This window comes from Pagrus major, chromosome 23 (assembly GCF_040436345.1).
Source record: "Pagrus major chromosome 23, Pma_NU_1.0".
Taxonomy (NCBI): domain Eukaryota; kingdom Metazoa; phylum Chordata; class Actinopteri; order Spariformes; family Sparidae; genus Pagrus; species Pagrus major.
In genome coordinates this window covers 484,237-628,415 of record NC_133237.1, presented here as the reverse complement: position 1 = coordinate 628,415, position 144,179 = coordinate 484,237, and the positions used below count along the sequence as shown (strand labels likewise).

The 144,179-nt window shown below is 40.9% G+C and overlaps 1 protein-coding gene across 2 annotated transcripts; it reads left to right on the top strand.

The window, feature by feature from the left end:
- Window positions 1-36,725: 36,725 nt before the first annotated feature.
- septin12 (septin 12) lies at window positions 36,726-137,655 on the top strand. 2 transcript variants are annotated; one of them, XM_073494253.1, is made up of 11 exons: window positions 36,726-36,879; window positions 57,379-58,932; window positions 116,500-116,904; window positions 118,270-118,398; window positions 129,503-129,584; window positions 130,015-130,152; window positions 130,880-130,997; window positions 131,224-131,319; window positions 132,177-132,273; window positions 133,672-133,723; window positions 135,107-137,655. In XM_073494253.1, exons 1-11 carry the CDS (start codon window positions 36,825-36,827, stop codon window positions 135,270-135,272), a joined length of 2,892 nt encoding a protein of 963 aa, XP_073350354.1. In that variant the 5' UTR covers window positions 36,726-36,824; the 3' UTR covers window positions 135,273-137,655. The 2 variants fall into 2 exon arrangements, with proteins under 2 accessions (XP_073350354.1, XP_073350355.1); XM_073494254.1 differs by lacking the exons at window positions 36,726-36,879; window positions 57,379-58,932 and adding an exon at window positions 95,711-95,785.
- The last annotated feature ends 6,524 nt before the right edge of the window (window positions 137,656-144,179 follow it).

Below are 144,179 nucleotides of genomic sequence, written 5' to 3'. Positions count from 1 at the left end.
CTACAGCATTTGCATTGTGGGTGCTCCTACTACATAGTGACCTCCAGGACCCTTTGACACTCTGAATGGTCTGCTTGTTTGATTCTCTCACGTCCTGTCTTTTCACTTGTTACAGGCAATTTATTATCTTCTTGACAGATGATGCACAACCTTGGATTAAGATTGTCCTGATGTGCCATTGAAGCAACCAAATTCAAGCTTTTGGGGCCAGGTATTTTAGAATGCTCCATGTTGATCAATATGTGCGATGCTCAATACTGAGACTAAAACTTTAGAAACCTTGGAAATCTTTTAAATTTGACTACTTCTGGTAAAATACAAGAAAAGTCAAACCTTGTCTTCTTTTTTTCCGTGAACTCTGTCCAGTGCTGTACAAATGCACAGTATAAGGGCAGACTGTAAATTTGAGTTAGTTCTCATGTACATGTGTAATGCTGACTGTTGATCAATTGGTGCGATGCTCAATAGTGAGATGAAAACTTTAGGAACCTTGGAAATCTTTTGATACTCCTGGTAAAATACAAGAAAAGTTAAACCTCGTCCTCTTATTGTCTGTGAACTCTGTCTAGTGTTGTACAAATACACAGTATAAGGGCAGACTGTAAATTTGAGTTAGTTCGCATGTACATGTCGTTTGAGATTCTTCAGAATAGGAAAACGACCTTGACCATGTCCTTTCAGGGTCAAAATCACCCAATATGGTCATATCAATGGCAGAAATGAATTCCACATACCATAATTAGTCAAAATGCAGGTATTACATGTGTATAAACATTCAGAAACAAAAAAGATAGATTTTCATCATAGCCGATGGCAGCCATATTTGATTTGACCATTACGCAATTCGTGGCTGTCATGGGCTAAGTTTCCATTTCAGTTTAAACACTCCCTAAAACTCCAGGACACAGATGATTACTTTCCATGAAGTTTACTGGGAATCTTGTGAAACTAGAAACACAATACAACAAAATTTATGTATTATTAAACAAATCAAACATCACAGCAGTATTTGGTACATAGCATGGCTTAGCTATCCTAGCGGCAGCAAAATATAGAGCTAGCTTAGCTTTGCAACAGAATTGGCATCTCAGCAGTCTCAATATTCACATAAACTCAAATTGCTTCATAACTTTATGTTGCTGGATGAATAATACTCACAGACGTTGCCTTAGCAAAGAGGGAGGAAAAATAGCCTGCTAACTGAAGAACAGATGACTGTGCTGACACAACTGTAGCTGCTCACACAACTGTAACTGCTCATACAACTGTAATTGCTCACACAACTCTAACTGCTACTTTGTTACTATGGTTACCAAAATAAACAAATGACACAGAACTATGTTGTTCTAGAAAGGCACACATTTTCTAGTGGCATAACAGTGGCACTATGGCGGACAAGCACCTCGGTGATTTTTCATGTCTAGGGACCCACTAACTCAGTTCAAGTGAGAAATTCCCCCAACACCAAATTGCGAAAGGGTCTAAAGGCCAGGTCTAGGATTAGCTGCCAGAAGCTGGTGTCTGGCTATGCATCACATTTGCAGCAGTTCATAACAGCAAAAGGGTGCTCTACTAAGTACTAAAGATGCTTGTCATGAAGGGGTTGAATAATTTTGAGACTGCAGTAGTCATTAAAAGTGGCATTTTGTGTTGAATTTGGAGAAACACCTTGTAATATCAGTTGTGTGCTGGCACCAGACACTGGGTTCGCGATTGTGGTTGAGACTTGGGCCTGCACTTTAATACTCCACAGCAACACTCTTCTTCCATCATCACCCTTAAGCGGGGATTATGCTTGCGCGGTGATTGTGCGCCTAGGCGTCGGCGAACATGATCGCCGTGATTTTTCATTTATAGTAGTGCGGCGGTGTCTATGCATCGCGTGGTAATTCACCGCCACAACGCTAGGGGGCGCTGAGTAACGAAACCGCATGAATTCGTACCTGGAGTGTTTACTTTCCGGTTACGCCAGAGAGTGAACACGCCTGGTCTCTGGTAAACAGTACATTGAACAATGGCGACTGAGCGAGAGAGGATACTTTTGGAGCTGGAGCTGATCGATATTGAAGAACAAATGCTTCTAGTGCAAATGTTAAATACCAAACGAAGGAGAAGACGTGTGAGGAGGTGGTCTGTACGTCCTTTGAACGCTGCGACCCGGAAATGATGTAACGCGGACCAATCACAGCCCTCGAGGTCCGCGTCGCATGTCCCTGCTGTCTGCGCCATTTCGACGCGTAGTTAGGATTTTTGGGAGGTGCGCGTCAAGTGACGCAGATGTTCGGCGTAGGGGTCTGCGTCGACGGCGTAGGTACGCCGTCGACCTGACGCAGAAGCATAAACTAAGCTTTACAGGACATGGAAAGTGAACTCACGTTATTCTGCTTATCACAGGGCATGGGAAAATAAACTACTTCACTTAGAAAAAATAAATAAATAAGTAATCAAATAATAATCTAGTATCCAAAAAAATAACAAATAAAGTTTAAATAAGTTCTACTGTCAAATCAAATTAAATACACTGTGGAATTGAATCAATTACAAAACGTAAAATACAAAATATCAGACGAGAAGTTAACAAAAAGAGCTAAATCGCATGCTAGCAGCCATCCACAAAGTCTCACGAACAGTAGAAAACACACACACTAAACATTAGAAGTCATGGTAAAAAAACATGGTTCAGGAATTAACTGAACAGTATCAATATACCAGTCAAGTGGATGGGTGGTTTTCGTGCTAATGATACATAATTATTTAGGCTGACAATAACCATGCTTACCTTACAGGACAACCCGTGCGTAGTGCAACTTCAACTGCGGTGTCCTGCAAGGTACAAACAACAACAACTACTACTACTTTTAATAGGACACAGACGGCGCAATAGTGCCCCCTTATGCCCTTTCCAGACCACTGTCCAACATCTATATATATAAATCTATATATATATATATATATACATATAAATCTATATATATATATATATATATAAATCTATATATATATATATATATATATAAATCTATATATATATATATATATATATATATATATATATACACACATACATACATATGTATATACATATATGTATATACATATATATATATATATATACACACTGAACAAAAATATAAACGCAACACTTGTTTTTGCTCCCATTTTTCATAAACTGAACTCAAAGATCTAAAACATTTTCTATATACACAAAAGAACCATTTCTGTCAAATATTGTTCACAAATCTGTCTAAATCTGTGTTAGTGAGCACTTCTCCTTTGCCGAGATAATCCATCCCACCTCACAGGTGTGGCATATCAAGATGCTGATTAGACAGCATGATTATTGCACAGGTGTGCCTTAGGCTGGCCACAATAAAAGGCCACTCTGAAATGTGCGGTTTTGCTTTATTGGGGGGGTCTGGGGGGGTCAGAAAACCAGTCAGTATCTGGTGTGTCCACCATTTGCCGCATAGAGTTGATCAGGTTGTTGATTGTGGCCTGTGGAATGTTTGATCCACTCCTCTTCAATGGCTGTGCGAAGTTGCTGGATATTGGCAGGAACTGGAACACGCTGTCGTATACGCCGATCCTGAGCATCCCAAATATGCTCAATGGGTGACATGTCCGGTGAGTATGCTGGCCATGCAAGAACTGGGATGTTTTCAGCTTCCAGGAATTGTGTACAGATCCTTGCAACATGGGCCGTGCATTACCACGCTGCAACATGAGGTGATGGTCGTGGATGAATGGCACAACAATGGGCCTCAGGATCTCGCACGGTATCCCTGTGCATTCACAGGGATCCACATCCTCCAGAGTAGACGACATATCAGCAGAGCCAGTTATTTAGCAGTTGGAGCCTTTTAAACAGACAATGGTTGGGACACTGAACTAGCAAGCAGACAACGTCAACGCTTAACAACTGTGTTAGCTCGTTGTAGACAGAGCCCAACAGAAAAAGTCCACAAAAAAAGAAAACAAAAATGGGTCAAAGTTTCACCAACAGACCTCAAACAAATTTTTATAACGTTAGAAAAACTATTTACATGTTTCTTGGCCTTAGGCAAGCAAATTCAAGCTTTGAATGAAAAAAGCTTCGGCAGCGCATAGAAGAAGCGTCTTACAGCGGCGCCATCTTGGCCCTCCTCGATGGTGGACAAGGGTGTAACTATCTGTGTGAAGTGTGTGTGTGTTAATTTACTTGAATCTCTGAAACAGAAATGAAAGTAAATGTGTGTGTTTGTCCTAAAGTTATGTGCATGTGTTCAGAGGAGGATTAAGGTAGTCATGGGCCCCTAGGCTATTTTTTATGTGGGCCCCCCCTTATGCATCATGCTCTCCCAGAAAAAATGTAATTTTGCACCATGTGTAACAGTGCAGGAGAATATTTGGCAAACATGATCCACACACACTCCAGTTAGCACAGGTAGGTCAAATCGAATCGATGAGCTTGATTGGATGAGGTGACCCATGTCTGCCCAATCAGTGCTGTTTTGTTTGTTTATTACCCCATGGACCAATAGAGGTCAATGAATTTTTCCATTATTGTACAAGTACCATAATTATACAAGTGTATTTAAATTTCTAAAAAATAATCTGACCAATTCAAGGACCCCTCCACAGGGGTGGAGCAGCAATTTTAAATGTGGGGGGGTTCTGGGGTAGCACATGAGCACCGCAACCACCTTTGGCCCCTGTTTCAGTCTCCAAAACTAATGCGATGCATTTCTAGATTTTCTTCACTAGGATATGCCAATAATATTGCATTCAAAATGTACATTATAGCACAACGCTCTTTAACCTAAGATATTATATATTCACAAGCAATCACATACCATGGTATTAAGAAATTAATGTATATGTCTTATTAAAGAACAAGTGTGAGTGAGTGAAATTGGCAAGAACACTGTGTTCCTCCCTCTTCTCTTGTGTTATCTCCCTCTCCTTCTCTCATGTTCTCCCCTTCTCCTTCTTTTGTGTTCTCCCTCTCTTCTCCTGTGTTCTCCCCCTCTTGTCTTCTCTCCAACTTCTCTCCTGTTCTCTCCCTCATCTTCTCCATGCACTCCTTTGTCCTGACTCCTGAACTTCCCTTCCTCAGAAACATCCTACATAAAGAACTCAATGTTAATATTCCTGAACATGTAAACTTAGAACAAACAGCCTTGATTTTGATTAGGAAACATTCAATTCTTTTGTTGTTCTTTTATCTGCTTTTTATTAATTATTTTACATATATTTTGTTGTTCTAATCTGTTTTAACTAATCTTTCATCCTAGCCTTTATTGTACTCTATATTATTTTATTCCTCTTATTATTTAAGATTTTAATAGTTTTATTGCATTTCATTGTCTTCATTTCTATTTTTTTCTAGTTTCTGAGAGCAGTAACAGGGATGAGTTGATGTAGGAGATTTTCTTCATTGAAAAGAAGGTTTTGAGCTCCAACAAATAGCTTTAAGTTACGTAAATGAACACCTACATGGCATCAATGCAAGAATATGAATGTACTACCATAAAATTGAACTAGTGCATTTATGGATTGAAAGCTAGCTTTCTGTTTCCCTCCTGTCACATAACTCCAATTAAATGACAACTTGACTTGAAAAAGAAGTCAATCTTCTGCTGCCTCTTCCTGTTTGGCATTCCTAACAAAAAGAATAATGATAATGTTGAATAATATCAAAATCAGTGGCTGTCTCTAGAAAACTATCTGTCAGTTACCATTAACTTTACCTGGCTTGCATTAACTTTGTTTGCCACCTGGCTTGCTTAATATTAGCGGACATGCCACAAAGCAAGACATAGTTTAGTTATTTACAGACAAAATTCTACATTATTAACTAGTTAACCGTTTCATACCTCTGCTCTGTTCGCTGTCTGCGGCAGCGAGTGACGGCAGCTCCGTGTTAGCATGTACGTGTTTACTTTCCCGGGGGGCGGGACTAGTGGGTTTGGTCAAATGGCTGTGATTGGCTTGATGGCTATCAATCAATCTAACTTGGCCAATGGGTTTTCATGTATGTGGGACTGAGGTGCGCTCCATTTTGTACGCTGGTACACCGCGAGGGCGGGCCAACGGTTTAATACCTTTTAGGAGAAAGTCGGGGGGATGAAATCACCTTGTTTTAAAAGTCCCCCACGGCTGTGACGCCAGGGCCCCTCCACACGTGGGGCCCCTAGGCTGCAGCCTAGGGAAGCCTGTGCATTAATCCGCGTCTGCATGTGTTGTTGTCATTTGAAGGACAGCATACAAGGGCTGTTGCTGTGTCTCTTCAGTTTAGTCTCACAACTGACTAGCTTAGCTAGCTTAGTTAGCTCTGTGGGTTAAAGCAGGTGCAGCTAACATAGAACTTTCAGAGGTTCAAAACACAGCTGCTGCACTGCAGCTAAATGTCAGCTATCAGTTGTATGTAAGTTACCTTATCAGCCTAATGTTTCTTGGCAACAACAAGCAGTACACAATATTGTGTTTTGTTCACTTGTCTATGCTGGAAAGTGGGGATGTGTGACTTTCTGTAGGTTAATATGTGCTACAGTTTTGCATATTTACCAGCTCCAGTTCTGATCAGCAATGATGGAAACTGGGTGGACATGCAAAATTTTTGGCGCAATGCTATGATGTTACAGAAAAGTATGGATGCCCTGAGGGGCAAGTGAGAATTTTTTTAAGTCTAAGTCTGATCTAAGTTATTTTCTTTCCTGTTTATGACTTGCGAGCTGGTGGGAAAAAAAGTTTTGCCAGGATAATATTTCTAAGTTCCCTAAAATCTGTGAAAACATGAAAAAAATATAAAAATTCATCAAAAATCAGGAAAATGAGGCAGAATTCGGGGACAGTTTCGGTCTGCCTCTGATCCACCAGCGGAGGTAGTAACAGAGGCGAGACGGTGTCTGTGTGAATTGAAATGCCGATAGTGCGGGACAGGAGTGGTCAGGAGTATTAGCAGTAATAGTTCTAGTAAGTCTACTAACTAAGCATGAATATCTGTCTTGTGTGTGTTTGTGTGTGTTTGTGTATTGTGTGTGTGTGTGTGTGTGAGAGAGAGAGAGAGAGAGAGAGAGAGAAAGTGCATTTGTGTGTTTGTGTGTGTGAGTGAGTGTGTGTGTCTGTCTTGGCTGATGTGGGTGGATTTCCTATTATTTTCTAATGGAAAATGTCTAACGGGAAGTGGCTCCTAAACACCTGGTTGTATAAATGCTATTGTCAAAATATTAACATGGTAAGAGAAAGGACACTTTGAGGCACGCCTGGATCAAAAATGAGGAAATGCCAGCGAATGCCAGACCATCTGCTTTCGACCAGAAATTTTGGCTCCAAATTAACATTGGCCCTTATGGCAGAGTTGGTGGTTTTGTTGTCACTTTTAAGCCTGTACAGCCAAACGGGTAAGTCTGCTTGCTTGCAGAATTATATGCCTGTGTAGAGCACAAACATCCTACATTTATGATGTATTTGATGTGTGTGGAGTGAAAATTGTGGGATTTTAATCCACATTTAGAGGAAAGTTGTAGCCTTTTTCCCGCTCCTCTCCTCTACACTCTAGCGTTGATGTCATCCACTCTAGCTCACACGGCACACACCCATTATAAATCAGAAACGGAAAGAAAATGTCCCAAAACGTAAACTGTGTTGACTCCAATGCCGTACAAGATATCCAACTGTGCCTTTACAGAAGCAAATGAAGAAAGCAAAAGAAGGGTGGGTTTTTCTTATTTTTTTCCGACTTCCCATTCATTCCAGATGGGTTTTGAAAACGCTGTTTTTTCGCGTGTTTTTCAGGATTTTTGCTTTGAACTGTTCTGTGAATCGCTACCAAAAGTCATAGCACACATATCCCAGTCAAAACGTTTCTTTGTGCAATAAAAACTGCAGGACTAGTTAGCCAGCAAAGTTGTACTTTGTACTTTGTACATCCTCCCGACCCCCAGAAAACAGCATCCCTCCCCACGAGTGAGAGTCAGACAGGGTCCTCTGTTTACTGATGGAGATTATGTAATTTTGTAATTTAGAGCAAAAAATTTGACTTTGTCACTTTCCAGGATGCATGGTGGGTCAGGATCTCAATCACAACACATTATAACTGCTTCCATATGATTATAAACAGTCGGCGGATACATATTTAGATTCACAGGTGGAAACGGCGGCGAAACACGTAAAAAACATACAGATCTCAATGTTATGATGTGTACTGTACTGTCACACCTCTTTTGGCTCCAGCGTGCTGTATTAAATGACACACTGGAGCGACTTTATACCAGCACTGCTTGGTTCAGTGTGAACAAACCAAGGCAGTGAAAGACGAGCCTTCGTTGCGGCGATAGTGTGGAATCACTGTGTGTAAAGGGCTGCTGTCTTGTATGGACACCATGCAACCATAATGCACAGCTCATGAAGACAATGTGGTACAGGCCTAAGTTAAACCTCAGTTAAACCAGGTCTGTAGCAGGATTAAGTTAAACTTCAAATACAATGACCTCTCGTAGCATTATGTCATTTCTACAGGACACAGCAGCTTTTTGGTAACGAAACTCCAGTGCGTTGTAAAGTACAAATGTCAGATTTATTGAAAAAAGACAGATGTAATCATTTACGCCATGTTTTTATCTGACAAAATATTCTGCTTCAGTCCATATTTGTTGACCAATAGGATTGCTTGATCCCAATTACTTGTTGTCATAAAACCCGGTGTTTGCAGTATACGGTTATTTTCTTGTTATGAAACACACAGCACCCGAGGAACCACCAGTTGGCATCAATTAAGAGGCAAGTTAGACAAGATTGGGATGTACAGCTGAACAGTCAAACAATAAATCAGCTGGAGACTGATGTTACATGTTCAAATACGATACCACTGAGACAAACTGTTTGTTAGTATAATATAATATGATAATATTTTATCCAATATTTCAATATCAATATTAATGATCGGACTGTTTAGATATTAATATATATAGTTTTCATTTATTGAAAATAAATGTGTAATTCTAGTATTTATTCAGTCTACACATAAATTAGAATATAGACACATATCAGTCTTAAACAAGATTTGAAATGAATGCAAGCAAAAGAAAGAATGGACAAAGGGGGGTTAACAGTGAGGATACTCCTTGAAAAATACTGAAGTTTTCACATTGACTAGCACAGTGTGTGACACTGTTCCACTTCCTAGCCAGTTTCCACAGTGACACAGGATCGGTCCATGTCATGATTCACCACATGGCTGAGGAGAAACGCATGCATGCATGTCCACATGTAAACACATCTGCTGGTCTGCAAACACATGCATGGACACACAGACTGTGAGCATCCTCTGCACATTCCCTCTCCACTCCACCACTCCTCACGCTGTCTGACTTTCCAGCAGTCTGTGTGTTCATCATGTTTATCTTTTCTTTACAGCCATCTCTCTACACTCTCTACAACTGTAACTTCTTTCTGCCACTTGGGGTCTGCCAACACATTCTATTTTCTTCCATCAAACCTTAAAGAATTAGCAGATGCAAATTATCAAAAAATACTAAAAGAATCACAAAAGCAATATATCTCTTTTAGGGGTTTAAGGGGAAACAGAAGACATGGTTCAGAATGTACCTCTGTATAGGGCTCATGGTTCAGTGGGAGTTAGGTAGATAAAAGTTTTTTAAAAATCCCTAGAAAAAAGGCAAGGTTTCCTTTCATTTATTTTCAACTGGCAGTGGTGCAAGTTACACTTTCCCACCTAGTTCCATCTGCTATAGCTGGTACAGCCTATAGTACATCATGCAATAAACAAAAAAACTCACTTATGGCAATTTTGAGCTTCTTTCAGCAAAATAAGTGTCTTTTTGCACATTCAAGTAAATTAAGTTGTATTTCAGGGGGAAAAAGTTTTTCAAGCAGGTTTCTTTGCAAGGAATGTTTAAAGTTAGATAAATATTATGGCAACATGGTTTCAATTAAGTTCCACTTCATGTTTTGTGTAGAAGACAGTAGTATATACCTGGTTCTTTTGCGCGTACATGTGAAAAATGAGCATGCATGTGCGTCTTCGTGTGCGTGCCTGTGGCCACACCTCCTGCCCTGGTCCCTCCCACTGTTTAAATTTATATATAAGCATGGTTCATTTGTGTTAATTTTACTTGGATTTCTTCTAAGCAACAAGGGAACCCTTCGCAGTCATGGCAAACGGTGGATGTAGGGATCTGGATCAGGCCTGCAGTGTTGATGGTATATCACCCTATGCATACCCTAATGCTGCAACTATGGATGCTCCCCATCCGAGAAAGAGATGTGTGATGGGCGGCCTTAATACTGCTAGTAGTACTATGCCTGTGTCTGGGTTGGATCTAGAATATGTGGGTATAAATGGGTATGTTTACTCTGTGAAGTATCACGACAGAAGAGTTAGGTTGAGTGTCAGCTGTCATTCAGGTTTTGTGGATGGTGGAAGTATGTCTGTGAAAGATTGGAAGCCGTTTCGTTCTGTCGTTTGCTCAGACCTTGACCAACCTGGCTTTCCTGAGACAGTTCATGTGTCACAGATGGTCAGCACTACAGGACCGGAGCTATATCAGCCAGATGGTGTACTATCTATTGTGTTCATAGATGGTGTTAAAGCCATTGTGTTCCACCTCCTTAATATTGTTGTATCATAAGTGTTTGTTGGGGATCCCTGAATTTTACTGTGAGAGCAGGTTTGACCAGCTTACAAAGAGACTGTGGACTGACCTTTTTATCCCGGCCATTCAACCAGCTTAACCTCAAGACGCATCTATGTCCACGGAGCCAAAATCCAAGGTGCTGCAGAAGCTATTCTACATGAACTGAAATCGGTAGAGAGGATCACGGATAAAATCAAGAAAATGTATGACAGATCAGTGATGACTACATCAAAATAGTTCAACTGCGTGTTATTGGTGACTATTGGAGAGGGATAGATCATTGAGGTGAACTGTAACCACAATGCAGTGCAGCATTAACTGACATTACATGGTTTTTGTTTTTTTGTTTTTTAATTTTATTTTTTGATTATTCCTATATTCTTTATGTTGTGTGTGTGTGTGTGTGTGTGTGTGTGTGTGTGTGTTTATTTAAAATTTGAGCAATACTATTATTGGTTATAATGTCTGACATTGTTTTACTGTGATTAGAACAACTGTGAAATAAAAGTCTGTGTCAGAAACATATTCTGGTCATCCCAGTCTCATCTCTATCATGGAAAGCACAATGTAAAAGATTTATTATGATCCTGCTCATCCTGGCGGTCTTGGAAGTATCTATAAGCATTGCAACACTGTCAGGGATTCTACAGGGGTTGCGCCTTGTCTTCTAGATGTTAAACGTTTTTTATTGTGACAAGATGTCTATACACTTCATGCCAAAACTGCAAGACGTTTTCTTAGGAAATGGTGTGTGTGGTGTGGTTTGCGGCATCGACAAACAGTTCCAGATCGATTTAGTAGATATGTGTGAATATTCTACTGAAAACTATAGTGTGAGATACTTGCTAACGTGTATTGGTGTGTTTTCTAAATATGCATGGGTCCGATGTCTTAAGAACAAATTAGGTACATCTGTTACAAAAGCTTTTAACAGCATTCTGAGCGAGGGTCGTATACCTACAAAAATCCAAGCGGACGCGGGCTCAGAGTTTTATAATAAACACTTTCAACAGCTAATGGATCAGTATAAAATCAATATTTTTCAACATTAAATGAGACTAAGGCTAGTGTAGTGGAGTGTTTCAACAGAACCTTCAAGACTTGTATGTGGAGGTATTTAACATCTGTTAATTCACGCAGATATGTTGACGTGGTCCAGGACCTTGTTGATGCCTATAACAAATCTCATCATAGATCGATAAAGATATCCCCCAGGGCTGTAAATAAAGACTATGAGAAAACAGTCTTTAACAATTTATACAAGTTGAAACTGCAGAGAACATCGTCTTTTAAATATAGTTTGGGGGATAAAGTGAGAAATTCAAAACTTACGAACAAACTTTCACAGACACATTTTTTTTACAATCGCTGAGCGCATACCAAGAGATCCGCCTGTATAGACTATTAGATTGTGTGGGTGAGGTGGTGAAAGGCACATTCTATGAGTCAGAGTTACAACTAGTAATTGATAAAAACAAAGCTTTTAAAATAGAAAAAAAAATTAGGTCGTTAAAACATGGTTAAATGGCTGGGATGGCCTGAGAAATTCAACTCATGGCTCCCTGAAAAAGATATCGGCAATGTGTGATAAAAGGTGTGTGCTAACTGGTTACAAGCATACTTTTGAATAGTGGCTCATACCTTTCAGAGCTATGGAGAAGAACGTTTTTTTATGTTACACTGCCTAGTAATGCTTCAGTACATGTATATCCAAATAACAAGATATGGCAATACAAGACTAAATTAGCCAAACAAATAGTTCTGAATGAACCATATGAGGTCAGTGTATGGAATAGTTTCACGGCGGCTGATGCTGATGTGACTATAGAACACAGCGGACGTATACTATATCTCTACCCGTTGGTTTCTATGATTCTATACATAGATTACGAAAATAATTTAATTCAAATGCATCGTAAACTAGGCAATTGCACGCATAAGTTTACTGTACAACAATATTACAAATATTGTTTATTTTTCGGGGGCAGAAGCATATACTTTAAAGGCCGATAAGCAGAGTTGCTAGGTTTCAATCCGGGGGAGCCAGTCAAAATACCCGTGACCCTAAATTTATCCCATGGACTCTCTTTGCGAGCAGACTCTCGTTGTTTCCTCATTCTGCTGAGCGAAGCTGCACTAAACAGAAGCACCTGTCGCCTATCTCATTCTTTCTCATGTTTTACAGGTTTGTGATGTTTTAAAACGTGTATAATGATATACACATGTTGTTTAACATTGTAATTAACTGTTCATCGATTTTGTAGGGGGAAATTAGTACATTTATATGGTTTGTGAACAAGCAGAGAAAATACTGTTTTCCTTTGTGTTGCGGCTGACCCAAGATGGCGCCTGCTGTAAACTTTTTGTTGAGCTTTGTTCAGCTTGTACATGAACCTACTCATTCTAGTGGTAACACTCTAGACTTGATCCTTTCCCATGGATTAGATGTGTCAGCTTTGAATGTCGCTTCCGTCTCTTCTGCTGTGTCGGACCACTTTCTTATTACATTTGAAGCATCATTAGCCTGTCCTTGTACCGGTGACACAAATGTTTTTACTTCTCGTCATATCAGCCCTGCAATCATAGTGATACTCCGTGAAAAACTGCCTAGGGTCTTGGCTCCTTTGCGACAGTGACAGAACCTGTGGAAAAATTCACTAATGAAGTTAATTCGGTGCTTGTTTCTCTCCTCCTCCTTCCATGGCACTGGTCTCTACCAAGACAAGACGACCAAAGAAATCTACTCCCTGGTTTACTGATGAAACCTGAGATCCTGCAGGCCTGCAGGAAAATGGAACGTGCATGGCGAAAATCTAAATTGGACGTTTTTAATTACAAGCATGCTCTTAATGCTGCTAGAACAGCATATTTCTCCGGCCTAATAAACAATAATAAACACAACCCTAGATTTCTCTTCGACACTGTGGCTAAACTTACTCAGAAACCATAGTCTGTGAGCTGTACATCCTTTAATGCAAATGATTCCTTAGATTTCTTTTGCAATAAAATTGATGAGATTAGAGCCAAAATTAACTCATCATCTCTGGCTTCCTCGTCAAAGTTGATTATAAAACAGCCTTCTGCTGATTCTCAGTTAGTCTCAGCTCTTAACACTTTTGAAAATATCTCTCTTATATTGTCTAAACATTTACATTTACATTTACATTTAGGGCATTTAGTAGACGCTTATATATCACCGTCAATAAAGTAGAAAAGAAAAAATAGAAACAATTTTCAAGCCCTCATCTGAGCTTGTCTCATCCTCAAAACCAATTACCTGCGTCATGGATCCCCTTCCGGCAAAACTGTGTCAGGATCTATGGCAAGCACTGGGACCTACAATGTTAAATATTGAACTTATCACTCATGACCGGTGTTGTCCCTGCTAGTTTTAAGTCTGCTGTGGTTAAACCTCTACTGAAGAAACCACATCTTGGTTTCTTCAGTAGAAACACCCAGGATCTCTAAATAATTATAGACCTGTATCCGACCTTCCTTTCTTCTCTAAAGTCTTGGAAAGAGTTGTGTCCCAGCAACTTTCAGGGAACCTACTTAATAATAATATTCTGGAACCTTTTCAATCAGCTTGTCATTCCATCGAAACTGCACTTACTAAAGTGGTAAATGACATTCTACTTACTTTAGACTCAAACTTTACGTCAGTGCTTCTGTTACTGGATCCCAGCGCTGCATTTGATACCATAGATCATGGCATATTGTCAGACCGACTTGAAAGTCAATTTGGCATCTCTGGCCTGGCTCTAGCTTGGCTAAAGTCTTACCTATCGGACAGAACAAAATGTGTTTCTTATGTTATGGCCCGGCTCCAAGACCACAACAAAACAAGGGAACGGAGGACGAAGGACCGATCAAAATGATATTTATTTACAACTGAGAACAAATGTGTAACAGAATCAAATGCGAAAACAAACAAAAGGGAAAACGTGGAGTCAGCCGACCCAGCTTCCTGCTGGCGGCAGGGGAAGAGAGAATGAGCAGCCAGACCAGCCCCCTGATATAGACCCGGCAAACACAGGTGTATGGAGATTGGGCTCCACCTCGCAACAGCCACACTGCAGAGGGAAAAAGGCCAGAGGGACACACCCACACACACACAACATATACAACATATACGTCCCGGCCTGGGCCGTCACACCCCCCCCCCCCCCATCAAAACAGGGTCCTACAAGGATCCCTGAGCCGGCTATAGTACATAACAAAATTACAATATACATTACTCTAGATTACTCAACTTTTATTTTTTATTTATTTATTTATTTATTTTTTTAACAATACTTTACCCAATACCCATCACCAAGTGAGGAAACACCATTCAGAGTTCTCAACATCTGTGCGACTTCCGACCCTCCCAGCAACTGGTACCTGGAAGCAATTTAAGAGAGAGACCAGAGCACACAGAAAAAAAACCTAAACAGGTGCACGGGACAAAGCATCAGCGACCAAATTGTCCCTCCCTTTAATGTGTCTTATGTCTAAAGTGTAAGCCTGGAGAGACAACGACCAACGAGTAAGCCTTTGACTTGGTGACTTCAGAGAATTTAGAAATGTGAGAGGGTTGTGATCAGTGTAGATCACCACCGGACCAGAACCCACATAGACTTCAAAGTGCTGCAAAGCCCATATGAGAGCTAAGGTCTCCTTCTCCACCACCGAATAATTCAGCTGGTGCTTGTTGAATTTCCTTGAAAAAAAACAGACAGGTTTATCAACAGAAACGTCATCTTCTTGCATGAGAACTGCGCCAGCACCGACAAAACTGGCATCAACCTGCAACTTAAAGAGACTATCCAACCGAGGTGCAGCCAAAACAGGAGAGTCGCACAAAATCGCCTTAACATTTTCAAATGCCTGTTGACACAAAGGAGACCAAATGAACTTTACTTTTGCCTTTAACAGGTCAGTCAACGGCGCAACAACAGTAGAAAAATTGCGACAAAAACATCTGTAATAGCCAACCAGACCCAAAAACCTCATCAACTCCTTTTTTGTCAGTGGTGGAGGATAGTCAACGACAGCCTGGACTTTCGCCAGCAGAGGGCGCACCTGGCCCTGCCCAACCTGTTTGACAAGGTAAGTTACTGTGGCCTGCGCAAACTCACACTTCGCCAGGTTCACAGTAAGCTGCGCCTCAGACAAACGAACAAACAGCTTCTGAATGCGGTCAATGTGAGCAGACCATGAATCAGAAAAAACAACAACGTCATCCAGATACACTGCACATCCTTCCAGGTCACCAACCACTTTATTCATCAAACGCTGAAAGGTGGCAGGCGCGTTTCTTAAACCAAATGGCATGACCTTGTAGGAATACAAGCCAGCCGGAGTGACAAAAGCAGAGATCTCCCGCGCTCTCTGGGACAACGAGACCTGCCAGTACCCTTTCAGGAGGTCGAACTTGCTGATAAAACTGGCAGAACCAACCTGATCTACACAGTCATCCATCCGGGGCAAAGGATAGGAATCTGGCTTGGTAACACTGTTAACTTTCCTATAGTCTGTACAAAACCGCTGCGTATTATCCGGCTTTGGAACCAACACGAACGGCGATGCCCAAGCGGAGGACGACGGTTCTGCAATGCCATTGGACAACATATAAGCAATTTCAGCATCAATCACCTCACGCTTCTCTGAACTCACCCGATAAAACCGCTGTTTTATCGGCTTGGCTTCACCAACCTCAATGTCATGCTCCAACACATGCGTGCAGGACGGAGTGTCCCCAAACAAACTGGGAAATTTCCTAATGAGGTCAACCAACTCAGTGCGCTGCGTTTCCGACAGATGCCCCAGAACGAGATTCAAGTTCACCAACATCTGGGAATTTTTCAACCGACCAGTCATCACTGCAGAGTCAAGCTGAGGCAACCCATCCTCACAAAACTTGTCACCAGAAACATCCAGTGTGTTACTCACACAAACAGGATGCGCACCAACATCTGGCACAACATCAGCCGACTCACCCGGCGCTGGACTCACTCGCGCATGGTACGGCTTCAACAAATTAACATGACAAAGTTGAGTTTTCTTCCGACGATCAGGCGTGGAAATCAAGTAGTTCTGTTCTGACAGCTGCTTGACCACTGTATACGGACCCATGAACTTTGCTTCAAACGGCGACGTTACCAACGGCAACAGGGCCAAAACCTGGTCACCTTCAGAAAAACTGCGACACTCAGCTCGCTGATCATAAATGCGCTTCATTTTCTTTTGGGCTGAGGCCAATTTTTCTTTTGCCAATTCAGTGGCAGCATAAAGACGGTGTTTAAACCCATTAACATAATCAATGAGATTCTGCGGAGGTTCCATCTCCTCCCAGCCCCCTTTTAAAGCAGCCAGTGGACCTCTCACCGTGTGACCAAAAACCAATTCATTTGGACTGAACCCAGTACTCTCCTGTGTAACCTCCCTTGCTGCCAGCAACAGCCACGGCAAACCTTCCTCCCAGTCAGCATTCAACTGCACACAGTAAGCCCGCAACAAAGATTTTAATGTTTGGTGGAATCGCTCCAGCGCTCCCTGGCTCTGTGCATGATATGCCGAGGACTGATTATGCGTGATGTGTAGATGTTTCAACACTTGAGCAAACAGGCGTGAGGAAAAGTTTGACCCTTGGTCACTTTGAATGACCCTTGGAATGCCAAATATAGAAATAAACTGGCTAAGGGCCCGCACCACTGCCTTGGCTGAAAGCGTGCGCAACGGATACGCAGCAGGGTATCTGGTAGTTTGACACATCACCGTCAACAAATACACTGAACCAGATTTAGAAGGAGGGAGAGGACCAACACAATCAATGATCAGATGTTCAAAAGGTTCACAAACCGCAGGAATGGGACACAACGGAGCCACTTTTATCACCTGATTTGGTTTTCCAGTCATCTGACAGACGTGACACGTTTTAATGTAAGCTGCAACACTCTTTTTAACCCGTGGCCAGAAAAAGTGACGCAGGATGCGGTCATAAGTTTTTGCTACGCCCATATGACCGGACTCATCATGCGCAACCCGGAGAACCACTTCACGGAACTTTGACGGCACCACAACCTGATACACGGGCTCCCCCACGAAGCTCTCCCCGTGCGGCACCCACTTCCTCAGTAACACACCTCTCTCCACAAAATAGCCCTGTGCCAGATCCTTTACCTCACTCACAGGACGCACAGACTCAAACAGCTCTGCCAAGGTGGAGTCGGCCTTCTGCGCCTCCACCAATTCACTGCGGGACATAGAAAAGGGAGAGTTAGACACACGTGACAATACAGACTCAGGAACAAGGAGATTTTGTCCAGACTGCTCCGCGCCACCGGCGTCCGGACCAGCTTTCATCATTGCCCGCGTCACAGTGCATGCCTTAAACACCTCCGGGAAACTCTTCTCGTTTTCATCTGGCCCCCGAGTGCCCAGTGGCACCGGGACAACCAGAGGCCGAGCTGGCTGGTCAGGCCAGACGCGGTCCCCCGCAACACCGTTCCCCAAAATCACCTGGATCCCTTCTACTGGCAGAGCAGGGCGCACTCCCATGCACACTACCCCGCTGAACAGCTCAGAATGCAGGACCAGGTTGTGTAATGGCACACGGAAAACAGACATGCCCATACCTCTTATGGGAACAAACGAACCCGTATCCGACTCCTCGGAAAACGGCAGAGTAGACCCCACAATGAATGAATCAAATGCCGCTGTATCCCGCAACATTGTTACCGGGACTTTCCTCTGGCTACCCACCAGAGACACGTAACCCTTTGACACAAACGGCAAAAATGATTTCAAATCAGGATTGAGCAAAACTGCGGATGGAACATCTCCATTCTGTCTCACAGCACCAGAAACCGGCGCAGCCATGGCAGCTGGCTTCACAAATCCGCCACCGAACTTAGCGCGCGTTTTACGCATTGGACACTCGTTCTTCCAATGACCTCTTTTATGACAGAAATGGCAAAAATCATCATTTTCACAGCCTCGATCACTCCTCCGAGCCGGCAAAGACCCACCAGCACTAGGCCTGTCCCAGGAGGACACACCCCCCACCGGACCATCAGCACAGACAGGGAAATCCCCTCTGCCCCGCTTATGCGTCAACAAGTAATCATCAGCGAGCGCGGCCGCCTCCGCCGCCGTACTTACTTTCTTTTCACTGATGTACACAGCCAATCTGTCAGGGACGGAGTTTTTAAATTGCTCAAGCACGATCAGGTCACACAGACCACCAAAATCCGTGACACCGGCAGCTGCACACCAGCGCTGAAAATGCGTTCCCAACTCACGCGCAAACTCCAAATGAGACTTGTCCCCTTTTCTCCAGCTCCGAAACCGCTGTCTGTACGCCTCTGGCACAAGCTCATAAGTTTTCAAAACCGCAGCTTTAACCTTTGAGTAGTCATCGCTGTCAGATGCTGGCATTGAGGAAAATGCTTCCTGCGCGCGCCCCGTCAACACACACTGTAACAACACAACCATGTCAGCGTTGCTACAACCCCTCGTGTCAGCCACACGCTCAAACAAAACAAAAAACGTGTCCAAATCCTTTTCATTAAACTTCGGGACCAACCGCAAACTACTCAAAATGTCACCGGAGTCACCACCTCGACTAGCAGGCAACCTCCCAACTCTCACGAGATTCAACCTCTGAGTTTCCACGTCCAACTTCGCCAACTCAACCTGCTGCCTTACTTTTTCCAGTGTCACCGCTTTGTCCAAATCAGCTTTTTGCCTCAACTTCTCCAACTCCAGTTCCTTTTCTTTCTCTAACTGCAACCTTAATGTCAGCAACTCCTTCTGCTGCTCAAACGTTAACTTGGAATCCACCTCCTGCATCCTGACACTACCCGCAGCATTTCCCTCAGCCTTTTCCTCAGCAGCTGGCCCAGACGTGCACCTCAAAACACCCTGCTCACACAAAGCAGCGTACAAAATATTCTGAATAGTAGCATCCTTCACCCTTTTATCAGGGATCACAATCCCATAATACTCCGCTATTTTAAATAACTGTTCCCTCGTGCATTTATCCAGCAACTCCTCCGAAGGAGCCCTCACAAAGTCTTCTACTCCTGCCATGATCACAGACGCGCAAAGACAAAACCTAAGGAAAACAAAAAGAAGACACGATTATGACCTCAATCTCAGCGGATGAACCCCCACTAACTGCCTATCCAAGTCTACATAAGCTCAACCCTAGTCTTCAGGGGATACTGATGGCAGGTTTTACGCACTCTCTACCACTAGTGTGACCAAGCGACCAGCAAGCTGGCAACCCGTCCGCACCATGGACGTGCTCCCGAGACAACCGCTCTGACCACTTTCACCCCACACTACAGTGGCACCACGAATCCCAAGGGGAAACGCGCTTCACCTACCAGGGAGGCATCACACTGTTTGCGAAAACCGAGGCCAACACGCAACTTCTCCTGTCCCCTTCTACACAAACACACTGTCACGCATCTATCACGGCCACCACACCCCCCAAAACAATTCTCCTCCTACGATCCTCACGTATCCCTTCAGCGTTCCCACGGGGAATCCCTCACGGAACCCCCAGAATGACGTCACCGCAACCTCGGCGCGAACATCAAACAAAGCGCTTCCAAACAACAACCTCCACAGAAGCAACATTACGCACAAACCACTTTCTCCAATAGGACGAGGCCCCAATTCTTATGGCCCGGCTCCAAGACCACAACAAAACAAGGGAACGGAGGACGAAGGACCGATCAAAATGATATTTATTTACAACTGAGAACAAATGTGTAACAGAATCAAATGCGAAAACAAACAAAAGGGAAAACGTGGAGTCAGCCGACCCAGCTTCCTGCTGGCGGCAGGGTAAGAGAGAATGAGCAGCCAGACCAGCCCCCTGATATAGACCCGGCAAACACAGGTGTATGGAGATTGGGCTCCGCCTCGCAACAGCCACACTGCAGAGGGAAAAAGGCCAGAGGGACACACCCACACACACACAACATATACAACATATACGTCCCGGCCTGGGCCGTCACACTTACAAAAGTACTACATCAATATTTACTGATATGAAGTATGGAGTTCCCCAGGGCTCTGTTCTGGGCCCTTTGCTCTTGTCTTTGCTCTTGAATTGGCCCAATTCATATAAGATCAGACTTTAAGGTGCTGCTGATGACATACAAAACTGTACACGGCATTGCCCCATCGTACATGTCAGATCTCATTATACCATATATTCCAACTTGTGCATTACGCTCTCAAAATTCAGGGCTCTTGACGGTTCCCAGGGTTAAGAAGAAGTCAGCTGGCTGCAGGGCTTTTTCCTATCGTGCCCCCTTCCTCTGGAATAACCTCCCAGCTGACATCAGACAATCTGGCTCTATTGACGCCTTTAAATCTAAACTCAAAACTTACTTCTTGACTTAGCCTTTAATTAGTGCTTGACTTCGATTGCTAGCTTCTTCAGTGGGTTGGTCTCAGTCTCAATGAGTTACCTATAGTATTAGAATTCACATTGTCCTGCTGACGAGAAACAATCTGTTTATTCTGATTAACATTGCATTTCTCTAACTTTTGTTTTTGTTTTCTGTCCCCACAAGCTCCAAGCTGTGTCGCTCTCTCACTCTCTGTAGTGTCCTCCTCTTCCTCCTCCTCCTCTCTTTTCATTCAGGCTCCCTTCTGATGGACCATGGGCCCCTGGGACCATCTACCTCTCCTGGCTCCTGCTGCCTCACATATTGATGCATATGGATTGACATTCTGTGGGCTCCACTGGATCATTGCTCTCCTCTGTTTTACTATCTCCTTATATCTGTATTTCTGTAAAGTTGATGCCTCTTCACTCTGATCTCTCTGTTTTACTGCTAATCATCTTGTGTGTCCTTTTCCAGGTCACCACGGTGGAGAGGAGGTTGTGTGGCTCGTGCACCACTTGGCGATGCCTCATCCTGCTCAGTCGTCTCCTGGATCCACACACTTTACATATATTATAATTTTCCCCCCCCGTTAAAAGGTTTTTTTTTCCATCAACATGGCAAGTTTTTCCTCACTTGAATCGAGTGTCTAAGGGCAGAATATGTTCACTGTACAGATTGTAAAGCCCATTGACGCAGTGTGATTGTGATTTTGGGCTATTGAATTAAAATTGATTTGATTTGACAAGTACTGATGGATTACTCCTAAAACATAATGAATACGATAGAATTAACTAGTACTGTTAGGAAAGGAATGATTAATGGTACAGATGTCCTGGGGGTCCTAGCATGTGATCAGCTCCCAAAACACAGTGTTTGTAAATACCCTGCTATGTTGATTGTAAACACACAGCCCTCTAACATGCCTGGTGAATACTGGCTGGCTATTTATATCACAAAACATAAACAAAGATATGTCTTTGACAGTTTTGGTAAACCTCCTGACAAATTTCCTACAGTGATTATAATTTTCTTGTTGTGGCAGGTTAAGTGCTGCTCCACCTCCACTCTCAATTAGTATCACCTGGGCCTGATTGCACAGTGGTGCCACCTGCTTAATTGGTCATGCTTTCACTGGTGCGCACACTGTTGGCTGGTGTTCAGCTGGCGAGGGCTCTGTCTGGCGTGCTCCGGTTGTTGGTACCGAGCGGTGATTTGTATGGTAGGCATGGGTGCTGCTATACTTACTTATAGCGCATCATGGTGTGACAGCTGCCTTGATTTTGTCGCTTTACAGCGGTGTCGACCGTGCTGTTTGTGTGCAGCTTCGTGGGGATTTTGAGGAGTGTGGCGTCTGCTCTCTGCCCTCACTGTGAGACTGTAGCCATTTTTATACTGGACAGCAAGCCACCAATTTAGCTGTCCTTCTTGCGGCTAGGTACGCGACAGAGCGCGGCATATTGGAGGTCTGTTTTGGTCTGCCAATATGAAGCCTCGGAGGGTACACTTTTTGCTGCCTCCATTGCTATGTAAATCCAAGGCGTCAATGTGCCGGCAATTGCGTGACATGGGTGGAGGTGTCGATGACGTGTGCACTGTTGTGCGACCCACAGCCGGGAGTTTTAAAAGCAGGAAACAGCTGATCACAGCTGTCAGTTCATCACTTCATCTGCGGACGTCAAGATGAGCGCTGAGATCCGGGAGATGCTAACCATCACAGCGAGAGAATCATTAACAACCAGATCACGGGGACTGTGAAAGATGGTATTTTGTACGAAAAGGTCACCGAGGAGCTTAGCCGACGTGGCTTTCACCGGTACAAAAAGCAGTTGTTTTACGTCTCCACCATTACACCTCCGTTTCACATAGACAAGGCAGCAGATTGCAGCCTTTACCTGGCTGCAAATGTGGCACATTTTCTATCTAAAAGGGGCTAGTGACTGTGTTTTGGGCTGTGTGTTAAGCTCTCTACACTCGGGTAAACTTGCTCTTTTATCACTAACTTCTGCTAGCTTATTAGCCTTGTGTTAAAAGTTATCATACTCTCTGTCCTGCTGTAGCTGTTGAGGCCACAACTTGTGTCTCTTCTCTTCCTCCTGCGCTCTGTGTGGGGCTGCACAGCGCAGCTCAGTGACGTGGTCCGCCAGCTGGGCATCCCGAAGGACGGCTATCCACGGCCTCCAGCCCTGGTGCGGTCGCTCCGTCTTCTGCTGTTGTATGTTCTACATGAACTGATTAAACAGTAATTCCGCCGTGTGCCCACGCAGCTTCGGGTTCTCCACCCCACCACAATTCCTGTTGATTTGATTAGTTTCTTTCTTTTTGCTTATTTGGTTTATTCGTTTGGGTTAAATATATTCTTGTTGTTTATTTAGTTTAATATCCAGCTGTTGGGTTTGCTTTTAGTTAATGGGACTACTACTACTCCTGGTCCCCGCCCACAGCTGAGTCTTGGTGTTAAGTTTGTTTGTTTCATTATTATCTTGTTACTTTGTTTTTTTCGTATATTTGTATTTGGTTTCAGTCACTCAATTAGTTATTAGGTTCATTCTTTTCTGTTGGTGTGGGTGTGAGTGTTGTGGGTGTGTGTGTGGTTCAGTATAGGCCTCCTTTTTTAACTGAACAATCTATCTGCCTGAGTGTCCCACCACAAGCGGTATTATAATTTTGTTTCTTTCTTTTCCAGGACAGGAGCTGGCGCAGTGTGCGGCAGACTTCCCTGGAGGTGGTTCCCCTCTCACTCCCCTTAATTTCCCCTGTTCTTGCTATTTGTTTATTTTTTTACCGCAATTAACAGTGGTTCATTATGTTGACATCCAGGCCGTGTACTTTTGGCATCTTTGTGTTCTTTTAAACATAGTAAATTATTTTTATTAATAAATCTTTGTTATATTTGGAAGTCCGTCTCCCGTCCTCTTTATATATTGGTGTAACAAATCTGTGTGACCTTCTGTTAGTAAGGGTACTAGTTAGAGTGCATCTCCTGGGGTGCAATTCCCCAGGTGGCGTTGTCAGGCAACTTTCCCTCTCCCCTCCATCTTGGCCACATTGTGAAAAACTGTATGGATGTATTTTATTCTAGACAACAGGTTCAAAATTATCTTGCAACAACATGTGGTCCACACTGTGTGTTTTTTCTATGCCATATACAAAAAGGGATACCGTATACACGTTTGTTAAATATGTATGGTCCCAATCTTGTTTTAATGATGCAATTGTATGCCGATTTGTTAACAAAATTCGGCCTGATGTATGTCAAGGATATAATTTTACGTGTGTACAACATGGAAAACAAATGTGTGATCTAGTGATAAATGTTGTGTAACACGTTAATTTCAAATAAATATAATGGAGAACACAATTTCATTTTAATTTGTTGTTTTATTCATGTTTTAAAAATTATTATTAATTATTAAATAAAACATAAAAATCTGCATGTTAACTTGAAAAAATTATTACAATAACAATGATTATTAACATTTCACAAGGAAAATTTAATTCAATAATACATGGACTTGAAAATAAAATATAAAAACAATCAGCTGTATCATTATCACATTCTGTCTTAGACATATACATTTGCATGTAAACACATTAAATACAACAATGTACCATTGGAAATAAGACTAAACCCTAACCTTAACAAAGAAAATCTAGAAATTATATTTGCACTGTCATTGACACATTTATGTAGCAAGCAATGAATTGAAATAATTCAATTAAGACCTATTGGATACTGTTTTTTTCAAATTTATGGCCAGGTACAAAATGGTGAAGTAGTAATATTTTACCTTCTCACTGTCTGTCACCTTGTGGTACAACTTCATGGCATTTGTACGTCCGCCAAACAGAGCCTGTCGGGGGTCCAAACGTTCTGGTTTTTGGTAACCCTGCAGAAACGTTTGGACGACAGAGTCAGACTTTTTAAGTGCGTGCCATTCACACTTGCACATCACTACGACATGTAGGCCATGTTTGGATGTGACAGGATTAAAATCAGCCTGAACATGGCATTTGACACATCTGTGAAAAAACATCCTGCAAATTCATAGCACGTGTTTATAGCTGCGTTGTAACCGTCCACAAAGTATGACCCAAATTATTGTTCACCGTGATTGAGCACATGCTTTATCTCAATGTTTTGCGTATGGCTCAGGTATTCAAGCCACTGCATAGACACATTTGAATATGTCTTATTCTGTAGCATCATACGTGAGAGCGAGTGTGTCTTTGGGCAGAAACAGTGTTTTGAATACCCCCATACTACTGGATGCCAATGTAGTGAATGCCGCTGGTGTTTTCGATAAGCACATAGGAAGAAAGCTGAAAGAACCCATCCAACGCTGTTGGTCTGTTCTGTCATACATTAGAATGACCCTGCTACCTCTTATCTTCAATAAGGGGTGATTCCTTGTTTGACAAAGGATTCCCAACAGTATGTAGATGTCAAACCCTGATGCGTTATGTGCAATGAAGGTATAACCCTTAAATCTGGGTTTTCTGTAGCGCTGCACAAATGCATGAACACAATTTAAAGTGTTGAAACAAAACTTGGCTCCATCAATGTCTTTTACACACACAAAATGTGCCTCATGCTTGCCATTGTGATACCCTGTCTCAAAATCAAACATTAGGTATTTTCTCTGCGGATTTCTCTTCTCAGTAGGTTGGACATAACACTCAGGTGGTACATTGTCACCCAATTTATGTTCACCGCAGTGTCATCACGGAATAGGTTGACAGGAAGATTTTTCCCTGTTTTGTAGGGTCTACCACATGCCTCACAATCTGTCACACAGAATCACATTGTGTTCTTTCTCATTTTGTGGTTTGCATGCGCTGCATTTCATGATATTGATTGGATGGCTATAACACTTGCATGTAAAACAGACGTTGCATCTGTGTTCGCAATTATGGATGGATGGACCTCTCAATACCGAATGTAAAACACTAGCGGGGTGCGCCCCCGCTAATGCACAATCAATTACACCAGACAGCCTGTCTCTGACTCTCATGGGCACCAACTCAGGATTATCGAAACTAATGTCTCTAAAATCAAGACGCTAGCAAATGTTTTTTCAATGCAATGAGCTGTTTATACTGCATTTTATGCCACCTATCCACTGAGTCGTCGTCATCACCATCTGTGTCGGATCCATAAGGCAAATTATGCTTCTGTGTATTTCGAGCATATCTATCAAACATTCCTTCACTAGTAGCAGGGACGACTCTCTCATCATCAGTATTCCAATAATCCTCATTGTTGTCAGAGAAATTACTATCACTATTGATATCGCTATCACTGGTATCTACAGTATACCAGCCGGTGCCAACTTTACGCTTGAAAATTTTGGAGGGGTCATGTTAACAACTAATAAACGAGCGCACACCAAGAGATATGAATATTTATTTTTGAAGCACTTCTTTCAATTCCTGAAGTACAGAGTACACTGTTCCTTGACACTTAGTCAGATTCATTAATTTCTTGTAGGATTTTCCACCGACACTTGCATGAACACGTCTATGCAGAGCAGCAGATCTACTTTGTTGCCGGACTACTTTTAACAAGTTTTTGTTATGCCTTTTTAACACAGCTATTTTTTTAATAATAGAGTTTTCCAAATCTTTGTTATGCCGTTTGAATTCCTCAAATTTACTACTTACTATGTCAGCCAATCGGTCAAATCTATCATATACAGGCTTACAGACACCCAGTCTGCATGCCTCAATATTTGGTTGTTCTACAGGTCCAAAATTACTTATGTCTAAACAGAGATCATAAAGTTTATTTAAATCGGATAGTCCTGTCCACTCATGGGAACCAAGCTGCTCTGATGAGGTGTCCTGTCTAATACAAGTGGGTACTGTGTGTAGTGTATCACCGTTAAAACACAGGTTATCTAACTCGTCTGGTAAAACAAGAGAAGCACCGTGCTGTAGATATACCAGAGGTGTGCTGTCCCTGTTGATCACACAATCACCACTATTAAGACACCTGGGTATTGTTGGTTGAATATCACTGATTGTGGTATGATTTTCTGGCTCAGGAGGTAGAACCACTGATACATCTGGTGGTGTACAAACAACCGGTGTGCTGGATCTATGGTTTACACAGAAAATATCGTCATCAGACACTTCATGTTCTATATCAGCTGTTTGTGAAGAGGTGATCATATACACTGCAGGTGGGGTGATCTCATCACATGGTGTTGTAAACAACTTCACGAGCATATGCATTGCCTCATCTGATTCTTTTTGGAGAGCCTCGAGAGCATGCACTGTTTCGTCCTCTTCTCTAGGGGGAGGGGGTGGTGACATCTGAGGCGGGTCTGATGGCTGCAACACTCCGTTCACCGCCCTAAAATAAGGTAATAAAATTAGAAAAAAAACAAAAAAAACTCCCATCCTGATAACACTTACGCTACAGCATATTCAATCAGACTAACAGAAATATTTGTTACATACTCTGTAAGGAGAAGAAGGCCATTCAAACTGTCTGGCCTTCTGCTCCTTACGCTCCAACGACAACTTGGTTCCAGGGGCTTTGCGAGAACCCAGGCTTCTGAATCTGATTTTTGGCTCTTGGAAATCTTTACAAACACACAAAAGAGTTGGATAGTGTGGTTATAATTAACAGGTATTGAGGATTTCTAGTTTGTTTGTTAGGTAGTTTTGTAAAACAAAACAGTGTTTTACCATCTGCGTCTTTTTGGTACTCCTCAGTAGCTCTCAGCGCCTTTTCATAGAGTGAAGATGATACCTTCTGTGACTGTTTGGGTGTGTACAAAGATCTGTTCACTTCCCTATGCCTATGGAAGGTAATCAAAAAATGTGTTTATTAAATAAATAAAAGTAAATAAATTAATAAAAATTCACTACATACTCTGTATCTAAGGCAGTTTGGGCGGCCTTCTGTTTAGCGGTTGCAAAACAACCCTATTCTGTAGAGGCGTTTCTATACCTCCCGTAGACTGCACTGGAAAAAAAGACAGAAACACATAGTTTTAAAATGTCCACAGTAAAAACAGGAAAATACAGAAGTAACAAGCACCAACCTTTGTTACTAGTACCAGTGTTTTCATCAACATCCAAAAAAACTAAATCTAGTCATCACTCTTTAACTCAACAGTAAATGTGTCCTTTGTTGGGATAAAATAAAAAAGAATGAGAAAATTACCAAGAGTATATAAAAAAACCTTTTACATAGATACTAAACACCCACAACACCCACTGAGTTAGATATTTACACAGAGGCATGGGAGGGGCTTGAGATCCCGCATTCCAGTTTGCTGAGCATGGGTAGAAAATATGTCTATGCACACAGATGAGGACGAACGTGCAAGCTCATTTTTCACATGTACACGCAAAAGAACCAGGTATATATACAACTGACAGTAATGTCAATTTTTGGCTTATCTCCGCGAAATAAGCTTATTTTTGCACAGTACACTTAAGCTATACTTTAGTGAAAAACAGTTTTTCCAGCAACTTTCTTACCAATGACTGTTTGGAGATAGATAATTATTATGGCAAACATGGTTTCAGTTGCTCTTTAATTCATTTTTGGTCAAAACTTGCTTATGGCAATTTTGAGCATCCGTCAGCGAAATCAGCGTCTTTTTGCACAGTAAAGTCGATTAAGCTGTATTTCAGTGAAAAAAAGTTTTTCAAGCAGGTTTCCTTGCAAGAAATGTTTGAAGTTGGATACATTTTAGGGCAAACATGGTTTCAATTGTGTTTCAATGAATTTTTGGTCAAAACTCACTTTGAGCGTCTCTCAGCGAAATAAGCATGTTATTGCACACTCAAGTAAATTAAGTTGTATGTCACGGAAAAGCAGTTATTTTGCAAGCAATTTTTAAAGTTGGATAAATATTACTTCAAACATGGTTTCAATTAAGTTCCACTTCATGTTTTCTGTAGAAGACAGTCATGTCAATGTTGGGCTTATCGCTGCGAAATCAGCGTCTTTTTGCACTGTGAAGTAGATTAAGCTGTATTTCACTGAAAAAGGGTTTAACAAGTAAGTTTTCTACCCAGGAATGTTTGAAGTTGGATAAATATTATGGCAAACATGGCTTCAGTTGTGCTTTAATTAATTTTTTGTCAAAACTCACAATTTTGAGCATGTCTCAGCAAAATTAGCGTCATTTTGCACAGTGAAGTAGTCCAACATTCAAGTTACTAATTTTAAACAGACATTGTTTTTTACTTTGTGTGCCAGTTGGATCTACAGCAATGTACAAAGGTTTTATAAAAAAATAAAGTGAAAATATACTGTGATTGTATGCTCAGCGGGGTTGCAACATCTTGGATCAGACTATTGAAGTGGCTGATGGTGCGGCCCAGACAATAGGTCATATATGGAGGTGGGGGGCATCCTGTTGCCCAGTGCCATTTTTCCATTACATCTGCCGGCCTGGCTCTACTCGTTTCGACTCGGCGCATCAGCAGATTTTGCATTTCCAACACAACTGGGCTACCTGCTTGAAGGTGTGTCTTAAACCAATGATGCAATGTCTCCATCCCTGCAGTACTATCGAAGAATCACCACTAACAAAGTGGCTCTGCTAATTCAGTTACAAACATGTTTAATTTATTATAACTTCTTCACAATAAAACCCCTCCCCATTATTTAGTAATTTAAAAGCTTTTATTATGAAGCAGCATTACAGGAAATGTTGTGTTTTCACCAGCAGTAACTAAACATGACTCCCAAAACAGCTGAAAGTGAACATGATGAAACAGTAAAACACAGCAGAGGTTTGAAAGAACAAACGGGACACAAGAAGCTGAAGAGATTCAGTTAGACGCTACAAAAGTATTGAGAGCTGAACACAGACTTTTAAAAAAGTCTTTCTCTCTGGTTTCCTGAACAGACATAACTTGAGTATCGATTTGAAGGAGAGACAAGTGCTTGTTACGGGTTGGCTGCAGTCACGAAACGTCACCGCAGCCCGCTTGGAGGTGTGGTGGGCGTGGCTTGGCCCTACTCCAGAGCAGGTCCATTGCGGGCGCAGCTCGGCTCAATTCAGCACAGTAAAACTGGTGATAGAAAAGCAAATCAGTGCGGCTCGGTTTGACTCGGCACAGCCAAAGAGTTCATTGAAAAACGGCACAGATGCAACTGAAACACACCCAGGTTGGGCCAGCTGGCAGCGTTAAACTGTACCAGCTGAGTGAGGAATCAGGAGGGCAGTAAGGGCCTTGTAGCCATACACCCTGAAGAGAAAAATCCACCTATCCTGCCTCCTCCAAGGATGCCTTGACACTCAAGGTGGGCTGGGCCATTAAAACTATCCACAGAGCAGGCTAAAAAAGCAGACCTCTGAGTTTATATTGTTTTGTTACATACACTTTACAGCCCAACAAGCCCAAATTTAAAAAAGTTTGAATATAAATTATTTATTAATATATTCAAAACATGACCAAACATTTACAGTACCTTCATGATTGTATGTATAGTGATTTAAAAGCACTTCTTTGATGCTCCACTCTAAATCCCTAAACAACAAATTTTAAAATGATTGTGTTCAGAAGTTTAACTGCAAAAGCTTCCATATTTTACACACATTCAGATAAGACATTTTTAAAACTACATTTTTAATGATTATTTTGGCCTTTGCATGGCTTTATTCTACAGGACAGCAAAGAGTGACAGTAAAAGGGGAAAAAGAGAGGGAGGATGGCATGCAGCAAAGGGCCACAGGTTGGATTCGAACCCTGAGCCGCTGCAGGGAGGATGCAGCCTCTGCACATGGGGTGCACACTTCACCAACTGAGCTACCAGGGCACCCCACAATTACAAAACAATAATAACAAAAAAACATTTAAATTTATTCTACCAGTGGTTTCTGTCTATGTTGGTTGGTTGGTTTGTCAGCAAGATTACATGTACTACTGAACGAATTTCCACGGAACTTGGATTGTCAAGTTTGGTAAAAGAGGACCCAAATGCAAAGAAACCAAGGCCACTAGGTAAAGAAACAAGGCAGGCAGGTATAGTAACAACAAGTGAGCTTTAATAAAGTAAGCTGTAATCCAAAGAACAAAACTGCCAGTCAGCAAAAACCGAAGATGCAGGCAGGGGCAAATCCGGAGAACAGAGAACGCAGAAGAAGCAGGACTGACATGGAGAAACAAACAAACTGGCAAAGAGAGAGGGTAAGATACAGTATGCGTTAGAAATCCAATACTAACGTATTTCATACTAACGATGATGTCAAATTGAGAATGAAGTGTGTTTCAACTGCATGGTATGCAAATTTTGTGTATGCAAAAAATTCCCAGATGTATACGACATTAGCAAGAATATCTGAGTATACGCCGTGAGCTTACTGCACAAACTCATCTGCCCCAGAATGAATTGCATGTCCTCAGACTGTCCGATGCGAAGCAGATGGTTCAAGCACCAGTTTTATTTACAATTTTCATATTTATTTTATCACTGTGACAAGGCAGAAGTTTAAATTCTATGGCCACATATTTGTTTAAGTTTGTATAAGTTGCTATGTTTAAATTCATGCTTTTATATTTATATTTATTTATATGCATGATTTTATATATTTATAATTTAGTTGTATCATTGCTGTATTTGATTATTGCTGTTTTTTTTATCGCTCATGGTCTTATGCATACTTTTAGACCATACAGTATGTATGAGTGTAATTCTACTTCCTGCCTCGAGATTGTCACAGATCATCCCAAATTACCTGTACATTTGGAGCTCTGCTTTTATTGATAGACGTTGTTGCCAGCCCGTCAGAGAAGAGAACCTGGCTGCCTGAGGCGGCTGAGGGGGAGGAGCAAAGGAGCCAAAAACAGGGAACAAAAGACACCATGCAGAGGTGGAAAGGGAGAAGAGATTGACACAGAGACTGGAAGACTGATGGGAGAAGAGGAAATGCCACACTGGGTCCAGCGAAACTGAGAGACACAGGACAGGGGTTCGGGAGCCACGGGTAAGCATTTACAACCGAGACAGAGCAGTGGCAGCCCAAATGCCAGACACCAGACACCAGCAAGGGAATACCCAGAGTGTTATGATGAAACATACACACAGTGGCAGAGCGAGGAGCTCTGTCAGGTGGTGTGAGTACCCTTTGGGGCAACTGGTAAACAGTCTGGTACATTAAGGTGCAGTGTTAACTGTTGCAGTGTTTGTATCTTATTGGTGGTGTTTTTACTGTGGCCTCAGGCGTTCACTCCTGTGGGGCCTAGTGTTGTTCAGAGGGAACCGACTTGAGGCTATGACGAGGGGTGGCAACCAGCATGTCCACTACTGGTGATTTGATTCCCCTTCTTTTTTTAGCTATTCACTTTGAGCCTTCTGCCTCATAATTTATGGATATTTAGTTTCTCCTCGCCCCCTCGCCCACTTTTTTTAACCATTTTTTTTTTTTGCCCACATTTTTGAGGACATTTTAGACATTTTAGTCATATTCATTTTCATAAGATGGTTTTATTTGTGGGCCTCAAACTCTGGTGCTGTGCCACCCTTTTAGAAAACCTCTGAATAAACCACTCTGTATTCACCCAGTTAAGTGTTGTAAACTCCTTGATCACTCAGATTGTGCTCTCTCACCCGGTATCCAGAACCCGCAAACTGTAGTAGACCACTATTTCACATGTTTTTTCACACACACACACACACACACACACACACACACACACACACACACACACACACACACACACACATCCCTTGTTACATCAGTAACTTTACTTCTGAAAATACTTTACACAAGAAATCAACTGTGTCAATTTTAAATCTGGGCAGTTCAGAGATGAGTAGTCAAAGACAAGTGTCTGTAGGGGTAGCTAGCTAGCAGCCGGCTAACTGCCTCGTTGCTCGTCCTACAGACCCCTCTTGTTCCCCGTCACACAGACCACTACAACGAACACAGCGGGCAACATTTCTGAACATCAGGCGTATTTAGGTAGCTGGTATCTACAGTATGAGTATGAAATTTGATGTGGATCCTAAAAATATGGATCCAGCAAATATTTTATTTGATTTTGGATTAGGCTTGATTGCATTGAAGGCCACTCTTGGTCCTTGGCTGAGGTATGCAGTGCCACTAGTTGGTACTGTACAGTTTTTTTGTTGTTGTTTTTTATCTGAATTAAGCTTCTACCATATTTGTTTTCAGGGTATTTGATACTTCACTCTACTTACTGATAAATTAAGATTAGCCTTATTTTCCAAATGTCTCACTGATACTTACAAAATACTAGACTCTGAAGTCTAAGCCATTTATAAACTGGTCAGGAATTAATGGGCCTCTCATGTAACCAAAAGTGTTAATTAACTACTTGTTAAGAATCCAAACATCCATATTTAATGCAGCAACGTGTGTTACATCAACCAGAGGTCTCTGAAGGGGAAGGAGTCTAAGTTTTGTTTTTTGCCATCTTTGTCAGGTGTGGAACACTTCACTGCATGAGATGGAAAAGGAGTGTATTACGTGTACTGTTGAAATGCTTCTCTATGCAGACGATGTTCAGTTCCCACACCAATTTTGATATATAATCTCATTATTGTCTGGGATCTCCTTTTGAGGCTTCCAAGTTGGACGTGCCTGAAATACCTCAAAAGGGAGGCACCCAAGAGGCAGTGATCCCCACCACTTGGCTGCAAACCATCCTAGTGTGCACAGGAGGGACAGCGTGAGGATGCCTGGAGAATTATACCGTCTACATTTCCATCCGTCGGCTGCTCTTTGAGGCTTTGTTCATGAAAATCTCAAACAAAATTGGTGACACAACCCATGTCAAAGAACATGTCAGATTCACTGCCATTTCAGGACATTAAAAATAAGCTTTCCTTTAAACCAATGCCTCTCTTGATGTATCCTATTCCATCATGTCTATGAGCCATTCTATCTAAATTGCTGTGGTATGTGGTGCCTGAATTCTTTGGCCCTCACATTTCTTTGCAGACAACATGCACTGTCGAAGATTGCTTCAGGCAAGTTGGAGCACGAGCAAACACACACACACACACACACTTGAAGCGATATTCATGTATGCATATACACACAGATGCACTGTCTGGAACTATCCAGTCTATCACAGGAAGCAGGCCAATTAAGCAGCCTCAGACAGAGAGAGTGAGAGAGAGAGAGAGAGAGAGAGAGAGAGAGAGAGAGAGAGAGAGACAGGAGCCAAACCCATGTGACTAAATTCCCACAGCCACCACAACACGTGTGCACGCTCGCGCACACACACACACGCTCGCACACACACATGCACACACACACACACACACACACACACACACAAACAGAGAGAAACACAGAGCCAAGTTTACCTGTGCTCATATCCAAATAACCTTGCTTCCAAAATTATGCCTGCAAAAGTACACCTCATAATTATTTAATCTTATTCAATTGTACTCAGTTTTGAAGTTGTTTTGCTTTCTCTCAATCATACACACCCTCCTGTAAGAACTGGGGGTTGAGGGGCTCTCATTAGCCCTGTGGCTCTGAACCAGAGAGGATTAATGTCACAGTGGCTTTTCATGATCTGCACAGAGGCTGGTATGTGTGTGTGTGTGTGTGTGTGTGTGTGTGTGTGTGTGTGTGTGTGTGTGTGTGTGTGTGTGTGTGTCCTTTAGTCGGGGTTTAGTGGGCTGCCTAAATTCAAACACATTCTGATTCTCCCCAGAAGTGTTGGAAAGCTGCTTTGAGAGTCTAGTTGTTCAGATGCCTCTACATTGAATTAGGCTGTGTCACTAAAGACTAATATACGATAGATTTATTCATTCGTTTTACTTAGCTAAATTTATTAACTTATACAATGAGAATTATATTGACAACAAAACATAAAAAACTAATTATCAGTGCAATAATAAACAAGATATTAATGGAACTGTTCAGTTACATGGACATTCACCCTAACTGTAAGAGTAGCTCTCTGTTGGGGTCTTTTCTTTAGACTACAAAAAGAGCGATCTCTGAGGAGTGGTATACCTATCCAAGGTATGTTACAATAGTAATCATGTCTCTTTTGAAAATTAATTGTATCAGTGTCATGATGTAGCAGTATTCATGATAACTGTGATACTTCAATATGAAATGTTTACATGTTACTAATACACATATGATGATATTGTATAAATAATCCAACAACTCCAAAATAATTTGTTTCCATTTGTTCTTGCTTTGTCATAGTAGGTGGCAGTAATGCTCTTTAAAGCTGGTTGTCACCAGTCATAAAATGGAAAAAAAAAAGATGCAGTAACTAGCTAGATAGCTAGTTGTTGCACATTCCCTGGTCAATATTTCTGCAGAGTCTTGTGTAAAAACTGTACTATTTATTTTATTTATTTTAATTAATATTTTGTCTAAAGGAAGTAAATCACTTTTGTGTTCTACTGGTAAAGATGAACACATGGAATGCATTTAGTCACAAATACATATGCATTATGAATGAAGTAAAGCTAACAGTTTGAATCCAATTTTAATTTTGGTGAATTTAGCACACACCAACTTTCTGTGACATTAAGCTGGTATATGCCTTTGACTGAGGCATAAGGGAGGTCAGACAAAGAATATGCTTCTTTTTGCTAAGACTCTTAGTATCACAAATTCAGCTTTGTGGCAGGGGAAGAGGAGGTACACAGATGGCGGAGGATGATAATACATAGGTCTCAGAGTCAGACAGATTAAATGTTCAATAAAGAAGAGATGGAAGATGGTGCCCTAGACTGCAGGAGCTATGGCTCTGATACATGAACTCCAGTCAAGTTAAGTTCTGAAATGTATATGAAAATGAAAACTACAGATTAATAAAACTGAGGCTATATATTGAGGCTACATTAAGGTAAGGATTATTATAAAAGATTAATTACTTTAAATAAGTTACTGCTTGATGTGTTACAGTGTAGTATCCAAGAAAAGGGTTGTGCTCAATAAATTCTGACTAAAAGTAACTTTAACTTTAATTTGAGCACCTTACTAGAATATTATGGATAACTGCTGTTAAATGTATCAGAAAAAAATGGCTACAGAAATTATTGGTCTTATAGTGGGACCTAATGTGAACAAGTAAAGTTGTGGAGCTGTTAATATACAGTATAAAACCAGAGGAAATCTTGGAATGAGTCCTATTATGGACCAAATAGGAGAATCATATGGAAAGAAGGGATGAAAAACCAAGAGCCACAATGCAAGATATAAAGATTTTGCTCCTCAGTTTAACAAAAAAAAAAAAATGCATTCATAGATGTGAGGACAGCCGATAGATTTCTCTCAGGCCTTCAAGTGGATGCCTGATTTTAAAGTGAGCCTTTTTCTTTTTCTATCTTCTAATACTAGTTTTATTCTTGGTCTACTGACTTCTACATAACTTCCTCATGTTACTATGTGTGTATGTTGTATGAGTGTTGGCATAAGGTACGTCCTTTACTACAGTCTATTCCAGCAACCTTGGACAGAAAGGCTTCTCGGTCAATCTGATGGCTTTGGAGAGGGGGAGGGGGTGCGAGCCGAAAAGAGAAATTTCACTGAGTATTTTTTCCAGGTGTTGCCTGCGTCTCCGCCCACCAGCCGTCCGTCCCCGCCCCCTGTCCCCCCGGGTCCTGGCAGCAGATATTCGAGCAGGGGGGCTGGGCCACAGACCCATCGATGCTCTGCACTCCGCTCGGACACGCACAGCAGCCAGAGATCAGCAGGGCCATACCGTAGTCCGGCAGCCTGGTCTTCTCCCGGAGGGAACACACGTTTTTTGGATAGTTACGATTGTTATTATCTGACCGAAAGCGGAATCACGGAGCCTCCTGCACTCAGACAGGATGTCGGAACTTTCCGTGAATGACCACCTCGAAGGGATTCTATCCGACTTTGAAGGTACGTGGACTGTAATATTGAATGTCTTTACTGCAGCCTGTTTTGTTGGCACGTAATAAAACCAAATATGGGGCTGCAGCTCCTCCAGGCTGTGTTCAAGAAGAAATGAAGGAGTAAAAATAAGTTGATTCTGCACCAGGGTTAAATACAATATCTGAAATGATGATACTTTTGTTGTTAAGTTGTTTCCCTAAAATATATTTTTTTAAAAGAAGTCAAATGGCCTATACCAGATCGTTTGGTCGTTTGGAAGCAAACAACGATAGCCTACAAATCTGATGATTGTGTCTGAAAACTATAGCCATGTTGAAAAGAGTGGTCGATTAACAGATGATAGTTGATCTATAGTATTAAATGAACATGTCTTCTTAATCTTCTATGGAAGGCTACACTGAAAACCCTGAAAACAAAACAAAAAAAAATGTGATGGACATTTTCTATAATTTTCTGACATTATAGAACTAATTTACAATGGCTGATTGAAGATGAATGTTAAATGGATCAATACTCAGTATAATTAGATCTGACTACCCGTGACCAGTTAAAATACTGGATTAAGCAGCACTTACACATCAGTGTATGATCAAATGGTTAACAATATTTTTGTCTTGTTTTTAGTCATCCTACTTCCCTGTTGCATGAGCATTTTATTTAATTTTCATGGCAAGAAATAATCACCTTAAGATGTTTTGTGTGCCTCTGTGTGAGACGTACAGTGTAATTACCAGAGTCTGATGTAAAACAGCCTGGAAAGGTAAAGGAGGATCACTAATAACACAGTGTAAGCAAAGCCTTGAAAAGCTGTCTGTGTGTTCACACTGGGGCCCGTGTGTGTGTGTGTGTGCGTGTGTGTGCGTGCGCACGTGCAAGTGCGTGTGTGTGTAAGAGAGAGAGCATCAGAAGACAATAGTATCTTTTAGAAGCAGTAAATGCAGCTCTGTGAATGAGCTGTCTGTGCTCCCCTGGTCGTTTCTGACCCTTTGTTGCATGTTTGATCATTTTCAATAACAGCGTATGTCCAACTTTCCAATAATGAAAAATATTTTAAAAAAGAGAGAAGATGACTGGTTGCTCTTTTTTACACAATGCTGGTAAAAAATTGTGTCGAGTGCTCTTGGAAAACAGGAGAAAAGGGTGATTCCAAAGGCAATCCAGGCACTCCAAAAAAGAAAATATCATGAAACGAGGAAGGACATAAGGACAAAGCATTTATTGTCGAGGCTAAATCATTAAAAGTGCAATCAGTAAAAAAGCCAGCATGTTTTGACTTACTTAAGTTAATGAAGCAGTGAAATAACAAAAGATGAGATGACACAAAAGTTTAATATGCCTACAACATTTGAAAAAGTTAAAATGCTTTAAGCTAGGGCTGGGCGATATGGCCTGGAAATTGAATCTCTGATTTTTTCACACCAAACTCAATTCACGATTTTTAATCTGATTTTCTCGAAAAACAAACTACAAATGACAAAGAAATTATAAAAAGTATTGCTTTTATTTTAATGTTTTTATTGTAAAGAAAATGGCCCTGCCATTGTAAACAGTGCACCTTCAAACTCACTTGAAAAAACAAATAAAAGTGCCTCCTCTTAAAAAAATATATGTGTCCCTTTTTGATGAAACGCTTTTGTAAACATAAATTTAACATGTCAGATTGCATGCTATTACAAAAACAGATCAGTTTCCCCATTGGGATTGATAAAGTGTGAACATTCATGAAACACATTTTTTCAGATAAATAAAAGGTGCCTTTTGTATACAAATAGTATGTTGTATCCCTGAAGATATGTAAACAAAATGAAACATCTGCATGCATTGCATTGCATAATAAACATCACATGTTAGTAGATGTACAGGACATGAGGTGCATGCTTGCTGTCTTTAGTTTAACTTTTCTTTTTATTTTATTTATTTATTTTTTTACACATTTTTGGCAAGGAAGACCAGCCTGTCTACTACCCCTGGCTTGCCCTGTTGTGGCTTGGATAATATAAGTCATATTTTGTCCACCCCACCTAAATTAGTTGAAGCAAAAATATCAGATACACCTCCCCTTTAGAATATAATGCAGCAGTTTTCTGACAAAGTAGCTGCCCAGACAACTTTGTGAAGATGGTTTCCAAAAGTGAATACCTTAAAAGCCTGGTCTCATGCTACAGTGTGGACATGGATGAAATATGATCTGTTTGTGTCCATGTATTTCCGTTTGCCAGCACTGGTACGGAGCAAGCTTCCTGTCGCCTCTGTCTCTGTCATCACTTACATGGAATTTCAGTATAACCAATCACAGGATACAGCTGCTGTCAGTGATATTCATAACCTTTTTCTAGAAACACTGTACATTGAAACATCTTTTAAACACTGTAAATCAGACAAATATTGAGGAAAAAAAAAACATAGTACAAAATAACAACATCGAAAATGATCTGGAAATAACTATTACCTGAGTCTCTTCAGTGTGAAGACAGTGAGAGAGAATGTCAGAATCAACAGGGTGATCCATCATGTCCTGGGAGCCTACAGGGACATTACAACAAAAGCTGCCCCCCCTCCCTTCATTCTTACTTTCCTTCTACATTCTTCTGTTTAGACAGATGTTGATCTGTGCCTCTAAACAAATTGGTGTAGCCTTCAGCCACAGACCGCCACTGTAGCTGCTTTTGCACAACTGTTGCCCATTTGACATTTCTAACCATTGTCATAGGATAATCAGTGCCCTTACACTTTAAAAATGCCAAGTAGCTAAAGAAATCAGTCAATAACAAAAGCAAAATGAATGAATCAATAAATGCTTTAAATGAGGAAATGTATAAAAAATAGTTGACATGAGTTTCATGTGAATGTGTACACTTGGCATTTACTCCCTCTTCAAATGACTCTGCAGTAGTAACAGGTGTTTCTTGGCTGCTCCTCTGGTCAGCTGGGGTGAAAAACAACACCTGGGTGGACGCGCTAATTTTCGCCTGTTGTCAGGTGCAATGCTATGTCGTGTGTTGGAGTTAAGGATGCTGGCTTGTTTACATTTTTCCACTCATCCCAAAATCGTTCAGTTGGCACTGAGATTGAAAGAGACACTATTAATAGTAACCACAATAAATGGCTTTTGTGTTACTGCACAAGGTTTGCCAGCTGCCTGATTGGTACTGTGGAAGTGCAACTCTCGACAGAGATGAGAAAAAAGCGACATGTCTGACGTTTTAGCTACTTCCATCATCAGCTCAAACGATTTGTCGATTTCAGAATGTTATCGATTAAGACTTTATAAAAGAAGTTTTAGCATCTTTTGGATGCAGTCTGATAAGGTATATGATCTGCTGCTTTCTACTGTTCTCTGTTTTTCTGGTCCGTTCATGATGATGAGCGTGTCACTCTAGAAACATTTAAAAAAAAACAAACAGAAAGGCAAACTCATGCACTGGCAATATGAAATAAGTCAAATGCCAATTTTTAGCAGCTTTACCCATACGTACGTATACACGCTAATTGTGGTGTAAAAGTGGTATTATTCAACTTGGAATTCTGTCTTTGAAGTTAAGGACACACATTAGAGTTACTTGTGTGAATCAGCACAATAAAGGCAGTTGAAGGTTTATACTTGATTAGAGGGAGTGACAGGAGGGCTTTAGGGCATTTGAATGACATGGGAGATTAGAGGAGGTCAGGGGAACTAAGAGCTGCCCCTCCCAGCACTGTCATTCACATCCTGGTACTGCACTCCAGTAGGGCACGAACCCTGCAAAGATCAGAGAGGGTCCCGTGACTTACTGACCCAGTGACCACACACACACACACACACACACACACACACACAGCTCGTTGTCTTTGTTTTTGATATAGCACCCCTTGTCACGAGCAAAGTATGTCCACCTCTTCCATCCCAGCCTGCACTGACAAAGGGGGGCACAACAACCAAGAAAACACCAGTGTGCTTTTTGTGTCCAATGGCAGGCAGCATTCTGTTATGAATACAAAAACGCTTTCCCCCAATCTTACTAACAATGTTTCCACCTAATCAGCCTTAATCCCTCTCTGTCCTTAGCCTGCGATCAGACACACACACACACACACACACACACACACACACACACACAAACAGGTAGCACTTGATGTGGCTTGCTGCCAAGCCATTCTTCCATAATGTATTCGTATTTGGCAGGACATCAGTACAGACTGCCTTTTAGTCAGACATGTCTGGAGTTGTCAGGCCCTTAAGACATACTGGATCAGTTCTGATGAACCAATGAGAGAGCAGAGCCAAACCCATTACTGCAGGGAAAATATGAGGGCTCTAGTCTGAAGACCGTCATCTCAAATGAACTGAATAATCCATTGAGTTTGAATTTGTAACTTTCTCTTAGCACACCTGTTTTCTTGGAAGCAATTGAAAAAATGCTTTCGATAAAAATTATTAATCAAAAAATAAAAGAAACACTGAAAGAAAGATGTATGTTATATTTGTAGGAGTCACATGACCTGGAAGAACAACATGTTGTTCAGCACAGATTATCTGGGTTTACAGATCCAGTCATCAGCCTTCTGAACTGTACACAGACTCACCAGGGCCACTATGATAATATCAATGTCTGATCTTTAAGATTTAAAATCTGGATCATTACATCAGTATCAGCACTCTCTGAGCCAGCGCACAACAACCAATGAGAACGGCACCTCAGAGCAGTTGACGGTGCTGCCAAGCAACAGTAAACATTGGCTAGCATATTACTGTTGACAAAAACTTAAAATCTCAACTCCAGTTCTAACTGAAGAATAGAAAACCTGTGTTGACCATGTCTCCCCACTCATCCAGACTCCTTTAACCTTCTGCTTTTGTTTTTTTCTCAATGCTATGGGGTTACTACAGCAAGATGTTGCAGTGGGATCATATGTGAGCCCAGCTTCAGTCTGCACAGCCATGAAAATAGTAACAGCAAATAGTAGCCAAGTATCTGTGTGTGTGTGTGTGTGTGTGTGTGTGTGTGTGTGTGTGTTTGCATGTTTATGAGTCCTCAGGCACTGTTATTTTCAATGTTATGACATTGCAAACGGCTGTGTGGAATGTGTCTTCCAGATGTGCTTTTAGTAAGTGGAAGTTGTTTTAATGTGTTTGTTTGTGCACGTGTGGCTGAGAGAAAGAGTGACTGTCTTCTGTGTCAGGGAGTTCTACCTGTATGGAATGTGCAGAAAGGGGGCAGGGGGGTTGGTCATGGACATGCCCAGACTCAGAATCCCCTTGTAGTGTGTCCTCATCCCTCCCGTCCTGCCAATGCTTACTAATTCAAAACAATCTACTTATCTCACTGGCCCATAGCTAGTTACTCATTAGAACGGTTGGTTTTGTTAAGGAGAGGGAAGTCTTCACTTTTCACTTTCTTCACTGTGTCCATCCAACCAGCCGTCTGAACAGTTTTACAATACCATTTAATGTGTCAACCTTCTCTATCACTGATATCAAAGAATGTTTCATTCTGATTGGTTCTGCAATGTGGATTTTTTTTAACTGATACCAATAATTACCTGCCTCTTGCAACTGGAAACTGATACAAAAAAATTTGGTTGTTTTAACTCCTTATAGCCTCCATTGTTTAGCTGTACTTCTTTAGTGGTAGAAGGCCGTGGAAATGAGAGGTGACAGTTCACTACGAGATTTTACGTCAACAACTCAAAACCTACAATAATGCAGTCAAAAAGGCACAAATTTCCCATTTCTCACAACTCATCACCAACCATAAAAACAACCCCCGGTTCCTCTTCTCCACCTTCGATATTTTAACAGGCTCTAATTCTAATAAAGTTTTTAAGACACCAACAGATGATCTTTGCGAGAACTTTGCAGACCACTTCAGAACCAAAATCAAGGATATCAGATCCTGCCTTTTATCCCATCAAGTTTTATCTGTTAACACACCTGAACTGTTGTCCTTGCCTGAGGAAACACTGGAGAGTTTTGCCCTGGTTGATGCAAGGACACTTGGTCGAGTTTTCTCCCAAGTAAACCCAACAACCTGCCTTTTAGATCCAATTCCCACACCACTCTTAAAATCGTTTTATGGATTATTTGAGGAACAGTTTTTCAACATCATGAATTGCTCTCTTCAGACGGGTGTCTTTCCCACCGCCTTCAAAATGGCGGTGGTGAAGCCCCTTCTTAAGAAGAGCAATTTAGACCCCAACGTTTTTAATAACTACCGACCTGTATCCAACTTACCGTTTTTAAGTAAAATTTTAGAAAATCTGGTTTTTAACCAAGTTAATGACTTTTTAAACAGAAATAACATTTTAGAGAAACATCAGTCTGGTTTTAGGAGAAACCACAGTACCGAGACAGCACTTTTAAAGATTTTAAACGACATCAGGTGGAATTTAGATAACAAAAAGCTCACAGTGTTGGTTCTACTGGATCTAAGCGCCGCTTTTGATACAGTAGACCGTCACATTTTATTAAACAGACTTAGACATCTGGTCGGCCTCTCTGGTACTGTTCTTAACTGGTTTTGTTCTTATCACACAGACCGATGCTTTTGTGTAAGTATGGATACATGTTCCTCAGGAACCCATGAAAGTGGATGTGGGGTTCCCCAAGGGTCAATTTTAGGTCCACTTATTTTTAATCTTTACATGCCTCCTCTTGGGGACGTCATCAGGAGACACGGCATCAGCTTCCAAAGCTATGCTGATGATACGCAACTGTACATTGCCGTGTCTCCTGATGACACAGGGCAAATTGATGCCCTTTTTAACTGTATTGTAGACATCAAGTCATGGATGGCAGTGAATTTCCAACAGCTCAATCAGGACAAAACTGAAGTTTTAGTTATAGGTCCGGAAGGCCAGAGAGAGAAACTTTTACCAAAACTACAAGATCTTAAACCAACACATTCAGTAAAAAATCTGAGCGTGATTTTTGATTCTGAGCTGAATTTTATTCCACATATCAAAAATATGACGAAAATAGGTTTTTTACATCTCAAGAACATAGCCAGAGTCTGCCCGTTTCTCTCCCAGGCCAGTACGGAGGTGCTAATGCATCCTTTTATTTCCTGTCGCTTAGATTACTGTAATGCCCTGCTCTCTGGTCTTCCCAAAAAGAGTACTCTAAATCTCCAATTATTACAAAACTCAGCCACACGCATGCTGACGAGGACCAGAGGGCGGGAGCACATTACACCGGTTTTAGAGTCGCTGCATTGGCTCCCCATCCGCTTCAGGATCGATTTTAAGGTTCTTTTACTGGTCTTTAAATGTCTTAACGGCCTTGCGCCCTCCTACTTATCTGACCTGCTTTTACCATATCAACCCTCGCGGACCCTGAGGTCCTCCGGCACCGGCCTTTTATCCATACCAAAACCCAGAACTAAAACCCACGGTGAGGCGGCATTTAGCCACTATGGCCCCCACCTGTGGAACAGCCTGCCGGAGAGCCTCAGGACTGCAGAGACTGTTGATATTTTTAAGGGAAGGTTAAAGACACACCTTTTCAATCAGGCTTTTAACTAATATTTTAAATTCTTCTTATGTTCTTATGTGGTTCTATCTTATTTTATGTTGTTGCTTCTATCTTGTTTTTTAAGACGATATTAATCTTAATTAATTTTATTTGTTTTATTTATCTTTGGTACTATTTTATTTATTATCTTACGTATTTTTATCCTTTTAACTGTTCACTCCATTTACTTATCTTTTGTCAGGGTTTTTATCCTATCTTATGTTTTTAGTTTTTAGGTTTAACTCCAGTGTTTCCTCAGGGGGGTCCTCCACACAGGGAGCTGTGTCTGGGCTGCTGCTGGGGGTGCTGTCCTTGGGTCCCTTCGGCCCGGCCGCCTGTTGTCTGTCGGGGTCGGGGGGCCTGGGCACTGGTGCCCCCTGTGGCACAGCCTGCGACTCCTCCCAGTGTGGACGGTCCCAAAGGTGGCGCTTCCTCAATCCTCAGTGCCATGCCATGTCTCCCTATTGTCAGTAGTGAGAGTGTGCAGGTGTGTGTTTGTGTTTGTGTGTGTGTGTGTGTGTGTGTGTGTGTGTGTGTGTGTGTGTGTGTGTGTGTGTGTGCGTGTGTGTGTGTGTGTGTGTAGTATGGAGGGTGGGAGGGAGGGACTTTCTTTGTAATTGTTTTGTCTTTCATGTGTAAAGCACTTTGTGTTGCATGTCCTTGCATGAAAAGTGCCCTATAAATAAAGTTTTGATTTGATTTGATTTGATTTGAACTGTTTCAAAAATTACGATTTCTCACTAGAGTGTGAATTGGTTGGTGGATTGGATTCAAACACAGATTCATAACACTGTTAATTCATGATGTAGGATCAGGGAAAAATAGGGTGCGTCCCATAGATGTGTGAGTTAGTGGGAGAAATCTTGTGTTGCTGCCATTGATGTCCAGCATAATGATGGAGACACTGGGAAATGTGACTTGGTTTTTGCTGTGTTGTAGTTTTAAATGAGGAAATAGCAACTTTATTTTAAGGGCACTACTCCCACTTCAAAACAAGGCATGCCAAACTAGCTGTGCGGTAGAAAGGGCATTACAGCCACACTATTTCCTGCTCTGGGTTCCTATTTTCACGTTCTCACTCACACTCTCATCCATACTGAAATGCAATATGAAACATAATTGGCTGTTGTAGACGGTCAGACCAAACAGGAAAATACAAAGAGGAAGTGAGATTATGCAGCTTTTTACATTTTAAAAATGAAAATGCATTGATTTGGAAGCATGTTATTGTCTTATAGTCTGTGTGAGAATGATGTGTTACCTTTTACTTTGCCCTCCCATATTTTGCCCACAATTCATTGCAATGTGGACATGACGATGTAGAACTAACTATGAAACAGTTACTTCATGATAACATTACCTGAATCATTTAGGCTATAGATAATACTCCAACACATCATGATGCAGAAATGTGTACAAGTAAAGTCTGTAGAGGTAATCAAAATGCATGTTATTATTATTATTATTGTTGTAGTCTTAAGGCCTGTCTATTAGTGGCTTATATTAACTTGCAATTTCACACCCTCGAGGGTGGACATTTCTTCTTCTTCTTCTTCTTCTTCTTCTTCTTCTTCTTCTTCTTCTTCTTCTCCTTTCCGGTAGACGAATATCATTGCTTCCTTTTTTGTTACTACATTGTTTTAAGTAAGCGTCAGTCAAAAACAATGAGTAAATTGTTTTCTTCACCCTGCAGGGAACTGTAAAATAATAAAGATGCGTATGAAAGACATTCTGTTGGTAACCAAGTAAAGATCACTACTGTAATGTAAGTAAGGACAGCTATTAGAACTAACAGTGGACCCCGAATAACCTCTTCTTTGAATTTCAGAGTACATTCAGAGTATTACAACATGATCATCTCTCTTCATATTTTTAATATTTGACTTTTGTGTTGTCACTATAACTTGTTCATAGTTTTATTATTCCATATGTATTCAACCTCAGCTTCAAGCTTTTAAAGGACGTGTGTTTTTCCTTGGAAAAAGGATCCATTGCACTGAAAGCACTTCATTTTACCTCCACAGTTTGTGGAATCAACAGCAGATAAAGTTCATGCGCTTCTCATAGAAACAAATAGAAACAATAGAAAAGCTATTGTAGCACAAATGTGCACACACACATGTGCACTGCATCGATTGTCTCTTGGAGGGAATGTGATAGTAACCGGCTGAACTGGAGACCAGTTGTTCCATGTTTTCCTTCTTCTAGGGTTCTGGCTTTTTGCCAAGAACAGCAACAGCTGCAGCCCTTCACTTGCCAGTATTTACAGACTTCAGAGCAAGAAGTCACATTCACCCATTTCAGACATGCACTTCATTACGTAAATTAGAATTGACTGGCAAATGTGTATGCCAGTGTCATCACCCGAGGCACTGTTACTGAAAAGTCACAAAAGCAACATGAAGAGGATGGATCTGAAACATTTCTCTAACCTTTTTTGATTTGTAGTTTTTACTTTTGCAAAGCTATAAATGTTCACACCACACAGACCAATATTAGGACACCAGAAAATAGTTACCAAAAGGGGGATAATGGTACACAGAAGTCACGGTTGGGTACAAGTTTGGTACAATGGGATAAAAGAAACAAAAAATCCCAAATGCATGATGCTAGGTTTCTTTTTATTATTTCTTAACAGACAGACTCTTTCGGAGAAATGCAGCCCAATGTCACATTGAACTGCCGATCAGACTGGCAGCATGAATGACCAAAATCACAATTGAGAGTAACGTAATGTGTCATGTGTATTCCCTCAATTTGGCCCTGTGCACCAGTTTTCACCTTTTCATGTGTGGATGCAGACAATCACTGTAAGCATGGTATGCTTTACCGACTATGGCGAAGGTATGAGCCACAGATCAGAGGTAGAATTGGACAGGTCATTCACAGAGGCACTAGTAGCATGGCTAAATGCTACAGGGGGAACACAACAGACATTACTTTGTGTCACATTATTTTTCACTTCTAATGACTCAGTTTGGTCTTGTGCCCCATATATAACCCACCATAATGATCTGCCACGTACCCTGGTTGTTTACTTTTATGTTTTATCTGTTGATGTGAACAAACAATCATTAGTAGAACCAGCTAGTAGCATAGGAACAGAGCAGCTGCTCCTTTCAGCAAACCGATCGACAGGGGTATATCACAACATGACGTCAAACGAACAGGTCATAGAATGACACTCCCGCACTGCCGCACACAACCCTACAGCTAATAATGGCAATGCCATATTCTGTCTGAACGAAGCCTTACACATACGTTTAAATCCAATGTAGAAGTAATTGTACATTTATTAATATGCAGTTCTTGTTACGTCTTATTATAGTGCAGCATTTTACTTTCATTGATGGTTTGGAGGAACATGAAGCACACAGCAAGGCAATGTGCACATGCAAAACAGTTTATAAAGGAAACAAGCTGTCATCACATGCACTGAGACACTCATATCTATCGGTGTGTGTGGGTGTGTGTTTGTGTGTGTGTGTGTGTGAGAGAGAGAGAGAGAGGGAGAGACACAGGGAGAGTGTTTGAGCATCTCTTTATCAGATTGAGGAGGCATTGTGTAAAAAGGGATTAGGGTCTGCACAACTATGAGACGAGAGGGAGTGGAGCCAAACACTGCCATAATTATTTTCCCAGCTTCTGACAAGGTGCCAGCAATTACCTGATACCAGGACTCCTTATCTTTCGTAGGGGGGCAGGTTCACACTTGTAGCCTCAACAAACCAGCCACACAACTAACACACACAGACAGACACCCCTCCCCAGCTTGCATGGAGCCGACAGAGGCCGTAAGCCATTAGCTGCTCAGGTATGAACTGAAAACATTAGGTGTGTGTTACAAGGCTGAGCTGATTATCAATTATTTTCTATATTAATGTTTTTTTTTTTCATTTAATCACGTCTGACTTTAGTCCATAAGCCGTCAAAAAATGCCATCACAATTTTCCCAGAGCCTAACCCAGGAATTCCACTGGTTGCATGTGTGTTGCGGAACGGCTCCACTACAGTTTTGCTCCCTGCTCCCCCGACTGTCAACACCCACTGGCTCCATTTTGAGTGCAGCACGGTGCAGCACTGCCAGATAGCTGGAGTGGTGAGACTGATGAGTTTCTGCGGTAGTTACAGAATCACGTGCGATTGCGGTTATACATGTATGTATTATAAACACAACAACAAACAGACAAAAGGTTAGTGTTCCCAACTGAAGGATTAGAAGAAGTGCTTGTATTTGTCTCTTTTTTGAGATTTTTGTGCTGGTGGTTACACGGAGTGTTTTATTATGAAAATTAAACAGATGTTATGTTGTCAGTGTGTGACTTCCTGTCTGTTCTGTGCTGAATTGATGCATCATGCTCCAGCATCTGGCAAAAATAGAAGCCTTGTCTATCTGCGACAGAAGGGTCCGGACTGCCGGAGCAGCAGCACAGTAGATGCGCAGAGCAGCAGAGCCAGTGGAAGTACACACATAGGCTAGAGTGAAAGCTATCAGCTCCGCTGCCGTGGCATAAAACATAGATAATTCAAAACACATAGATAATACATTTATAATGATATAAAAGATAGAAAAAACTGTTTTGCTTGATAAATACCTTAAATGATTAGTCTCTTTTTCAGCACTAGTGGAAACTAAAGCTGCTGTAATTGCAAACTACACATCCACTTAGTAGAATTTACCATGTGATGTGTATGCTGTGTTGTCAGTGAGGATAGTGTGAGGGCTAGCACATTACAGCTCTCTCAACAAGGAAATAATGATCTATTGTATAAAGACCATTTGCCACCAAAACCACTATCTTAACATCTCAATGTCTTCACCTGGCTCACCTTGTAGAGTCCCAGAAGTCGTGATTACTCAACAGTGTTTTAACAGAAAACAGTGGCTGCCAAATTCTATGAAGATACATAACTGTAATGTACCATACATTTCAGATGAAAGCTAGTATTCAACTGATTGCCATAGCCAGCACAGAAATATTGGGGAATGCTGGTTTGCTGCGCCTCTGATGCGCCTCTGGAGGTAGTATCAGAGCCGTAGCAGAGGCGAGCCGGCATCTGTGTGAATGGATAAGCTGGAGGCGCGGATCAGGGGTGTGCCGGTCTGATGGTGTTCACAGTCTGATAATTAAACAGATCCTTCACTCAACAAATAAAAGAGAAATGTCCCACAAAGCAATATTACAGGACCAAACAACAGTAACGTATTAACTGGTAGTGTCTTTGGCAACTTAAATGAGGAAAAGAATACTGCAGTTATACATGTAGAAGTGTCTGTCATCCTGTGTGTCCTCCTGTCTGTCCTACTGATCCTTCGTCACATTTCTGCATGAAAAACAGCGTCTGTCCCCGGCAAAAAACTTTAACTCACCATGTGTTTGTCTCCTTCACTATTGTGTTGTTATAGTTACTGTCTCATGGTGACGGTCAGCCCTCCTGACCGAGACTTCAGTGAACTTTCCCCCAGAAAACAGCATCCTTCCCCTTCCTTCCAGGAAGCATGGTGGGTCAGGATCTCAATCACAACACTTTATAACAGCATCCATATGATTATAAACAGTCAGCAGGTACATGTTTAGATTAACAGGAGGACACCGGGAAACACGTTGAAAAACCACACAGACGTCATCATCATGACGTGTACCGTCACCCCTCTTTTGGATCCCCAGCGCCAGCTTGCTGTATGAATTCACACACTGGTGCAGCTTTACACCGGAGCTGCTTGGTTCTGTGTGAACAAACAAAGGTGGAGAATCAGCGACCACTGCTGTGGAGATAATGCAGAGTCTCTGTGTGAAAAGGGCTACTGTCTGTCTGTGGTTTTGTGCTGTGCAGGTACTGTACAGTGGGTATTTATGGTATTACACTGGCGATAGCCATTGCGCCAGGCAATTTGTTTTTGGGTTATCCATCCATCCATATGTTCGTGCTTACATTACATTCTTGTAAAGCTCAGGAACGCCTTTAGGGGATTTCTTCCAATTTTTGCCCAAATATCCACTTTGACTGAAGATGAACTTATCATACATGTCATTATAATCTGTGTATGATTTGTTCTTTCCATATTCAATTGAGTATCCAAAATTGGAAAATGAAAAAAATATTTATTTGTTTATGAATCTTATGAATCATACTTCTGATTTTATTCCAAGATCAAAAGTAGGAAATAAAAAAACGGGGCCCAGGCTGAACTTCTTTTGATATTTAATTGGTCTGATTTGCGTGATCCGAAGTTATTTGGCTTATGGCTACATTGCTATCATAAGTTATGTAGAAGCTGGGGCTTTATTATGGATCCCACCGCAGTTATCACAAAACCTGCCCTGCTCCACCTGTAATGGCTTCTGCTTTATTGATTGCGTTCTCTGTGTTTGACTCAAACTGTTAAACCTCACACAGTAGCTTGGGTAATGTCTGTTTATTGCAGTTTAGGAGCTGTAGATTTACACATCAATCTCTTCAGCCTCTCTCTCTGTCTTCTGCTGCTCCTCTTGGGTACACTCATTCTCCAGAGCCACCCTTAGCTGCAAGAGTGTCTCTTGGCTCATTAGGGAGAGCGGACAGGCTGGCTGCCCTGCTGCTGCACCTCCACCTGGCTTGTCCACTCTACCTAACAAGCCTAGAGACACTGCAGCTGCATAAGCCTAAGTGGTTGATGTGATTCCCAAGGTAACTAGAGTTTATAATCTGGTGCATCAGTTCCATTGCTGCTACATGCTGTACAAACCAACCAAAAACACAAGCACAACCCATTAACACCAAACAACCACTGAACACACAGTTAGGAAATAATAATGCAGCTTGGCTCTGTGTGAACAACCAACGGCAGAGAATTGGCGAACCGCTGCTGCGGCGATAATGCGGTGTCTCTGTGTGAAAAGGGCTACTGTCTCAGTCTCTCTCTCTCTCACTCACTCAGTCTCTCTCTCACTCACTCACATTCTCTCTCTCTCTCTCTCTCATATTCTCAATTCAATTCAATTCAATTCAAAGCGGCTTTATTGGCATGAAAGTTTAACAACAATGTTGCCAAAGCATCAAAACACAACTTGTCCAAACATTCGAACAGAACATAACAAATAACAACACAAACACAACACCAAGATTGATTTACATTAATTATATATACAGTATATACAGTGTGTGTGTGCGTGTGCCTGCGCGCGCGCGTGTGAGTATTTTTAATTTTGATATGTCGTTTAGTTCTTTGAATTCTGAGATTACCGAATTAAACTTATTAAAATAAATGTTCCTTGTAGGCCTGTCACGATAATCAATAAATCAATTAATCATACGATAAATTAAAATGAGCTCGATAATTTTGCCGGCCTCGATAATTTCCATTTGCATGCTTGTTTGTTTTCCTCGTGTCTCTCACTAGAACCCTCTTGTCAGTCACTAGTCCCATTCACGCAGCCGTTTGCATGCGGGGATACTGCGCCAATTCTCCGCATCCGCCTTTGTGTGAAAGTTTCAGATGCGGTGAGGGGTGAAATTTCGCTGCGCCTCGGGAGGTAGTATCAGAGGCGAACCGAGCCGGCGGCACGGAGCGAGGGCGTGTTGATCTGATGGTGTTGGTGTCTGATAACTCTACAGATCCTTCACTCAACAAAATAAAAATAAATGTCCCACAAAGCAACGTTACAGGACCAAACAACAGGAACGTAGTAACTGGTCGTGTCTTTGGCAACTTAAATGAGGAAAAGAATACTGCAGTTATACATGTAGAAGTGTCTGTCATCCTGTGTGTCCTCCTGTCTGTCCTACTGATCCTTCGTCACATTTCTGCATGAAAAACAGCGTCTGTCCCCGGCAAAAAACTTTAACTCACCATGTGTTTGTCGCGCGACGGTCAGTTACTGTTGTCATGGTGACGGTCAGCCCTCCCGACAAGACTCAGTGAACTTAGTGAACCCCGAGAGTGAAATAGTCAGACAGCGTCCAGTTTACTGATGGCGATTATGTAATTATGTAAATTATAGAAAAACGTAACTTTGTCACTTTCCAGGATGTTTGGTGTGTCAGGATCTCAATTACAACACATTATAACAGCATCCATATGATTATAAACAGACAGCTGGTACATGTTTAGATTAACAGGAGGACACCGGGGAAACACCTTGAAAAAAAACACATACGTCATCATCATCACGTGTACCGTCACGCCTCCGCATCACTACAGACAATGGTGCTAACATTGTTGCTGCAGTAAGGAACCGTGGCTGGCCATGGCTCAATTGCTTTGGCCACAGCCTCCATCTTTATTTATTTTGGATATTTAAAATGTCTTTTTCACATTCCAATGTTAAATATTCTTTAGAAATAAAGGTTTATTGATCTTTGAAAGGGTGTACTTGCATTATTATGCCATTATCATTATATTAGTTGAAAAATGGTCTCAAAGCGACAATATTATCGTTTATCGCAATAATTTCTAGGACAATTTATCGTCCAGCAAAATTTGTTATCGTGACAGGCCTAGTTCCTTGTTTCGTTGAATGTTTTACATTGTAGGAGAGAGTGCATCTCTGTCTCAACCTCACCTGTCGAGCAGTGACCATATGTTCTATTTTCTTTTGGTTGCCATGATTGTTTGTGTCTTCCTGTTTGGATTGTCAGTCTGTGGTCACTGAGCCTGTACTTGGTGAGCATCTGTCTCTGCTTTCTATCTCTGACAGTAGAGAGATATTCTGCTAATTCATAATCTCTTTTTAGGGCTAGATAACATTCTAATCTACTTTGGCTTTTAGTTTCTTCTTTCCAATGTTCCAGGTAGGTTTCTTTACATTGTGTGAGGCTGAAGAGATTGATGTTTATGACGCTACAGCTCAAAAAACAGACATTACCAGAGCCACTAGCCATTACTTAGGTTTTATCTTTGTAGTTCTGACTTTCTCTTGGTTATAACATTGTACTCATCAAGTAAATTTGAGATCTCATATCGCAGCGGCATTGCTAGGAAATGGTCCAACAGGGTGTAAAACACAAACAGTTAAACTGGTTGTGAATAGGGTGGTTTTAATTTCAATTCTAACCAGTTAAATCAAGTTTTCTAAGTTTTACTTCAGCAGTATCTTGCCGTACTGCATACTATAAATCCATAAAAAAGAATACTTCATGAACTGCCACATTTAGCTGTTCCTGCTCAACAACCTAGTGTCATCAGAATAAATATAAAACATTAAGATGTCCTGGCACACAACGTTTCCACTAGTAGTGGCTGTAATTTAAACCGATTGGGAGTTTTGAGTTTGCTGTAGTGGCTCATTGTTACAGTGCTATAGCAGCAAATTGAGCTAATTTTGTGAGCCGTTATTTTATTTATAATTACATTTCCAGTGCATATGAAATACTGTATATGCCTGTAAATATGAGCACACATATCGTTTTGTAGTAAGTATGTGAATTAAAATGTATTGTTTAGAAATATACTTACCATGGTAGCGATGCTAGCCCCCTTTATCGCGTTAATTGGAATTCCTATTATGTTTTAGCGCTGCCCTAGTGATACTAACATGGGAATCAACAAATGCATACAGTAATATTTCCTCATAGACAGTATGCGTTCACATACTGTTGGTTTCATACCAATGTTTTCAGAAATACTAATAAACATACTATTTTAGTCAACTAAACAGCATGTTAGTAAGGAATTTAAGATGCAGTCAGTGGCTGTTTGGGGAGTTGTCTCACTCTGCCTCTCTCACTCTATAACGTATATATACTGTAAAGATGTGCACTCATGTAACGAAATCTGGCCACATAGCTGGAACAAGCAGTAAAACGGTCCATTGTAGAGTAGTGAAACTATTTTGACACCACAATGATTAAATAATGGACATAAGTAATTGTGTTCTTAAAGTTTAGTTTTAATTTAACATAGTTTTACGCGAAAACAAAATAACTTACTTATTATATTCAGTGTATGAGTGTTATGTTAGGCGACAAATATGATAAGCATACAAAAGTTGACATGATAAACAAAATATCTTTAAAAAACATATAAAACAGTTTTACCATTGTGACCAATTGTATCAGAGCGATATTGAGATGCAAATTTCACAAAATAGTGCCGGTAGCAGCTGCGGATGACTCTGGCTGACATCTCAGCTTTCACTTTGGAACTAAGGTATAATTATATGTCCCTTCTCGTACCACCCACCCACTCACTCCTTCTCATGGTGTGTCACATTGCAGTGGTTGGTTTTGTAACACAAAACCCAACTGGATGCCCTGACTCCAGCTTTGACCTCAATCCACCCTTTGTGTTTGAAAGGGTGCTTGAAGGAAGTGTGTGTGTGTGTGTGTGTGTGTGTGTGTGTGTGTGTGTGTGCGTGCGTGCGTGCGTGCGTGTGTGTGTGTAACAGAGGAAGGGGACACTGTTTCCATACAAAGGCAACTGGCAAATATCATTCAGTAGAGAAAGAGATTTAATTTGTTCTTCTGAGCAGAGACAAGGTCACCTTCACATACTGTAAGGCATATTCATCCACACATACAGCATTAACTACATCATCATATTTTTATGCATATTTCTAGGTATCACATTACAAAAGGTAAATGGAAGGAGCAAATATTTCAAACATCAGTTTCATAAAAAAAAGTTTTATGCTTGCCTGAAGGTGTTTCTTGCCTGCTTCAAGAAAAAATGGCCCTTAATGGGAGATGGCGACACCTTTTAAAAAATAAGTTATGAAGAAGCAAACTTTTAACTCACATAAGTGTAACATCAGCTGTTTCCTTTCCAAGAGAAGATGAAGAAGCTATTATGATGTCAGCAGATGTCCCCAATAGCTCAGCTGCTAGAGCATGCGCCCCCAATATGCCCTTTCCTGTCACTCTTCAGCTGTCCTGTCAAATAAAGCCATGAAAAGGCCATGAAAAAAAAAATAGATGTCAGGGTCTTCCTGAATATTCTCATAATGTGTGAAAACATGGCTGGTAGTAATAACAGAAGACCTCTCTCTGTGTTCTCTCGTAGATTGCCAAGGCAAAGTCTTTTGTTTCTCTTTTGTGTTTGAGGTTTATTTGCGGTTCACAAGTAACTGGTTTTGTGTCTGGTTCACAACCTCTACCGCTTCTTCGCCATTATTTTGTTTACTTGATAGTTGTGGGGCAATTCGCTCTCAAAATAATAGAAACAAACTTTTTGTTGGTTTTATCTCCATTTCTGTGGAAATACATGGGGTCTGACTAATAAACAATCAGTCCTGTCAGTAGACTCCAGGAAGGAGCCTGACCCTTAGTAACGACCTAGCAACAGAGACAATTTCTACTCTGTCGAGACAGCATTGAGCTTTCTAGAGATCGTAGGATTTCCCCAGACTAAAAAAATACCACACATATAAACACAAAAATACTTAGCTTACTCAATCCTGTTACAACTACTATATCTACTGAAAAAAAGATGTTTCCATGGATAGATTTAGCTATGCATCTGCAAACTTCACAAGTGGCCATATTATTAAGCCAGTAGCGCTGTGCGTCCTCCTCACTGGCACAACTGATGGAGGATGCAGGAACATCTAGTAAATTAAGCCTGAGCAGTTTCAATAACTCCAGAGTGTTGTAAAGTCTAATATTCAAAATGTATTGAAAAAAGGTAAATGTAATCATTCCCAAAATTCACAACATGTTTTTATCCAGTGACATTTTCTGTGTTCTCCACTTGCCTCACAGAAGGGAGCCATGCACCTGCATTAACAAGGTCATCTAGCAGCAATCTAACGACACCATATTTATAATCATTAAAGAAAAGTTGCTTCAGTAAAAACAAAAAATAAGACTTCAGCTGCATTTAGACCACATCTGGCACTGTGGCGAAAATGCAGTTCCTTTCATTCATTTAAATGAGAATAATGTATTTAGGCTGCGAGTGCCAGAAAAAAAAAAAAGCAGCAAAGCTTAAGCTGAAACAGACTCAACTTTTAGAGAAATGCAACCCAATGTCACATCGTGTGGCCAATCAAGTAAGCTGGTAATCAGACTAACAGCCTGTATGACCGAAATCACTACGGAGCGTAACTTAATGTGTTGTGTATTTATTCATTGTGTACTTGTGCACCAGTTTAAAATGTTTTTTTCCATCTGTGGATGTGGAAAATCACTGTAGGCCTTGCATGCATCACCTACTGTGGCAGAGGCATGACCCACGGATCAGAGTAGAACAGTCAATAGCATAGCATGATATTTAGCATGGCTAAATGCTTTTTGTGTAGTGTTATGTTTTATTTCTTATGATTCAGTTTGGTCTTGTGCCCCAGTTTAGAACCCACCGTAATGATATGCCTTGTATCATGGTCATTTAGGCTACTATTTTTGTTTAATCTGTTGATTTGGGGAAACCATTGCAAGTAGGACCAGCATGCTAGTAGCATAGTGACAGAGCAGCTTCTCCTTTAAGCAAACTGATTGGCGGGGGTTAAAGCTCAACAACGCGACACCACACCATGGATGTTGTGGCTAATTGCTGCAACGCTAAATTCTGTCTGAATGCAGCCTTACTCATTTAATCTGATCAATCACTTGAGTTGGAGAGCTTCATCATTATTCTATAAATGTTACTTTACCAGCTGCTAGAAATAGCCTAACAGGAGGTCATACTATATAGGCCCACTGTAGCTAGGGATTTATTTTCATTAAAGTGTGCTGTGACAATGACTAGAAATAGGTCCAAAGGGTCAAGAAACATGTTCAGACAGGTTGAAAACAAACCCATGTGGAAGAGAAAATGTAGACCAATAATACAAATTATTACCCACAGTGTTCATTGTAAATCACAGTTTATAGATCATGTCCCACCAGAGGGTTGAACATGTAGCTGGATTCCATTTTGTAAATTTGACAGCCATCTTCCTGAAGACTAGATTAAAACAAAAGAGTAATGACGGTTTCACATGGGATGTCAATGTGTATGACATAGATGATGGAGCATTTTGGATGTCCAACACAGAAAATGTTTGGTAGGTGTTAGACATTTTATTAATGACTTGTATGTTATTTCTTTTCACCTGCAGCGCTGAAGAGATCCTTCGACACTGAAGATGTGGACGATATTCCGGCCTTCTCCACAGCTTCCCCTGTCTCCACCCCTGTTTCTCCCTGTTCACCCCATTTCTTCCTGAACCACAGCAAAGCCAATGAGGTGCGGGGAGGAGGTTGCCAGGCCCCTTCATTAGCCTTCAACAACAACAACAACAACCTGGGCTCGACAGCTAACCACCCTCGCATTAGCCTGAGTTCTAATCCCAGCCCAGTGCTCAAATCCCGTACTGTAGGCAGCAGCATGTCCTTCAACAGAGGAACCATGAACAAACCAGCCATCAACAACAACGGCTCCTCTATGGCCAGAGCTGCATCCTTCCAGAGCAGGTTAAACCCTAACGGTTACTCCATGTTGACTGGGCCTGGCAGTGACAATGACAGCCGTCACAGCTCCACATCCAGCCTGGAGTACTCTGGAGGTAGTGGGGGTGCCCTCACTCTTACTAAACTGGGGTCATATTCCAGCCCTACTCCTCCAGGGGAGTACCCCCGAACCCAGCCCCAGCTCCCACAACAACCTCTAGAGGGAAGTGCTGTCTTGGGTAGAAACCCCAACCTAAAGAAGTTCTCCTCCCATGGGAGTGTTTTCCACTCTGAGATGGACCAGGGACAAGGGATAACGCAGGGTCTTTCAGAGCCTCGGGGGATGAACCATGGCTCCATGCCCAGCCTAGACCTCCAAATTCTTGACGGAGGAGGAGGAATGGTGGGTATGCATCGGGGTGGAGGTGGGGGCATGATGTCTCCACAACTGAGGTATGCCAGCGCTAATGCCCACTGGAATGGTCGCCATCATGCCAGTTCCTCTGGGGAGGAGGACTACTGTGGCTCCAAAAAAGTCTCCCAGAAGCAAGGGCCCCACATTCTCAAGGCTCCACAGCCCAAGGCCAAAGAGATTCCACGCCTCAACAAGTTTCCATTGGATCTGGACAGCTTGGTAAGCATCACCTCAACCACTTCTCCCATCAAGGCTCAAGGAGGATCCATAAGCCCCAAACCTCTGCCAAGGAGCACAGGAGACCACCAGCACCACACCAGCCCACCTTCCACCTCGGCCAGCCCTTCAGCCTCTCTCAGCAGCCTGGACAGTTCTTCTGACACCCCACCCATCTCCCTCCACCATCCCTTTTTGCCTTTCTCCCCATGCTCTCCAATTGCCTCACAGGTTTCAAGCCCTGTCCCAGAGTTGAGTTGCTACCTGGTGCCCTTTTCTACAGCCCAAAGCCCTCAGCTAGAGATCCCAGGGCCCCAGATTGTTCAGGTAGTCTCTAAACTGCCTAGCCCTTCCAGCCCTTCCAGCCACAGAGCCATAGGGTTTTTGGAGGATGATGTAGGTGATGCCAAAGATACCGTAGGCTCAATCTTACAGAGGATCGCTTCCTTCTCCCAGCATGTTGTCACTGACACCATCCCAACAGGAATGACCCAGCCCCCAACTGTCCAAAGCAATGGTGGGTTATCATCCACATTTGAGTGTCCAGCCGAGACAGCAACCAGATGGAAACACGGGATAAAGAAACATAAAGGTAAGATGGTTTTTAAGTGCTTGAAATGCTTCACTTGCAGTCAGGGATCAGTGTAAATCTTGCACCACATCTACTGTTTTTTACGACTACTGACATGAAAAGACCACAACATGTAGAGAAACACACACAAATTTTTAAATTGAAAAGTTGATACGCTGTTGCAAAGACAAGCATTAGCAACATGGCTATTGCTAGCAGCCTGGCTACTGCCCAAAGCAAAGAACAACTGTAAGAATCCCAATTTGACCTAGAAACCACAATCTCGTTGCCATGAAAAGGAGATCACTTTGATATGTAACATATTTTTAACAACAAATATGTTTTGAAGGAAGCTTAATGACAACTGGATAAAGTTTTGTATTGATGTAATGCAATGTTGTAGTCAAAACCACCTAAACCAATGCCATGAAGAAGACCAGTGTATGTCAAGACAGAGACAAGACCAAGACTATGATGGGTTGAGACCAAGTCAAGACCAAGACCAAGGCAGGGCAAGACTAAGTCAAGGCCAGGACCATACTAGTGAGTCTCACACTTTTTCAACAGTTTCACAACCACCGTAGGTTCACGCTTTGAACAGGAGTGTAAGGGGGAGTTTAGTTGGCTGTGTTCTGCAACCTCACCCTCTAGATGCTATAATATCATACTCAATGAACACTTAACTTATCCAACATTGGTTCTGACATATGGGAGAAAAAGAATGGTGTTGAGTAGGGATGTAACCATATCAAAAGCTCACAGTATGATATCATCACGATATATAATCCACGGTTGGATATTTATCATGATACCCCCCCAACCCCCCCCCAAAAAAGACTAGAACATTGTCCTTTAATAATAAATGTGATGTATACAGCATTTGTTATTCATATACCGATCTCCCTCCCTCTTATTGTCCAGCAGACGACCAGGGCTATGATAATATCTGTCAGTGTAACTGACACGTTACTATTTCCTAACTATGTTCAGTGGTTGTCAGGTGTTCTTGGAATTGAGTTTCTCTTGCCAGTAAACACACCGTCTGGTTGTTGTAGCTGCAGTATCTTTGGGCTTGTAAGGTGAAGTAGGTGGTGGAGCAGCGACGGACAGCTGGCCTGCTTGCGCCACCTAAAGAGCCTAGAGACACTATTGCAGCGAAAAGCAGCTCCGGATAATGAGTGAAGAGGTTGGAGTGTTATTACAGCTCAGGTTGGTAGATACCCCCAGCGGTATTGCAGCATTTTCTTTATTGCGGTATCTCGAAATTCGGTATATTGTTCAACCCCTATTGTTGAGTTAAGATAGATGGTTCAAGCAGCAGTCCTCCAAAACAGCCTTCTATTACTGGCAATAACGCCATCACTTTCACTTCAAAAATGTGCAACACAAGGACATGAAGGTGAAGGTTCTCAGTCATCCAGGTCATGCTAATTCTAAGTGCTATTTCGTAGGCAACTGGACTTGTTTCAGTTTCTTGAAGATGGTTCACCTCTCATCCAAGAGGCTTTTTCAGTCCTAACTAACTGGAGGGGAGTTGCAGGCTTTTTAAACTCTGTGTGGGAGTGTCCTTACAGAGTCATTTAGGACACGTGTGAACTCTGATTTTCAGAGTTGTTAGGGCCACTTGTGGGTTGTTGACCCAACCGGCCTTCATGTGGGTTGCTAGGGCTAGGTGAGACCAGGTGTGAATGGTTGTTAAGCTGTCTAGGGAGGGAACTACATACTGCATTGTAGGTGGGTGATGTCATCGGCCACCTCCTCTGTTCAAAGACGGTCGTTCTAGTTTGACATAGATGGATTCCTTTACTCTTCTTTCAAACCATCTGTCTTCTCTGGCCAAGATGTTTACATTGTTGTCCTCAAAGGAATGATTTTTCTCCTTCAGATGTAAGTGGACAGCAGAGTCCAACCTGAGGAGTTGGCCCTCCTGTGTTGTGCCATTCGTTTATGGAGAGGTTGTTTTGTCTCCCCAATGTACAAATCTGTGCAGTCCTGGCTGCATTGAACAGCAAAAACTACATTACTCTGTTTATGCCTGGGTGTTTTGTCCTTAGGATGGACAAGTTTCTGCCTCAGTGTGTTGGTAGGTTTAAAGTGAACCAGGATACGATGTTTATTGAAGATCCTCCTGAGTTTCTCAGATGTTCCTGCGACATAGGGAATGATGACGTCACGTTTTCTCGTCTCCTCCTCTCTGTCTGCTCTGGAACTTTTAGTGGTTTTGACAAAGGTCCAGTTTGGCTAGCCACAGGTTTTAAGTGCTCCCCTGATGTGCTTCTGTTCCTTCTCCTTCCCCTGTGACTTAGTAGTCTCAGCCCGATGGTTTATGGTTCTGATGACCCCCAGCTTGTGCTCCAGTGGGTGATGAGAGTTGAACAGCAAGTACTGATCTGTGTGTGTAGGTTTTCTGTACACTTCAATGTTGAGGCTTCTGTCTTCTTCAATGTTTACTGCACAGTCCAAGAGGACTGAAAATTGAGGTGTATAGAAAAACCTACACGCACACACTTGCCATGTAATTTGTAATCAGTAACTGACTTACTGAGATTTTAAAAGAGTTTCTGTAGCAAGGCAGATTAGAGTTACCTTACCTTTCTTTATGCTTCATTCTCATTGTCAATTAAAGTTTGACGTGGTGCTTCAGTCCAAAAGTCCACATTTGTGGGCTGGGGTCTATGTGTGTGTCTGTTTAACAAGTGATGACAGGGAACATCCTCTTGTTTACATGTCAATGTGGAAAGACAAGTCAAGGTTAGGAGACATGCCTAGCAGCCACACCCATTGTGGTGGTTTCCGGTTGTAGTGCACACACACAAAAAACAGTAATACACAAATCAACACTGATTTTACATTTTTAAATTGTCTTTTCTGGTTAACACCAACACACCATTTTCATGTTCCTTTAGTCAGAGGCTCTTCCTCAGGTTCAATAAACATTTATACACATACACATTGACAAGTTGTGTGTCTTGTTTAAAGCTTGTCTGACATTTTTAACTGGATTTTAAGGGTATTTTTAATCCACCTCCTCCCAGATATCTGGCTCACTTACTTACTATTGCTACCCCCCCCTGCACCAGACTGTGGAAGCCTTGAGCAGCTCTTTCAGCAGCAGACTCTTACACCCACTGTGTAAAAAGGAGTGCTTCCGCAGATCATTTATCCCCACAGCCATCAGACTGTTCAACTCAAGCACTACATGAACAGTCACTTTCCACCCACTTGTTTGCTTTTGTAAATATCTTATTGTTTTTGTAAATATCTCATGTTTTTCTATTTATTTTCTATTTAATATTTAATATTTCTATGCATATTTTTCTGATTCTACTTGTACTGTTGCACCTCGAGCTGTTGTAACATGTGAATTTCCCCGTTGTGGGATAAATAAAGACAATCTTAATCTTAATACAATCTTAATCTTAACTTGACTGCAGAGCCCTTCACATGCGAATCTGACACTAGAGGGGTAGGTAGAGCGTCATATTTTGAAGCATAAGGCCACTCACCACTGAGGGAGAATGTGTTGCTCTGGCTCAGGTACAGTGGATTGTCCACTCATCTTAGGGTTGGTGGTTCAGTCCCCAGCTTCTCCTGTTCACATTTCACATTGTGTTTGGGCAAGAGGCTTATACAGCATATAAACCATATACTCTTAATTTCATCCATGCAAATCATTTATGCATGTATAACATGCCAGTTAGATGGATCTTTGAGATGTCCTGCCATGTCCTGCCTTGATGATGAGACGCCTGGTTGTTTACATGACTGTCTTGACTACTGCAGATTCAAAAACTCACGTGAGCTGTTTAACAAACATAAGGCTTCTGTTCTAAGGCGCCGGTTGGGATTTTCCCCTCGCCTCCTTCAATTTCATCAGGGACTTAGTCCAATTCCTCTGAGATGAAAGAGATATAATAGACGGATCCAGCCATACTCAGTTCACATTTTAATTCAGATTTTCCTGAAACCTAACAAGAAAGAGTGTGTGGGTGTACAATTTTATAGTATGTAGCAGTGATAGAATGTAACTTAGTACGTTTATTCAAATACTGTTCTTAGGTACTAATTTTGAGGTACAGAGCCAAAATACTACATTTTTTAGATTAATTTATTTTATCAGTAATCAGATTCAAAAATGTATCACTGATTCCAATAATCATAAAAATGCTGATATCAGAAAGATAATTGGGCAGGCCTATAGTCAGTTGACACATAGAATACAATAAATATATAGATATCAAGACGTTGACCCAAGTACTAAGTGTTGATATCATGTGATATCTCTACTTTTACTCAAGTATGACTTTTGGGTACTTTGGGTACACTGACATGTAGTTTGTTCTCCACAAAATCCTTGATATCTACCTGTAACATGCTGACCACTATGAGATGTTGATGATGCTTTTTTTGTTTGAATCCTCATAATTACCATGTCAAATGCAGATTGGTTTGTCAGGGGAGGGAGAATGATGTCAGAGTCATTATTATATTGCCATGTAACACTTCTTGTTGAAAATGTGCGTGATGCCCTCCCTTCCCCACACACAGAAGTTCGCTAACAGTGAAAACATGAAGAGCAACCCAACTGTTGCTCGGAAGAAAGGAGAAGGAGGTGGAATATAATGCTGTTTATTATGAAATCTTAATTTAGGGACATACTGTGCAGGATTTGTAGGTCCCCATTAATTATAACACTATTAGAAATTGGCACTGACTCCCCACCTCAACAAGGGAGATGGAGAGAGACGGAGCAGCAAGCTACACAGTGAATGACGAGAGAAAGCGGCGGTAACGCTAAAAAGCAATTATTTGGAGAAATTGAATGTTTTCTAAAGCAAAAAAAGAAAAACAGTGTGAATTCAGCAGACTGCTGAGCTCAGAGTTCATGTCTTGTTTCCTCATCCAACTCGGGCGTGTTATGGAATTTACTGCACAAACACAGGTTGATGATAAAAGTAACCATTGGTCTTCTGATTGTTTAGCTATAAACATGGGTGTGTTCACACATTCAGTCAAAAATGGTTCAGAAATTCACTGTTCCAGTTTCAAGGCGCTCAATCTATCCTCTGTATCTGATATTTTTGGTCATAATTGAAATTCAAAGTCCGAATAGAAATTAAACATGAAATAAATTAAAAAGATTATTATTTTAGTACACATATAGTAATAATAAGCTCATAAATAAACTTAAAAAGAAAAAGTGAATTGAAAAAACAAACTTAAAATGTAAAATGATAATCTGAAGTAAATTTCAAATGCGACATGTTCAACCTAAAGGATTTGTAAAGATGAAATTGTCGATGGTAATGGAACTTAGACAAAAGAAACACTAAATGTGCTACTCAGAAATCAAGGGGAAATAATCCGTACCTCTCAACAATAAATTTTTTTTGGCTACAGCTGGCTTAATAATCAGTAAAATATATGTAAAAAGGAAATCTATGAATATAACTTGTGAATGTAATAACCACTCAACTCATTCCTAAGTTACCGCACTCTGACAAAGGCATATTCTGGCAGGTTTTTTTGCAAATGCATATCATAAACTCTACCACCGACTGCCCCAGTAATGAATTGGTCACATATTTGCACCTTGACTAGACACAGTCCAGCCATATACTAGGTTTTGACCTAGTGTTGTTATACAATATTCTTTGCCGTATGTGAAGGTTGCTGCTCTCATCTGTCTTCACATGGTAAATAATAAGGCTAATGTGCAACAATGGGTGTTCACAGTGAAATTATTGCTTTTGCGCTATTCAGGGCTTTTCTCAGATCGTTTGCATCCCATTAAAACATGAAAACAAAAAGGGGCCCCTGGGCCTTTTCTTCTACTCCCTTCCTCTGCTCTTAGAGAAACATACAGAGGAAAACAAAAGTCAGAAGACAAAAGAAAGTGACAAAAAAAGAATTATAGAAAAGTAGAAAACAATGTTTTCTCTTATTAGTCAGTAATAAACTGTAGGAATCCAGCTCATCATCCCAAGAAGTCAATGCAACCACATACTGAATCAAGATTAGTTCTGTTCCCATAGTCACATAGGTTATTCTGTTTACAGTATATCGCTCTCTACATCTCCTCCACCTTGAGACAGCTTTCTTATCTCTCCCTTCATTTTCCACACCTCCTCGCCTCATCAGTTCTGCATTCCTCTCTATCTCTTTCCCTCGTGTTTTCTGATGCATCTCCATGTCACACGAACAGGTATTTTATAGGCATGACTCTCCATCAGGTATATGATAAATATTTTGTGTCCAAACACCACAAACGGCACCGTCATTATCTTGAATAACTTTATTTAATCCTTCCTCTCTGCTCTTTTAATCTTTTTTGACCTCCCCTCTCCCTCTTTAGCTATCATGCCCAGGCTTGTCTGGACTCCCTGTCCCAATCCCACTCTCTTTCTTATTCAAGTTTTAATAACAGTGGTTTAGGGAATAAATTCCTCTCCTGCAGATGTCTAAACCACTGTTCCATTTCACACCCGTCACTGTGTATTCTCTGTCACAAAAAGTTTTTTTTGTGTGTTGGTAATAGGAGAGGTGATATTGCTGGAAGAGTAAGGAGTAAGGGCAGAGAGACACTGGGTGCACTCCATTTGGCTAACAATAACAGCACGGCTATTCCTTTTACTGTCCCATCAGATTTGCTTACCAATTAAACATAAAATCAGTTGAGGGCATTTGTCACCAAATTAGCAGAGCATTGTTAGCCCCAATTCTTCCATAGTACTGCAGTGAGGAATTGCTACTCAAGATAAGTGCATCATTTGGATGCCCTGTCGTAATGGAAGTGCAAATCCCTGCCATGGCTGATGTTCCAGGTCAAGTGAGAACTGAATGAAACTCTTTACTGAGTAATGAAACCACCAAAAAGAAGGCCCATTGCTCTTAGTACTTATAGATGTTTTTTCCCCAAATATACTTTAATGAATGAGTGATGAAAAGCAAAGGGAAAGTTAAGAATTTGTGATGTACAGATTTGTATGCTTGTCTTAAATGTCAGCAGTTGGGTGACACTTCACTTACAGTTAGATAAAAGAAACAGCTAATCAGATATTTTCATGAGGGAACCTCCTCCCTGTTGCTGTTTGTTGCTGCTTCAGCCCACTAGGTTGTCCTTCCCATCAGCTCAGAACCCCATTTCCTGCCCAGTTGTTTGGGTCAAGGCCCTGAAATGTGTTTCCTGCACCAGATAAGATTAGCTCAAACTGGGTGTTAGCGTTGTTTGATGAACACACACAACAGGACAGACACTGATGAAGACACTGACAAAGGTGAAAAGGGTAGGCTGACAGGCAAACATGAGAAGACTTCAAAATAATGACTTTGTAAAGTGCCCTCGAAACTCCCAAACATTAACTAACTCTGTAATGATAACTTCCATTTTAAATACAGGGAGAAATAAAAGGACAAAATGGGCAGAAAGGATAAGGATAAGTGAGCTTGTGGTTGAAAGGTGTAAGACAGCAAGGGGATTGTGACATGAAACGCGGTTAGACGTAAAGGTAAAACTCAGGAGTGAATGAGTGCACAGTAAATCAAACTGCCATAAATCAACAAGTGGATTAAAGGCTTTAAGAGGATAGAACTTCTTCAAAACAATGTAGTGGTGATGAGTCACACAGGTCAGTGAGTATGTGTGTGCATGTGTCATGACGCTCTTTCTATAAAAGTGGTGTACTCACTACAAAACAAACTAAAGCATGGAGCAAGATGTTGGATAGTAACTGCCTGATTTGTGTTTCATTCATTCACATTCTCCATGTGTGTAAATAAAGAAATATTAATAAAATCATACTTTACTGACTATGAATCTGTATCAATCAGATGAAAACATGTCAACAATTTATGCCCATCTCCAAAAACACTGAAAACTGTAATGGTGTGCTTACACCAAATACATTGCAAATTTTTGCCCTGTCTTAAAGGTGACATATTATGCTCATTTCTGCTTGTTGACATGGTTCCTTGATGTCTAAATGGAATGATAGTAACATGCTTTGGTCGAAAAAACCGAAGGATTGAGCACAGCAGGGGTGTTTACACACCAGTTTCACAGCCCTGTTTTAAGCGGCTGGTTTGAGTGCCTTTCCCTTTAATGCTAATGAGCTACTGCGTGCGCCGCCCACCTCTTCCTGCCGGGCGGAAGACGTGAGGACGGCATCGCGTGACCATGGCAACGAGCTATACACATTTGCGAAGCAACTTTTCTGTGTCCATGCCTGCATATAACTGATAGTAGCACAGCAGACATGTAGCAGCTAACCCCTGTCTCCGGCTCCAAAACAAAGTAGTGATTGCTTTACTACAGGTAACGTGCAGGTCACTGTCCTTTAGCACAACATGCTAATGAATTAACGTAGCTCACCGTCCGCTAACAACCGAGACATTTCACCCCGTCTCCTCTGCGTGTTCACGGCGGAACAGCAGCTAATTCATTTTCTCAATTCACTGTCATGTTTTAAAAGAGTGCTGATATGACAAATTAACGTTTGGTAACATTAACATTATCGTGAATACTACGGCCAGTAAGCCCAACGTTGATAACTTCACGTTAGTTCAGCCTCATATTTACATCGACGGTTAGCGTTAGCGTTAGCGTTAGCATTAGCATTAGCGTTAGCGTTAGCTCATGTGCTAAACGGCCAAAGTAACACAAACTACACTGTTTTTTAAATACTTACAGTTCCATCATTGACAGTGGGTATGGATCCATCTTTTAAGAGACAATCTTGTTGCCAGTCCAGCGTCCAGTCCTGACCCTGGTTGCTGAAGCAGTCTGGCGTGTAGTGACTGGCACAGACCATAAGGTTTTTGCTCAATGAAGCTGGGACGTTTCCCTGATAAATAAAATGTAGCCGCTTCGCTCTGATATCCTCTTTGGTAGGGAGGCCATGTAGCGAAACAGGAGGATCCGTGCATCCGACGACAGAGCAGCAGTGCTCGGCTTTCGGGTTGTACATGGTAGCGGTCAGGCTGTCGCGTACAAGTTAAGCGAGAACGAGAAAATGGCGGATCCTCGTCCAGGTAGCTGGCGACGTGTGGGAGGAGATAGCCAGCGCGAGGACTGGAGTATGCAAAAGACCGGATTGTGACGTCACAATACGGTCGAAATCCAAACGGCTCGTTTAGAGACCCAATCCCTGACTCCAGTAGTTTACGAAATATTGACTTAGTTGTCGAAAAATCATGCTTAAGGGGTGGGGAGGCACTCCGGATACGCAAATATACATACTAAAGCAAGGAAAAAGTGAGTTTTGCATAATATGTCCCCTTTAATCATGTGAGTTCGATTGAAGGATCATTTGTGCAACCCCACCGTCGATCCACCCAGCCCTTGGCAAAGCCCCGCAACATGCAAATCTTTTTCTTAAAGTTGTATATTTTCAACTTGTGCAAATATGCAAATTATGCAAATTTCACATTTTTTATTCATTTGCGTTGTCTAGCGAGAATAGTCGCACAAGAATTGCAGAAAAGTGCAGCCAGACTTTTCCAAAAGTTGACATGCTGCTAGAACCAACAGTGATGAGTACGAACAAAAGCATGTTTGTTGTTTACGTTTATTGTGACAATGTCAGATGTTCTGTCACATGTGATACATGCAGCGACAGACTCTTATCAGCAGCACAAGACATGTTCAGCAGTGAGCAATAACTGTTGGGCTGGGTAGCCTTTTCTGACTGCATTTGTGATGGCTGTTTTCCTTGGTTTTATATGATTGTGGCATTGATTCAGCAGTGAGTCCAGAGGAAATCCATCTCCCTCATCTGCCTTCCTCTCTTGTGTTATGCTGTTCCTCTCTTGTTTTATGCTGTTTGGCAAAACTGTTGAGGGATCTCTCATTACACACATTTTTGCTTTGTTACTCTTTGTGTGGTTAGAGGCTGGTTAGCACATGTCCCAGTGATAGTTCCAGCCCTTCTGTGTGAAATGATCTAGACTAAAGGGTCAGAAAAAATACAGACCTAGTCATGGATGTGTCCTACTCACTCATATGTGTGAATGATGACACTGTCTGTGTGAGTGTGTGCAGCTTGGCTTGGATTTACTTGCAAATTTGTTGTCCTAACATGGCCACCCTTTGGGTTATCTATCAAAAGAGAGAGCTGAGGGAACAATCCCTTTTGCTCCTCACACCTACTGGTGCTGGCATATTTGTTTATATCATATATATCATATATTATAGAATTCTTCTTTTAAGAATGCGGGGAACTCTTGACTTGAAGTTTGTCTTGCCCTTTCAGCACCTCTTTTCTTCAGTACACAGCCGCATAGTGTCTTCATATTCTGCATTGTGATGAACTCTCAGATGCTGAACAAGGTTTGTGGTGCAAGGAACAAGGAGTGCCCGACACCTTACGCATTTATAGAGATGCAGTATGCATACGACTGTGACAGGTGGGATGAGAAGTAGTTCCTATTAAACAGTGGGTAATAGATCCTGGTGATAGCATAGTAACTTTCTACTGTGTACCTGTTGGTGAAAAAAAAACAACAAATTAGTGTGGCGTGTAAATATCCATCTTTTCACATGAGAATCAATGCTGGAACGGACATGTTTGGGATTGGAAATATCAATATTTCTGTATCTATCAGCACACCACTAATCACGAATATCCTCACATGAATGACATGAAAAAGCTGTCTTAATTGCTAATGTACAGTCTAGATTTCCAGATTATTTAAAATAGCCACAAGGTTGGAGCCTGCACCTTTTCAGTCATTCCAAAATCCTTAGCCATCACCATGGTTACTGCATGGCTTGCCCATGGTATCAACCACAAAAAGTTTAAAATGGATTTGTGGAAATGTATTTAACACCTCCAGTTTGCACTCCAGCCTCCTTAAACACACTATTCTTTCTTGCTTAAATGTAAGGGCAAGTGATTTTAGTATATTTTAGGGCCATTTTAAGAGTTGTAAGCATATTTTGATGATTATCGTGATAATATATTGAATTTCAATTATTTTGGCCAGGATAATCTTGACATGAAATGTTCATGTTGTCCTATGCCTACTACGAAAGGCCGCCTGCTGCCATGAATGAAATGAGTCTGGGGAATCCTACATCTGAGTGCAGAAGATGAGACAAGTCTGGTTGTTCTAACTGACCAATCAGTGGTCTGCAGTGTTTTAACCCCACCTTTTAGTATTGGATCATTGTACTGGGGGACCTCACCAGAAGGGTAATGGAAAAGCAGAACCCAGTGGTGCGGTTCTTTTGATACCATCCTATCAAAACTTTTGATAATGGAAACACAAAAATAATGATAATGTGTAACTAACTGGACTGGACTGCTTGGCGGAAGCAAGCCTTTGTCAAGACTAATGAACAAGTTATCAACGGGGCACATTTGGGCTAAGTCCATGGTTCTAATTGGCTGCGTCCTCATGAGTAACAATATGAAGCCATTATGTGATGTATTCATTTACTGTAATTCTTAGAACTTTGATAAATATAGTACCACTGAAAAATGTGGAAAAAGACATCAAGTCAGACACTCCTCATACCCTTTTTGACCTTTTACATGACCGGTCCACCCTAACCTACATAGTCATTATCCCTAACAATTATCTCTTCTGCAAAGAGATTCACTCAAAGACATTCACATGATGTGTATTGGCAGGGCCTTGTAATGTCGTCCTTGGCCCCAGGGCACCAGCATTCACTTCTAATACCTCTGATGTAAGCCAGACAGAGGGATAAAGAAAAAGATCGAAGAGAGAGCAACACTGTAAAATATTTCACAGTAAAATACAATGCAACTACAGCTGTATACTGTAACTTCACAGTTGCCATGCCCATGGAATTACTGTGATATAGCAGTGTGTAGCTGTGGAATTACAGTATATTGCTATATGTAAATTACATTCATTGCCTGTATTTCAATGTTTTACTGTAAAAGTAATGCAACTCAGTAGCCAGTAATTTACTGTAAATTTACAATTTAAATAATACTGTAAAATATTGCAAATTTGACTTGTTAACTGTGATTTTACCACACAAACATGCTTTGTTTTCTTTGTTCTTGTTTTGACTTTTAATTTAGCAAATCCAAAGACAATACTCATTTAAATTTTTTAATAATTATAAAACTATTAAATTCAACAGTTTACTAGAGCTGTCTCTGAACATAAACATGAACATGAATGAACATGAATTTTCATTTTTAAAGAGCAGATTCAGCTATTAAGTGCTGATATATTCATTCCCTGTCTAATGTCAATATTGATACCAGTATTGATGTGTTACATGGCTGGGGTAGTTATGTAATCAGATTACAGCTCAAAATCATACTTTGGTATCACTAACTGAATCTATGAATCAATCAATTAATATTAAATCGAATCAATATCGAATCATGATTAATCGATAGCAGGAAATTGGTTACACTTTATTGCAACATTGAATGCTTTTGAAAACTGTGACCCACTCACTGACCATTGTTATTGGTCTAATTGACTGTCTCTTGCACACCTGACGCCAGAGAACATTAAGCCCTAACATAACACACTGCCAGCGTAAGCTCACACTCGCTCCTGGATGCTGCGCAAGATGAGATCATCAGCTGCACACCGGTATTTACATCCTGCTGTGAGCGACACACACAAGAGACTTCCAGGAGTGACTGGGAGCTTACACGCTGGCAGTTCAGATGGAGGGCATGTGCGCACGTGAGCGCGCCTGCAGGCTAACAGGCTACAGTGAATATTTAGGCTATAAAAATGCACTAAACAACGTCATTTCAAGTCAACTCTGCATGCTGTGGCTTCGGGACACTGGGATTGCAGTGGATGAGCAGTATGGAGGAATTTTAAAAAGTTTTTGGGTAGTTTTTCAATGGGTCGCCATCAACACCTGCTATTTGCATAAATGCTGCAGGATGTTTCCCCTGAGAGAAGAGAGGGTTTCATCTACAGCAAATGGCATTTCTGGTTCATGTTGTTCATCACAAATATCTGAACATGACTGACTAGACTCTAGACTAGACTAGGCTGATTCAAAGGCTCTGTGGGAACAGACTTATCTAGAACCAAATCATCCAGATCCTCTACACGTCTACTCGTATGTTTCCGGAAAACATGTGAGGCAAAACTGGATGCAACTGTAAAGCTGCGGTCGCAACCTCTGATTGGGCATTTGGTTTCCAATCCGTCTTTTATGCGTGACTTCAAATGCTTTACAAGAGAGGTTAAAGCGTCACACTTAAATGCGCAAGACAGAGCCACACACTTTAAGGGTGTATCAAATGGCTTGCAATGCTGCAGAGTAGATCCTGGTCCTCTGTGGTCTCTGTACATATGTGTTTTCAGAACAGTGGCTTTCTGGTACATCCGAGTACAGTCAGGTACACCACATTGATAGTGATAATAGGGAGTGTTACTGCGCAGCTTTGTGTGCTGAATAAACTGAACAACAGTCCAAACACATGCTCACACATATTAAATTTACAGTGGAACATTGTTCACCAAATGGCTGACAAAATGCAGAAAATGAACCAGATAGCAGGGGCATGAAATAGACAACAGCTATCAGCAAAGAAAATCAATTTTCATTGTGGGTGGTGGATAACAGGGTTGGGTTCCTACCAGCCACCGCCAGCTCAACAACCACCGATCGGCAATATATTCACTGAGGAGGGGGTGGGTGGGGGAATGGGCGGAGATCTGGATGTTGGCTGGAATGAGAGAAAAAGAAAAAAATAATGAAAATTAATTAAAACATATATTTGCATCCAATTGTTATCAGCTAAATTACTCACAAATAACTCAAACTATCCCTTTTTGATGCATTGCATGCTGTCAATAAATCCTGAGAACAAAACAACAACACGTTTGCTCAACTCCTGTAACTTTCGGACTTCCCATGTATTGTTTTTTTTTTACCATCAACCTGGAATTGGCTTCCATTGTAAGACAAAGACCTTAAAATACAGTTCATAAAGACATAAATATACTTTAAGGATCGCTGCTAAATTGTTGAGGTAAAAGTTCTATCAACTATAGCAACTTTGTAGTAATTCATGACTATAAGCTTAGTTTGATCCAAATGTCATTTGCTAGTTTGATGAGACATTCAGTGGTGGATCAAAGTACAATATCAAAAAGAGAACCACTTGATTTTCTCAGATTAATTACACAGTTTTTTGCCCCTTTGGGTATGTGTTCTTTTTACCTCAACAGCCTGCTCCATGGGTCACTGTCCTTGTTGTTTAAACTGCCTCTGAAAAAGAATGGAGAGCAATTAGTGACAGATCATATACTTACCTATCGATATGCAAAGACCACCAAATGAAAGCACATAATTTGAGCTTTCCAAAGGCACAGCGTCGCAGAGAAAAACGGCTTTGAAATGACTTAGTTGCTGCAGCTGGAGGCTAACATTAGCTTACTTTAACTTTGACTTTCACGCTAATTCGTGGCGAAAACACCTCTATTCTTGGTCGAATAACTCACACCTATGCCTCCTAACGACATGTGGATTGGACCATTAAATGAAAACACATGATTTGAGCTTTCCAAAGATAGAAGTTACTTCTCTGTGAGGCAAAAAAATGGCTTTGAAATGACTTAACAGCCAAAAAAGTGGAGCATAAAGTGACGTTACCTTGATCCAAAAGATCGTTCATTTACTAACTCACACAACTAATAGAAAGTTGTGACAAGCTGTCTAATATTTAAGGCTAATGATGTTAACGTTACCTTTGAGCTCTTCTATTGGTATGTGTTCGTCGGGTCATAACATTATCCACCATGGATGTATAAAGACAACGGTATCCGATCCACCCGTATCCACCTGTTGTCTCTTCTTGATCCCACAATGCAGCGCGGTTCAAGCGCAATTCAAGTTTTACAGTAATTTGTTTTGTTATCACAGAGGATGGTTTGAATACAGTATTTTACTGTGAAATAATACAGTAAAATAATGTGAAATCATGATATCAGTTTTTTCACAGTAATTTACTGTGTCTGCATTGATTTCACAGTAAATTCTAAATTACAGTATTATATTGTGATTATTACAATTAAATATTGTTAAATCCTGGTAACATTTTACAGTGAAAGGATGAGAAATGGGGAAGAGTTAGTTAAAGGATGAGGGAAATTATTAGAAAGAGACTTATTAAATTCCTTCCTCTTGTGACACAGGGGTAGTAATGTTCTGTCAGCAGTTGACAAGTATGCTTGGCTCTGTCATAACCATCTTTACCTCTTCATAGCTACACTGTGTGTGATTTATTATATAGTGGAAAATAATGATTTACGTTGTTTGAGGATTTATAATCTTCTCCTGTGTAATTCTATCATTGACACCCACCTAATATGCTGCAGGGAACATCAACAACCTGTCCAGCCGTGACAAATTGCTTTTATTATTTATTATTTTATCATAAATGATATCTTCTGGCAAAAGATACAGAAGTATCTGCTGCTGTACCACCAGACTTGAGAGCACCTTTAGAGCAGTTGAACTCATCCTCAACACTCACCATAAGACCATAAATAGTTTATATTTTACGACTTTATTATCATTCTTTGATTAGTCTGTATAGTTTTTTATTGTGTGTATTTAGCTTAGGGAATTACAACAGAAATGTCATTATGCAATCTTAATGATAATAATGACAACTGACTTAATCGTGAAACTTGAATCTTGAATATTAAGTTTGTTTCAGCCAGTGCCCTTTTTTCAGGGTGTTCATAGATGCAGATGTGCAGGTAGGTCTCTAATTGCAAGTGGAATTGTTACATGAGTAATTTCCACAGTGGCTGCAAATTGTAGCAAAGGGTTTTGATATTGAAATATAAACTTTAATACCCAGAAATCCTCTGCTGCTGATTTATTGAGTGATCCATGAATATGAGTGTGACAACTGAAACATTTCTGAACATGTAAATGTAAAGTTTCTTTACAAGCAGACATGAATTACAGCAGTAAAGAATACATTCCTAATGAATAAAGATTAAAGATAAATGAGATATCATTATTATTATTAGACAAAATGTTTTAGCAAAATTCCTCCAAATTATGGCATATTTTATTTAAGTTAGAGAGGTTGACATATGACTCAAACGTAACCAGTGGATTTTGGTGATAGATCACTCACACACTCACACACACACACACACACACACACACACACACACACACACACACAGACACACACACAAACCAGGGCTCCAGACAAACTTTTTACACTGGTTGTCCTGGTGTGCCTACCTTTCTCATTTTGGTGCACCAGCACATCACTTAGGTGCACCCAATAATACATTTTATTTCAACTACAGCTGTATGATATGGTGAAAAGTTATTTTGGAATTATTTTTACGATTGCGAATGATACATTTTAATTTTTACTGAAGAAAATTATTTAAAATGATGATGTGACATTTGTTGGTATGTACCAAACATACATTCTTTAGTTTTCTTTTGTTTGTTTGTTTTTTTACATCTGGAGAATAAGATTTGTAGGCGAGGGCATCTCTGCAGCACTACAGTACTTCATTATAATGCTGTTCTGTCAAACATTTTACCTTTATCAAAAATTGCCACCTCTGTGATTTGGATATTGCACTTCACCATAATGCGATTTTGATAATATTGCAATTATTAGCCCTAGTTTCAACTTCACAGAAATAAAGGTGCAGAGAAATGTTTTTTTCATTTAAATCACAGCACACTCAACAAAATATAACAGTATCCTCAGTTGAAATAAAGTTAAGTGCTGATGTTCCAAGTGCTTGACAAACTCAAATAAATCAACCTCAAATATTGTTGGGGAAGTACTAAAAACACTGATATAAAAGTTTAAACCTAGTGTTAAAACTACATATTATAGCACTCGTGTGGACGAGCTTAGTAATATCGCCAGAAATTTAGACGTGTTTCTAAGCATGGTGTCCCTCTGCAATTCTCTGTTTTTTGTTAAGTATATGAACTGCAGACTGGATTTCCTTCTAGCAGACAAACAGAGAAAACACTGTGGATTAGACATCTAACTTGTGATCATAAACTGGCAATAACAAATTCGTATTTAGCTGGCGGGGTTATGTTCTGAATGTTTTTTGTGATTCTAATAGTTAAACACTTGGAGGTTATCCAGCTGCTGAGCTGTGTGTGTGTGTGTGTGTGTGTGTGTGTGTGTGTGTGTGTGTGTGTGTGTGTGTGTGTGTGTGTGTTTTGTTGTGTGCCCAGGGCCACACAGAACATTACTTAACTTCACATCAACAGGAAACTGTAAAGCTTCAAGTGCTACTCTGAACAAAGCTTTAGAGCCTGACTCATCTTTAATAGACCCCTCTGTAGGAGTGTGTGGAGCACAGACACTTGTTGTAAGAGAGCCTCTTTGGTATAATAATGGTTACTTGTGAGTTCAAACTGTTCGGAGGCATTTACAGGACAATCTTGCTCTGCTCTGACGTCCACAGCAGAGTTAACCCTTCAGAAACATGACAGCAGTTTGAAAGGAGCGTGCCACAGATTTTATTAGATCATTATAATTTCTAACATGTGTTATGATACAGTGCCATATAAAATATTTGAGGTCCAGTGATCTTTTTAATCAGGATTTGACTGGGCATATTTGCTCAAGGTTGAGAACGCTGTGGTCTTGGACCAACCTGGTTCTTTCTGGGGGTCGCAACTCAGAAAGGTTGAGAACCAGTGGTCTAGTAGTGATGCTTCACAATGACGCTTTTAGTAGCCCCATTCACACTGCCCTTTGAGTGCGGGAATCATGCGCCGATTCTCCGCATCCTCCTCTGTGTGAAAGTTTCAGATGCGGAGAGGGGGGACAGTTTCACTCTGGCTCTGATGCGCCTCCGGAGGTAGTATCAGAGCCGTAGCAGAGGCGAGCCGGCGTCTGTGTGAATGGATAAGCTGGAGGCGCAGATCAGGGCTGTGTCGGTCTGATGGTGTTCACAGTCTGACAACTAAACAGATCCTTCACTCAACAAATAAAAGAGAAATGTCCCACAAAGCAACGTTACAGGACCAAACAACAGTAACATGGTAACTGGTAATGTCTTTGGCAACTTATATGAGGAAAGAAATACTGCAGTTATACGTGGAGAAGTGTCTGTCATCCTGTCTGTCCTACTGATCTCAATCACAACACATTATAACAGCATCCATATGATTATAAACAGTCGGCGAATACATGTTTAGATTTACAGGAGGACACCGGGGGAAAAACGCTGAAAAAAAACGCACAGATGTCAATGTCATGACGTGTACCGTCATCTCTTTTAGATCCACAGCGCCAGCATGCTATATGAAATTACACACTGGAGCAGCTGCTTGGTTCAGTGTGAACAAACAAAGGCAGAGAAAAGGCGACCCTTTGTTGCGGTGATAATGCGATAAAAGGGCTAACTATTGCCATAGATTCAGAGGAGTTATACTGAATTTGAACTGTCCATGGGAGGAACATATAATTGTCCATTCTTAGTGAAAAGTTAAAATATTTGGCAGTCTGTTGTCTCTGACTGTTGTCTCTTGTCTTGTATCTGTATGTATATGCCTCTGCCTTGAATCAGAAAGCAATACAGAGATTTGATTGGCTGAGTAGCACCACATGAATGATATACAAAGCATGCGATCTGTCTTTGAGTTTCCAGGGTTGCTGGAGTCGTACAGACTAGAAAAGCTGTGCTGGTTAAAATACAAACACTGTCAAATTTTAATAATTCTCAAAAATGAATCATTGAATCACATTGAATGGTGTCTTTTTTTCTAATAAAAAGGACACTATTGAGTTGTCAGAGGTGTCGGATTCAGTCTTAGTAATGAGACATAGTTTATTATGATTTTTCTCACAAATGCAAGCGTGGAACAGTTGTAGCCATCTAAAATTGAATGTTATTTTTTGTTATGTTATGTTATGTTATGTTTGTTCACTAGTGAGAAAAGCTGCTAACCCACCATACTGACACTGTAGTATGCAACACAGACATTTCAGTTAATAGTTCATAACTAGTTTTAGTGTGGCTCTTTAATCTGGCTATTATTGGACCGCTTCACATTAAAAGCATTTAATTGTCAAAATATGAGTTGGCTAGTCACAAGACATGCATTGTTCAGTGAGTTTCTAATGTTCATCAAAAATGAAAAAAATGAAATTATTATTAAATGATAAATATGTCGGAGTAGATTTTTTACAGTCTGTGGGAGTAATGGAACAAGAAGGAGCTGTTAGATGAAGAGCTGCAGGTGACAGGCTGCATCTCCAACCTTTCAGAAAGGTAACTCCCATTATTTTTATTAGGTTCTCTTTTAGCATTGAGTTTAAATCTGAAGTATTACCAAATATGTGCTTTTGCTTTTTGCTTTGGTAACAAATCAAATGAGGGGGAGTGGACGTTAATGTTTGCGGGTGCGGGCAGGAGTGCATTGAGGAAGTGGGCAGGAGTGGAACACACAGCATACAGGAGCGGGAGGTAATGGTCAGAAATCTAGCAGGAGCAGGCAAGGGTGGGATGAAGAAATTAAGTGAAGAGTCCTGCGCACTGTACGTCCTCCGCATGTGTGTATGTTTGTCCCTCCTCAGCTTTGTTTCCCCCTACAGACAATCCAGCTCATTGAGCAAACAACATGGAGAGGTGGGACACTTTCATTCAACGGCCTCGGTCATACAGTGATATGCTTGGAGACAGATACACTTCTAGTTTGTTTTTGGTGTTTATGCTTCAGCTGGACGACAAAAAAAGTCAACCAGGGAAAACGGAGAGAAACCGAAAACTATAGACAGATTAAAAAACATAGATGGAGAAGCGATTACCTGTGTTCCTATCAACAGGTCATAAACCTCCTTAGGACTAAGAGGAAATACCCATGATAAGACATTGCATTTTTGTGTGTCCATGTGCCTGTGTGTGTGTGCTTTTGGGTCAGCAGTGAGGTGCAGCTGCATGTGTACATAATCCTGTGTATCAGCAGAGTCCTGGGTGTGTCTGTTTGTTTGCAGTGGGTGTGCTTTCCTCTGCAGATCAACTCCCTGACCCTCACAACCCTGCTGGTGATGCCTGAACACTTTTTCACACTGTTTTCTGCCAACATAGAATAAGCTTTTATTCATCCTGTTCAGCCTGTAGCTTTATTTCCCAACTGCCATGTTGATTCCTCTTACGCTTTATAACATGGACAACAGCAAAGCAGGAGACAGGTGGAACCAGTGTTCAGACAATGTTTCAAAATGACCTTGGTCGATATCCAATTTTGATACTGTTAAACTTTCCCAAATTTTCCCATGGTATACAGTATTACCACCAGCTGATTACAAATCACATTATATGGCTTTGAGGGAGCCGGCAATCACTGCTATACTGTTTTTCGCCATTGCTGCAATGCTGCACTTCAACTGTAATTTTCCATCTTATGTACCATTAAAAATTTTAACATGCTATTATGTTAATTTTAAGGTGTAATTTCATGTGAAGCACTCACTGCATTTAATTCATTTGTTTATTTTGTTTAAGTATTTTGACAGCTGACAGCTGCATTTCTTCAGTGAAAGGTGCTATGCAAATAAAGATTATTATTACAGTTGTATTATTTTCACACAACAAAAATATCATACATGTTCTGTAGCATCAGCAGGGGGCTATGAACTATGTTCATCCTCGCAGTAAGTAGTGGGTGATTGATTCTGAGATGGGCACATAGATCCGAAATGTTACCATCTCCAGCTGTCACCTTCTTCATGCAAATCTTGCACATATCCTCGTCGCAGTTTAATGGCTTTCCCTTGCCATTTGGTTGGAATGCAAAATGCCGCCAATCTGCAGCAATTGCAGTGTTTGGGGGATCAACTCACTTGCATGTGTGACCCTCCCCCAATTGTACACTTTGTTGTGCACATACATGAGAATAGGCATAACTCACTCTCCCCTCTTTTTGTAAACAAGTTGAAGAAACTAGTGGCACAGTGCTTACACTTCAAAATCTGACAAAGTAGACTAATCATTTAAACTTTTTAAAAACTTTTCAGCACATACAACTTCAATTTAATACTTTACTTGGTAATTCTGGGGTAATCTGCTTCATGACTTTTTTAGTCACCTTTTAAAATTTACAATGTAATAGCTACTGTGGCGCATTTTGCACAACAGTTTAAAAAAGGTTTTGATTAATTTTACTTCCCCAAAAAGTGACTGTAGAAGAAGAGAAAAATGGTACTCTGGGACCTGGCCAATGTCTGTCTGTGTCACTTTGTGTGATATATATGTCATTATACAACACAGGGTTGCATAACAAAATTTTACAAAAGATTGTAACTCCTTCATGCTAACACATGTACAGTTATTTGGGCTATAAACATTTAATCATAAACACGCATCCAGGAAAAAATTCTGTTGTGCATTTTTAAAAATTCTGGGGGAATGTAAACAGCAGCAACAAGATAGGGATGAATCTGCGCATTGTCTTCATATAGAAAGTTTAAAAACAGGTAAACACTGTCCATCACACTTGACTGAGTGCAAGTCCACCTCTCCTCATCCAGCTGTAGTCCTGCACTCTGAGGCTCTGAACACAGACCGTCTGTCAAATGTACCAGCTTGATCCTGGATGTTGTGGTGGAAATAGGACTCGGTAAAAATGTGGGCACAACAGTCTGATTTCCCGTTGCTTTTGACCGGTCTGAGTTCCATTCATCCCTGCAAGCAGACATTGGCTTGGAGCAGCTTTAAATCAAAGCTGGATTAGCATGTCTCTTATACCAACTCTCTCCCCTCTCCTTCCTGCCGCAGTGATTATCTCAAAGTCTTCTGCTCATTCATAACCTGCCATTTCTTCTCCAGTACTGATGAATGTATTTCTGTCATAGGCAACACGTGTTTCAGCAATAAAGTTGAAAATTCAACAGTTAAATTAACAAAAATGTAGTGAAATTTGAAGGGGCTAATGGCCACTGCATCTGCATGCTCGCCGTTGCAATGACACTTCATCACAGATTAGCTAATAACGATTACTGAGTAAAGGACTTGTGTGCTGATTGTGCCTGTACATTGAAGCATATCAGGAAAGAATCTGACTGATGGTGTAATTAAAGTTTTTACTGTGGGAAAAATATAGCCCTACCATAAACCACCTGCTTTTAAAATGGAATTTGGTTTAATAGTCTGTCCACTCAAAATCACCCTGGCTATCAGAGATTATTTTAAATTTAATAATTCACATAAATTGAGCTGACCTACTGAGAGAGAGACAGCTTTGCTACAACGATACAGTAATGTTACATTGGACAGTCAACAGAAAAACTGACAGATGTCAGAAATACATTACATGGAGATTGAATGTCAATTGTTAACTACTTTACAAGCCATATAAAATAAAACTATAAATGAAGTACTGAGATGAGATAAAATGGACAGGTTATAGTTTTCATGGGGGAAATCGCATACATGGAAGTCAGTCAGACAGTCTTTCTCTCCTCAGTCTTCTAGTTCAGCAACAGTCGTATCCTCATGTCCTCTCCATCACAAATAAGAAAAAAAACCTCACAAAGTACACACTGAGCACACAAAGATACAAACTCTTTCTCTCTCCCCCCCGCCTCTCTTTCTCTGTTATACACACACACACACACACTAACAGCTTAGCAGCTCGCCAATACGAAATGTCCACCAAGGACGCACAATCCTTTGTATTTGTTATTCAATAGTTGCATTCAACAGTTTATGTAATGTCAGTTTTATGTCACAGTCAGTGTTATGGTTTGGTTGCAGCAGGACCCAAAAACAGACACCAAAACTGGGAGTAGGTGAAATAAAGTGAATTTATTAAAGGCTCAGACAAGCTTAGGTGGTAGGATAGGTGAAGGTAGGTTCAGGCTCAGGCTCACGTAAGGGCTGACGGTGCAGGAAGACTGAGGCTCAGGTGAAGGCTCCGGTGAGTGTGAAGCGATGGATCCCAGAGAGATCAGGCAGTGAATTGAGGAGCGGCTAGCTGGGCAGCTGAGTGGCTGTGGCACTGCAGCTCGGGATGGCACTGACTGACTAGGAACAACGAGGAGATGCAAAAGTTAGACGAGATGGTAGCAGCCTGGCAAACAAGTACAAAAAACACTAGGAATAGATCGAGAGGTTCAGCCATTGATACCACATAGTAATGCGGAAACAATCAGGCAGCGTGTGTTGAGACGAGCAGAGTATTTAAGCTGGTGCTTGATCATTAGATGAGCTGCAGGTGTGTGAATGCAGGAGCTCCAGCTGACCACGGAAACCATGCCCAGCTCAGCCTCAGAGCACACAGAACAACCAGCACACAAAGCACATAGAAAACCCCCCACAAAAGTCCACAATCGTGACAGTCAGAAGCTACGTATTAAAGAAAATCAAGATTTAGCCCTGCATTAAAACAAGACCCTCCCCCTATCCACTCTTACCCAGTCTGTGTGGAGGGTCAGCCACAAAAACAATCATTCCAAACCAAAAAGTAGTGGGTTATAAAACCCTCCAACATCAAGTCTGCATGGATGCAGGCTTACAACCACAACCTCTTGTTCTTCTAATGCAGACTAGATTCCTTGTGCTACATTGCTGCCTCCCGCAGGATGGAACTAGGTTGCAATTTGAATCTGTGTACCTTAAACAGACATGTGATGGGCCATTTTTGTGAGTTTTTATTTATTCAATTAATAATGTTTCCTTTCACAAGCTCGGTTTTACCTGACATGACCAAAAGTGTCAATAGAAAAGCCTCAGGATTTTGTTGGGGGTTCGCGACTCAAAAAGGTTGAGATTGCTGAGGTTGAGTTAGCATAAACTACTGCTCTAAGTTGAGTACTGCAACTAGGAAATTCTATGGATTTCCCACAGACCCATTTTTTAACATAGGACACCTTGCATTTCCAGCTAGGTCAATTATTATTCTTTATTATATGAATTTCTAAGCTGAGAAAATAAATATTTGTAAAAATTTCTAAAACCTAGAAAATCTTTTTTTTCAAAATGGTGCATGTAATGTCAATGTAATGTCTGCTGGATGGGCCAGCAATGGTTGAGGGCATTAAATGTGGGCATTCAACAAGATATATACTAGTAGTTTTATAATCATTCAGAGTTTCTTTGGTTGTATAAGTAGCAGTAATAACATATATAAGTCAATTAGAAAAGCACAACACATTTTCAAGTCCTTGCAATCTTCATTTCGACAATAACCTTTTAAACATAAAACAAAAATGTGAAAAGGAAGAAGCGGTTAAATTTAGAGTAAGATGATTAAAAATTCAACCTTTATTTAAAGTTTGGTCATTGGTAAAGTAGGTCATGAAAAACCAAGAATTATTGATAGTGACTGAAATGAAATGATTAATTGCCCATGCACATGCAATATATAATATATATAAAAAATATTGCAAAACAGTATACCTCAGCTATGATCGATGATGTGTCCGTGTAAGCGTGCATGCCTGCCTGCTTGAGTGCACTGCATGGAGAGCAATTGTGCAGGTGTACTTTTTTACCACTTGGGGGAAACACTGAATCCTTGTTAATTCACCATCATGCTGCAGAGCAGTGACTCTCAGAGCTGGGTGCCTTATCATATTCCACAGGCTCTCCTGCCACAACAATATAAGCATGACCCTTGCAATCCATGGTTTTAATCTCATGTCTAGGGACACCCGGGAATCCTGGGAACTGCACTTGTTTTAAATGGATAACGTCAAGCACAATCAAAACACATTGGTTATATTTAAGTAAAACTAATCCCCTTTTCACACTGGCCAAAAAACATAGACAATAATAAATAAAATAGATTAAAAAAAATAAAAATGCTATGATGTGAATCGAAGTTAAGAAGATTTGATAATATCTTTCCATCCATCTCAGCCAAGCAGCAATTGAACATCTTTCAGTCGGCGCTGAGTTTTAAGATTTAGTAACTATTGTTTGCCGCTTCCGTGTGTTCTGACCCTGTGTGATCAGCAGCCTGAACGGTACTCAGCATGTGCAGCTTATCAGAGATCAGAAAGAAGCAAGATGGCTCACTCACTAGCAACTTCTGTTCCGGCTCCAGAAAAAAATTGTGTCCAACAGAAAGGCACCCCATTAATTGCTGATTAGTTAATTGCCAGGTTTACCCGCATCTAAGAAAACCTGCATCTACAAGCTAATTTCATAATCAGCATATGGGCCTATAGGATTATGCTATTTGCAATTGTTGTTTCATTTGGTAGTATTAATAATGATTATGGTTAAAGAATGCCACCACTAAACGATGCAGTTTTTGCTATAGCTGCAAGTGTGAGGAATTAATTGCCTGTGATCTGAGAAGAACACCCTTCATTGAATAATACAATTTTTTAAAGCAAGTATTTTCTTTTTTTCAAAGGCAAATTAAGGTGATATTATTTTATATAGAATTTTAAATTATTGTGAGCTTGAAATGCAGATAGTGTCACCATGTGGCCATTTATTAAGCATGCTTCATTTTCACTCCTTAGTCTTAAACAATGAAGTACAGAAGCTAAAAATGGTCCAAAAAATACACTATATTACACAATCTAAGTTTTGTCATCCCTATTTCTTATGCCATTTGCTTTCAAAAATATTTTTCATTTGCTAATTTCATTAACTTCCCCCCCAATTTTGTACAATGCATATTATAGTTATTAGGGTAATCACCGCAACAGTGATTTGTAATTGGATAGTACGTGAACTGGTAGACGGCATCCATATACAACAGAAATCTGGGTGGATTGTATGGATGGACAGATGGTGAGAAAAGAGGAGGAGTGAGAGAGTCTAGTATCCGTTTGCTGCTGACTGTTCTCTTGTGTTTGCATGTTAATGCTTGTTCGGAGACACACACTCCACATTCCTCTACAAACTTCTCTGTGTCAGCAAACCTTTGTGTGTGTATGTGTGTGTGGGCGTATAAATGTTTCTATGTAAGGGCTGTGTGATGATTACACACTGCCTCTCTTCTCAAATATCTTACTCATAAAATTTCTCTGAAATGATAAAATATGTTTTTTTAGGTAGGCTTATCAGATGACCAAAACACAGCACAGAAGCTGTGCTGGATACTCTAAGAAGAGGGATTGGTGACAGTAGCACACCTCAGGGTGGCCTGCAGGTCCTGGTTGGCTCTCATAGTCTGACCATTGGTCTGGGGATGAAAGCCAGAGGATAAGTTGACTGTAGCACCAAGAGCTAGACAAAATGCTTTCCATACCTGGGACATGAACTGGGGTCCTCTATCTGAGCCTATGTACAGTGGGATGCCATGGAGACAGAAAACATGATAGGTAAGGAGGTCTGCTGAAGGCACAAAGTGTACTGCCTTAGAAGACTTAGATGTCTGTGTTACCTTGTGAGGGGGGCAGACCAGCGATGTCGAGGGCAATGTGGGACCAAGGACAACTGGAAATGGGGAGTGGACGAAGCAGACCAGTGGAGGGACGATGAGAGGACTTCCTGGTTGCGCAGATTGTACAGGTGGCAGCATAGCCACCAGAAAGGGCACTTCAGGAAGAAGAGGATGCGTTTGATTCCGGGATGGCAGGCAAAACGGGAAGTATGGATCCAATGCCGGACCTGGGAGCAGATAGATTCAGGCATAGATAAGCGGTTGGGTGGGCCCTTACCTGGGTTGAACTGCTGCCGCTGTGCTGCTCTCAACACACTCTCAATCTCCCAAATGAGGACTCCCAGTACACAAGTTGGGGGAAGGATGGTGTTGGGACCACAGTGAGACACCTCTGCAACAACCTGGCGGGAGAGGGCATCAGGTTTAATGTTGCAATAGCCAGGTCTGTAGGTGACTGAGAAGTTAAAGCATACAAAAACAAAGCCCAGCATACCTGCCTGGAGTTGAGATGTTTGGCAAAATGTTTGAATATAAGCCAAAGGGCTGCTCTGCTCCGTCCAACCAGTGTCTCCACTCCTTTAGGGCCATGTTTGACTGCCAGGAGCTACTGGTTACCCACATCATAATTGCAGTCGGCCAGGGAGAGGCGCTGCGAGAAGAAGGTGCATAGATGTAGCTTCTGATCAGAGGAAGAGCATTGAGAAAGGACAGTACCAATACCAACATCAGAGGCATCAACAATAAACTGATGGGATGGGTCTCGTTGATTCAGAATGGGACCAGTAGTAAAGAGTGTCTTCAGCCGAGGAAAGGAAAACAGCAAGGGCGTTTGTTACATCAAAGGGCAAGACTAGGTACTCAGAGTGCCACAGTGATGTTATTCATCAGCGCCACACTGAGAAACAAGCGCCAGATTCTTGTTGCGGCAAATTATTTGGGCATTCTCAGCAGCTTACAGCCTCAGTTTTACAAATCTGGGCTGAGGACACAAACAGTGAGGATACTCTGAACACTCTTTCCACCTGACTTTTTGGACTGATCTAAGAGTCTTACTGCCTGACCAGTGTCGCTTGCTAGCGTCACGGCTAAGCTAACCACAACAACATTGCTAACCATGCCCGGTGTGGATTGTGAACTCCTACAGCAAGCAAACAAAAAGATCTCTGACCTCAATGACGATATCCGACAGCCCTCTGATGGACTCCAGAAGAAAGAGTCACTGCTATCCAACTTCATAGATGTAGCGTCCACAATCCAAATAGATCGCTTTGCTCAGTGCAATCCTCCAGGACACGGTTGTTTGGGACCCAGCTGCTGGCCCACAACTCTCCTCCTGCTCAACACCCAAGCAGCTGCCTTGGACCGAGGTTTTGGTCCGTGGTTGAAAGAGGGACCCAGATGGGTCTGCTTCTCCGCCCTGCCTGAACCTCTCAAACCGCTATGCAGCCCTGTCGGCTGACGACCCAGCTCATACAGATGACCCCCCTGCGGCTCCTCATTGCCCAATGACGACGCCTGCTGCTCCTCTTCACCCGATGGCGATGCCTGCTGATCAAGATAACCTTCCTCGCCCGGGCCCAAACCAGCGGCTCTCATCCAGGTCCAAAACCTCCTCCTCGCGGTGCCGGATCCTGAGGGATGCTGTAATGCGGTGCTCCGGTGCTCTTCCTCACACCAAGCCGGCTATCGATACCTCTCCGAGATACGTAGCTACTACTCAGCCAAAGCACTCCCCTGCTCGGACACAGAGTACTGAAAGCTCACAGCCATCCTCTCCTTGTCCCCTCTTCGCTCCTACCACACTCATCACAGGAGACTCCATCTCTAGGAAGATTTGCTTTTTAAATGCAGCCACACGCTGCTTTCCTGGAGCCACGGTGCTGGTTATCCTTGATAAGCTCCCCAACCTACTGTTTTCTCTCCAACCATCTATTAACCGGGTTCTAATTCATGTCGGAACCAATGACACGGCTCATCAGCAGTCGGAGCTGACTAAAAAGGACTTTAATGCCCTCTTCGGCTTTTTAAACAGCTGTGGAAAGGATGTCTGGCTCAGCGGACCTCTCCCAACTCTCGGCCGTGGAGCTGGCCGTTTCTCCAGAATCCTCAGTCTGAACAGCTGGCTCCAGTCTGCCTGCAGAATCCACAACATTGGTTTTATCGACAACTTCAACCTGTTCTGGAACCGTCCTCCCCTCTTCCGGACCGACGGACTTCACCCGAACAGTCTCGGTAGCACAGTATTAGCAGCTAACATCCAGCATGCTAGACCGCTGCTGCTCCGCGTGATTGACTACTGACCTGCCACGCCCCCCACCTGGAGCCTTCTTCCTCTCCACCTACTCTTGTAGCACACAGTACTGTGTCTCTCACAAGGTCCCCCTGGGAGCCAACTCAGGTACTGACACTCTCCACAGTTCAACGCCCCTACCATGGTCCACTGTCTCCTACTGGCTGTTATAAAGCCACTTCCACTGCTGTGATTAACTGGATTCCAATTCCTGTTGTTATGTCACATCGCAAATCAATATACACACACAGGTGTAGTCGAACTATCAATCACAGTGTGCTTGTTAATCCAACCAGGTCAGCTAACACCAAACTTCACACCAGCAATCTAACCTTTGGGTTATTTAACATCCGCTCACTGACTAACACGGGACCTCTACTCCATGATCTACTGAATGACCGTAAGTTTGACTTCTTTTGCTTGACTGAGACATGGCAGCAGACTAATGACTTTTCACACCTTGATCAAACTATTCCTCCTGGATTTTTCTACTCATCACAACCCCGTACCTCTGGCAGAGGGGGTGGCCTGGCGATATTATACAATCAAAAATTGAAAGTGTCCTCCATTATAGTGCCTGTGTACCCCTCATTTGAGTCCATTGCTCTGCAAATCAAGGGCCCAACTCCTACTATTCTGGCCACTATTTATCAACCACCCAAGCCGAATAATGCCCTCCTACAGGAATTCTCTGCCTTCTTAACAACCTTATGTTCTGTGTCCCCAAATTTAATATTGCTGGGTGATTTTAATATCCACTTGGATAGCATCAACAATGTTTTTACAAAGGACTTTACTTCTTGCCTTGACAGCTTCGGACTACAGCGATATATTGACTTTCTGACACACTCCAAAGGACACATTCTTAACCTAATCTGCTGTTCTGGTGTAACCCCTCAAAACTGCAGTGCCTCAGATTTGCCTATCTCAGACCACAAGTTAATATCCTTCAGTATCAATCTAAGATTATCCAAGACCAACATGCCACGCTCTATCACATTTCGAAACATCAAAAATATCGACTTGTCGGCCCTCTCTAATGGAATTGATGACTTCCCTAGCAGAGACAACTTATCCACCACAGATGAACTGGTATCCCACTACAATATTGGACTTCATCGACTGGTAAATACTCTTGCACCTCTGAAAACAAGATCTGTCCCCTTTGCCCACTCTGCTCCTTGGTTTACACCAGCACTACGCCAGCTCAAAACTAAAGGCCGTCGTCTGGAACGCCTCTATGCCAAAACCGGCCTAGCAGTGCACAAAGAAATGTATCATAATCACATACTCCAATACAAGGATGCTCTTTCTTCAGCCAAAACCACATACTACTCAACCTTAATCAGGACAGCGAATGAGAACATTAGAGCCCTATTCTCAACTATCAACAATATTCTGAAACCACCTGATGCTCTACCACCTCACTTACTCACAGTTACACAGTGTGATAAATTCATGACCTTCTTCAATGCCAAAATTAAAAACACCCACCAGACACTGACTGCTTCAAAAAACTCTGCATCCTCTCTGCACTCTCTGCCCACATTTCCATCAGCTCTCCACTTGCCAGCTTCAAACTGCCAAATGTCTCTGAAATAATCGGACTCATCCTTAAATCCAAATCATCCACCTGCCAGCTAGACCCCCTACCTACCTACCTGGTAAAAGGCTGCCTGCCTGCCCTGTCCTCTCTAATAACTGACATCATTCATTCCTCACTGACTTCTGGTGTTCTTCAGACATTCGCACTTCTGACACTGTCTCCACCTTTAAATCCCGCCTGAAAACACACTTATTCCGAGTGGCTTACTCTGTATCAGACTAATCATATAATCACACCCTTGCCTATTCTCTATTATTGCACTGTAATCCCATCTTCATATTTATTTATTTATTTATCTTTCATAATTGCACTAAAATGTTTCCTGATTTTCTTTCTTGATGTACTGCTGTTGCTATATGTGGTGTCCTTGAGTGCTTTGAAAGGCGCCATTCAATAAAATGCATTATTATTATTATTATTATTATTATTATTATTATTATTATTATTATTATTATTCAGACTTCAATAATCAATACAGGGACAGAGAGACTTGTCTTTCTTGGAGACAAAAAGGAAACCTGCCCCAACTGCAGAAGATGAAGGACAGATCAAGCCAGCAGACAAGAGAGTCATTAATATAAATCTCCATAACTTTTCTCTCAGGACATCTATAGCACAAGCATAGGGATGGTGTGGAGGCAGAGGTGGGGCCAAATCTTTACTGAAAACCTGGCTGAGATCATGCTATTCAGTTGGAATGACTGATAAATCTGGGGTTTTCAGTGGTGACAAAGTGGTGGCCTCTGCTGGTGTCATGGCAGATTGCAGACTAGAGGAGTGAAAAAAGAGCACCAGCTAAGGATTTTACCAGCTGACCAGTCAATGTGTGGGTAATGTTGTTTTAACCTGGGGTGACCAAGAACGATAGGTGTACTGGGGGAATCAAAGATGTTGAAGGTAATGCTCTCCCTATGGTTACCAGACAGGAGCAGTGTAACAGGGTGAGAACAATGAGTAACTTGAGCCAAAAACTTTATAAATACATTTATAGCACCAGCAGTACAGGGGAATTTAAGCTGTCTGAGAGGGATTCCAGACTGAATAGCCAATTCTTGCCAGGAGAGGTAGATGGTCCCAGGGCCCCATGGTCGATCAGAAGGGAGCCTGAATGAAAAGAGAGGAGGAGGAGGAGGTGAAAAAGGAAAAAGAGGCGGAGGAGGAGAAAGAGGAGGAGGAGGAGGACACTACAGAGAGTAAGAGCTTGTGGGGACAGAAAACAAAAGCAAAAGTTAGAGAAATGCAATGTTAATCAGAATAAACAGATTGTTTCTCGTCGGCAGGACAATGTGAATTCCAATACTATAGGTAACTCATTGAGACTGAGACCAACCCACTGAAGAAGCTAGCAATCAAAGTCAAGCACTAATTAAAGGCTAAGTCAAAGAAGTAAGTTTTGAGTTTAGATTTAAAGGCGTCAATAGAGCCAGATTGCCCTGCAGCCAGCTGACTTCTTCTTAACCCTGGGAACCGTCAAGAGCCCTGAATTTTGAGAGCGTAATGCACAATTTGGAATATATGGTATAATGAGATCTGACATATACTACAGGGCAATGCCGTGTACAGTTTTGTATGTCATCAGCAGCACCTTAAAGTCTGATCTTATATGAACTGGGAGCCAATGCAGTGAGGCTAGGATTGGTTTAATGTGATATATCAACATCAAATTTTCTTGTACGTGTTAAGACTCTAGCTGCAGCAAATAAGGCATTGCAGTAATCCAACCTAGATGAAAAAAGATCAAAAGAGAGGGTAGAATCAAAACTAACACCAGGATTCTTGACAGTTGAACTTTCAGAAATAACACAGTTGTCGAGAGTTACGGTCACCTGATCAAAGTGGTGTCTCTGTCGAGCGGGGGCAATGACCAGCATCTCAGTTTTATCCGAATTCTTCACTGCATACAGGCAGGTCTCTAATTTCGTGCTTTGAGATTTCTCATCAGCTTTTATAGGCACATACAGCTGAGTGTCATCTGCATAGCAGTGGAAATGTATTCCATAACTCTGAATAATTTGGCCGAGAGGTGAAATATATAAAGAGAAGAGCAAAGGGCCCAGAACAGAGCCCTGGGGAACTCCATACTTCATATCAGTAAATATTGATGTAGTACTATTGTAAGAAACACATTGTTTTCTTTCCGATAGGTAGGACTTTAGCCAAGCTAGAGCCAGGCCAGAGATGCCAAATTGACTTTCAAGTCGGTCTGACAATATGCCATGATCTATGGTATCAAATGCAGTACTGAGATCCAGTAACAGAAGCACTGAGGTAGAGTATGAGTCTAAAGTAAGTAGAATGTCATTTACCACTTTAGTAACGGCAGTTTCGCTGGAATGACAGGCTCTGAAAGCTGATTAAAAAGGTTCCAGAAGACTATTGTTAAGAAAGTAGACTGAAAGTTGCTGGGACACAACTCTTTCCAAGACTTTAGAGACGAAAGGAAGGTTGGATACAGGTCTATAATTATTTAGAGATCCTGGGTCAAGATGTGGTTTCTTCAGTAGAGGTTTAACCACAGCAGACTTAAAACTAGCAGGGACAACACTGGTCATGAGTGATGAGTTAACAATATTTAACATTGTAGGTCCCAGTGCTCGCCGTAGATCCTGAAACAGTTTTTGCTGGAAGGGGGTCCAGGACGCAGGTAGTTGGCTTTGAGGATGAAACCATTTTAGACAATATCTCAAGGGAGATATTTTCAAAAGTGTTAAGATCTGAGACTAACTGAGAATCAGCAGAAGGATTTTTTTATAATCAAGTTTGACGAGGAAGCCAGAGATGATGAGTTAATTTTGGCTCTAATCTCATCAATTTTATTGCAAAAGAAATCTAAGAAATTATTTGCATTAAAGGATATACAGCTTATTGTTTATTACGCCGGAGAAATATGCTGTTCTAGCAGCATTAAGAGCACGCTTGTAATTGAGTACACTATCGCGCCATGCAAGATAAAAAACTTCCAATTTAGATTTTCGCCTGCTTGAGATCTTGGGTTTCATCAGTAAACCAGGGAGTAGATTTCTTTGGCCGTCTTGTCATGGTAGAGACCGGAGCCACAGAATCGAGGAGAGAAACGAGTAACGAGTTAACTTCATTAGTGAATTTTTCCACAGGTTTTGTCATAAAGGGTATAGAAAAAGTCTCCAACTTTGCTCTTCTGGCTGCATCCTGCTGCCTCTCTGATTTTTCTCCAGCATTTCTGTGTCCTTTACTTGTCTTGGTAGTTTTCTAAAATATTGTAATGATTGATAGAATATTTTGCACGAAGGCAGGCACATTCATGCATGCACCTGCATGTGTACAGTACCCTCCCTTGCCCAACCTACCCAAAATAGGGCTCCCCCGACAGCCACAGTGTAATTCGAGCTTGTTTAGTATGTGACATATTCTACAGATACAGACATAAAAACTGTTGTAAAACATTATTATGATGTCGAGATGATGCTGATGACGCCGAAAGGAAAGCAAGACGTTCCGCCAAACACACACGCTACTCACGAAGGCAGTGTGTCCGACTTGTAATTGTATGTTTCCCCCTATATCTGTGTGAAACGGATTTCAGTTGCTGTGAGATGATCTGAAAAGCACTTCATTTGAAGCTTAGTGAGGCAATTTGGGGTACATCAGAAAAATGACCAAACAGGTCAACTGTGAAGCTGCTTATTTCTACCCATATTTACATCTCTTGTTAGGTAGCAGCCTCTAGTTGCCATAGTAATTATTACAGCAGCAGTATAAAGAGCAACACGTTGCAAAGGGAGGTTGTGGATGGATGGTCGGGTCAAACAAGCAAAGGACTTGACCCAGGAAACTGCTGCTTGTGTCCAGTGTGAATGGGAAAGTCAATGGTGAGACATTTTAACTTACTAACATAGTGAAGTTATATCAAATAATTTACATTACAGATGTAGAAGTATGTAACGTAGGTACGTTTGTAACTGAAGTTAAATAAGTAAGGTAGTTATTTTAAGTCAAACCACAATGTTTTTCTAAACCTAACCAATTAGTTTTCTTGCCTAAACCTAACCAAACTGCAAGTGTACGACAAAGGTTAGGTATGCTGCAACGGTCATGTTGTTTTGGGAACAGTGATATATGTTGTTTTGGGAGTGATTGGCGATCAACCTATTCAGTTGTTTAGGTATGAGGATGTGTTGCTTTTAGGTAGGCCATAGTGGATTTCATTACTAACGCTAGGCAAAGACAAGTCTTACATCTAGTGGTGGAATGTTATTGTACATTTATTCAAATGTTGTAATTTGGTACAATTTTGAGGTACTGGAGGTACTTAACACTTCTACTCCACTGCATTTTACTGCATGTGCTTTATAGTTCGACAGCCATGCAGAAAACTTTTCAGATTAAACATACAATCTATTTCAAACGTGATGATTTGTTCAGTGAAAAGAAAACTCCTTATGTCATTTCATTCGATAATTGAATCCTGAAACTTTTATTTTCTTTCACAAAGTGAAAAACTGCCAGTGTAGTTATTTCGCTGTATTGAATTCTGATTTGAATGCAAATAATATTTCAATAGTTTTTTAAAAATCAACTCTGCAAAAATCACTGCACTGTAAGACTCAAGACAACACAGAAGCAAAAAGAAGTTACAAATAGCCATACCTCAACCAAGTATAATAAGATTCTGCTCATACATTGTTACATTAGTGGTGATTATTTTATAATATGATGCATATAACTCAGTATAGTGGCCATTCTATAACTACTACTACTACTACTACTTAAAATATTTAATATATGGAAACATCATGGAATCGTGCAGGGGTAGTTCATTGAGCAGCTATATGTTTGAAGTGTGGGATGAAGAAGTGGGATAGGAGTTGTGTCTGAGAGTTGAACAGTGTCTGATGTTGCAATGCTGTCACCTGTCAGTGTTCAGTACCAAAGTCATTCATGGGAAGAAAGAAAGGACAGAAGGCAGAACACCAAACGTGTCTAAATTCATCACCACAGCAGCACTATCCACTTATAGAAAAAAAGTTCATCATACATCAGAAACTGCAAAATGTGAATTTTTCCATTTCAACATGATTAAAAATGCAGAAGATCTGACAGAAATCTGAGCATGAGATATATGAGATATATATAGGTATGAGTATAAGATAGAAAACAGGCTTCTACTTAACAAATCAAGTTCGTATTTTTTTAAATTATTAGATTAATCAGATCATTTTAGTTTGGAATTCCCTTTGTATTAGGACCCTGACAAGCTCGTCAGCCAATGTTGGGGCTGTTGGTGAGTGTGGCCCTAGTTTTTGTGGTGTCTCCCGCACTGTTGTCACTAGTCGACCCTTGTTGGCAGCTTTTCGGCCGACTGAGCACACTGAATCGGTGGCAGGGCCCATTGGTGAGGGAAATTAAAGGGAAAAAAAGGAAGAAAAGCTCTTAACCATCAACAGCTTGATCTGTTGTGGTGGAGAAAATCGTTTGACTAGCCTGAATCGTATTTGTCCATTTACTTTTCCTCATCTGGACGAAAGCTAGGAACATCCTTAAAACTATGCTGGATCAGCATTATTATTCCGACCCTCTTCCTCCCTGGGGCAGTCCCGCTGGTACGGTTGAAGGATGCCTTTGGCAGTGATCAGCTCAAAGTCTGCTTCTCTTATTCCAAAACACCTGCTTTCTTCTCCAATGCTGATGAAAGTATTTCTGCCATAGGTACTACATGTTTTCAGAAAAAAAAGCCAAAAGAATGAGAGTTAAAAAAAAAAAATGGAGCAGAATTTGGAGGAGCTACCAGTTGCTGCATCTTCATGCGCCACTGATGCCATTTCAAAAATCTAGATATATCTATATCACAGATATATCACTGTCTGCATTTTTTTTGTCTGATATGCACTGATATGAAAACTTTTTTTTCAGGATTATAATGCAGAAAGTAATGGTGGTTGTTTATATTGATTAAATTCCCAGTAAAGTTTCAGTGCACTGATGTCAAAATGTCCTACCTCTATCACATATCTTTGTCACAAGTGTCACCTTTAAGAGTTTATTGCAAAAATATGTTAATATTGGCCACTATCGCCTCCAAAAATCAAGTAATGGTAAGGCTCTAGTGGAAATATGCAACTATTTACTACTATGTGTACCCTGATAGGGCTGACAGCTTCAGCCTTCAAAATCTGAAATCACAATGGTATTTATTAATTCTCTTTTTTTTTAATTTTCTTTTATTTAATTTAGTTTAGTTAACATTTTGCCCACCCCTTGCAATGAGCAGCTTCTGCATGGAAACAGATACGCACATATTTCTAAGTGGCTGTATTGTAGGCAGCTGGACTCGTTTCAGTTTCTTGAAGACATTTCACCTCTCATCCAAGAGGCTTCTTCAGTTCAGAATTAACATGACCTTGATGACTAAGAATCTTCATTGATATGCACATATGGTAATATACATATGATAACATTCTTGTCATCTCGCAGCTTGTGTTGTTGAGTAATATAGACAGCAGAAGATCTAACCAGGAAACAGTTTCTCTCACATGCCAGGAAATGCATCATCCTCTGACACACACACACACACACACACACAGTGCCACGCCTCTACACACACACAGGCAGTGATATGACATCCTGCCCAGTTGGACATATGTGTCACTGCTGACTGCTGTGTCTCCTTCCATACCAGGTAAAGAAAAGCTCTCTCCTTCCTGTTTATCAGCCCCTTTAAATAGCTTTTAGCTGAGCCACAGTCCTCTGTGTTCAAGAGGCTGAGTCTTTTCATGTGCTGCTTTACACTGTTAGGGGCACTTGTTGTTTCGTGGTGAAAGCGTTTCAAGGTCAGCACCTCAGATCTGAACATGTGAAAACTAGTTTGCATGCTTGTCAGCTGTGAGTGTGTTGGCATCTCAGCAAATGGAACGGAGAGCAGAGTCTATTGATAACATTTGAACTAAAATGCAGAAATGAATGGTTATTGGAAACAAGGGTGTGACAGAAAGGACTTTTTACTATTTTTTAATGCTTGTCATATTGAGACGAATAATAAATAATAACATAATGTTAAGACACAGTATAGTAATTAGCATTCTAGGGTTAAGTTGGTCCTGTAACCATTACACTTCCCATTGTGTAATGAAGACACACTAGTTTTACGAATAGGCTCGAGAATTTCCTACAACAGCTGGCAGCTGTAGTTTTTCTCAAACATTACTCAAACAGGAGGAAGTAGTGTGGGGAAAATTGGATTAATACATATTTCAATTAATCAATAACTTCTTTAAATCACTTATACAGACATGCTTTTATGTGAAGTTACCCTTTTTAAATCGATTTTTGTGATACCTTCTTCTAATGGTCCTTTATGGATTGTATTCCTTTATTTGCATTGCTTTTTGGGATTTTTCCTGTTTTATTCCTTTTACTTTGAATGACTCATATTGACGTTTTGGTTGCCTTCTTGTTTTAACTTCTCCTTAGACTAGGCCTCCTTGTTTGACGTGACTCTTGTGTGTTTATTCTGTTATATTGTCTTCCTGAGTTCCCTGCTTTTGCTTGTCTGTCAGAGCACTTTGTAAATTCTGTTTTTAAAGGTGTTATGTAAATAAAGTTATTATAATTATTAGAATAATTACTATAATTAGAATTGACCTTTATCTACAAAGCACATTTTGTACATGTTGGTGCAATTCAAAGTGCTTTACAGATGACTGATAAGCTTATAATTAATTAAGTGTAACAATAATAATAATCAAGTAGATTAAGAGAAATAGAATAATAAAATAAAACTTTACTTTACTGGCACTCAGTAAAGTACATACATCCGTCAAGGCCCAACAGACCCTTGGCAAGGTAACAGTGTTATTGGGGGCGAGCCTCACACATTACTGTACACAACCACAAATGTATAACTTTATTCATTAATTTGACTGAAACTGGATCATATGTTATGGAGACAATGTTTTCCCTATAATGTCCTCTGTTTGCATTGCCTGGCCCCTCAGTGATTTATAGAATTTCCTGATTAACAGATGCTTTACTAGATGCTAAGATAACCGCCGACAGTACAGAGCTCCGAGTGAGCATGGCTGGTGTTAGCATGGAAAACAAACTCCAACCAACTTCCAGTTTGACAACAGAGAATCCAGTTTTGAGGTGGTTTACAGACTTTAGCTCCTCTTAGACAGTTACCACCTGCTTGTTTAGTCATGCAGCTAACATTAGCGGTGCTATTAGCTGAATAAAATTAGGTCCCAGGTTGCCAGGATCCAAACCTGGCAGGAAAACCACCTTGGTACTGTATTCCGTATACTGTATTATTGCAAGTCGTCAAATTGGCAGCCGTCGGTTTCAGATGCTGCCGTGTTTGGCCAGACCTCTTATCACAATCAAGCTGTGTCTCAATTCAGGGGCTGCATCCTTTGAAGGGCGCATTTGAAGGCCAATTACGTCACAACGCTGCGCGAAGGCTGTCCCAATTCGAAGGCTCCTTCAAATGCACCCCACAAATGCAGCCTTCTTTTCCCTCTTTTTGGAGGACGCACCGCTACTATCCTTTGCGGCCTCCCATATCCCAAGATCCTTTGCGCGCCCGAAAAAGAAGAAAGAAAGAAGGAAAATGATGACATCAAGTGGTGTAGATCGTCACTTTCGCGGGCCTGGGCGGCAGAAATCGTGACGTAAGGGTAAGGGGCGGGAACATCTGGTGACGCAACCAGGAAATGCTCCGAAGGCTAGACAGTCCCATTTAACAACAGTGGACGCGGCTTTCGAAGGCACCTCCGAAGGACTTGCCTTTGGAGGCCGCAAAGGCCGCGTCCTTCGAAGGATGCAGACCCTGAATTGAGACACAGCCTCAGCCTTGTTCACTGAGCTCCCGGTGAAAATAAAAAATGGATTTGAAAAAAAACATTTGGTCCTTTAGTGAGTATTTCCAGGCTGGCCACTGTTCTGGGTTCATGGCAGAGAAGGAACCTGTGATCCAGTGCAACAGTGTCGCCCATTAATGTGTGGGGTTTTTGGGGTTTTTTTTTTATGACAACAATGGAGCTGTTTGGCACAGAGCAGCAAGACATATCAGACTCTGATACACACACGAGACTTCAGAGTAGGATTACTTCATTGTTGGTTTGGCTCTCTACATGGGACTGTAATAAGTCAATAAGGAAAAATATTCAATATCACTAGACATATCCTTTGGGTCACAAGTGACACTTTGCCTTTTAAGAGTGTGTCTGTTTTTACAGAAAGCTGAGCTTCCTGTTCCTGTGTTACTTGACTTCTGTGTGACAGTTGAAATAGAAGATTGTATTATTGTTTACTGATTAGTATTGATTTTATAATGGCTGATTGTGTTTTGGTTAGTCTGTTCTTGTTCAGTCAACTGATTTATAAATTGAACACTGATGCAATACAAATACCATATAAACTCATCACTGATTCACGCTGACAACATCACTGATCTATTTTAAAAACTGTTATAACTTTCAAAAGTTTTAAATGATCCTGTTAATGATCCATATTGAGTTGTTCCATACATTAAACCACAGGACAAGAAAAACAACATTGGCTTATACTTACTAGGGGGTTAACCCTGGGTTTCCAGTGTTCATGGTACATGGATGCTAAGCTGCTCTGGAGTAGGTTATGTTCGAGATAACAGAGCATCACATTTAAAAGCACCGCCTTCTGACCTATCAATTCTCTGGAAAATGGAATCATCATTTATAGAAGATCCGTGGGTAGTGAGAACTGTACTCCTGTGTAGGAGGTTACCCTCTTGTTTTCTTCATTTCACTTTTTTTCTGTTGGCTGCAATCAACAATGTCAAAACCATGTGCTCTGCTTTTTTAAACCGATATCACCTTACAACAGAGACGGATTTAAGCATTAAAGCCTTGTATCTACTTGTCTCATGTATGACAGTACCACTTTGAATTATGTTTTATAATAATTTTTTATTTGCTTGCAAGTCTGGTTGGTTGATTTAACAGAATACACAAATGTAAGTATAGTAAGATACTCATGCTCTAATGATGGGGCAATGATATTATAAGCCTATTAATTACACATTCACACAGTCATTTTTTTTAAATGTCCTCCCTACAATTGGCAGCTGTAACTGTTTTAGTCTGGATTACATGTTGAACTTGTTCCTCTATTTGTCAGATAGTTTGCTCTTGTTTATGTAGCGCCCTGCTAATTTGTTTATATGGGTTTATCACATTTATTTCAGTTGGTAAAGTGTTCTGTCTATAAAAGTATTGCTGCTGTTAATATTGTATAGTTAATGTGGCGAATTAAACCAAAATGTCCTATCTTTTGAAAGGCTTTTGAATGCCTCAGGTTCCTTGTTTGGGTTCTCATTTGTTTTGGCAGGTGTCAATCATTTTTTTGTGATTGGGGATTAACCTGTTGGATTGTTAGAGGGGTGGGAGGGGAGAAAAAAATGAGGGGGATGACGGGAGAAAGAGCTGCGGAGAGAAGGAGAAAGACGTTAAGTCTGAACAGAACTTTCGAATAACTGTATAAAGGTATTATTTACATTATCAACCGGGAGGTTAGGCGATTGTTTGATTATTTTGTTGAGAGTGTAACGAGTGGTATTTCAGAAGTGAGGGCTCATTGCTGGTGCAAGCTGAAGACCACGACAAGACTCATGCTAGCAGTTAGCATCACCAGCTTCTAATCAAGAGACATCGCGGACGAGGTTGGAGATCGGATGTTGCCACGTGCTGCTGCAGGACGGAAGAGGGTGCAGGACCAAGCATCCGGACGGGAATAAATGTGATAAACCCATATAAACAAATTAGCAGGGCGCTACATTTATGTTTGTGATTGGTGAGATGATGCAAAGAGTTGAAGTTGGTTATTGTGCTTCCCATTAAAATGACAATCCTACAAAAACATAAATACATAGGACATATATCATATTAAAAAATATATTCTGTGGATGTCCAATTTTAGCATCTTTTAAGAAGAACATTACAATTACACATTTAATATATGTATCAAAATATGACTATGGATATTGAGTAAGGGTAGTGTGTGCGGACTGCAATGGAAAGAAAACAGAATCAATTTTGGAGAAAAGCAACCTGATGTCATGTTGTGGTAGCCAATCACGTAAGTTATCGATTGAAGACTCTTAGCATGATCCTGGTTGATTATTGCAAGTAAATGTGTTTTTAATCTCTCAGTGTGAATAAACAGTCACTATAGGATGGGCATGCTAATCCTACTATGGCGAAGTGATCTGCAGATCAGAGGCACACAAGTGGCATGGCTAAATGCTTGCACCAGGGGGAACACAATGGACATTTCTCTGTGTAAAGTTATGTTTTTACTTATATTCACTCCCGGTGGTTTATTGCAAGTAAATGTGTTTTTTTTTATCTGTCTATGCAAATATAAATTACTTAGGACTGTAGGACAGGAATGCTAGTGGCATAGCAGCATAGCAGCTTCTCCTTTGTTGTTTGATGGCAGCAAACTGCTTTGAGATGCATTACCACCATCTTCAGGATGAGCGGGCCTTTAAAGTTCAAAACATTACGTCACACAAACAGGCCATGAAATGACGCTACACTGCTGCACAACACTGTCAATAAACTACAGCTCCTGATTCTGTCTGAATGAGGCCTTACTGGTGATTTGGAACTGCAGTGTGGTGGCTGCAGCACTACTGACAGCTTAGCCACTGCTGGGTAAATGATTCTGACGGGGAGGAGGAGGAGGATAGGGAGTGGGGGGAGAGGAGGGGAGGCGTAGTCCTTACCCTCTCAGGGATTAGTGGAAGCTTCTTGGTCCATTTGCATGTGAATGGATCCTAGAGCTCTTTTTAGCCATCCCCCTCCCTCTCTCTCTTTTTGTTTCTCACCATTTCGCTGCTACTCGCACTCCTCCTGACATCAGGGAGAACCGGGGAGGGGTAGAGAGGAGGTGAGAGAGGGAAAGAGATACTGGGAGAGAGTGCACTGCCATCACTGCTGCGGCGGACAAACCGTGCAGAAAGATTACTTTAGAAAGCAGACAGTTCTTCCATCCCGTCTTTTCAGAGAGTGCTTCAGTGCTAACTAGGGAGCCACACAACCGGCTTTGTGAATAAGAGAAGGTAGGAATTTTTTTTTTCTCTGATCCCCTATGGTTATCGGTGGGATATGCTCAATCTCCTGGCCTAACAATGAAAGCTGACAGGACTGGTCCACTTTGGCGGTCAGGGTGGGGGTCTGTGTGTGTGTGTGTGTGTGTGTGTGTGTGTGTGTGTGTGTGTGTGTGTGTGTGTGTGTGTGTGTGAGAGAGAGAGAGTGTTTGGGGGTAGAGGAGGGAGTCTCTGTAGTTTGGAAAGAACAAGCCTTGGTTGCAAACTGTTGAATCAAACAGATCCTTAAAGTCAGCGCTATTGCTTGAAACTGAAGTGCACTGTGGCTTTCAAGACTAGGAATATGCTTTAACTTCTGAGATACCAAGCACATTTTCAATGACGTGTTTAACACTTATCCAAATTCCAACACCATTATTTCCATAATCGATTCATTTGCAGATTTTTTCTCTGGAAAAATCAAGTAATTATGTGGTATAAAACATCAGAAAATTGACAAAAAAAGAAAGTGACCATCACCTTTTCCTACAGGCCAAAGTTATGTCATCATATGTGTTGTGTCCGAACAACACCTCAAAACCCAAAGATGAGTAAAGCAGGAGGAAAAAGCAGCATATCCTTACACTTCACACAATACTATTCTCACCAAAATAATGTTTGGGCAAAGTTAACACTGTGACATCACTACAACAAAGATTCATTTGATTGTCATTTTACAATGAAATGTAAGTCATACTCCATTCATGCTACACAAGAATTGAGTGTTTTGGATAAGTTGATGAATCTCATAGCCAGACGAGTGAAGCTGCTCTGTAGTCTGGTGGTACGGCAGCAGATACTTCTGTATCTTTTGTCAGATGGCAGCAGGGTGAACAGTCTGTGGCTGGGGTGGGTGTCGTCTTTTAGTAATCTCTGTGCAGATACAGTACATCACTTCACAGACATCACTGATGATTTATAAGAATTTGGTACTGGAATTTAGCCTCCTTAAGTTTCCATAAGAAGTAGAGCTTTTTCAGTGTTTTTTTTAACCAGGATGGCAATGATTGAAGACAATAGCCCTTTTCAGACAGAGTTTCCACAATAACACCGCAACAAAGGCTCACCGCTACACCGCCTTTGTATTTTCACACTGAACCAAGCAGCACCGTCATAAAGCAGCTCCAGTGTGTCATTTCATACAGCATGCCTGATTTGCTGAAAAATGTGTGACGCTACACATCATGACGTTGAGATCTGTGGGTTTTTTTCAACGTGTTTCCCCCGATGCCCTCCTGTAAATCTAAAAATGTATCTGCTGACTGTTTATAATCATATGGAAGCTGTTTTAATGAGTTGTGATTGAGATCCTGACCCACCATGCATCATGGAAAGTGACGAAGATACGTTTTTTGATCTAAATTACATAATTACATAATCGTCATCATTAAATAGCGGACCCTGTCTGGCTTTGACTGCAGGAAAGGGATGCTGTTTTCTGTTCCCTTTCACACAGATGTTGTCTCGTCCCCGGTTGCGGCTCCGTTACTACCCCTGCTAGCGGATCAGAGTCAGAACAAAACAGCTCAGCTCCTTGGTTTTGCCAATTTTGAGCAGTAGATTGTTTTCTGGGCACCACTCTGCAAGATTGTTGATATCCTCCTGATCTGAATTCTCATCTTTATGAGACGGTAATACGGTTGATGATGGTGGTGGTTGGCATACTTCACAATAGAGTCCTCTTGATGTCTGGGAGTGCAGTCATGGGTGTACAGTGTGAACAGGAGGGGGCTGAGCACATAGCCCTGGGGGGCCCAGGAGTTGAGTACTAACGTAGAGGAGGTCAGTCCAATGCAAACTGCCTGGGGTCTGATTTGTCACGAAAGAGGAGCAGTCAGATGAGAGAATCAGACATATTCCATAAAATCGAGAAAATCGAGAAAATGGGAGGTGGAAAGTAAAATTGTTACCCAAAACGTTATAAACACCTATCATTGTTTACAGACTGACATCCTGTTTCAAATATGAGCTACTCTTCTTAATGAAGTTAGCACACAGTTCCCCTGTGCGAATGAGAGATTATTGTTTTAGCTGTAATCAGAATTTGTGTTGTCCATTGTTTTTTATGTATTGGAATCCCTATTCTTGATTATACTCTATGTCTTATTTTTCTCTCTTCATTTAGTCAAGCTGTGAAGTAGAGAACTGTAAACTTTTCAAGACAGTTTGTGTTTTGCAATACTTGGATTTGAAAACTGTGTGTGTGGTTTCCTCCGACACATGTACAAGAGGAAGTCTGCTTTAGGCAAACCGTGTTGCATTTATGAAATGTAACAGCATCTGCTTAGGAATGACACTGGACTGTCATGATGTTGTGCAACAAAGCTTCAGCTTGGTGATTCTACTGAGATTGAATAAAGCAGGGGACCCCAGTGGGGGGACCCACAGTGCTTGTCCATACACTTGGCTCAGCTTGACTCAATTTCATTTAGACATACGCCCAGAGCACCAGGGATTTGGAAAAACAGGGCAACCTGCTCGAAGGTGTATCTTTAACTGATGCCGTGCTTGTCTTTAGGAGTGGTCAAAGGAGTGGCTGTAAATACTCTTGTAGTATTAGCGAAAATCACTGTTAACAAATCAAAATCTTGCTTACTCTAAGACAGGCATGTCAAACTCAGTTTGGCTCTGGGGCCGGATCCGGACTTTCTGTTCTCAGGTGGGCCGGATCAGTAAAAGAATGTCAACTCCAAATATTTAGCTTTGTTTTTCAGTACTATGCTTTATCATTCAGCCTACATTTGTAGCCTACCCTACATATTATAATCATGGATGACAAGGGATCTTTTCCAAGCACAACACATTTATTCACAAACAATGGAAAAAAAATGATTTTTGGCATTGAATGTGTTAACAACTGGTTTATTTTAACAGTTGAGTGAATGCAGTTTTACACCTGAACCAGCTCACCACACTAAACAAACTCAAGTGGGAGCTATGAAAAAAAATATTTTTGCCTTAATTGTCATACTGCTTTGAAATAAATAAAAAAGAAATACAAAATAAAAGTTTTAGCAGTGCATGGGCAATAAGATTAGACTACATCAGATCAAACTACTAGGCTGGGCCTACTGAAGCTGAGAATATACTGCACAATATTAATTGTCTTTAATATGAAACCAGATTAATCTTATTTTTAATGATCTGTATTCATGAGTGCAAACAAATGTCATCACACTTTTTTTCTCTCTCTCACTGCACTCCTGCAGTCTACTTGCTGCTGCTGGCTCCTGAAACTTGGCATCTTTTTGCCTTTACAAGTGCGTCGATATCAGGTGTCAAATCCTGAGTAGCAGCACATTTAACAATGTCATTCAAGTGTTTATTTGTTAACCTTGAGTGCTGCTTTGTTTTATTATTGTTCATCACGGAGAACACCTGTTCACAAAGATAAGTAGTCCCAAACATGGAGAGAACCTTTGCAGCCATGGCTGTTAATTTGGGGTAACCTGGCACAAGATACTGATAAAACGTATCCAATCCCACGGACCCAAATTTATCCTTCATAGCGGAATCGCACTGCAAGTCAATAAGCTCGAGCTGAATGTCAGCTGGCACATCAGAAGGCTTCACTGTAAATGGCGAGCGAAAAAAGCCAAATTTGTTCTCAAGTTCACTGAAAACCTGAAACCTCCGCTCAAACTCTCGCAGCAAATCTGTTATGTTGTCTTTATATTTATCCAAATCATTATCGGGACGGCCTGGTGCCTTCGGACGCACAGCTGTGAGACAAGAGAAGTGCGTGGTGTCACCGCTGGATAGCTGCGTCTCCCACAGTGACAGTTTCATCTTGAACGCACTTATGCTGTCGTAATATTGATTTCCTGGTACTAACTCGTGTCAGTGCCGCATGCTGGATGTGAGCTCTTTTACACATTTACTGCCCCCTAGCGGCCGGAGAGAGAACTTGGTTTGTATTATTTTAAAAAATCATAACTTTTGATAGAAATGAGCTAGAGACTCGCTTCTTTTTTTGACATACTCAGAAATTTATGCCGGGCCGGATTAAATCATCCAACGGGCCGGGTCCGGCCCACGGGCCGTATGTTTGACATGCCTGCTCTAAGATAAACACTTTATATTGTTGTTGGGTTATCAACACGACTCACAAAACAGCTGGAAGCGAGCACGATGAAAAAGCAGCACAGATTCAAACTCATGTCTGCAAAGGTATTCTGCACTTCAGAAATCAACGTCAACTGTGGTTGATTGCGTCATGTGTAGTATCATGGCTACATCAAAAAACAGCTGGCCACTCGTAGCAGTGTTCACCATGACCGTATTGTGGATCCATGCTTCGTATTTATCAGGTTCACTGCTAAATTTTTTTTTTGTGTTGATGTCATGGCAGTTTGGTGCGGCATTACATGACAATCAGCTAAGATTTCCAACTACACTGAGGATATTATTATAGTGTGGGTTCACACCTAAGCCGTCACTATCCCACCCCAGTAATGTTACTTTTTAGACAAAAACTCAAAAAAACAAAGACAATTTCATAAACTATTTGTCAACGACCATTTTTCCCACGAGGAAGACAGGACACTGACAAGACGGCACCAACATCATTAAACACTAACAGTTACCATCATCATGCATTACTTTTGACATAAAAGATGAGACCAAAATTTTGTTTGAAAGATAAACTTTACTAAAATCTGTTTTTATTTTCGTGGACAAAAAACAGCAGTCGAAATATCTGACTGTTAAACTGCAGCAGCTTTGTTTCCTCTGTGCTGCATGCCATCAGGACAACACCGATAACACGCAAACAGTCAGTCCCATGTCAAATGACTCTGCAGTAGTCATTCAACTGATAAGCTTTAGCTCCGATCAGCTGTGACAAAAACACATTAGCCGGATGGACACGCTAATTTACGGCCATCAGACACGATTCTATAGAGGTGTGTTGAAGTTAAGGATGCTGGCTTGTTAATACTTTTCCATTCGTCTCTGTTCGAACAGTGCTTGAACATCAATTAGTCTGCACCAAGTTCCATAGAGAAGTAAAAGATATTAAAAAAGTGAACACTGTTAGAATGACAGTTACCTCCATGTCACTACACGAGGCTTGCCAGCTGCCTGATAGGTACTGCACATGTGCAACTCTCAACAGAGAACTCCTTGGCAACTTTCATTTTTAAAACAAGGTTTATGTCATCTGGATGTAGTCTGATGAGGTATATGATCTGCTGCTTGTCCGATCATCTGACAGCTGTTCTACTCTTCTCTGTTATGTGGTGACATACATGAAAAAAAAACAACAGAAAAGCGAATTTGTCTCCTGGCAACATGAAATGATTCAATCACCTTTTTTTGGCAGGTTAACATGTGTTTAAAAAAGCAGCATATATATGCTAATGTTAGTGTAAAAGTGGCATTTGACACAAGTCTAAGACTTTATTAAAAATAGATGACAAATTAACACTACCTCCCAGTGGGGTGTGATGTTGGATGACATTGCATTGTGCCTTCAAACTATTTGGTAAAGGTAACATTTTGTCCATTGTTTAGAGAGGACAGCATTCTCACAGCCCACGTGTTTCAACATGTGATGGCTGATGGTCTCCCTCATCTTAGCAAACCCTGGGTTGATATTGTGATATTAATGGCAGCATTTACACCTCTAAAGAACACTGGGAGAGGCGATTGCTGCTTGTTCCTGTAGGTGAGCTGATTCCTTGTTAGCTTCTGATCTTGGTCATAACATTGTTCAGTAAGTGTTCAGAGAATGGTTGGGAAACATTGAGGACTACAGGTTAAAACATGTTATGCTTTGAGGTTACATTTTCCCCTTTACTTTTTAATACACAATCAATGTTGTTGACACCTTCAAGGAAATTAGATCATTCCAACTGCAAATGATAAAGGAAACGATCTATTGCAAAAGCAATGTAGGCAAAGGGGTGGGTGCTAGGGGTGCCATCCATCCATAATGGCGCCACAAATGAGGAAAGCTCCAGCAGCGACGAAGGTCACATGCTGCTTACATATTGATGCTTCCATATTAATAATCTTATTATGTCATATATAATAATACATCAGTCAGAGGAGCCAACCAGTACTAATAATTTAATTAATTAATACTTTAACTACATTTTGCTGAAGGATCTGAATACTCCTTCCACGACTGGCTGTGACTTAGGTGCTATTATTGGCTGGGTTTCACCATCAACAGCTTCATTCATTAATATAATGGTAATATTAGGTGTTTTCTTACATGTGAATGAGACATGAGGTTGGGTATGGTTAGTGATGGCAACAATGTGCTGTGCTCCCAGTAAACAGCCCCTGAGCTGAACAGAGCTACAGGGGTAGCAACAGCCCCCTTCAGCAGCTAATGTTAGCATAAGGCACACATGGAGTAACTATCATGGTGGTTAGCCTTTTCGGCCTGAGGTTTGTTGATGACGACTATTTTGCTTGTGTTCACAGGACTGTGGCATTTTGGTATTTAACAGAGTTGTTTGGCTATATATTAATTGCTCTAAAAAGCCAAGAGGCCATGTTGAAGGTAGTGAACTAGCTGCTACTATATCTCCTAGTGGGCCAGCGAGAGCTACGAGGCAGTCTGTGGCTGAATCCAAATCTCTACCCTATGAACTTGCGGACTGAGCCCTTGCTGGCCTCAATCAGACGTACTGTGACGTGTTCACTGTCATCAAATCAAGTCTGCAAGGCAATTATAAGCCACTGATAAACAGGCCTAAAGACTACATAATCATTTAATAAAATGCATTTCGATTACCTTGACAGTCTGTACTTCTAAATATTTCTGAATTATAATGTGGTTGAACATTATTTCTAGCCTGCAAGCTTCATGTAATGTTATAATAAAGTAACTGTTTTACACATTCATAATAATTTCTAGGAAATCTGCAACCCAAGCAGACTCTCTTCTTAAGGACTCTTGTGGACTGGGTGAATTGTGAGTTTGGACAGCCCTCAAACCTTGCGCCTGCAAAGTCCACAAGTCTGCAAGTGCGGTGAAATCCAAACATTTGTATGCAGCCTGTATAGTCAGACAGTGTGTGTACATGTGATTTGGAGGAGTGGCTCTGTAGTTGGATACTTTTAAATTTTAGCTAGCTTTTGCTGGTTTCTACAATCTTACCAACCTGAGTTGGTGTTGGTATAGTCAGGCAGTGAATGTTAATGTGTTTTGGAGAAATGTCTCTGAAGGGAGGTTTTACCTACCCAAGGCTATAAGTAAAAAGTTCTTCAGTGTGGCCCAGGACACATGTGCGTACACACTGCTAAAAGAATGTGGTCACATGAGGCCCGGACTGAGTGATCAGATCTCAAATCATCCTCATCCTGGGCAAATTTGAGTGTGTCCATAGGTTACTTGACTGGTTACTTGTCGTTATATTTACATATGAGCCATATGCCAATTATTTGCCACCAAATTAGCCAAACATATCTTACATATCAAATCACATCTTTAGACAGTATTTTTAGCATAGCATAGCAATAGCATTTAGTGTAACAATATGCATTTTCTTAAAAAAAATACATTGTTCAGAGACTCAAACGATTAAGGAAATAAATAATATTTGAATTAATTGGAAAACATTTTAAATTGTATATTTATATGGTATAAACAGAGAATGTTTTAGAATACTGCAGCAAGTATTGTACAGCTTTCTTTTCTGTAGTTTTCTTTGTCCATGTTATTTACAGAATTAACCGCAATAAATTATAGCTGATCACACATACCTATATTGTAATTTATCAACATTTGCCCATAATGAAAAAGCTTGCTTTGTTAAGTTCATCTCAAATTGTGTGATACATGTCCATGTAAAGGGGCACGCCACTGATTTAGTAATGTCAAGTATGGTCAAAATCTATTTTGCAGAGGTTGAGATATCCTGATTTGTTATCCCTAGTGTGAGTCAAGCTCCAAAATCACATTTCCCATAATGCAACCAACACCTAATCTTTTTGTTCGACCCTCCTTGCCTTGCAAAAAAACATTTTAAGGTATGTTATATATCCACAAATACATTTCCACCTGTGCTTTTATTCATATCATTTTAAAGAGGAAACACATTCTGCTTGAGTAGAGCAGAGTTCAGTAAAGTGTAAAATGTAATTATACTTAAAATACTCAGACCTGTGTGTCTCTCACTCTGCCCTTCTCCATCCTGACTGATGAGGATTAGTTCTGTTCCAACGGTTGTACAGTTGGATATTTATAGCTGATTAAATTATGTGAACTAGCACTAACCAATAGTGTGTGTGTGTGTGTGTGTGTGTGTGTGTGTGTGTGTGTGAATGTGAATAAGGCCTAGTTAAATGGTACAGCTTATTGAGTCATGCACGTACATACATGCTTCAGTCGTGCCAGTTTCAGGCAACTTTGTCAGTGTATTTGAGAGTTTTTTTTAGCCCATACCAACACATGGACATACATACACACACACACAGTGTCAAGTTCTCAGGGAGATTGTCACTGCCATCCAATCCTCTTACAGCACAGCACAGACTACACACACACACAGACTCGCACGAAAAAGGGAAGGGATAGACTTCTGTATATACAGTATATGCCAGCTAAGTCCTGAAACGTGTGTGAGTTCAGGTGTGTGAACATGCCCGTCTTAGCCTCAGAGAACCATTAATAGTTCATTTTTCATTTGTGGATGAGTGCTTGTATACAACTATTTTTTCCCACACAAATATGATTTTTATAGTTCTGATGTTTTTGTGTTATCCATGTATATTAATTCTTCCATTCTTTCAGACAATAGGATACCACTCTCTGTTTGGAAGAGAGCTTTCTATACTACCAAACAACAACTTTGTGCATACATGTGCAAATGTGCGACACACATCTGATCTGAAACACGACATCTGATCTATCATTTTTTTTATTACGTCGACAATATAATACTGTACATAAACACACTTTTAAAATCTTTATAAGGTATAGATTGGAGGTGTGAATCTTCACTGGTCTCATGATTCGATTCGATTACAATGCAGTTGTCAGTAATTCGAATGCAATACGATTTTTGATGCATTTTGATGCATCACAATGTATGGAATCCTCAATTTGCTATATTACAGCTACTCTTTCATTGTGTAATTTTCCTTTTATTTAGAAAGAAATAATCACAATACAACGGTTTACAATATAAAAGCTGAATGATATACCAGTATCCATGTGACCCGTCTCAGCACATAAACATTACAAAAACAAAACATAAATCCTTCAGTAGTGCTGAAATCTACAAAAGTATCGTCTTCACATAGCAGTTTTCAAACAAGGCACTTATTAGGGCCCGAGCACTGACAGTGCGAAGGCCCTATTGTATCTGTAAGGATTATTTATTAGGGCCCGAGCACGAATCTCGTGCGAGGACCTATTGTATCTGTAAGGATTATTTTTTTCTTTTTCTTTTTCCTTCCATTCGACTGCATATTTGGCGGCCTGAACATACCCCAAAACTCACCAAACTCGGAACATACGTCACATTGGTGTGCTGCTATTAGAATTCAAAATGATTGGGGGTGGGTGTGGCCAGGGGACTCCATAGCGCCACCTAACGTCGTGTCATGTGACCAAAAACTTTCTCGGATCATCATGAAGTTTACAGGACTTATGGGTCTCAAGGATTTAGCCCAGAATTATTTTTGTTGGAATTTTTTTTTTAGCTTCTAACCCATGAGTACGTTAATTCGATACCACAACTTCCCTCAGGCGCGGCACGACAGCTCAGTAGCGCCCCCTAACGCCCCTCTTATGGCTTTTCCCATTTTGTACATTCCCATTTCTATGCCTCGTACTTTATTTAACTTGTCCTACAGATTTAACGCCACAGACTTCCCAGTCACTAAGTGTCATCCTCATAACTTGATAATGAAAAGTTGTCAAAAGCTTACACCTACGTTATTCCTGGTGGGCGTAGCAGTGCGGTTAATTTCGATGACCCCCACGTACCTCGGGCTGTGGTGCCATCAGAGTGCGCGCAACCAGATGTGTGCTCGCCCATTGTCTGTGGAAAGGTTCCTACCTAACTGGAATCCGTGTCACTGAAAACACAACAGTGACATATTCAATGACTTCCCATGTCCAGTGGGTGGCGCTATAGATATGACACAGTATTGATGCAGAGACGTATTCAGGGCGAGCCCCTCTACATGTGTGAGCAATTTGATGCAGATGGGAAATTGTATGTTGAAGTTATAAGGACTTCCTGCTTTATGGCGAAGGATCGACTTTGAAGGAAAATGGCGGACTTCCTGTTGGACTGAGGTATGGGTCCAAGAGGGTTTTTTGTGCGTCTGGTCATGATACATATGCGTACCGACTTTCGTTAATATGTGTGCATGTAGGAGGCGGGGCTTCAAGTTTGAAATATTCCAGGGGGCGCTATGGAGCCATCTTTTCACTTACCTGCTGATGGCGAAGGATCGAAATTGACCGCACTGCTACGCCCACCGGAATAACGTAGGCGACAGCTTTTTACAACATATCATCTTCAAGGCATGAGGATGAGAGTTAGTGACTGTGAAGTCTGTGGCGTTAAATCTGTAGGCCAAGTTAATTAAAGTACGAGCCATAGAAATGGGTGAAAATAACAGCGAAATCTCAACTTTGAACCAAAATGGCAGACTTCCCGTTAGACTGAGGGTATGGGTCCAAGAGGTTTTTTTTTTTTGTGCATCTGGTCATGATACGTAAGCATACCAAATTTCGTTCATGTACGTGGATGTAGGAGGCGGGGCTTCAAGTTTGAAATATTCCAGGGGGCGTTATGGAGCCATTTTTTCACTTAACACAGTATTGATGCAAAGACCTATTCAGGGACAACCCCTCTACATGTGTGACCAATTTGGTGTAGATGGGAAATTGTATGCGGAAGTTATAAGGACTTCCTGCGTGATGGCAAAGGAACGAAATTGACGGCACTGCCACGCCTACCAAGCACAACGCAGGCTGTTGAAGGTATGAGGATGCTACTGAGTGAATGTGAAGTCTGTGGTGTTAAATCTGTAGGACGAGTTAGTTAAAGTACAAGGCATAGACATATAGGGTCCGTACAGAATGGGAAAAGCCATGAGGGGGGTCATCGAAATTAACCGCACCGCCACGCCCACCAGGTATATCGGAGGCAAAAGCTTTTGAATAGGTGTCATCATCAAGGTCTGAAGATGATATTTAGTGAGTGTGAAGTCTGTGGCGTTAAATCTGTAGGACAAGTTAAAGTACGAGGCATAGAATGAAAAAAAATGAATGGGAAAAGCCATAAGGGGGGTGTCAGGGGGCGCTACTGAGCTGTGCGCATGAGGGCAGTTGTGGTATCGAATTAACGTACTCATGGGTAAGGAGCTACAGGCCAAATTTGGTGAGTCTGCGAACATCCTAAAGTCCCCAAAAATGCGTCGGAAAAATGAGAATCGCCGCACAACATTCAAGATGGCCGACTTCCTGTTGCAACAAAAATTCCGACAAAAATAATTCCAGCCTAAATCCTTGAGACCCATGACTCCTGTAAATTTCAAGACGATCCGAGAAAAAGTTCGCGGGGACAAAACGATGTCAGGTAGCGCTATGGAGTCCCCTGGCCACACCCACCCCTAATCATTTTGAATTATCAAATTTTTCACCACATGTGACGTACGTTCCAAGTTTGGTGAGTTTTGGGGTATGTTCAGGCCGCCAAAAATGCTATCTTGGGGATGGAATAAAAATAATAATAATCCTTACAGATACAATAGGTCCTCGCACAAGATTCGTGCTCGGGCCCTAATTAATTAGAGGCTTTATAATTAATTAATCTCAATTAATCGCATATCAATATTTGATACGAGAAGCAACATTTTTCAATTTAAATGGATTTTGGTATATGACTGAATCAATGAATAGACACATAAATACGCTTACGCTTGCTTTTCAGTGTCATAAAGCTGATGAATTTTGTTTGAAATTGTCTTTCTGCATGGCAGTTCATAAGCTGGGTCAGACAACGCTATCTGTAGCACCGCTTCTAGCCCCTGATCTTCTACCACCGAGAGTGGCCGACAGTCCACTGCAATCCACTTCGCCAGTGCGTTTGTTAATTTGTCATTCGTGGACTTACTCATTTTGGCTCTGAACCCTGTCATCTTGTCGAGTGTGGATTGGCGACACTGCCTGCTCGAACTAGGAGCGTTGTCTGTGCTAGCTGCAACATGTTTGGCATTGAGCTGGTAGCGGAGGGCTGGAAGTGCTCCGGTGAAATTCTTTCTTGCACAATTGGCACACAACTGTGCCTTTATCCAGGTTTCCACCCGGTAGTTTTTTAAAACTAAAATTTCCGCCCACCGAACCCAGCAACGACTTCTCATCGGTTTCCATTTCTCGTGTTGTGTCCTGTGCATCAGAATTATGGGTTTGCCGGGAACTTGTGCAACGAGCAACGTTCCACACTGTTTGGAGTGCAAAAATAAATTGCGATTAAATGCCTTATTTTTTTTGTCGCGTTATTTTTTCTGTAATTAATTAATCGTAATTAACGCGATAAAGTCCCAGCCCTAATATTTAAATCATGAATCAATAAATAAATGGACATTCTAAACTTTAATAGGAGGTGATATTTAAAGCTTGTTGTACTCTGACAACAGTTCCATCTGGGTGTCTTTTAAAGTCCCACTCCAGTGTGTTTTGGTATTTTTATGATCTGTCCTGACAATGTTTTATCATTTTTGACAAATAACTTAATTTTGTGCAAAATAAGCTTTCACTAAAATGGAACAGACTACATTAGACTCTGGGTCAGTAATGTACAGGTTACAGTTTGTCCGTGAAAAAACTCTGCAGCTCCTTAATACACAAGAAGACCCCATGTTTAAGTGACAGCTATTGCTATCATGCTAATATCCATGCTATTTGTGTCTGTGCTAATATCCATTCTATTGCTATCCATTCTAATGATGTTAATCATGCTGAAATGGCAGTGTGGTAGTGATGGTATAACATCCAACTATTAACCGCAGCCCATTCTGGGTTCGAGAAAGAATGTTAACCGTTACACAGGAAGAAACATTGGCTAGAGTGGGGCTTTTCCATTCAGTAGGCCTATGCTCAGCAGCGTTTGCCTCCATCATGTTTACAAAGCTACTGTGGGACATAAAGGCAAGGTATTCAGTGACATAAGGTCAAGGGGCGTCACAGAGTGCAATTAAGAAAATGTATATCATAGCCGTTTTCCTTTCCAATGATTTCTACAACTCATTTGTCTGGGATGGAATCAGTGGAACACAAACTAATTTGTCACAAAAAAACATATATGAAGTTTGGTTCAGTAATTAATTTATTATAGGTCTTCTGAAAATGTGACCAAATCTGCTGGGTCAAAAATATACATACAATAATTCTAATATTTGGTTATATATATTTCACCTCAACTAGGTGCTTTTGATAGCAGCCCACAAGGTTTTTGAAGGCCTCTGGATGAATTTTTAACCACTCCTCTTGATAGAATCGGTGAAGTTCAACTAAATTTGTTGGCTTCCTGGCACGGACTTGTATCTTCAGCATGGTCAACATCTTCTCGATGGGGTTCAAGTGAGGACTTTGGGAAGGCCATTCTAAAACCTCAATTCTAGCCTGATTGATCTGTTCATTTACCACTTCTGATGTGTGTTTGGATCATTGTCCCGTTCCAACACCCAACTGCACCCAAGACCCAATCTACTGCTGATGATTTTAGGTTTTCCTGAAGGAGTTGGAGATAATCCTCCTTCTTCATTATTCCATTTACTTTCTTTAGAGCAGCAGATCCACTGGCAGCAAAACAGCCCCACAGCATAATACTACCAGCACCATGCTTTACAGTAGGTCTGGTGTTCTTGGGGTTAAAGGCCTCACCTTCTCTCCTCCAGACATATTGCTGCTCATTGTGACCAAACAACTCTGTTTTTGTTTCATCTGACCACAGAGTTTTCCTCCAGAAGGTGTCTGGAGAAAGGGCTTCTTTCTTGCACGTCAGCCTCTCAGCTCATGTTGATGCAAAACACACTTGACTGTGAACACTGACGCCTGTCTTCCAGCAGCTTCTAATTCATCGCAGACTTGCTTTTTGGTGGTTTTTGGTTGACTCTTGACCATCCTGACCAGTTTTCTCTCTGCAGCAGGTGATAGTTTGTGTTTTCTTTCTGATCATGGCAGTGACACAACTGTCAGCTGATCTAGGGACCTGTAACTGCTTTGAAATGGCTCCAAGTGACTTTCCTGACTTGTTCAAATCAATAATGCACTCTTTCAGATTAATGCTGAGCTCTTTAGACTTTCCAATTGTAGTGTTTGTGGCCGAGTCTAGTCGTTGTATCAAACAAGCCCTATTAAATGGGCCCAGAACCGTCACCAGCTGTATGTGTTCCACTCATTACATCACAGAAAATGAGTTGTAGAAATCATTGAAAATGAAGACTGCCATGATATACATGTTCTTCACAAGTGTATGTACTTTTGACCCCGACTGTATATATACTGTATAATACCCCTTGTATGTATATATAAACTTATACAAGGTGTTTGCTGTTCTTCTCTCTGTTGATGAAAAGAACTGTTGCTGTCCGCTGTCATTTTAGTGTGTGTTCACACTTTGCCACATGGAGAATTGCAATAAGATGCAAAACTTTTGTGTTGCAATATTATTGCAAGTGATGAGCAATTAATAGTGCTATCAGCGGCTGCAATCCATTCTTTGTGATTTAGCCCCTCAGTATTTCTCTGTATTTCCAATGTTAGTCAGCAACTACCTGTTCGCTAAACACAGTGCACAGAGCTGTTAGGACCTTACAACAGTGACAGTATGCATCGGGTGCACCTTCATGTTGCAGAATTGCCACCCAGCGCATGTGTGATTTGACCAACAACACAAAGATGGACAATAAACAGTAACACAGTTAAATGACAAATCAACTACAGACACAGTTTTCAAAAGGCTGAGACTGAGAGTGAAGCTCCATCCAACTTCATCCTCCAAGCTGATACACTGTATAAAGCGTTCTCATGTGTAAATCAACAATGGCAGTGGTTTACACTTGTTTATATTTAACATGTGCATCAATCTTCACAAGTGATCAACATGTGTAAATAATTTTCTATAATTCATGCCATAATACCAGTGATGTTTCTAGTTACACACCTGCACAGCACATACTATAAAACCCTAAAACCACAAATAGTAGTTTTTCCACCATAGAGCATTGACAAGCTTACATTTTTTCAATTGCAAAATGAATGACAATGATTTTTGAAACTGCAGAAATTAGTGGAGAGGTGGAGACCGACCCACTAACCCTGATGGATGAGAGACAGGTGAAGGAGAGAAGCATCATGGGACAAGAGCAGGGAGATGATGGTAAAAGCCAAGTACAACCAGCCAGCATGAATACCCAGAATTCCATGACAGAAAAAGAGAACAGTGTTGGAGTGCATACAGAGATGGAGGAGAAGGGGAAGGAGAAAGGAATGGAAGAAGGCGAGATGAAGAAAGAGACGGAGCTGGAGGCAGAGGTTAAGGTGGAGCTTTGCCAGTCTGGGCCAGGCCTGCAGATGAGCTTCATCCGGGGCACTGACCTGTTTGGGTACGTTGGTATTGAGGCAGTACTGGACCAGATGAGGAGCAAGACCATGAAGGCTGGCTTCGAGTTCAACATCATGGTGGTTGGTGAGTCTCACACACATGAACACAACTCAGACAGTGACAAACATAATAATAATCATAATCATAATAATAATTATATTATTAATAATAAGTTAGGCCCCCCAAAAGCAGTGATTTGGAGAAATAAAAAGTTATTATCGCATTGTTTCATAGCAGTTATGTTCTAAAACACAAATAAACACCCCCACACCTCTGCACATCGCTGCAATGTCAGATTTTGGGTGAATTCAGGCCAAGCATTTGTGTGTAATGATATGGGCTTGATGGGTCTCTTCCTCATTAAGATAATATATTTTGCTTTGCATTTCCATTGGAAGAGGAAGTATGATTATGTGAGGAGGAAGTGGTTTTGAGAGTTGGGCTGTCTGCTCTTTCCTGTCACATACACAAAGAGATGATATACACTTCCCCTGCAGTTTGAAAACAGGAAGTTTCCTGTTCCCATAATCTTTAATGATTCAAGTGTGCTAATGTTTACTTTTTGTTAACCATAAGTTTATTTGCAAATAATATTGATGAATTGTCGAATTTGTCTATCAGTGTCTACCCGTGTGGACATACACACACATGCTTAAATGCAGACTTTCATATTGGATCTGACATACTGTGACATGTCTGGGGTACTGGTCTTCAATGGGCTGTGAGACAGGGTCGTTCAATTTTCCATGTACATGATAAATTCAGAAATCTTGAACTATTGTCCAACAAAAAAAGATGCAAGTGCAGCCTGCTGCTTTACAAGGCCCATGAGAGAGGTGTTCGAGTGGAGAGGAAAAGGATGTTTGACAAATATCTCAATAATATATTTAATTGTGAATATTTGTCAGGCAGTTCACATAGGTCATGCCTAGAACTGCACAGACTGTAGCTGAGTGTTTTACTCTTTTGTTTGCCTATGTATTGCCTTCCACACTATCATTGATATTGTGAAAAATGTAGTGTTGATATCAAACAATCACCATTATGGATGAGTCATCCTCCTCCTGCGCGCTCTGCCCCAGTGCCACCCCTCACATATACCAAATAGAGTATTTCCAGTAGGTGAGAACGCTTCTGACACAGTCAATCCCCTGTTGTGTGTACATTTATGAAAGGGCAACTCCGTTTAACTCCATTTATTGTCCAGACCTGATTCTCAGGACATCGCCAGAGTTCCTATGTGAAAACGGTTTTGGCTTGTCTCTTTCACATAACACAGCCTTCCACTACAACAGCTTTAACATTTTCCAACCTACAGTTTTTATGTAGAAATGTGTTTTATTTATTCTACTGTATTTTGAATAAAGTAAATTTCTTTGGTATCAGTGCTGAGATGTGTCAGAAATAAATACTACACAATCTTTGATAAAAGCATTGGTTTGTCTGCAGGTCAGAGTGGTTTGGGCAAGTCCACGCTGGTCAACACTCTGTTCAAGTCCAAAGTCAGCAGGAAGTCCTGCACGCCCAATTATGAAGAGAAGATCTCCAAAACAGTCAAACTACATACAGTCAGCCATGGTAAGTCCACACACACATACACACACACACACACACACACAAACCAACCTACAAATTGATAATGACGGACAAGGAGGTCACTTCTTCCCTTCGAGAGCCTCAATAATAATAATACATTCCCTGTGTGTGTGTGTGTGTGTGTGTGTGTGTGTGTGTGTGTGTGTGTGTGTGTGCGGTTTTACTACCGGCCAAGACTCTCGACACCATTTATGGAAAAAGCTAAACTGTGGTTTGTCCCAGTCATGTTGTTTTGTATCTTCCTCTGTGGTTACTTTTGTTCAGGCCAGGGTTAGGCAGGGGATGTAACAGAAGAGAATTCACACATCCTACTTTCATATCACCATTCCTTTTAGGTCTTGTCTCATGACAGGAATCCAAGCTTGGTCTGTGAATGCTTTCATAAAAGCATTTTCTAGTTTTAAAAGGTGTTACGTAACTGTTCTCAGATGTCCTTATCTCATCTGCAATGCATACATTTATTAACGGTCAGAGATTTTGCATTTTACAGTTTAATGCTCTGGTATTCCTCATTTCAATCTTCAGTTGCATTAGGTCATTAAGGACAACGTCATACATTACTGAGCAGGGCTAACACATGGTAATATTGGATGGTTATATACACTACCAGTCAAAAGTCTGGACACACCTTCTCATCCAATGTTTTTTCTTTATTTTTATTATTTTTTCCATTGTAGATCAATACTGAAGACATCCAAACTATGAGGGAACACATATGGAATTATGTAGTAAAAAAGTGTTAAACAAACCAGAATATGATTTATATTTTATATTCTTCAGAGTAGCCACCTTTTGCTTTGATGACAGCTTTGCACACTTGGCATTCTCTCAATCAGATTCATGAGGTAGTCACCTGGAATGGTTTTCCAACAGTCTTGAAGGAGTTCCCAGAGGTGCTGAGCACTTGTTGACTGCTTTGCCTTCACTCTGCTGTCCAACTCATCCCAAACCATCTCAATTGGGTTTAGGTCGGGTGATTGTGGAGGCCTGGTCTTCTGACACAGCACTCCATCACTCTCCTTCTTGGTCAGATAGCCATTAAAAAGCCCGGAGGTGTGTTTGGGGTCATTGTCCTGTTGAAAAACAAATGATGGTCCCACTATGCACAAACCAGATGGGATGGCATGTCACTGCAGAATGCTGTGGTAGCCATGCTGGTTAAGTGTGCCTTGAATTTTGAATAATCACTAACAGCGTCACCATCAAAGCACCCCCACACCATCACACTTCCTCCTCCATGCTTCACGGTGGGAACCACACATGTAGAAACCATCCGTTCACCCTTTCTGCATCTCACAAAGACATGGTGGGTGGAACCAAAAATCTCAAATTTGGACTCATCAGACCAAAGTACAGATTTCCACTGGTCTAATGTCCATTCTTTGTGTTTCTTGGCCCAGGCACTTCTCTTCTTGTTGTTGTTCTTTCTCAGTAGTGGCTTCTTTGCAGTAATTCGACCATGAAGGCCTGATTCACACAGTCTCCTCTGAACAGTTGATGTTGAGATGTGACTGCTACTTGAACTCTGTGAAGCATTTATGTGGGCTCTAATCTGAGGTGCTGTTAATTTGCAGTTTCTGAGTCTGGTAACTCTAATGAACTTATCCTCTGGAGCAGAGGTAACTCTTGGTCTTCCCTTCCTGGAGTGGTACTCATGAGAGCCAGTTTCATCATGTGTTTGATGGTCTTCACGACTGCGCTTGAGGATACATTCAAAGTTCTTGATATTTTCCGGATTGACTGACCTTCATGTCTTAAAGTGACGATGGACTGTCATTTCTCTTTACTTAGCTGAGTGGTTCTTTTGCCATAATATGGATTAGAACAGCAGTCGAATAGGGTTATTCACTGTATTGAACTGTGAACTAACCCTAGATCTGCACAACACAACTGATGGTCTCAAACACATTAAGAAGGCAAGAAATTCCACAAATTAACTCTTGACAAGGCACACCTGTTAATTAATAACCATTCCAGGTGACTACCTCATGAATCTGATTGAGAGAATGCCAGAAGTGTGCAAAGCTGTCATCAAAGGAAAAGGTGGCTACTCTGAAGAATATAAAATATAAATCATCAAAGATTAACATATAGCCTAATCACTCATATTAAACTAACAAACTTTTGGTTTGATTTATCATTCTGAAGTAAATACTGATTGCACAGTGTAATGACAACATCCATGTAGAGATTGGTTCTCTATAAGCCTCGCTGTCACAAGGCTATCTGCCACCTGGCTGGATTTTTCCCAAGAACATGAAGGTTAAATTACGGCACAAAGGAAGCTCATCTACTATTGCACAACCACAACAGGAAGAGACAATGTTTTCCCAGGTCACTATCTCCAGGTAATGGTGAAACAACTGGAATAACTGTGGAAGCCCTCTGTTATTTAGGTATTTTAAAGCTTTTATTATGAATTGGCAACATCAGGAAATGTTGGGTTGTCACCAGCATTAATGTGACATGACTCCCAAAACAGCTGAAGTAAAGTAGATGTCTGAAAGTAGAAATAGGAACACAGAAGAGAAGCTAAACCTCAAACTACAGAGAATCAGTCTGAAGCTATAAAACTACTGAGAGCTGAACACACAGAGACTTTTAAAAACGTCTCCCTCTGGTCTCCTGCACAGATATGAGATGAGTCTCGTGACATAGGCTTGTTTTAGGGGCAGAAGGGGGTTCGTCACTGGTTGGCCCTGCTCACGAGACATCACTGCTGCCTGCTTGGAGGTGGTTGGGCACACGTTGGGCCCACTTTGGAGAAAATCCATTGTGGGCGTGGCTCAGATTGGCTCGGCTCAACCTGGCACAGTAAAAGTGTTAATTTGAGAGGAAAACCAGTGCAGCAATATGACATCAAATCAAACAATATCTATAGTTACTGATATCAATATATATGTATATCTGTATTGGCCTACCAGGAAATAATGTAGCTAATTATTTTAATTGGCGTCAGGGTGATACATTCACCCCGATGCAAACAGCAGCAGCAAGATGTTGATGATAATACGGTCATTTACACATCAAAAGTTCGACATCAGATAAAAACTGTCCATCCACTTGTGAGCACCAAGCATCATGGATGTAAACGCAGAGTCTTCTTCACCTCGTCCTGCACTCTGTTTCTTGGAACACAGTCCACCTGTTTAGTGCAAGAGCTTTATAGCCCCTCTGGTCGGAAGATGCCGTGGGCAGTGATTATTTCAAGGTCCGCTGCTCTTCATCCAAAAACTGCACTTCCTTTTCCAATGCTGAGTGTATTCATAGCGGATTGTATTGTGACGTGAAAAATTAGATGTCTCTCTTGGTTGCGTACATAATTACATAATTACATAATCACCATCAGTAAACAGGACCAGTCTGACTCTCTCACTCGTGGGGAGGGATGCTGTTTTCTGCGGGAAAGCTCACTGAAGCGTCAGTCAGGAGGGCTGACTGTCACGATGAGACAGTAACTACAACAACACAATAGTGAAGGAGACAAACACATGGTGAGTTAAAGTTTTTTGCTTTAATCACATCACATAATCATCACCATTCAACCGCGGGCGCCGCCTGGCTCTCTGCCTTTTTCCTCATATAAGAAGCCAAAGACACTACCAGTTACCATGTTACTGTTGTTTGGTCCTGTAACGTTGCTTTGTGGGTCATTTCTGAAGGATCTGTTTAGTTATCAGACCGACACACCCCTGATCCGCGCCTCCGGCTTATCCATTCACACAGACACCGGCTCGCCGGTGAAACTGTCCCCCCTCTCTGCATCTGAAACTTTTGCACAGATGGCGATGCAGAGAGTACATGATTCCCGCACTGAAAGGGCAGTGTGAATGGGACTACTGGCTGCTGCACCTGCATGCGCAACCATCAGTGTGTGTATGTGTATGTATTTTCAAGAAAACCTCAGGGGAAAGACATGAAATATAATTTGTCAAACACACGTACACACACACACACACACACACTCTTTTTTAAAGGAATGCTCTTTTTCATTTGTCACTCCAAGAATGTGAAGCTGCAGATCTTGACATCCTCTATAAACATCTTCTCCTGCAATCTCACATATGTCTTCAAACGTGTAAATGCTTGTCACATATATACTCTGAAACATAGAAAAAAATAAAAATTAATTGGAAGCTTGCTTGCACTGGACCCCTACTTGGAATGGACAGATAAGCCTTTGGTCTGATAAATATGTTCAGGGACCATGTTCATGAAATCAAGGTAGAGTAATGAGTAGATAAGGAAGTGAGGCTCCCCTTCACATGACAGGACTGTCAGAATGAAACTGGATCATAGATCTGTGTTTTCTTTAAATGCACAATCCCAAGTGAAACAGAGCCAACAATACACTTCATTGACTTTATTTTGTAAGTAAAGTATATGGCTTTTGGTAAGTTGTTAGTAGACTGTTATGTGTTTTTCGGTGTTTCCTGAAGCCTTCCCAGTCACACTCCAAACCCAAAGTAAAACTTCAGTAATTTATACTATAAGTTTGAAATATTCCAGGAGGCGCTATAGAGCCATCTTTTCACTGAACACAGTATTGATACATAGATGTATTCAGGGCGAACCCCTCTACATGTGTCAGCTGTTTTGTGTGGATGGGAAATTGTATGTTGAAGTTATAAGGACTTCCTGCTTATGGCGAGGGATCGAAATTGACCACACCGCCATGGCCATCAGGTGTAACGTAGACAAAAGCTTTTGATAACTTTTCATCTTCAAGGTCTAAAGATGATCCTGAGTGGATGTGAAGTCTGTGGTATTAAATCTGTAGGACAAGTTCGTTAAATTACGAGGCAGGAAATGTGTGAAAACGGTGGCGAAATCTCAACTTCGAATCAAAATGGCGGACTTCCTGTTGGACTGAGGGTATGGGTGTTGATTCTTGTTTTTTGCGTCTGGTCATGATAAATATGCATACCAAATTTCATTCATGTATGTGCATGTAGGAGGTGGGGCTTCAAGCTTAAGCACCCTTTTCAATCCTCGTGGGGGCGCTGTGGTGCCATCTTTGCACTTAAAAGGCCCAGACCCATATCAGATATCAATGTTTGTGACTGGTGATGGATCTGCCAAATTTGGTGTTTGTAGGAATTTGTCCATACCAAATGGGAAAAGGCATTAGGGGGCGCTGCTGAGCTGTTGTGCCGCACCTGAGGGCAGTTGTGGCATCAAATTAAAGTACTCCTGAGTTTGAACCTACGTGTCAAATTTGGTGAGTCTGCGAACATCCTAAAGTCCTCTAAACAGTGTTGGAAAAATGAAAATTGCTGCACGCCATTCAAGATGGCCGACTTCCTGTTGCGGCAAAAATTCCAATAAAACAAATTTGTGGCTAAATCGATGAGACCTATGACTCCTGTGAATTTCATGACGATCAAAAATGATTTGCGCGTGAATTTTTTGACGTTGGACACTATGGAGTCCCCTGGCCACACCCATCCACAATCATGTCAAATTATCAAATTTTTCACCAGATGTGACTTATGTTCCAAGTTTGTTGAGTTTTGAGGTAAGTTCAGGCCGCCAAATATGCAATCTCATGGAAGGATGAAGAATAATAAGAATTCGAGGAAATACAATATGAAGAATAATATTCAGAATCCGAGGAAATACAATAGGGCCTCGCACTGGTCAGTGCTCGGGCCCTAATTATGGCAACAACACTTGCGCAGCGCTTCAAAAACTTAACGTTACACATCTTTAGTTTATTTAACATAGATCACAAAAGAGCTGTTAAAGTTTTGTTTTGTTTTTTTGAATATTTTATTTTCAAATTTTTCAGGTTTTATGTAAACAAAGCACAACGACGGAGAAGAAACAAAAAAGGACAACGACAACAAAATAACACGAAACAACAGAGCTGCCAGACAAAATTAAAAGTGAATGTAATATTGATGTTATCTACATGGCCAGGTGTTACAGAAATACAAGTTGCAGTACAGTCAAGAGCACATCTCTGCAGAAAAGGATTACATGTCTTTAAGATAGTCAATGAATGGACCCCAAATGCTCAGAAAGCGGTTTTGAGTTGTGGAAGCGTATCCTTTCCATCTGGATAATCCCAGTCATTTCGTTGAGCCATTTTCGAAAGCATGGGGGAGTGGGGGATTTCCAGTCCAGGAGAATCATTTTCTTTGCAGCAACCATGCCTAGCATTAATGCTTGTTGTATCTCAGGCGAGTACCTGAGAACATTCTCTGAGCACCCAAAGAGCGCCAGCTCTGGGTCAGGGGCAATGTCCAAGTTATAGACCAGACTAAGCCACTGAAATACATCACACCAGAACTTATGCAGTTGAGGACACAGCCAAAAAAGATGTGATAACGAACCCTCTGCACCTCCGCATTGGTCACACAGTGGAGAAAGTGATGGATAGATTCTATGCAGTTTAAGCTAATAGTACAATCGATGAACGACTTTAAATTGAATCAATTTGTATCTAACATTGATAGAACAAGTATGAATTCTAGTCAAAGCTTCGTTCCAGGTATCGTCAGACACCTCAAGCCCCAGCTCATTAGACCAGGCTTCTCTAAGGTGATGAGTGGATGTGGAGAACAAGGCCACAAAGCAAGCTATTAGGTGCCTGGAGTCAGGCGGAAGCAGCATGAGATCATAGAATGGGCAACTTGTTGGCATGGTTTCAAAGTTTGGAAATACACCTTTAACATAGTGCCTGACTTGGAGATATAGAAAGTGATGACAATTTGGCAAATTAAACTTTGTTGTCAGCTGACCAAATGAAGCAAAATGTTTGCGTACATATAGGTCTTCGAGGGCCAAAAGTCCACTCTCTCTCCAGTCTGTAAACACCCTATCTGCCTGGGATGGTAAAAATGAATGGTTATGGCATATAGGAGTGTGTACAGAAGTATTCGGCAGCTTCCAAACGCTTCTTATCTGATTCAAGATCATAAGGGAGTTTCTCAAAATAAAGTTGTTACCAATAAGCTTACAAGGAGACTCTGTCTTGGAAAAAAGTAAGGTGCAAAGGGAGGAGCCTTGTACCGCTGTGGCTTCAATGTTTAACCACAGGGGAGAGCTGTTAGGAGCCTCACCGGGCTGACCCTGCCGCCAGTACATCAAGGCCCTAGCATTAGCTGCCCAATAATAATTCCTGAATACGGGGAGACCAAACCCCCCCCCTCCTCTGTAGGCTTTTGCAGGTGTGCTTTAGATATGCGATGCGCCTTGTACCCCCAAATAAAAGGAAAGACAATTGAGTCTAGTTTCTTAAAAAATGCTGAGGTGAGAAAGATTGGCAGATTCTGAAATAAGTATAAAAACGTAGGGAGGGTCACCATCTTGATTGCATTGATACACCCCACCATGGACAGTGGCAGAGTTCTCCATTTCTCTATGTTGCATTTTAGCTTCAGGATCATATCAGCAAATGCTTAGGGTCACGGGATATTTTAAGCCCTAGATACGTGAAGTGATCTTTCACTAGCGTAAATAGCAGTGTGTCAAGAAAACGTAGGTCTAGACTGTCTGATAGGGGCATGAATTCACTCTTTCCCCAGTTGATTGTATAGCCAGAGAGTTCGCCAAATGAGTTAATGAAGTCAAGCAAAGGGGGAACAGACGCCTCTGGGTGAGAGATATAATAATGTATCATCCGCATAAAGGCCCACCCGGCTTTCTATCTCCCCTATCTTAATGCCCTTAATGCCAGGATGACTCCTGATCCCTATCGCAAGGGGCTCCAGGGCCACATCAAAGAGCAGGGGCGACAGCGGGTCACCCTGCCTGACTCCGTGGTGCAACCCAAAAGGCCCAGATTTATCACTATTGGTGAGGATGGAAGATTTTGGGCAGAGGTATAACATCTTGACCCAAGTAATGAAGGAGTCCCCAATTCCAAATCTCATAAGAGCTTCGAACATAAAAGGCCACTCTATTTGGTCAAATGCCTTGGCTGCATCGAGGGCCAAGACAGCTGCTCTGGAGTCGCCTGATTGGTTGGCATATATATTGTTCAGAAGCCGCCGCACATTACAGAATGAGAATCTACCTGGGATAAACCCTGTTTGGTCAGGATGTATAATTGAAGAGATGTGCCCTCCTAACCTGTTGGCTAGCACCTTCGTGATGGACTTCTGGTCAAAATTAAGGAGAGCAATGGGCCTGTAATTCCCAGGCCCAGTGTCTTCCTTGCCTTTTTTTAACAATAGGCACATATTGGGCTACACACTGGCTATGGTTCGTTACTGCGTATTTCCAAATTGTCCGAACAAAATGACCAATTGGACAAAGTTCAGCTTCCACAGGCTTCCTCTCCGCAACCTCATCAGAATCATCATCGTCATCATCGCAATCAGAATCGGAAAAATATTCAGCCATGTTGCAAAAAACTAGCAGTAGCAAACTACAGGTAAACAAGCCGGCTGTCGCGGGTGCGCGCGGCGCTCAGAGATGACATCATCCAGGTCAGAGGTTAGTAGGTCAACCTACAGACCCCAGATGTTGATAACAGGCAACCCCGGACTCAGAGGGGAATAGCACTAGCGTATCATAACAAAATATTGGTGAAATGAACTAGTTTCGCGGCAGATAATGCGTTATATAGAGGCTGCGCTTCGGTGCCCCAATCACTCATATTATATGGATATACGCGGCGCTCCACTGGATCTAATTTCGTCCGAACGACTCCAAATGACACCAAAGTTATCTGGGTGAGTAAATGATCGTATTTTATGCTAGAAATAAGGTCCAGGTTGTAAAAAACAGCAATTCCCCTTTAAACGTTCACGCGGGGATATAGAAATAGAGAAATAGAGAGGGATGATATTTTCGAGCAAACTTGGTTAAAGACGGCAAATTTAAACAAATATAAACTGAACGGAGAGGAGCTCTCGCAGAGACGTCTTACTCCATACGCGGCACACTAGCGCCCCCCCTGTTAAAGTTAATTATCAGCCGAAGCAGTCATATTAACATAGCATTAGACTACATACATCCCCTTCCTGTGGAGTCAACCAGCCGAAATACAGACAGCGCCACTCTGCCATTGCTAACCACATTGTGGTCAGACGGGTATAAAGTAAAATCCTGTCATCAAGATTTTACTGTCATCATCAGGATTCAAGCACTCTGCTGCCACCTAGCACATACAATTATCAAGTGCAGCCCTCCCTTTTACCACCACGGCATCACCGCGGCAACACCACAGCAACCACGTCATATGAAAGGAGAAACATCTGTAATTAGCAATGACATTGGAGCTTTACTGCTCACTTTCTCAAGGCTGCGTACATCAGTCACTTTGTTTTTTGCAGCTTTCCCAAGCACATAGTGTTAAGAGCAATATTGACCTAATGTTAGCTAAGCTCTGAAAATCAGTCGAATCATACAAAGTTCTGCAATTTTTTTGTATTTATTACTTTTATTTTTTGTCCTTTCCTTCCTGTCTTTCTTTTCCTCTTCTCTGATGGTGTGGCTGTATGTTTGTCCTGTCTCTTTATGTTATAGATTTGATCAGCTGTGTATTGTAGCTGCAGCCAACACGGGGAGATGGGAGGGTGGTTGGGGGAGGGTTAGTAGGATTTTGTTTGGATTTCTTCTGTCTCTTTTCTATAAGACACCATATGGCCTGTTCACGCCGCTGCTAGACACAGATCCTAAATGCCGCAGCTTTCTTTCTAATGGTGGGATCTTTTTTCATGGAGTGTAGCTTGCTTGTATATTACTTTTCACTCTATATGATATATTATGATACGCCCAAATGCATGTAGTATTGATATCAACGCATAAACAGTCATCATTACGGAGCAGTCTGTAGCCTCCTACCCAGGTGCCGCCTCTTGCCCAAATCATACATAGTATTTCCAACATGTGTGAACACCTCTGAAATGGGCAATCTCCTGTTGTGTGCTCAATGCTTGAACAAGCAAATGTGGACAACATCCTGATTGGAGTTCAAATGCTAAAAGGGGCTTAGGTCATCTAAGATGCTGAAGTGATTATTAAAATGATCAGAAACACTTTATACAAAAACAAGCTATATATTAACATGTCCAGAGCAAACTGTGAAAAGGGAAGTAACTTACCTTACCCCCAACCTTATGCCATTTTTCCATGACATCTGCTAGCCTGGCTCTTCTAAATTTGACTTGGCGCAGCAGCCTGGCACGGTCGGGATTTTGCATTTCCGTCACAACAGGTCTACCTGCTTAAAGTTGTGTCTTAAAACAATGAAGCTAATGTTAATAGGCCTTTTTATAGTGCATTCCGTGCATGAGTGGGAAAAGGGGCTTGAATTAAAGTTAGAGGCTGTTGCTACTGTCTGCAAATCATTTTCTTTGTTATTGTCCTTGGCCAAGACTAATGCAAATTTGCCAGTGATTATCTTAACTGCATTATTTATATATATTGAAATTGTTATATTAATCAAGTAAAAACAAATCTTTAGAATAATAAATATATTAGTCTTTAGATTGACTGATGAATTGAAAAAAGAATAATTAGAATAATTGATAAAAAAAAGATATAATTAGCTAATCTAATAATAAAAAATCATATTCTAGAAGGAATTGGCATTTTAATACATTATTTTAAATTCAAAATTTTTACATTTTGCATTCTAATGTGTGCAGTGTGTATTTGGCCTACATTCAGACAATTGAATGACATGTAACAACAATAATGATAATGAAATGATGATCGTAATTGTTATTAATAAGTTAGGTGCGGTTCACCTGGTAGCATACTGTAATATTACTGTGCTGTTTAAGAAAGGGGGGGAAATGGTAGTGCATGAATATGTTAAAAACGGTGGGTTTTTTGCCACTGGAGGTTGATTATATTGAGAATAACATTTGGCACTACACCATAACAAGCACTAAACTAGTTAGGATATAGTTTCGCTGTGTTATTCAGTGGAAACCTGTAGTCTGACCTTATTTTGAATTCCCTTTAAATTTTGTTCTTCCTCTTTTTGCTGCTTCCAAATAACCTGTGATGTGTTTTCTTTTAGATGTGAAGTGTCATATAAACCTTTATTCAAATTTCTAATTAATCTTATAATGGCAGGAAATCAGGAAACATACCTTCTATGTCTCTATGTCTCTCTGTCTAGTGATTGAGGAGAAGGGGGTGAAGATGAAGCTTACAGTGATTGACACTCCGGGATTTGGAGACCAGATCAACAATGACAACTGGTGAGAGGCAGGAGGTTGGAGACAAAAAGGACAGATGGATGGAGGCAGAGAAGAAGATGACACTTTCCACAACTGGCTACAATAGTATTTATGGAAGAAATAGAATAATTTATTTCAGTTATTGCAATCCAAACCAGACAGCAACAGAGTTAGTTGGAAATGTAGTTTTTATAAGAAGAAATCCAAACATTAATGACCTTTATGATTATACTACAGGCAATTTGATAGCACATGCAGATACTGCAGGTTTTTTTCAGGTTTTTATTCATCCATGCCAGCTAAGCTGCAGATTTATGAAACATTTATGTCTTTATTATGAACTAATAGGCTTGCGGCAACAGACAGTAGAGTAGTCTGAAATTATTAAGATACAGATTTAAACATTATTGGTTTTCACTCACTGACTCTTCTCTGCTGCTCCTCTTTCCAGCTGGGAGCCTATAGTAAAATACGTCAATGAGCAGTATGAGAAATACCTGAGAGAAGAGCTGCATGTCAACCGCAAGAGGAGAATACCCGACAGCAGAGTCCACTGCTGCATCTATTTCCTCCCTGCTACCGGACACAGGTCAGTACACGTTTGCTGCTGTTCAGCATCACACTTCTACACCAACACAACGCTGTTCATCACTAATTCTACTGTGATTTTCAAATTTCAAGTGTTGAAGAAACACTTTCAAAGAAACAAAGTCAGTATAGAAACAAGACTACATTTAGATTTATAGTCCCCAGCATGGGGATACTTTGGTTTCTTCTTTAGGCTATGATTGTGTCCACCTAATGCATTCATCCAAGTCAGTGGTAAAAACGGTCAAAGACAAACCTAGAATGGTACTCAGTAAAGCACATAGCTCCACCAAGGCCCAGCAGCCCCCTTTAACTGTAATTACAGGCAAATGTAATCAGAATCAGAATCAGAATCAGCTTTATTGGCCAAGTATGTGAAACACAAACAAGGAATTTGACTTGGTTTTTCTTCGCACACGATGTACATAGACGTAAACATGAACATAAACAAACATAACAACATTCAACTAGAAGGAACAAGAACAACAAAGAACAGTAAGTTGGGGGATTGTTAGCAAGTACTTGGTGTCCCTTCTTATCAGTGCCCCAAATGTTAAAAAAAATGTATGTTATGTTGACATGAAAAGACAAAAACCATCAATCAATAATTGTCTCATACTAACAAACAACGTCCAAGTATTCTCTATATATCCACAGCTTTTTGCACTGTGCCATGGACCTACCTCCATTGTTGTCCAAACTGAGATGAGATCTGTTTTTGTTTCCAGGTTACGCCCCATCGATGTTGAATTTATGAAGAGGTTGGGGAAGATAGTGAGCATCGTACCAGTCATTGCAAAAGCCGACACACTTACCATTGAGGAAAGACAGGAGTTCAAAGAGAGGGTGATGGATCACACATACACACCCTCAACCAAAGCTGTAGCTCATTTTTCCTCTCCAGAGGATTTTCAGATTGTGCAACATGAGCAAAAACTGGTTTGCTGTTTGAGTAAATCTTAACCATACCACCATGTGTTTGGCCCTCATAATTCCTGCCTTACAGTGCCTTCAGTGTAAACCAATTAAACTGACCTATTTAACCTTTGTTTAACCTTTGATTATTTGACAGATAAGGCAAGACTTGGTGGCCAATGGGATTCATGTTTATCCCCAGAAAGAGTATGATGAGGATCCAGAGGAACGCATACTCAACAACAGTATCAGGGTAACGTCTCCACTCCTGTCAATTTCTGCTGCAATCCGTTGTAAGTCGGAAGGCAAGACCAATCTAAATGTGTTTCAGTGCATTTGCTTGCGAAAACATGGACGTCCACAGCAAATGGATGTTTGTATGGCAAGTCTGTGAACTTCACAAGCAACTCAAGCAGCTGATTTAACAAATTAGGGTCCCCCAAAAAAGACAGGAGGAGTAGGCTCCTACAGCATGCTTGCAAAGTCTTCTGTCAAATGTAAATCACTACATTACGTGAAGTACAGTAAAAATTTAAGGTAAAAGGCAATTTCTCACTATGTGCACCACCATACTGCTGTGATGTCATCTGTGTTTATGTTGATGAAGTCGGGCTTGGAGGATCTTGCATGAGTTTCCAACTTGAAATTCGGACTTGGATGACCATTCCATTGCATTTTTCCATGTTGGAGGTTTTTTTTTGAGAGTTCAGAATTGACAAATTGAGAGTGTGGAATGCAGCACAAGTCACAACAAAAATTGACATTGCCATTTAGTTCTCGAGGTCAAAAAAGAAATGGCTAAAAATTCCTGACATAAAACCTGAAATACTAAAGTTTTTGTATACAATGGACATGTATAAAATCACGTTATTGCAAAAAAGTCAGGAACAATCCAATGATTAACTGATAAATCAAATGAACATCACTGTCAATGTCAGAAAATCATGATTCCCTATGCAGCCCTTATGTAAGCTGATCATTTTTACTGCGCAGAGATTATTTAGAATCCTTTGTTCACAGTATGTGTTACTGTAGATCTCATCTCAGATGTTACAGATGAATGAATGATCCTTCAAATGAAACTATGACATGCTCATATTGTGTGGGCAGGAAAGCATTCCCTTTGCTGTGGTGGGAACAGACAAGGAGCACCAGGTGAATGGAAACAAGGTGCTGGGCCGTAAAACAAACTGGGGAATCATTGAAGGTAAGGCATCAGTTTAGCCGCATTCACACCTGGTATTATCACTCACTTCACACATTTCCCATTGTGTACAGATTGTGATCTCATTTTTGTCAAAGCAGATGAGTAGGTGCAGCGAAGGCGTCAACGACTATTGCAGCTGCTCCAATGCAACCTGAAACTTCTTCATTTACACAAGAGGGTTATTTCTAACTGGAGTACATATCTTCATGTATTGGATTACTTTTTCCACTTCTTCAACATTTAGATCCTCCCTTCTTACTCTGGAGTCAGACATCCAGTTTCTCCACAGCCACACAGATGAGAAATATCCCAAGCAGCTATGACATCACCTGCATCAATGATGTTCATCTGCCAGCATATCATTACCTACTTCAGTGGCAATTGCATTTATACCTGAGGCAGTGCCTCTAACTACAAAAATAATATGTAATGATAATATTTCTTTCACTGTTATGTACGCTCCTGTTCAGATATATGCTGTTGCTACATCTACATTAAGCCATCTAAGTTGGTCATGCGGCTATATGAAAAGATTCATTTAGATTTATTATTTGAAGAATGTGTATGATAATGGGTATCTATTATTAGGCTTACACCTGGATTCACTTTTGTAATTTTAACCATGAGTTCAGTCTATCATATATACCGTATGGGAAATTTTGGTAAATAGAACAAAAACACCATCAGTAAAAGTAACATACAAAATGTAAATGGACTATATTTATATAGCTCTTTTTTAGTCTCAGCATTCACACACGCATTCATACACTGGTGGCAGAGGCTACCATGCAAGGCACAAGCTGCTCATAAGGAGCGATGACCATTCTTACGCACTCACACACCGAGGGAAGAGCCAGCGGGAGTAATATGGGGTTCAGTATCTTTCCTAAGGACACTCCAACATGTAGACTGCAGGGGCCAGGATGCGGGAGGGCTGCTCTTTAGGGGGTGCTGTTGAGACAATTTTGCCACATGCTCAAGACCCTTAAAATATAAAAAATTTTGCCACGTCTAACATGTGTGCAGTATCTTGAGTTTCCGAGTGTCTTTAGCCCCTTAAAAATGCAATTTATTTGTACTAAGAAGAAGAAGAAGAATTCCTTGCATTACAAGAGGGTCATTGGTTCTCTTTTCTTTTTGGATTACAGTAGAGTCCTCCCACCACAGCAGAAATGCAAATTAGTATAACTCCTGTTTGGTAACATAATATGAATATGAATATTTTAAATTTCCACTTTAATTGCTGATGGATTGGATACATTGATTCTGATATTTAATTAGACATACAGATATGCATTATTTCATTACGTTGTATCTATTAATATTGTTATCAGTTTAGTTGTATACTTTTACATGTAAGTGGATAAATTTAAAACCAAATGTTTTCTCTTTGTACAGTTGAAAATGTGGCACACTGTGAGTTTGCCAATCTGAGAGATCTACTCATCAGGTGAGTTTGAATGTGGTGTTAAGCTTGCTTTATCATAAAAGAGATGGAGTATGAGTCATTTGTGAGGACAATAAAAGTCAATGGAGATATTTAAGGGATCTCTCAATATTCAAGAAGAGGGTCATGTGACCAACTACAGCTTAAACACACACACACACACACACACACACACACACACACACTTACAAACTGAATACATTACCAGCAGATGCCGTTGCAGCTAAAAATTATCCTACCAAAGCATTTCCCTCCCACCCCTCGCAAGCCAGTCATCCAGAACACATGAAATTACACTGCTTGAGTACTGCTAGAGGATGAGTTCACGAGAGAGCACTGGGGACAGGAGCACAATACTATACATCTGTGGCTGCATCCAAATGTCTGGACTTCCTTGCACTTTGTGGGCGCGTTAGTAGGAAATCCAAAAGTGAGGGCTTGAGGGCTGTCCGAACTCACATTTCATCCAATCCACAAGGGCCCTCAAGCAGACTTTCTGCAGACTTCCAGGGAGTCCACTTGGGCTGCAGACCTCACTGGATCTCACTAATTTAATCACCCAGAGTTCATTGCAATATGGACATGACATTGTAGAACTTGAAACATGTAATTTGTAAAACAATTACTTTATTATAACGTTACTTGAATCGTGTAGGTTATAAATAATATTCAATCACATCATGATACAGAAATATTTACTATATAAAGTAAAGAAAGTATAAAGTATTGACTATAGCTGTAATCAAAATGCATTTTGTTATGATAGTCTTTTGGGTTGTCTATCAGTGGCTCATATTTGCCACTGCATATGTCAAAAAAGTAGTAAAAAGTCTTTAGAAGCTACAAGTAATCTGATAAATTGCCTTCAGTGATTCCACTCTGTGGCTAAATTGCATTGTTGTTAATGTAGCTAGTTGTCCTTTGGTCTAGCATTGCACTCCAACACTGCTGAATTCTTTATGGACAGTTTAAAAATAAATGTTCAAAATTGATACAGCAGAACCAGAGATATTGACTTTTTATTCCAAAAGTTCTTCCTCCTTTTCATACCTTGGTGCCTACATTACCCAAAATGCAACTTAGCTGCAACATCACTGAATGCAATTTATTAGATTACATAACGGTGTTTTGTAAAACTGCAAGGTCTCTGACAATGTAAGGATCAATTATTTCTAGATTGTAGATGCTAAATTGAGCAGTTTTAGGATTTTTGACCTATCAGAAACTAAAATGTATCATTCCTCTATTGCCAAAGCAAGACCACCTAGTGACCTCATCCACAGGGAGTTTCATGAATTGCATATTGGTTTGAATTGGATTTATCAGCTAGAGAGTAGCAACATTAATATCAAGTTGTGAATCTATCTGTTTGTGTTTTTTGCAAAGGTCTCACCTGCAGGACCTGAAAGACGTGACACACAATATCCACTATGAGACCTACCGTGTACGGCGGCTCAACGAGAGCAACATGAACTTCAGTGAACTGGGCCCGTTCAGTTGGCTGTTGGAGAATGGAACTACTGACAAATGCGAATCAGAGAGCCACCTCTGATCTCTCCATCAGCCTTCTTCTTCCTGCACCTGCAGAGGAATGCTGATGCTCCACATCCAATCAGAATGAGAGATCAGAAAGAGAGAGCTATTTTTTTCCCACATGAAAAATTAGATGGAGACATTATTTTTGCATTGTTTTTCTTTTTTTTATCGTGATGGGAGAAACTAGTGAATTGTTTTTAAATGAAAAATGATATTTTAGTTTTCACATAAGACATAAGAAATGCATCAAATATGGATATATTTTTGAATGTGGACGCATATATATTTTCTGGAAGGAACGTGACATACAGTATACAGGGCAGGCGAGAGCAGGCAGCCCAACAAACCACAATGAACATAGGTCTCACAATAGTACCCAAGCATCATGGTATCTGCTATATAAATGGTACACTTCATGGCCAAAAATATGTGACAGTCCAGGCATTATCACCCAATATCAGTGTTGGACTGTACTAATGCTTTTGTGGCTGAATAGGAGCAATGGAAGCTGTTATAGTAGCACATGAATGTCTATAATGTCAGCATCATATGTTCAACTATCTCATATGGGGGAAATATCTGGGGTGTCCTTACACTTACATATTGCAATGAAGTGCATTATTCTTGCTTAGGTCAAATGTGTTTAAAGTGATCATAAAGAGAACCCCCATGCTTTCCGTTTAAAAGATTTGGAATTGATTCATAATAGAAATACAGTGAACACCAAACAGTAGCCAAAATAATTAAGTCCTCTTCAGAAAACTTCCAATATAAAAATCTGAACCTGCTGCTGTGCTGAGTGCTGCCTATACAGTTTGACTATGTCTGTTTCTAAGAGCACTCTTGTTATAAAAGCTTGTAAGAATCAAGTCAGCCAGCATACTGTGGAGAGATGGATGATGTGCCAGTGTGGTTTAAAGGGGAATTTTTATTTTTGGGTGATAGACCTGTTTGTTAAATAATAATATCCTTTTTGTAAGCAGAAACACAAGTCTCTTTCAAGGAGAAATCTTGCTCTGAAATCTTACAAGGTGATAATATTATGTACACCTGTGCTTTTTCTACTGACATGTCAAAATTTCCTTTCTGAAAAAAGGCTACTAAAAAGAGCTACTAGAAAGATTTCTGTAGTCTGGTGGTACGGCAGTATCTTTTGTCGGATGGCAGCAGGGTGAACAGACTGTGGCGGTGGTGGGTGTTGTCTTTCAGTATCCTTTGGGCTTCAGACATCTCACTTGATATCACTAATGTTCTGTAGATGGGTACAGTACCAGTGATGTTCTGGGTCTTTGGGCCTTGTTTGAAGGCTGAAAGGGCCTTCCTGTCCTGGACTGAGCACAAACCATGCCAGTTTATGATGTCTCCATTCAGGATGCTTTCTATTGCTCCTCTGTAAACGTTGACAAGAATTTGGCACAATAATTAAGCCTTCACATACAAGCCTTTTCTATGTTTTTCTTTTTTTCCCTTTTTTTTTTACCAGCGGGGAGATGTGCGGAGACTATGAGGTTCTCTATGATGTTGATTCCCAGGAACCTATAACTATTGACCTGCTCCACCTCAGCTCCACTGATGTAGACATGTCTTTGCCTCCTTTTTACAAAAATCAACAATCAGCTCCTTGGTTTTGCTGACATTGAGCAGTAGATTGTTCTCCGTGCACCACTGTGCAAGATTCTTGATTTCTTCTCTCTCTTACAAACGTTTGCAATCTGGCCGATGATGGTGGTGTCATTCGTATACTTTTTAAAACTTTTTTACACAATGGCTTATGAAGTGTTTAAATGATTTTTGAATTACGTTAAGATGGCAGAGCATGCTCAGCTGTTTTTTTCCGTGGATTATTAAAGATTGAAATATATTTTAGAGAACCTGAATATGAGCAGACTCCTTTCTTTAACTCGACATAATCTTTAGTGAAAGCGCCATGTTACGCCATTAGCTTACACATACACAACGAGAGTAATACTGGAAATGCATAGTTCACTTGAGCATAATCAAGCTTAGTGTTGGTCTCACCCCAACTGATTATGTGGCTATACTTTTACTATGCAGCAAAAGAACTGAGGATAGACCTTTCTTTTTTCAAAGTTATGGCACACCTATCTGGTATCTAAAATGAATTCAGTCCCTCTGAAGCAACTGGTCATTCACAGTGACAATAGACCCTCCACAATCACACCTTACTTTGATTCTGATTACGTACAGCATGTCAGACATTCATTGTACCTCTCAGCCCTGTCCCATATCCTGAGCCTCCGTGTCAACCTCCCACCCTTGTGTCTTATACTCAGCATGTACTAAAAGTTCACGTATGATCATTGTCTTTGTTTTTTATAGTATTAATAATACACATGTTAACACTGTTGATTTACAATTAAATACTTGCCACCTTTTCAGTCCAGTGTGAAGTCATTGTAATGAACCTATTGATTTGGGTCACCCAATGGCCTCTGCTACTGCACTACCACCAGTGCTGCTGTACCAATTATGAATTGGGTAACTATGCTGGGGCCCTACACCAACAGAGTTTCATCTAGGTTTTCACAATAAAGTTGTTCCTCAAGTGTTGCTCGAGTTTTGCCCCTGTCACCTGGGTTTTGGCAATGCATTGCAGATTTGAGTGTGATGTAATGACAATAAGACATTCTTAATACCTGCTAAGATTAAAATGGGCTGAAGAAAAAACACTCCAGGATACTTAAAGACACTCTTATCTTTGGCTACACTACTACTTAAAGAGCAGCAGTACACAAACTTTTGAATGTGTGGGAAAAATATTTGTATATATTTTTGTTTTTTATGGACATTAACTTTGCTGATGCTACAAAAAAATCCAAACGAGGTTATCCCTACAACATGATGTACTCACAAGGCAGGTGTCAAAAAGACATAAGTCAATATACAGTTTCAAGATATTGTTGAAAAGGTGTCACAATCTTTGTTGTACTTACTATGGTTACAGATGTTGCATCTTCTATTTTCAGGTTCACACATGCCCATCTCACTCTACACAGCTGTGATACAACAGACTTCGAACACAACTGCTCCTTCTCTGTCGTACTATGAGACTACCTACCCCTCCAGCGTCAGTTTTGCACATGAAGGGCTCACAGATTTTAAATAGAACTAGACTGTGAACCCTGAGATGGTACCCATTCAGTCCAGTGAGAATTGCTCACTTGGCAGTAGAGTTTCTCCTGTTGTCCCCCTCCCCACCACCACCTAAAAATCTTTACAAATATAAAACCTCTATGGATCAAAAATTTATAAGAGCAAGAGTCATAAAAAAAAATAGAGAGGCACTGTGGTCACTGGGCCACAGGGGAACTGCAAGCAAGGCTGAGTAGCACCACCATATCCAGGTCTGTTATACTTTCATGTAAGGACTTCTGTGGTCAAGTAAGCAGTCATGTATAATAAGCAATGTCTGGTTAGACTTTTAGAATAAAGCTTGCTGACAAACAGTTTACATATTCTGACATATTATGACTTTTGGACTGTTATTAAATTCGTCAAATTGTTTGGTTAGGATTAGGCACAAAAACTACTTGGTTAGGTTAAGGAAAAGATCGTCAGTGATGTAACGTAACTTAAAAACAGATCACTCCTGACTATTGGTCCCAAACGGGATGTGAACACCCAGGTCATCGGAAGGAAAGTCAAGTGTATGACCCATCCACCCACCCCTCCAATTTGGACCATTCTTGCTCTTCATACTACTGCACTAGACATAGGGGTTACTGCACTGTCAAACTTACAAGTGTAGGCCACTGACCAGGCTGCTGAGAAGAATGGAAATCACATCAATACCCTCTTACTCTTCAAGAACTTGACTCTTGGTTTGAAAGAAGGTCTCTGTAAAGGGTATTTAGTGAAGTTGACGAAGCCATCAAAAGAGACAGAATTGTCACTTATGAAAATATTAGAAAAAAACTTGTTTTTGATTATAAATCGCCTGCCGTGCAAACTAGCCTTCTTCCTCCCATGTGTAGACTGAAAATCATCAGACATACTGACTACTAACAACAAATGATAGGCATATTACGCGTGCATTGTATTTGGTGTATACTGAAAAAATGGAAATGGTGAGTTGTTCAGTTTACAAATGTAGCCGGGACATTCTGCAAACCCCGACTACACTGCGTGGTGTTCTGGTGCGCAATCAGGCGCTGGACATGGGCACATCATGTTGAACTCAGGTATATTCCTGTTCAGATCTGTTTGAATCCAGAAAGAGCAAAATGTTGTCACATAGCTTCTATCTTCACAACAACATGCCTCTCGCAGTCGAGCTCTGTGCAGACTGACATAATTTTGAGTGTAACTCATAACATATCAATAAAAAAGTACAATAAAATATAACTAAATTTCAAATATTGCTCTGTGTCTCTAATTACATGACATTCAATTACATTGAATATACATCTCAAGGCCTAGCCTACATTAATACCCTGAAATTCAAAATGGCCTATTACAGTGTGTTTGTCAATGACTGACATAAAATTCACAAAAAACAGTCTACAGCACCCATGGCAGTCATGAAAAATGTACTACACAACAATCACCTCAAACAATAATTCTAAGATAAATAACACATTTACTGAATGTGGCAATAGGAGTACAGCACATATAAACATACCTGTTTGAATCCAGAAAGAGCAAAATGTTGTCACATAGCTTCTATCTTCACAACAACACACCTAACATGAGAAAAAGACAAGCTCAGACGTGTATCCCAGGAGAAGATAGTATGGCGGACAACACAACTAATAAATACAGCACACCCAATGCCAAGAATTGTGAATTTGCAAACAGCAGAACAACTGAGGGATTTTGGTAAAATTAGCACATATTACATTTAAACACATATCAGAAACAAAAGCTACAAAAAGAATATTGTCTGTCATGTCTTCTGTCTGTTACACAAACATGCATATAGTGAATACAATAGAATTAATTTATGGTTCTCTCTCAGACATGTTTTGATCTTGTAGAACTAGTTGAATCTTGACGGATGCAAAGTCTACTAGTCTCAGTCATGTTGAGATGACTCAAACTCCTGCTGTGAGTTTCAAAGTTTCAAATCACTAGTGCAGGCAGATCCCTCTTTGTTTGTGTGTCGCTCGGTCGCTCACAGCTGGATGTAAATACCGGTGTGTATCTATCGCGAGTCTCGTTCATCTTGTCTGGCGCGGCTTCCGTAGTGCAGACGGTTGTGAGTGAGAGTCGCGTGCACGTGGGAGCGTGCCTCCAGACAAATATAGTATAGTGACTGTTTAGGCTAGAAAAATTTACTAAAAGACGTTGTTTCGAGTAAACTCTGGATGTCGCCACTTCAGGACACTTGGATTGCAGCGGACGAGCAGTATGGAGGAATATTACAAAGTTTTTGTTTAGTTTTATGAACCTTTTTGTCTCGGGCACATTGACGCCCATTATATGGATTTTTGCTGCCAGAGGGTACCCCCGCGGGTCTCCAGCTGCACTTTGAGGAATAAGAAACTACACCGGACTTCTCATCAGCATGAGGGTGAGTCGATAATGACTGAATTTCGTTCTAGAGTGAACTATTCCTTTAAATAGCTTTTAAAGCCTTAGCTGTAACATGTGTGTCATGAAATGTGTGCAGAAGATGTGCTGTAGAGTTCATGCAACAGTGTCAAACTACTCATTTTCTCTTCTTTTGATTTAGGACTGCATTTTAAGGTGGTTGATAATTAATTAGATGGTAATCTTCACTAAGCAGTTGGGAAACAAAATCAATTCAAAAATAACATTTATTTTAGTTATTGTCATTCAGGCATAATGACCAAAATAGCTTAATTGTATTGAATGTTTAAAAGTTTACATGCCTTACTTAACCACTGCTGTATGGTATTTTTATGTCTGTTATTATTATTATTCTTTTTTTTTCAGACAAAAGCCAAATTTGAATTACCACCATCCACTGCATTCAGGATGTACAACCTCACAGGCTGCTGAAGAGATTTGTGAGAGAGGACAGAGAACCAAAACACTAGAGATCAATATGGCAGCCACGGCTAATGTAAGAGTGGTTTCTGAGTAAAACAACACAACACTGTTCTGTTGCTGCACACATCGCTGCTAATACGACTGAGAAATAAGAATTCTAACCTGCTGGGTTTTTTTTTGCTGATCTCTGTCTTGACCAGGACGACAATGTTTTGGATGAGAGGCATGGGACCCAGTACTGTCTTTACTACATCTACTATGTGTACTACAACTACTACATGTGTTACGAGATGAGTCTATTTCTATTAAGGATCAGTTTTTTGAGATTTTATGTGTCCTCTCTTCTCAAGCTCTAAATACTACAATAGTCACCAGTTAAATGCCTTTTCCCTGTTAGTACAACACTCAAAGGCCACATTCAGGTTGAAGGAGTTGTTGGTGCCTCTAATCATTCCTCCTTTCCACACTGGCTTCCTCTGACCATAATGTAATGTAGAGATGGGAGACAGAATAAGAAGTCCTCATTCTTCGCAAAAAATACATCCTAAGCTTCAGCTCTATGAAATAGACAGAGTATATTTAGTATATTACTGAGCCCTCAGCAGTCTGACTCAGACAATATAGTGGGTATTTTCATCCTTGCAGTCATTCTATTCTTATAGGTTTGTTGTCACTGTCACAAAGATGATTTGGAACCGAAAACTTGAATTTTTTCAGAAATTAATTTCTGACTTAGATTGTTGAAGCCTTGTATTAACTTTATCTCGAATAGAAGGAATGATGACACACACCAATGACTCTTTCAGCCTGAATATGGCCTGTGAGTGTGGTTCATGTTTATGTGTGTGCACATTCCTGACTCTATCTGACTTGAATGTTGAATGCTGACATTTAATCTCATCTTGTTTTATTTTGTGAATTTAGATCGTTCAGGTCACAGATCATGAAGCTCTCATCCAGGGGTCTTATTGAGCAGCTCACAGTGGGGATACATGTTATGAAAGACAAAGATATCAGTGTCTACCTCAACAAGGACCCTGATGATCTGGTGCAAGAGTGCATGTTACATTTAACAACACTGACTCTTGGCATCTGAAAAAAATTGAAGTACAAATTGTATTCCTTATGAGACAGCAGTGGTTGATATGGCTGTAAGATGGAAACGTTTGGTGATGTAGAAAACTGATGTCACCAGGTTGAAACACTTGCATTTGAAGTGTAGTGTTTTTCCTAGCTGAGAATATTTGACATTTTATGTGATTTTTTTTATTTGCACATTCAATGTTGCAAATATTTGCTGTTTTTCCAGGTTCTGGAATAAAGGTTGTAACTGTTGCATGTTTTTGCAAACTGTTCCATTATTTTTAACAGGGAAAAAGTGTTTAATGTATCGCTCTTTGCGTCCCATCCCCACCTCCATCTCCTCCATCTCTGCTGGTGCGGACCCTTTTACAATCTCCACATCCTGCTGACTTGCAAGTTTATTTCTAATACCATCCAGTCAGTTACTCCTCTCACACATGCTCACTTACTATTGCTTGTCTTTAACTGGGGCTGATATCAGCTGCTCACATCAGCTGCCCACATCTATCCAATAGCATGGCAACACAGCTTCACTGTTAGCCTATCATGTTGTTGCTGTCTTTTTAAATTTAATTGTATAATAATTAAAAGAAAAAAGATTGTCTCTCTGCCTCTAGTTAATTCATGCTGCTGTTTTGCACGCACATCCACGCATCATGTTTTGCTGTCAATTCAGTTCAAATCGACACAAATATAAAATATTTACATACTGAAATAAACTTTAATAATTAAAGATTTTAGGCTGCCACTACCTTTGTTATATCCAATCTGGTCCAATGGCAAGAAAGAAAATTCATCCCACAACCTGAGATGATGATACAAAAAATTAACCTTTATTGAAAATACAAGTTCATTGAAACTACAACTAGGAACCCTGAATTAAAATGGCCTTAGAGAGGTCAACACAACTAAGCCAAGGTGCCCAACTTACAACCTTAAAATACAGCCCCGCAAGTGAATTAGGAAAACTTTACACACACCCTTAAAGGAATAGTTCACTCTAGAACGAAATTCAGTCATTATCGACTCACCCCCTAATGCCAATGATAAGTCTGGTGTAGTTTCTTATTCCTCAAAGTGCAGCGAGTCGATAATGACTGAATTTTGTTTTAGAGTGAACTATTCCTTTAAGAGAACACTGCACACCAAAGCACAGCAATCAGCACACTGCACTGTAGTTTTTGAAGCTATATTAATGATGTATTTCCAATAGGTTTCCAGGCTAGGACATTTCCAGAGCATATGAAGCAAGTCCCCCTCACAGGTTCTACATCTCTGACAATTTGGAGAGGAGTTGTGGTGTATTTTGTGCAGTCTATATGGAGTATAATAAGTTCTATTAAAAATATTAAACTGTATTTGTCTGTGTTTTGTTGAGATTAGTGCTGATTGAGAGATTTCAAGGATATTACATCAGTCATTGTCGTCGTATCTTGTGTTAAGATCTGATTCCCATTTATTCTTTGTTTTAATCCTATTATATATTGTAAGGTTATTATTTAAAATAACATAAATAGCAGATATCAATCCCTTACTAGTGTTTAATGTTTCACACATTAAATGTTTTTCAAACGGGGATTCCGGGGGGATATGAGGAAAGTCTGAACTGTTATTGCAGATCCAGTGTCTAATTTGAACATATTTAAATAAATTATGTTTTGGGAGTTTGAATTTGTCAGTTGTTGAAAGTTTGTAAATTTACCTTGGATATATAGATCTTCAACTGTTTTTATGCCCTTACTAACCCAATTGCTCAATATTCCATCTGTAATCTGATGGGAAATGTAGGGATTATCATATAGAGGAGTTTTACGACACAGAGAGATGTTTAGCCCGATGACAGCATGAGCTTCACGCCATGCAG

What these genes read in the sequence shown, in the direction of transcription:
- septin12 (XM_073494253.1), top strand. Translation starts at nt 36,825, where the DNA reads ATGTCGGAACTTTCCGTGAATGACCACCTCGAAGGGATTCTATCCGAC. An exon ending in GATTCTATCCGACTTTGAAG is followed by an intron (nt 36,880 to 57,378) that starts GTACGTGGACTG and finishes TTTCACCTGCAG; the next exon opens with CGCTGAAGAGATCCTTCGAC. An exon ending in CGGGATAAAGAAACATAAAG is followed by an intron (nt 58,933 to 116,499) that starts GTAAGATGGTTT and finishes TTGAAACTGCAG; the next exon opens with AAATTAGTGGAGAGGTGGAG.